Here is a 104674-nt window from a genome sequence, read left to right on the forward strand (position 1 = left end):
CTCAAACTTTGGATGTGTTTGTTTGGTCCTTTAATGGGTTGTTTTTATTGTCTATCTTAATTTAAATCTATACATGATCCAAGATATGTTCCAATAGACAGCAAAATATGCATTAACATGTTATGATAAAGAAAAATTCATGTAAAATTCCGTTTCAAGAATGAAAAGATAAAAGATGCATTAAATTCATACATGTTTGGACTTCAAATTATTATCCAAGGTTTAAAGTATGGATTTTCACAGAGTTTGGCGTTTTGGCCTCTTTTAAATGATAATAGTTGATGTGATATAACACCTGGAAGATTATTGTGCCAAATAAATAGAAAAAGTTAGAATTTCGGTAGAAAATTTTTTTAGAAGGCTCCTCCTCAGGCACGCTTGAGACCAAGTTTTAATTTTTGCATAACTAATAGCAAATTTAGCCAATTTATGAGCAGTTATGTTAGCTTTTCTAGGAATGTGATAAAATTGAATAATATGAGAAGCAACAAAACAGCTGTTTGCAGTCAACGAGCAAAACACTACTACGGTGGATCCGATGGGTCTACCAACAAACATCTGATTGAAGTGAGGGTGTCGCTCTCAACCAACATCGGAGAAATATCCACCTCTAAAGCCAGTTTCAGGCTCCATCGTTGCCAATGTTTCAATAATCAAAGGACTTTCTTCTATCTCTTTTTTTTTTTTTTTTTTGGATACAGAAAAGAGGGGCACTAATAGAGATGGGGGTAGTGCAACCCGAAAGATCTTTCCATCTAATTTTCTCAATTTCTCTTGTCTTGATTAGGAGTGGAATCTAGAAAGCAATTGTGACCTAAGTTTGTCAAAAAATTCACCATAAAGTTTGTCTCTCTATGGACATGAGTGAACCTGGACCTCTTTTGACTGCTTTTACATAACAATTGGATGTCTTTAGTGATGCTAGACGAGGACCATGGATGCTTGCACTTTGAATTGATGCACGCGATGGTGAGGGCAAGTCTCTTTCAACAGTGAAATCTTCAAATGGTAACTCCAGCACACCTTGAAGAGCCTCCCACACCACCCAAGCCTCCGCCACTGTAATGTTGTTGAAGCCTATGGAATGAAAGTTGAAGGAAAGAATAGCTTCAAAACAGTCTTTGGCTACCCAAGCTATACTAGCCAAACCGGTGGTGCTTCTAACAGAAGCATCAAAATTGATTTTAACATGATTCATCTTGGAAGATTTCCATCTTACATAAATAACATCTCTCCTATTCTCTCTTGAGATGGAGAGTAGATATGCATCCTTGAAGTCTCTAAGGTCACAAGTAGCGTTTTCTAATACATTTGCTGGGGAGGGGGTTTGAGAATTAAAGACCACATTATTTCTTTGCTTCCAAATGTTCCAAATAATATATGCCAATTTTCTCATGATTCTATTTCTCCCCGGTCTTTGGATATTGTTCCCCACCAATCTGTAAACCTTTCATTGGATTTAGGCCCCATTTGGAGGGGGAGGGGGGATTTAGAAGGGTCCAGATTTGATTTGAGAAAGTGTAATTCACAAATAAATGGTCAATCTATTCCAACTCTGAGTTGCAAAAAGGGCAATTGGGGTCTATGTTTATGCCTACACTCGTTAGTCTTGACCTTGTCGGTATTTTTCCCATACTTAAGAACCACAAGAATAAATTCACTCTTGGCTGAATTTTCAATTTTCTAATAAGAAACTTCACAATCAAAACTTGTTCATTATTGCTATCAATATCAACTTGAAGCTAGGTCGCCGAATTAATTGTAAATTCCCCATTGCAACTCCCACCCCAGCATATTTGGATTTTAGAATACTCCTAACTCAGCGTATTTGATAATGCTAAGGTCATCCAGGTCCAACAATTTAAATAAGGGACATGTTAAGTACATCTCATACCCTTGAGGATAAGATTCTGGGTGCTAAGTATTCCTTTTCAATTAAGGGACATGTTAGCTTTTGGGGTAGCTTCCCATAAATTTTGATTTTTGAGATATTTATTTCGGACTACTTTTACCCATAAACTATCATGATCGTTCAACACCCTCCATCCTAACTTAGCCATGCAAGCCATATTAATGTTTTTAGCCTCTCGAAAGCCAAACCCTCCAAGACTAGTTGGCTTGCATAAGTTTTTTCACTTTGTCCAAGCAAATTTTTTCCTGTTCGAGCTTTCACTCCAAAAAACAATCTCTTTGGGTTTTATCAATTTCCTTGAGTGTTTAAGCCGGAATGGGAAAGTAGGCCATTTGAAAGAAAGGGATGACACTAGTCACACACTTAATTAGAACCACTTTTCCCGCTCTAGAAAGAGTATTGGCCTTCCAATCACTTAATTTGTCTTTAAGCTTTTGGATAATTAAACCAAGACTACTCTTTTCGCAGCCTTAGGGATTCCAAGATTTCAGGCAACAAATTTTTGGAGTCTAGTGGGCAAATTTTTTGAGAAAAAAACTTTTGATAAGTTAACCTTCTGGCCTAATGCCATCTCATATTGATCAATGGTGATTTGATCTCAATGCATCCATTAATAGATGCCCTACCAAAGATCATGCAATCATCTACAAATTGTAGAATAAGAATCTTCAGGCATCTTGAGGTTAACTTAACCCCTAAATTCGATTTTGTACTTTCAGAAGCCTTTATGATTTTGCTTGTAAGGGATTCTGCTCAAATGATAAAGATGTATGGTAAGACGGGGTCACCTTGCCTTATTCCTCTATTTCCTTTCAATCTTGGGCCAAATAACCCACTAACAATTATTCTAAATGATGGGGCAATGATGCATTGCATAATCCAGTTAATCCACGTGTGACTAAATCCCAATTTCTTGTGGCAGTCTTCTATAAATTTCCACTTCAAACGGTTATACGCTTTTTCCATATCTAATTTGTAGCTTATCCAAGCTTTTGCTCCTTTTTTCCTTTTCATAGAATTGAAAACTTCATGTGCTATTAAAATATTATCTATTATTTGTCTTTTAGGGACAAATGCACTTTGAAAAGGCCAAATGATTTTTCTAATATGGGTCTGAGCCTATTAACTAGAATCCGAGCTATGGTTTTATATGCCACATTACAATAAACTAATTGATCGATAATGTTCAAGAGACTTAGGATTCACAATTTTTGGGATAAGGACCATGAGAGTTTTATTAAAAATTCTATTCAACTTCCCGTTATGAAAAATTGATTTAATCATTTTTATCACACTCACGCCCACAATAGACCAATTTTTTTTTTGAAAAAGAAAATGCTTAAAGGCCATTGGGCCCGGGGCCTTTAGGTTTGGAGTGTGATCCAAAGCTTCCCTGATCTCACAGTCAGAGACCGACTTACAAAGGTTCCTATTATCGTCATTTGTAATAATAGATTTTGTTGCCTCTAGGAAATTATTTATGTCCCTAGTCCCATTTGATGTCAACTTGTCCTTCAAACTAGTTGTTAAAATATGCTGAATGTTCTCATGTCTAGTGGTATAGGATCCATCTGCCATCTTAAGCTTGTTAATTCTATTTTCGTGCCATCTAATGATTGTAGCAGTGTGAAAAAATGTTATGTTCTGATTCCCTAATCTTAACCAATTAATTCTTGACTTTTTGAGCCCAGTTGTAAGATATTCATTCTATTAAGGAGACTTTTCTCCTTATTGACACATTATCTGTTATGTTATTGGGGTTGTGCTGAATAAAGTGTTGTGTCCTTTGCAACTTTATTATTATCTTTTTTAATTCTTCATAGATGTTTCTAAAATGACGCTTATTCTACACTTTTTCTAAGCCCTTAAATTTTTGACATCAATTGAAATCCCCTAAAACCTGAGTATTGGATGTTCCAAGCCTCTTTCTCATCACATTTTTCAGATTTGGATCGGTAAGCCACAGCTTCAAAGCGAAAAGGCCTTAAGCCTCTCAAGATCTCAGGATCAGTATTCGATATGATGGGGTGTGATCAAATTCAATAAAGGGCAGGGTTGTTAGTTCTGCATCGGGGAATTCCCGGCCTCCTCATTGCTAGTGCCCGGGTTGGAAATAAAAAGGTATCTCTTTGCATAATTCAACCTGTAATAATACTATTCTAGTGAAGTATTTATAAATATGTATAATTAATATGAATGATCTGTAGGAAAAATTTGACTAATTTTGCAAGAAAAAACATCCGATTAATCTAGCAACGTGTGTTCAGATTAGTACCCCATAGGTACCCCATAGCACATATGGCAGAAACGACAGCGCGGCAAAAGGGGTCAAGCCTAGGCGGCAAGAGTACACTCCGTCGAACTAACCCACCTTGTAACAGCTCGGGGTAGACTTCGCCCAACGCCTTGTAACAGCTCGGGATAGACTTCGCTGAACTACCATCTTGTAACTTCTCGGGGTAGACTTCGCCGAACTACCATCTTGTAACAGCTCGGGGTAGACTTCGCCGAACTGCCACCTTGTAACAGCTCGGGGTAGACTTCGCCGAACTGACCGCCTTGTAACAGCTCGGGGTAGACTTCGCCGAACTGCGCCTTGTAACAGCTCGGGGTAGACTTCGCCGAACTACCACCTTGTAACAGCTCGGGGTAGACTTCGCCGAACTGCCGCCTTGTAACAGCTCGGGACAGACTTCGCCGAACTGACCCACCTTGTTACAGTTCGGGATACCTCCGAGCTCAAGACCGCCTCGCTCAGCACTTCACATCATCTTCTAGGCACCAAAGCCAAACAAGTCGTAGCATGCCTGGCACCAGGGAATTCCGTGCCCGAGGGCGCCACGCCTGACTGACTTGGGATCTGACGTTTGGCAGCAGCACTCTAAACGGCCACCTGCCACCGCCACTGACGCCGCCATCTCCAGTTGGACGGTCAGGCAGTGACGGTTCTGTCTCAGCAGAAGGGACGACAGCCAAGTTGACAAACGCTAGAGTAATCATACCCGATCTGACAAGGGCCTCGGGGCGAGTACGCAAAGCGACTATAAGAGCCCCCTGCCCCCCGGTAAGAGAGGTATGCAAAAACTTTGCGCTATCTGGTATTACCTTGCTTTTGAAAGATTCTAACTTGAACTTCGGAGCCTCTACACCGGGTTCCCCCCTGAGCTTTCCCATCTCTCCCGTTTCAGGATCCCTGCTACCTCGTTCGAAAGCAAGGCAGCGGATAGCTAAGACTAGCCGGATCGCGCTCCATCAATTGGCGTCGTCTGTGGGAAATGCTTCAAAAAGCCTCCCTCCAAACTTCGATACCCCCTTTCTTCTTTAAAAAATCCCAATACTCATGGCCTCCTCCAACAACACCGGACGCGGCACGGAGACAAACGCCACCGGGGAGCAACTTCAGGTCCCCGTAGTGTGTGTTGGACAGTTCACCGTCCCCCTTTCGGCGGATGGGATCCCCATCCTGAACACGCCACAAGCAGTGGCACCTGTAAACCCTCCTACCAAAAACGTCCCTTTTCATCTCCCCATTGAGACAACTTTCACTGAACCAACTGCCGTCCCCCTGGCAGCTAGCCAAGACCGGTTGGAGGACCTGGTGCAGTGCATGCGGGCAATGCAAGCCCAAATGCAACAGTTCCAGCAACACCAGCTTCACCAGCACCAAGTGCTGCACAACATCTCCCAGTATCACTACCAACAGCAGTTCCCCCAACTTCCACCTCGCCACCCCGCTCCGAGGCCAGTCAAGGCCTCCCCGCAGGATGGGCGCCCCCGCCAGGCGAAGGCCTCCCGGCCCCAAAACCACCCCAACAGCCAGGCCTCGTCCCCAGGCCGAAGAGAGAGAAATGTCATCCCCGCCTCGCAACCCGCGGATGGGTCGGGAACCTCGCCCGCAAGGTCGGCACCCCGGCGCTCCAAGCCCGAGCTCCCGCTCACCGAAAATCGATTCAGCGCCCTGGCGGCGGACTACCAGCACTCCGGGCCCTTCGAGGTCGGTAACACGGAGGCCAGCAGCGCCAGCACAAGGCCCGCTCAACGGCGAAGGCGCCAACGAAGCCGCTAGACCGCTACTCGCGCCTTGTCGGAAGTCAGAGGCAAAGCCACGAGCTCGGACGAGGTAGGAGCTACCCCGGCCCTCTCCGTTCCTTCCCCCCTCGCATCAGAACTCCTGGCGGTCCCCTTACCCAGAGACTTCAAACTCCCACCTCTGGACAAGTACGATGGGTCCTTCGACCCCAACGACCACGTTGACGCCTTTCAGTCGCAAATGCACCTCGCCAGGGCTAGCGAATCGTGCATGTGCGTGGCCTTTACCACCACCCTCAGGGGGGTATCCCGCACTTGGTACAAGAACCTGGTCCCCGGGTCGATAAAGTGCTGGGCCCAATTCGTGCAAGTCTTCACCACGCACTTCGTCACCAGCCGACGGTGCCCCAAAACAGAGGAAAGCATCTTCGGAGTGGTCCAAAGAGAAGGAGAGTCTATTCGGGGCTACATCAAGCGGTTCAACGAGGCATGCTTGCAAATACCACGGTTGGACCCCGCAGTGCAGCTCGCGGCGGCCAAAAGAGGGGTGACGCACAAAGAGTTCAAATGGCACATGGTGGCCAACCAGCCTGCGACCGTGGCCGAATTCCTCAAACTCGCGGATAAGTTCATGAGGACGGAGGAAGAGATCAACCAACGAACCGAAGGCGGGAACGAGAAAAGAAAGAGAGAAGGCGAGCTCTCCAACCCGATGAGTAGAAAAACCCCGACCCGGGAGCCGAAGCCGAACCAGTCCTTCCGGGCCCCCTTAGCAGTTCGGACGGACTACACGCGGTTGAACACGAGGCAGACAGAGATCTTAATGACGATCAAAGACGCTCCATACGTTAAGTGGCCACCTCGCCTGAAGGGAAATCCGAACGATAGAAACAAGAATTTGTATTGTAGTTTCCATCGAGACCATGGTCATAGCACCGAGCAGTGTAATAACCTCCGCGACGAGATAGAGGGACTCATCCGTCGTGGATACTTGAGAAATTTCGTACAACACAATAACAATAAAGCAGGTCGGCAAGGGGAGCAAGAAAAGGATGCACCCGAGTCTAGCAACAGACCTGCCGAACCGTTGCAGAAGTAGCCTCCGGAAGATAGGCCAGTTCGGGGAACCATCCATGTAATAGTGGGAGGATCCGTAGTAGCGGGCTGTACCTCGGCAGCAGCCCGGACTTCAGTTCGCGAAGTGGCCCTCGAAGAAAGGAACCCCCCGAAGAGGCCAAAGACCGAAGAGCCAATCTTTTTCACAGAGGACGACGCGCGAGGAGTCCACTACCCCCATGATGATGCGCTTGTCATTAAGCTAAGGATTAGCGATTTCGAGGTCAGGCGCGTGCTCGTAGATTTGGGCAGCTCAGCGGACATCCTCTTCAAATCGGCATTTGACCAGCTGCAGTTAAAGAGGAGCGAGCTGAAGCCCGCGAACACTCCCCTGGTAGGTTTCAGCGGAGAGGAAGTTAGGCCCCTCGGGAAAATAACTGTCCCTGTGGAAGTCGGCACATGGCCTTGTGCGGTCAGACTCAACCATGATTTCCTGGTAGTCACGACCCCCTCCCCATACAATGCCATAATAGGGCGGCCGATCACGCATGTCCTACGGGCGGCGGTCTCCACCTACTATTTGGCCATGAAGTTCCCTACGGACTTCGGTATAGGGGTAGCGGGGGGCGACCAGCTCGAGTCCCGCAAGTGCTACGTTGCCGCCCTTAAGGGAAAAACCAAGACGGCCGACGACCTCGAGCTGGAGCGGCCGGTGGAGCAAGGTGAGGAGCGAGCTTCGCCCACGGAGGAAACAATCGCAATCCAGGCTTCAGCTACGGACCCAGCTCGCACACTAAGCATCGGAGCTTCCATCGAAGATCCCCTACGAGCCGAACTGGTAAGTTTTTTACTCCAAAATTTAGATATTTTTGCCTGGTCCGCGGCCGACATGCCCGGCATTAGCCCCGGACTGATAACTCACAAGCTTAATACTGACCCTGTAGTCAGACCCGTTAGATAGAAGAAACGCAACTTAGCCCTAGAACGCTGGAGAGCGGTCGACGAGGAGGTTGAGAAGCTCCTTGCACCAAACTTCATAAGGGAAGTCCACTACCCGAGCTGGGTGGCCAACCCAGTGTTGGTAAAAAAGGCAAATGGCAAGTGGCGCATGTGCGTCGACTATACCGACCTGAACCGAGCTTGCCCGAAAGACTGCTTCCCCCTCCCCAGAATTGACCGCCTAGTGGACGCGACCTCAGGAAACGAGTTGCTAAGCTTCCTGGATGCCTACTCGGGCTACAACCAAGTTAGGATGGACCCATCTGACGAGGAAAAAACCAGCTTCATTACCGAGTTCGGCCTGTATTGCTACAAAGTCATGCCCTTCGGACTAAAAAACGCCGGGGCGACTTTCCAAAGACCTGTAAATAAGCTGTTTCGGCCCCTGATTGGTACGAAGATAGAGTGCTATGTAGACGACATGGTCGTCAAAACTCAGTTTTCACAAGAGTTAATACAAGACTTAGATTCTGTTTTCCAAATCCTGCGACACTTTAGCATGAAGTTGAATCCCAACAAGTGTGTCTTCGGTGTCACCTCAGGCAAGTTCCTAGGCTACATTGTCAATCGGCGCGGTATTGAGGCCAACCCAGACAAAGTAAAAGCCGTTCTAGATATGAAACCACCTCGGAAAGTAAAAGAGGTCCAGAGGCTAAACGACCGCATAGCCGCTCTAAGCCGCTTCTTATCCAAGTCAGCAGACCGTTGCCTACCCTTCTTCAAGGCAGTCAAAGGCAAAGGGTTCGAATGGACCCAGGACTGCCAGTTCGCGTTCGATGAACTAAAAGGTTACCTCACTAGTATACCAACCTTAGCCCGGCCCGAGGTGGGCGAGGTCTTACAACTGTACCTCTCGGCGAGCGACGAGGCGGTCAGTTCGGTACTAATAAAGGAAACAGACCGGGTCCAACGACCCATATATTATGTTAGTAAGATTTTGCAGGGAGCAGAGGCAAGGTACCCGGAGATAGAAAAACTAGCATACGCCCTAGTAATAGCAGTTCGGAAACTCCGCCCGTACTTCCAGTCTTATACAATCATCGTCCTAACTGACAAGCCTCTCAGACAAGTTTTACTCAAACCCGAAGTCTCCGGTCGACTGACGAAATGGGCCATCGAACTCATCGAGTACGATCTCTAGTACAAACCGAGAACTGCTATCAAGGCCCAAGCTCTGGCAGATTTTATCGCCGAGTGCACTTTCAGCCACGAAGCCCTGCAGGTCGAGCCCGAGGTCCCCATTTGCGGTGAACCCGGAGCTCCTGAGCCCATAGAGTTCGAACCCCGTGAAGTAGCATCCAGTGTGGCATCTCTCCTGATCAGGCGAAGAGCGAATTGGGATGAGGAGCCCTGGATCCTTCACGTGGATGGTTCCTCGAACCGGTAGGGCAGCGGAGCTGGAATAGTCTTGTGCGGCCCGAGCGGCACAAAAGTAGAGTACGCGCTACGCTTTGAGTTCGCGGCATCCAACAACGAGGCAAAGTACGAAGCACTAATCGCCGGGCTGGACCTAGCGCGAAAGTTAAAGGCAAAACACTTGGTCATCTGCAGCGATTCTCAGCTCGTGGTAAACCAAGTTACCGGCGAGTACGAAGCACGCGATCTCTCCATGATCGCATATTTGGCCAAAGTAAAAGAAGCCCTGCTCAACTTCCGGTCACACATCATCAGGCAAATCCCGAGGTCCGAAAACACTGAGGCCGACGCCCTATCCCGGTTAGCCAGCACGAGTCACAACAATATGAGAACTGTGTACATAGAGGACTTACCTCGGCCTAGTATTCTCGGGGGGACAGAGGAGGTCGCTTCCATCTTAGAAGCAGAGCCGAGCTGGATCGATCCACTCGCGAGTTTCCTGATAGACGGAACCCTCCCTGTAGAACGCAATGCCGCCAAAAGGGTGCAGCGCCAGGCGGCCAAATATGTCATAATAGACGAACGGTTATACCGACGGTCATACACGCTCCCCTATTTGTGGTGCCTGCGACCTACCGAAGCCGAGTTTGTACTCCGCAACACTCATGAAGGCCTATGCGGCGGACACTTGGGGGGCAGAGCACTCGCCCAAAAGGCACTTCGACAAGGATACTATTGGCCAACGATGAAGGCAGAAGCTGTCGAGCTCGTCAGAAAATGCGACAAGTGTCAGAAGCACGCTAACATCCACCATCAACCTGCCTCCGACCTCAAATACCTCGCCAGCCCGTGGCCCTTTGCACAATGGGGCATCGACCTCCTCGGGCCATTCCCACCAGCAGCAGGCGGGCGAAAATTCTTAGTTGTTGCGGTAGATTATTTTACAAAGTGGATAGAAGCCGAACCTCTGGCAACTGTTTCGGCCCGAAACATACAGAACTTCTTTTGGAAGAACATAGTATGTCGTTTCGGATTACCTCGGGTTCTAATTTTCGACAACGGCAAACAGTTCGAGGATATCAAGTTCCAAGAGTGGTGCCAGGACATGGGGATTCGGCAAAATTTCACGTCAATCGCGCACCCACAGGCAAACGGTCAGACGAAAGTAATGAACAGAGCCATCCTACGTGGACTGAAAGCACGTCTGGATCGAGCTAAGGGATTGTGGGCCGAAGAGCTACCAAGTGTCTTATGGGCTCACCGAACGACCGAAAAAGTAGCCACGAGAGAAACCCCCTTCAACCTCACCTACGGCACTGAAGCGGTGATCCCAGCGGAAATCGAAATACCAACGTTGCGATTAGAAACATACGACGATCGGACGAACGGAGATGAGTTACGCACCAACCTCGACCTACTGGACGGGGTAAGGGACCTCGCGCACATCCGAACAATGGCATACCAGCAGCAGGTAGCCCGCTACTACAATAACAGAGTAAAGCTACGAAGCTTCCGAGTCGACGACATGGTCCTTCGGAAAATTATGGTGCCCAAACCCGGCGTCGGCAAGCTTGGACCTAATTGGGAAGGTCCCTATAAAGTAAAAACAGCGCTCGGGGGCGCATATGAACTCGAAACCTTGGAAGGCAAATGAGTACCCCGAACGTGGAACATCGTGAACTTGAGGCGATACTACCTATAAACCACCTAGTGAAGTGGACAAAGTCAGGCCGTGCCACAAGGCAAGTCGAGGAACTTCAACACATTATCAGCTCGACAAAAAATCAATTCGCGGCATAAAAGACCACAGAAATCTAAAAACCCGGCAAAGAAACAGATCGGGGAAGATGAGCAAGGGGAAAAAGACACTCCATTGCAAGAAACAGTACATTGGCAAAAAAAAAAAAAAAAACTACATGCCCGGAGCAACTTCTTCGCCATCGGAAGGCACTTCAACAACACCCGAAGGCCCTACCTCTCCTTCAGAGTCCGGCTCGCCATCGGCAGCATTGGCCATCTCCTGAGTTATGCGCGAAGTGGTTATGGCACTTACATCGAGGTTGGGGTATGTATTCCGGATCATCCACCGGCTCAACTTGAACCCCCTCCTGTAAGAGTCCACCATCAGATCGTCAAAACGCGGGGAGGCAATGTAGTCTTCAACTGCCTTCTTTTTGGCGTCTTCAATGCCTTGGGAGAAAATCTGTGTTCTCTCCCTAATGTCCTCCTGAAGATACTCGACTTGATGCTGCAAATCCAACTTTAAGTCCGCCATGTGCTTGACAACTACCCCCATGGCCTCGGCGTCACACTGAGACCTCGCCTGTCTGGCCATCGCGACGCGAGCAGCCTTTTCAGCAGCGTAAGCAGCCGCCTCAGCAGCCCGGGTATTTGCCTCTACAGCACGGAAGGCCTCTTCAGCCGCATGAGCAGCAGCCTCAGCAGCTCGCGCCTGTCGCGAGCTCCTCTCCACTTGGGCAGCCAAGGCATGAATTGAAGAATTCACCTACCAAAAGAAACAAGTGAGCAAATAACAGCAAAAGCAACAGAATAAAAAAGGAAGACGGCATCTCACTTACCACCATGGCATGTGTTACGGCGCGGCAAGCGACCTGATTCAAGGGAAGATCGGTCCACGCCGCGACCTCCTCGGGGAAAGTAGCATCCCTACTCTTTTGAAGAGCGTAGTTCGGCATCAACACGCTTCTAAACTCCCCTTGAGCTCCCGAGCTTGAGGGCCCAGCCCGCGTATGAGCAGTCCCGGAGTGAGGAGCACTTGAGTACGCAGGAGCGCCCGTATGAGTGGTTTCAGCGAAAGGCGCCCCGGCAGTCTCGTGCACCGGTGGAGTCACTTTGGGCTCCCTGAGCAGATCCTCTGTCGTATGGTCTGGGGCTTGGGGCTCCTCATCCAGGGGCAGCTCGGTACGAGTTCGCTTGGCGACCCGCTTCCTCCTCTTCATACCTTGGAACAAACGCCCGCCGCGAGTTCTCTTCGCATCCATCACACCTGCAGAACGAGTTCGACATCAGAAAAAACGAAGGAACAGAGCATGCAAGAAACCGCATAGCCAGAAACCTACCCGAACTCAGGCCGACTGCAAAAAGCTTAGCCTCCGTTAAGTAGTGGTGGCACTTTAAGCCTTGCCGTGCCCACTGCCGGAGACCCTTCACCGTCTCTTTATCAAGAGTTACGCCCGAGTCGGGAGCGGCCTCACCCCACCCGGTCTGAAAGGGCCATCCTTATGCACTTCGCACGCCGAAATAGTCCCGCTTCCACGCCGGGACCTTGTTAGGGAGATCGTGCAGAAGCTTAAAACTCTGGCGAGGAGTAAGGTAATACGCTCGTCTCCCCCCAGGAAGAGGACCCGCCTGTCTCTTGAGCATCAAGATAGAGGAGAATATCTCTAAGTCCAAGGGGAAATTCTGCTCGCAAAAAAGGGATATCGTCCCCACCAGGTTCCGAATAGAGTTCGGATGAAGCTGGCCAATGGTGACACCGAAGTGGTTTATGACTTCGACGAGGAGGGGATGGAAAGGAAGTCGCAACCCTGCGGCAAGCTACTCTCGAAAAATCACGATCTCGTCGGGACCGTGTTCCCAAGGAAAGCTACCCGAAGGAATGAAATAGGTGTACCCCCTAGGAAGATTGTAGGACAGAAGTATGGATTGAAGCCCCTCAGGCGTCATGGTCGAAGGACCAAACCTGTCTAGCATCCGACCTCGGCGAGAGGTAGACGCCAAACTGCCCGCAGCAACTCGGCCCGCTAGTTCATAGTCTTCAAGCTCCACCTCGGGGTCATTGAGGCAGTCTGGGGACACGACTCGGTTGGTGGAACCTACGTCGGCCCTACTCGAAGAATCGTCTGAGCTATCAAAGCTAGACATTGGGGAAAAGATAGATTCAAGAAAGTACTCACCGGAAAGTTTGAAGAACAAGCTAAAGAACCGTGAAGACTGTATAACCAGCCTCGACGCGAGCTGGAAGAAAGACGCGAGTTGGAAGGTTGGACGCGAACTCGATAGACAACCGCAGAAGTGACAAACCAACCGGGGTCCCCCACTATTTATAGCTACAGTAACCAAGAATCGATCGTGCAGACTGAAGACGATCCAACGGCCCACGTTCTTACCAACCTTGCAACCCTTAAAGTCGAGACGTGATTGGCGCACGTCTTTCCGAAAAAAGCGGAACGTCAGCATGTCTTTTTGAAACCGACGTCGCTTCGACACGCGTCTTTTCGAATCTGACGCGTCGCACGACGGCGTACGTACAACAGTGGCGTGCCTTTTTGAAATGACCCGCTGTCACGTCCCAGCGGCGCGAGTTGGTTTGAAATTTAAAACGCACGGTCACAACCACCAGCGTTTTTGAGTAAGGCACGTTTCCAGCCTTCTCGAAAACCGAAAAAACCCTAGCAAAAGCGTCTCGTACAGTGAAGGTTTGAAGGACGGGACAAATCTACAACCACCTCGTGAAAACTCCCCGCACCATGGCAAGGCCCTCGGCGCAAGGAGTGGGGGGCAATTGATGAAGGAAAATTTGGCCCGACCTCTTTATTATGAGACACATGGCAGAAACGACAGCTTGGCAAAAGGGGTCAAGCCTAGGCGGCAAGAGCACACTCCGCCGAACTAACCCACCTTGTAACAGCTCGGGGTAGACTTCGCCCAACGCCTTGTAACAGCTCGGGATAGACTTCGCCGAACTACCATCTTGTAACAGCTCGGGGTAGACTTCGCTGAACTACCATCTTGTAACAGCTCGGGAACTACCATCTTGTAATAGCTCGGGGTAGACTTTGCCGAACTGCCACCTTGTAACAGCTCGGGGTAGACTTCGCCGAACTGACCGCCTTGTAACAGCTCGGGGTAGACTTCGCCGAACTGCGCCTTGTAACAGCTCGGGGTAGACTTCACCGAACTGACCGCCTTGTAACAGCTCGGGATAGACTTCGCCGAACTACCACCTTGTAACAGCTTGGGGTAGACTTCGCCGAACTGCCACCTTGTAACAGCTCGGGACAGACTTCGCCGAACTGACCCACCTTGTTACAGTTCGGGATACCTCCGAGCTCAAGACCGCCTCGCTCAACACTTCACATCATCTTCTAGGCACCAAAGCCAAACAAGTCGTAGCATGCCTGGCACCAGGGAATTCCTTGCCCGAGGGCGCCACGCCTGACTGACTTGGGATCTGACGTTTGGCAGCAGCACTCTAAACGGCCACCTGCCACCGCCACTGACGCCGCCATCTCCAGTTGGATGGTCAGGCAGTGACGGTTAGGCAGTGACGGTTCTGTCTCAGCAGAAGAGACGACAGCCGAGTTGACAAACGCCAAAGTAATCATGCCCGATCTGACAAGGGCCTCGGGGCGAGTACGCGAAGCGACTATAAGAGCCCCTTGCCCCCCCGGTAAGAGAGGTATGCAAAAACTTTGCGCTATCTGGTATTACCTTGCTTTTGAAAGATTCTAACTTGAGCTTCGGAGCCTCTACACCGGGTTCCCCCCGGAGCTTTTCCATCTCTCCCGTTTCAGGATCCCTGCTATCTCGTTCGAAAGCAAGGCAGCGGACAGCTAAGACCAGTCGGATCGCGCTCCATCACATCCCAATACATCCCAACCATGTATTGGGAACATCTCTCATGACAATCACATAAAATATTTCTAATGCATGTTGAGATGCGCATGTAAGGTGCTGATGTAATCTCTATTAAAGTTACTCTTTTCCGTCAATCAGTTGGAATTGATCACATTTTTTATGAACTGAGTATATTATGGTGAAAATATAAAAAATAAATAAATGATGGCTGTATAGCTGGATATAGAACCAATGGTAACGCCTTACCCAGGCATATAATACATGATACCCATATTATTCAATCTCTCAATTGAAGTTATTATCGAAATTAGGATGTTTATTATACATATTGCAAATAAAACCTTGGCACACTTGTCCATTAGGCTCAGTTAGGAAAGAGTATAAATACAAATATATACAATATAAAACCATACAAATTAATACAAAATGCAATATTTTAGAGTTTATATATTTGCATTTGTACTACTTTATATATGTTTGCGCTAAATGGTGCGCGTAGATTAATAGTCTCACGTGTAAGCAGTTTGTGTGTGTAGATGGAAGCTAAACAGAGCAATCCAATCATCAGCTCGAATTGAGTGACAACTGACGCACGGACTGGCAACTGATGTTCCAACTGACAGCTGACTGACAACTGAAGAGAGAGGTGGCGGTGGAAGGGATATTATCGAGGGAGAGAGGAGTAGAGAGGGAAAGAGAGAGTGTGGGGGAGCAAGAGATACAGTGTGTGAGCGACAGGGATAGAGGGAGAGAGGGAGAAAGAATAGACAGTGTGGGAGCGAGAGGGGATAGAGTGGGAATTTGGAACCGAGTAAGAAGAAGAGGAATGAGAGAGAGAGAGAGAGAGAGAGAGAAGAGGGTGCCTGGAATTGCAGTGGCAATGTGTAATACTTGAAAGGCTTTCCTCCCATCAACTTTTAAGGGGTCCTTCTATTTCTTTTGTTCGGTTTGTCTTGTAGTTTTTTCCATTTCTTTCAAGGTGGGTTTCTGTTTCTCAACTTTCTTCAAGTTTTCTTTGACAATGGTCAAGCATTTTTGTTTTTCATGATAACGGTGGTGGTTTCCGACATCGGTGCACGTCTGGTTTTCCCCTTCTTTTTATGTCTAATGTTTTTTTTTTCTTGTGCTAATTTCTTTTTTTTTTTGGGCCATTTCCGTTTGTGTTGGAGGGTTTGATCATTGATGATGGTGGACAGTGGTGCCAGTGGTGGACTCGATTGCGCGAGTGGGACGAGATGTTTCTTCTTTACTGTTTTCTGTGCTTGATCAGTTGTAGTCCAACGGAGATTGTCGGAGGTGCGATGGTTTCTGGCATCGGCGATGACAATGTCGCATTGGTAAATGTTGCGGTTAATATATATATATATATTTAAAATTTATTATTAACTTCAATTTAATTAAAATCTCACAATGTCATAAATGTGAAAGTGGAGTATGTCTCTCTCATTGCTTTCTGTTCAATGAACCTTGAGACTAATGGTGCTTTGAATGACGAATTTTTAAGAAACCTCCGGTTATTCTATTTATTGTATGATTATATTTTTATTTTATAATTTTGCTTTTATTGGCAATTTATAAATTTAAAAGAAATAAATAAAATTTTCTATTTCTCTTTTTTTTATTTGATTATTGACCGAAAGACAAAAGACAAGGGAGATTAAATTGGACAAGGGATGGTTGGGTAGCTATTGTCTAAAATGTAAAAACTGGAAACCATATTATTTTTGTATAGTTTAATTTCATATTCCCTATCATTAGCCCCTGCAATGCAGAGCCCGCCCGCTAGTATATACAGTGCAAAATAAGATTTAAAAATACATATTTTTGTCCTGTATTTGCACTCTTTCCAAGCTGTGCCTAAGAAGATCATAGGTTTATTAACATATTGCCTAGAAAAAGAAACAAATCCATATAATGTCTCTTAAAACTTCATCTATAACATCCAATGAGTCAAACATGTACGTGGATATGAAAGAAAAAAAAAAAAGATTGATTTCATAAAAAATAAAAAAGAAAAGATATCCCTTTGAGATACATGCAAGACTATAAAAACGAAACGCAATCACCAGAGTGGGCCATCGCTTGCTGGTCCCATGCAAGAACCTCATTTTGATGTGGTATATCGTCTTCTTGTAGATCTCATTATTCCATGCGCCCATCCTGCGCTCTTAATTAATGAAGCTGCCTTGCTCTCTCCTGCGTTCAGGCTTCATCTCTCTTCGTTTGTGGTCGTGAATCGTGATCTGACGACGATAGCAGCACTCCCACCTTTAACATTGATTTTGGGCCAAACTAAATGCACTTAACTTAGCTCTATTAACTTATATTCTTCAACTGGATACATTTTTTTTCTTTTCTTTTTTTTTTTTTTTAAGTCCATGAACCATCCATGCTACGACAACCAAGACGGATAACCTACACGAGAAAACAAAGGAGGAAAATAATAATAATAATAATAATAATAAAGTCAAAACAAGAAATGGAGTATGTGTTTCATTAGCGCTGAAGTGAACTCCCCCCAGTGGGGTACGTGCCACTGAGAAGGGCTTTTTTTTTCCTTGAAAAATGAATTTTGGGATCTCACAACCTGTATAAGAATGGATAAGATATGGTGTTAGGTTAAATTCAACCCTCCCCAATTCATATATTATTAAAAGTATATAAATTAATGTACAAGATGTTGAATATAATAATGTTTTGAATTTTATATGAAAGATAATTGATAATTTATGTATATTGATCTATTTAATCAAATAATTAGATATTTTAATGTTTGTTCATACTATTTTATTTATTTAATATTTATATATAATAAAAAATAATAAAAAAATTAGATGTAGGATCTAAATCCAATCTACTATTCCGACACACACCACCATAAAAAATAGTGACAATTTTACCCACAAAATCAGGTCCCCGATTCAATCCGCCCCGAATGTACGGATTTTCCCCGGTCACAAATGCATACAGGTTGGGCTCGAGGAATTTTTTTTGCCCCGGACTGGGGATGGGGCGGGGATGGGTGCTATCTATAAATCCTCGAACCCGCCCCGACCCCAATTTTAATTTACAACTATACCTATTAGGGTAAGAGTAATTTGACTAAATTCGTGTTTTCTGAATTCCTGTTTCGTCTTCTTCTTCAGTTTCATTGTTCAACCTTCGCTGAGTGCAGAGACCTTCGACCTTCGCACAACCGCTGACCACCGGGCGTCGCCGCTGACCGCCATAGCACAGAGCTGCGGCTCAATCTACAACCATTTTCAATTCAGTCTTTGTCTTCGAGACTTCTCAATTTCTCAGGCTGCAATCTTCTTTCGTTCTTGCTCTCCGTTCGTCCACCAACCGCCAAGCGCTACCGCCATTGTAAAATCGCCGGCCTCCGGCTATCGACCGTCGTAGCACAGAGGTGCAGCTTAGTCTACAATCATCTTCAACCTTTCTCAGTCTACAATCGTCTATTCGTCTTCAACCTTTCTCGGTCTGCAATCTTCTTCGATCTTTCTTGCTCTCCGTTCGTCTGCCGACCGTCACATCAAGATCAGGTCCAAGCTCCTTATTGTCCAACAGTTGAGGGTTTTTGAAATATCGTCCTGCTAATTGAATCAAAACAGAACAAACAAATGGCATTTTAGGTTCTTGTAAACTGAAATGTTACGCAGCCTTTCGATGGAAACCTTTTCTCTCTCCCTGTTCATTATTTTCTTCATTTTCTATTTGTCGTGTACTCTTATTTACATCTCCGCTCCATTCCATTGGGTTTGGATTCTGAAAACTCAACCCATTATAGGTTTTGGGGAGCGTACATGTTGAGAGGTCTAGGTAGGTAGATAGGTAGGATTTAGAATTTACAAATCCTTCTCCGAACCCGGTTGCCATTCATATTCATTAGTCATTAATTCTAATAGAAAAGTTAAAATAAACAATTTTACCCTTAATTATTTTTTTAGACTATAGGTATAAAGCAGCAGCTAGAAACAAATATTTACAACAATCCTCTTAGAACCTAACAACGAACTCTTTGCTGCTTATGATTCGTTGTTGTCAAGGGAAATTACCCCTTCAATTTATTATAAACTTCCATGCTTTATTAATTACAAATATTTCATAAGTGATTAAAATACTGAAAGGTAAAAACCTGTGGCCAGTTGAAAACTTAACTCATTTGGCTGAGTTATACCCATTGTTTTCAATCCTCCGTTGACTCAATTGGTTGAACTGTTCGAATTGTCATCTGGTCAAGATTGCGGGTTCAGTTTGAGTAAAACCGGGAGAAAGGTCATGACCCATTGACTTGGTCAAAATTGTCTGTCCCAGATGGTTAGACCATTGACACTATGATCAGGTCACGAGATGCATACTAATTGTATATGCAAACTTTGGGAGGCCATAATTTTGCACTCCAATGTGATTGAGATGATTTTTTATTTTATTTTTGAGTAGTTTTTCGAGATCTATGCATCCTAAGGGCTATAGGTGCCTTGCCCTGATATTTTCATGAAAAAACCTCTTTTTGGCCTCAAATCATAATTTTCAATATTTTTATAAATAAATATTTAGAAAAACATAAATTAAATATAAAACTATATATATATATATATATATATATATATATATATATATATATATATAAACATAATTATACAATATTTATTGATGAAAATATACATACATACGCATACAACATACATACACATATATATACATGGTGTTTGGAAGCGTGGGCGCTTTTTGGGACCGATTTTCAAGAAAAAACGTCTATGCTTCTAAGACCCGTTTTTCACAAAAAAAAAAAAGCTTCTGCCACATAGGCAGTGAGCAACACTATGTTGTTTGTAAGGTGATTTTCATCACTGTTTTTCATGTATGTGCTGATAGGTAAGCACCACATGATACACATCAGTCAACCGTTGGGGGAAACGATAATTTAGCGTTTCATGCATTGGTGGGGTCCCAATTTTCAAGGCATGCCCGGTTTTTTAATAATCGGCTAAACCAAACAATGAGATACATGGGCGTTTGTTGAAACGCTTATGTGGATCCGACGTGGCACTTTTTTTTTAAAAAATGGCTACAGTTCCAAACCCCCATAGATAGATAGATAGATAGACTTGAAATATATAGTCACTAACTTGGCATGGTCGGATCCATTCAACCTGCATGGTCGAACCAGTGACCCACAACCCGGAGGCAAAAACGGTTTGGCCTCCAGGTCGGTTAAAACACTGGTTATGCCCAATAAGTTGTATCAATTCTGTTAGTTACAAAAAAAAAAAAAAGGCTCTACAACTTACACCTCTTAGGAGCTTCTGCTTCTTAGTCTAACCAGAGCTCTATTTCGAGGAACTCTTTCTCTTCACAGTTCTACTATTCACACTTTCAGCATCTGTTCGCTTTTCGGTAAGTTACTTACTTGGGTAAGTGCAACTACTTAGTTAAATTTTTCCTGGAAAACACTTACCCGAGTAAGTTCATTTACCCATGTTCTTTTATTAATCATGTAAATAAGGCAATGACCATTTTAGCCATAAAAATCTATTATTAAAAGAGACATTGTGGTCTCAATCAAGTGTTGGCAACTTTCCCCATAATTGGGAAAGTTATTTACCCACCTAATAGATGGGTATCACTTGCCTAGGTAAATGATACCCAGAAAAATAAATTTTCCTTGGTCCTCACGTAAATCTGAAAAAAAAAAAGAACATGAGATTCTTGATTAATGGGAATTAAAATCTCATTGACCAACTTTCCTCCTCAAAATCCAAAAAAAGAAGGCCCCCTCATTATTTAATGGCGAGGTGGTTTCAATGATCCAACATGGTTCCAGAAATCTTCAATTTCGTAATATGGGGAGTTTTCTTACGAATCGTGCTCACTCTGTGTCTTTGACGTCGTCGTCTTATTGCACTGAACTTCTGGGTCACAAATACCTCTCCCCTTCACTTCCTTATTATCCTAATTGCAAATTTAATTTCAAAGCTGATCTGAAAACTGAAGGTGAGATTATGAATAGGTTTTGATTTGATTTCCTTAATACATATATTTGTGGCTAGTTTTTTCCGGATTTTGTATTTGCGTTTGTTGAGTAAGACTAGAATTGATGATCTGAGTCCTTTTGAGAGTTGAGTTTATCGGTCTTGTTTTGAGAGATGAGTTATTTTCTTGAGATATTTTTACTGGATCCGTTTGTATTAGGCTGGAGGCAGATTCCTATATCGGATACTGTCTCGATTGATATGGACTATGGGATTTTACATGTGGCAAATCCAGCAGGAGATCTGATAGATTGTCTGGATCAGTCATAAAATCCCTTCAACGAGCAAAGTAGGTGGAGCCATGGAGAGGCTGTATTTGGTTGCAATGCAAATAAATTTGCACTGATACATAATCATGGCAGTGCAAATTATTTGAGTGTAAATTTTCATTTATTTTTGTTTTAATTTTGAGCTTATTTTATTTGATTACAGTATAAATGAAGTAAATTAAGACATAAAGTAAAATAAATTAAGATCTAAAATAAAATTAAACAAGAATTTATATTTTTTACATTTGCACTTCCATATATTTGTACTAGTGCAAATAAATTTACATACTACCATCAAACACAGCCAAAACTCCAAATTTGACCAAATTAGGGAACTTATATTTTTCTAACAATAATGAGAAGAGAGAAGAAATAAGGAAAATTCTCCTCCCAGCTTCTTTTTTCCATTTTCATACCTTCTCTCTTGGATAGCGATCAAGTAAAATAGAACTCGTGTCGATCCTTTATCTATTAGCAATAAATCACTAATAACTAGTAAGCGGTTCATTACAGTTACAAAAAGAAATGGTAAAATTACCAGAATTAATTGAAAAAAAAAAAAAGAAACAGAGAATAGTGATACATGGTGAAGCGAGAAAATGTGATATTGGCACGGCTCAATCAAATGAAATCACCTAATTGAGTTAGAAGCTTTGATTTGATTGAACCATTCCAACATCTCACTTTCACCCAGCATCACCCTGTCGAAAGAAATCAAAACAGAAACAATTTATTTACTTGCCTCCACGAAATTGCAGAGTTATGACCGGCGGCAACGCGTATGAATGTAAACTTAATTCATACCCGGCAGTGATGACGTTCGACGACGACAACGAAAGCAATGAAGAGGACGATTAAAAGAACAGTGACCGATGGTATAGCAATGCAGAATGTGGCAATGTGGTGGTGGGCATGGTGGCGGAGTTCCAGAAATGGAGGGCGAAGGCAATCGATTATAAGCAAGAAGAAACGAGGGATCGAATAGTTTTATTTTTCAAGGATCGATGGTTGAAACGTCCGCATCTCTGCTTCACGTAATAGAAATTCCTTGATATGTTTTTGCGCGTAGTTGTTGGTGAGGGCAGGCGAAGATTCCATTTTTCACATATATTTTATTTTCTTTTGGGTTTTTTTTTATTTGAATGAATCATCATCAATTTTTCACAATTGGTTCGGCGTCGTTATTCCAATTTCATCAAATCAAAATAATTAATACTTTCTAAATACATGCCAGATCCTAAATTAGTAATGTTTCACTAAACAAAATAATTAATCAATTATTATCATCGTCATTTCCGATCATCAGAATCGTCATCATCCATCATTGCTTGGTAGGGATGCAATTTGAGCGGGCCCAAACCCATCCAGTCCACAAACTTGAATTTCTTGTCCTTGGGCTGAGCTCAGGCTTAAAAGTTTGGGTTTTTTAATTTTCAGGCTGACTTGGAGCTTAATCCTTGGATAATTTGAATATAATCCAATTCAATTATATAAATGTATATATGCATTTATAAATAGATATTTATATGCATACCTCTATATACATATACATGTATATCAACTTTTAATAATGGCTAATTGATCAATCCGAGTTTGGCTTAAGCCTGAGCCCAATCTAAGTGTATCAATTTTTACTATGGGCTGGGTTTGAATTAAATAATTTGGACTTGATCTTGAAGTCAATTTTAGGATTGGGCCTGGGTTGAACTGAAGCCCGGCCCAGCCCTCCCAATTGCTTGGTACTTTGAAGAACTGGAAACGGGTCGATTCATTGCAGCCGCTTTATTCATTAATTCGAGAGAATGTGGGTGTGGAATGTGGCTCCCTACAATGACTATTGACTAGTTATAAAAATCATTTTAGTTAGTCCGGCAAACCCATCAATGGAAACAAGCAACGAATAAATCACACAGCGGCATTCGGCATCCAGCACCATGATGGTGATGATATAATAAGCATGGTGACAAAAATGGTCAATATAAAATAATCAATGAAAATCATGATATCATATATTCCCCTTGCATATTATTTATTTAAATTTTATTGTTTTTAAACCCTTCTTCCTCCACTAAAGACACAGAGAAGCGGTAGATTCGCCAACCCACTCGCTTAGTACATAATCGACCTAACTTTCTTTGTCATATTATCTCTACATATTTGGTGCAAGGTTTTCCATCATATATATATATATATATATATATATATATATATATATATATATATATATATATATATTTTTTTTTTTTTTCTTGTCACACGCTCAGAAGAATAAAAGAAAAAACAATAAAAAAGGAGAGAGAGTATGTGTATGTGTTCGCCCACTGAAATGGACAAGTGTACTGAATACTAGAGAAATTTCTCTTCTTTCCGTTCTCGATAAAAGTTGCTATTCAAGGGATGTACCGGCGAGGGACCCTTCTCTATCCAGTGTTTTACCTTCGTTGGTTTATTTACTTTTTGTTGCCAAGTTACATTACTTGAGTTTATTAATTTCCCCTTTCTTTTTGTTGTTGCTGCAGGATAGGCTGACGGCAACAAGGTAAATCTGTTCCTAGCCAAGAGCTGACTGATGAGTCCCAAGTTCGCTATAATTAAATTAAGGGCTGGTAGGTCATACATGTGGAGAGAGAGAGAGAGAATGAATGTTAGAGGCCCTGTATGCTAGTCCAAGGCAGATATTCTGACGTTCAAGTAGTACGAGTGTGATGGGAGGTGGACGAGGCCTGAGATTGGGATGCTTAGACAAAGCCACAAGTGAGACAAGAAAGTTATTAGCAGTAAAGAGTCTATGTGCTTATCTTGGGGGGTCACCCCCTATTTATACTTGAAGCCATCTAGAGGTAGGTGGATGTGGACGGCCGGGATGCGGTCGACCTTGAGGGCGTGGCCATCTTAGGCCGCCGCATGTGGCCGCTTTATTGGCCCCGTTCTGCGCACCGGCCTTTGCTCTGCACACACTCTCATTGGATCCGCTCTACGCGCATACATGCCATTGGCCCGAATTATAAGCACCTACATCAGTAATATTTTCTTTAAAGGCTGGCATGGGTTCAACAGATCTTCCTCTTCTTCCTAAGCATCATTGACGTCAGTATTATCATTTCTATTTTTTAACTCTTGGGACAAAAGGAAGGCAATAAAATAATATATAGGGGGCGTTCTTTTTTCAGATTTTGAGAGGAGGGAAAGTTGGTCAATGGGATTTTAGTTCCCACTGATTTGGCATTGACCAATAATCTCATATTCTTTTTTCAGATTTATGTGGGGACTAGGGAAAGTTTATTTTCCTATGTATCACTTATCTGGGTAAGTGATACCCATCTCCTAGGTGGATAAATAACTTTTCCACCTTGGGGGAAAGTTGCCAAGACTTAAACGGGACAAAAATACCCTTTTTAATAATGGATTTTTATGACTAAAATGGTCATTACCTTATTTACATGAGAAATAAAAGAATATGGGCATATGCAATTACCCGGGTAAAATACGTACATTCATGTGGTAGATTAGGAAAAATAACAGGAGGCCCACAAATGATGAATCTACCAAAGCAAGCTTTTTTCTTTTTCGTTTTTCTAATTTTTGCAAATGCACATTAGAATTCACATTTCGATTAGAGGAAGTACAGCACAAAACCTGGATTTCTATTCAAAGTTCAAATACGGTATTAGATCAATCACTTAATTACAATGCTCTACTCTATTGTGAATTGTGATCTTCGAATTTAATGCTAACCAATGAAAGACGACTGATTGTTGCTTCTTTCAGGCTTGAACTTGTATGAAATAGGTAGATAGGAAGTAACAACTAACTATCTATCTATTGTACCCATTCTTATTCCTAAATTTGCGTGAAGAGAACAAAACAAACAAGAACTCTGTAACTTTCCAAGCATGCCTCAGCTTAAACTCTTCCTTGATTGGAACGGCCAACAACCATTATTATATTCCACTTCCACCAACTGCATTTTGCATGAAGACCACCCAGATATATATAAACAGGAAACAGCATTCCGACCTTCATAGGCACAGACCCAGCCTTTTGCTCATCTCCATAGAAATTGATCGGGTTTGACAAAATATGAATAAATATACCACCAAGCACTACTAACCATGGTATTAGTGGTAATAGCTGAAGACGGGTGTTGTTCCCTGCTGGCCATATCAATATAGCCACACACATCAGGCTCAGTTTGGAAAGAGTGAAAATACAAATATGTACAGTACAAATACATACAAAATAATATAAAGTGCAAGGTTTTGCTCTACAAATTTGTATTTGTACTCCTTCCAAACTGAGCCTCGAGAACATCTCTTATATTTTACTGTCATTCATGAAAAATATTCTTAATGTGTAGCTGCATTCACGTGGTGAGCAATGTATTATGATCAGCAGATCGGGGTGACTTTGCTAGTTTGGTAAGAGTAGTTCCACGTTAATCATACGGTTACAAAGACATTTACCATTTCCATTCGATTTTGATTTATTTTAGGCCCATTATTTGTCATTGGTGGTTCGGGTTCGGTTGGTAGGTGTTCCTTATCCAACCAAGAAAGCAAAGCAGTATTTAGGGATTTATTTAGTTAATTACATTGCCGACATTCATTTTCCTTCCAGAGTCCTGCCCTCTCCTGTTACTGTTTAGGGACAGCTGGAATCAAACTTGTGGTGTGGCCAACCTTAGATTGTTCTTCTCTGTGGCCCATTCAATGAAATCACATTAGTTTGACCCATATTTGATTGTCACTTATCCCCCACATTATGATTGGGCTTCAGATCTGGTTCAATGTGATTGTAACAGCCTATCTCGCTCAACTGTCCAATGGGAACTGGGAAGCTTCAGACCGATCTGACCACACAGTAAGGCCTATGGCCCTATATGGTATATGCTAGGCTACCAATATGATGACATCCCACCTGTGGGCTGTGTAGCAATTGGTAGCCGAAACCAAGTTCGAATCTCCTGCCCAGTAAAGCTCTGTCCATGTTTATTGCAATCACACATGGAGAATATCTCATTCTGCATGATATTATGAAGGGGAGATGTTCTCAAATCCCGGAGTACCTACCTCAATTTTCACTTGTCGAATGAATAACAGTGCACAATTCAAACGAGGCCAGAATGACGTCACCCGGCATCCCCTTTACATCGCCAAATTGAATCTACAACCAATTCTTTCATCAATAATCCAACCCAAAAGACACGCATTCGGAATTCAAAAGCTTCCATAAAAGAGAGTACTCGAAGGTGCTTATTTTATCTGGGAGCTGCCGATTAATGTATTGGCAAAATGAAAACTTATTTCAAATGAGAACCCCAAAAGATTTCTTCAACTTTTCAACCTCCAAATAAACTGTGGAGTCAGGGAGGAACTCCGAGAAATGGCTCTTACTCAGATCATTGATTGCAACGGCAAGTTTGGGGATTTCCAAAATTTCCTCATGGGTCAGGCTCCTAACAAACCTTGCAGGATTTCCAGCCCAAAGTTCGCCAGTTGGAATCCTCCTGCCTGGTGCAACTACAGAACCAGCTTCAAGGATGGAGTGAGTTTCCACCAACGAGCCTTCCATAAGAATGGAATGTTGACCTATGATGCACTCGGGCTCAATTGTGCAGGACCGCAACAGACTATAAGCCCCAGTTGTGACAAACCTCTCGATCGATGTCTCTGCCGGCAGTCCTGATGAATGAATATAATAATACTCGTAAGATAAAAAAAAAAATGCAAAATTTTCACTCTGCCTGCCTTCTTACCCAAACCAATGGGTCCTCTAAAAGTACCAACACCATTTTGTGGTATGGCACCAAAAATTCACTGAATGACGAACATGAACAGCAGCTATCAATGTAGAATGTACTACATCCAAAATGCAAGACATGAGCAGCATCTCATGTTAGTTATCTGAACAGTAGTTACTGACGAATTAACCCCAAGTGAAGGGATGCCGTATCAGAACAGACAGCTCAATATTACACGTGGCAGCAGTTCAATGTTTAACATAGAGAAGCATAAGTGTCAAGTAAAAGCAACTTTTTAGATAGAGCCAAAAGTACAGGTGGTACCATAGAATTTTCCTAAATTAAATATTGAATGTGCACAGTTTGTTCAACCAATTTATCATTGAACCACGGTGTATGTGAAGAATCAGCAACACCAAAGTAAAACAATCACTTCACATGGTCATCTAAGCACTATTAAACAAGCCAAAACATCCCTTGGGAGATTTGGCTTCCCGTCCATAATACATGGATATGATGAGATCGGCTTCAGTCAGTGCAGGTCCATGTTCACACCGTTCGATCAGCCTCTTGCCAACTTTACGGTGGGAGTATCTCGCCATGAAATAAAATACATAAGTATGGAGATATTTCCAATGTAAGGCTGTAAAATCTGTTAGAACGGGCTTTGCACTGAAAATACTTATCATATACTCTGGTACAATATTGAACCTGACATACAAAGCAATCATGATCCAACAACTAAAAATCTTCAGTAATCCAAGGTATGCAATAAATTTGACCCCAAGGCCAAGGTTCAAAATATCAGTAGAGTATGCCCTGTATCGGGTGTATTGTATACTGTATCGGCAAGGTTTCAATACACCTATTTAAAGGTATTTTCAGGAACCTATTTATTTTATTTATTAAATAATATAAAAATATTTATAAAAATGAAAATTTGAAAAAGAAAACTAAAAAAGTAAAAAAATGCATCGTATATACACCTCTGCCAATAGAAGGAGGTGTACCAATAATTTGAACCATGCCCAAGGCTAAACCAAACCATCCCACTCTATTGACCTAAGTGACCACCTTTTTCAACCTCTCAGATTTCTTCAGACCTTTATCTGGATTTCCAACAATTCCACTCCTTTACAAGGAGGGCGAGGGGATTCTCAACCCTTTCTTTGATGGGTTTGGATTTTTGGTCCTTATTCACCACTTTTAAGTTACAACATATTAGGTCTATGCCAAATGTAAATGAATGACCACCAAGCCATGAATGGCAAAGCAAATAATTGCCTATGTCAAGAAAGATTAATGTTCTTATTAGATCTACAGATGTTTATGTATCCTCACGCCATAATATAATGATAACACTTTTGATAATAATCAGACATTATAACTATATATTAATCAAAGAAGAGATAAATACAACAATAGGTGACAAGGCATCAACTGTCCCCATCCAACATAAAATTCACTCCATTAACCAATTACTATGCCCACCTCCTATAGAAAATCATGCAGAAATGCCCTCCTGACCATAAGTACCTTAATTTCTCGTTCTCCTCGCAACTCCTGAACAACTAAATTTTGATTCTGCCTTAACCCTAGTTACATTACATCTAGTAGACTCAGCCAAGATTCAAAGTTTTTTTTGGATAAATTACAAAGACCACCCCGGTACTATGGTATGGGATCAGTGACAAGTACCCTCTCTACTTGCATTTGCAACAATAACTTCGAAAAAGATTCTCATCTGGCTGTTTAAAGTTTTTAAATGCCCAAACTACCCTTTTCTTATTTATTTGGACAGTTTTACCCTTTCACTTACAAATTTTCAAACAATTAAAAATACCAATTTAATTCTAAAAAGAGGCACTCTTCATTAACACTGGAACGCTGCAAAACAAGCCATCCAACCACTCAGGAGCACTAGCAATGCCAAACTCTTCAAACCACCCCCGCATGGATCGTTTAAGAATTTTGGTCATCATAGATGACAAACTTGTTCATAAGCTACGATCATAAAACAAAGGTTATTCAGAACTCTCTCTTGTCCCCTTCCCTCCTCTCTTCAACTCCATACACATACAGTTTTTCAAAACTCCGACCCTTTCACTAGCCCAAATGCAATTCTGCATAGTCATTGTCATCTTTGTGCAAGGCATTCAGAGACAGGTATGTTAAGCTTCTTTGGTTCTAATCTAGCATTTTGATTGTTATGATTGCTATATCACCAGCCTAGAATGTGTTCTTATCATCTAACCAACTAAAAGCAAATTAAGGCAAGGGTATTTCAACTGCCATACATTTGTAAAAATAAAATCATAAAAATAACATACATGTATATCATAGATACCCTGTTAATCTTAAACTCGCAGTGAATAGGAAAAACAGAAATAGTTTCTATATATTTAGTGTTTTTTCATCATTTGAGGTTTAAATTGGAGAGTGGAGACTGGTCTGGTGTATGGCAATGCCTCTTGCTGATGCTGGTAAGAACGTTGCCGCATTGGGCCATTCACCATTGGCAGTTTGGTTTAAAGTTTGAACCGAAGAGTGGTATGGTAACTCTAGCCCAGATAGAAAGAAACAAAACTGCAAGTGTGCAGCATTATGCCTTGCTTCCAACTTTCCAACTGTCAACAACCACTCAAAAATCAAACGACTATTTTTACAACTTTCAAGCCGGTAGCCTCTGTGAGAGAGAGAATGAGGAGGGAGTAGGCACAACTCTCTAGTTCTGGGTTCAAAAGTTTGAAGATAAATAGTGATAAACAAAAGTGGGAAACCAGAAAAGAATAAGAAAGGAGGACGTTGTTATTCCCTCTTTTTTTTATCAGTGAACATCTATTTTATTTAAATTTCAGATTGGAAACAGTGCAGCCCAAAATAATTTCTGTCTCATTGCCCCTTGTTTTGCTAGATAGTCAGCTAGCTGCTAGCCCATTTGCACTCCTTCAGACCCATTTGAATTCAGCCTCAACCTCCTTTGCCATCTTTTCCACTTCCCTAATCACATGTTCAAACATCCACGGGGTATGGCTGCTGTTTGTAGCCCAGGAAATGACCACTTTTGAGTCCCCTTCCACCTCAATATGCCTGAATCCTATCTATTTAGCTAGCTTCAAACCTTGTAGTATTGCCAAAAGTTCAGCCCTCAGTGAATTCCCCGTGTCAATCAGTCCTGAGGACACAGCCAATATCCTCCTTTCAGAATTTCTGATTACTCCTCCTATACCTGATAGTCAGGGTTTCGAAGGGAGCTCCCATCAAAATTCAGTTAAATCACTCTCCCAGTAGGCCAGATTTGTTTTTATTCTTATCTAGTTGTGTACAAAGATAACATTGCCCCTGATCAGTCGATACATTCTTAACACAGTCTTTCACCAATTCCAATTTTAGTTGAAATTCCCCTTTTTCTGATGGGTGGTTGAAAATCCCTGCTTCCCTTATCAGTTCTGCATCCTTTTACTTAGGCAATTGATAGAGAGGCTCCAACATGAGAAGAGACTGCCTAAAATACGCATCGACTTAGAGAAAACAAGAAAAAAGACTCTTCAAACTGTTAAACTATAAACTGTTCTTTTCTTATCAATCTCAATTTTCTCCAATTTTGTTCCAAAAGAAAGATATTCCACATCACACAAGTGAAGATCCAATTGGAAAAACCAATAACTGGATGGCTCATCCAACAACAGAGGTTTTAGGATATCTAACCGCACTTAGAAAGAGGCCACCTGAAGATTTTTTGCTTCTGAAAGGGGCACAAATAGAATAACAACACAAAACCCAGCTACTCTACTTGTAGGCTAATATGTTGCTTAGTTGAAAACTCCTCATAAACAACAAAACAGGCAAGCAACAAAATTAACTTATGATTAATTGGTGCATGCTGCAACACAATGAATCTCAAAGACATAAATTAAGAACATAAAACAGCTTATTGATAAAAAAAAAAAAAGAACATAAAACAGCTCAAGTAGCAGTTCGCTGGCGCATAAAAATACAACACAATCGTAACATCTTGAGCAATAATTCAATATTAGTATCATCTCATCTTTGCCACGTGCACATTAACATATGCCTCAAGAGAAGAACGATGGTGCTCACTCCATGGTTGCCTAAAAATTGTTAAAAAAGGCCCAACAACATCATATTTGGTGATATATTTCTTGGAAACCAATGAAGAATTAAGTGGCTCATAAGGCTCAGTTTGGAAGGACTAAAAATATAAATATGTAGAATGCAAAACCTTATATTTTGTATTATTTTGTATGCATTTGCACTGTACATATTTTTATTTGTACTCTTTCAAACTGAGCCTATCAGCCTAAGCAATTATAACTTGCGTTTAGTAACCATAATAGAATAAAATACATTTTCTTCAGAACCTCAGGACAAAGGGAAAAAAAGGTACAGTATCAAAGAAGGCTTAACCTCAGACCTTTCTCAATTCCAGCTGCATTTGACAACTAGAAGAACCTTCGAAATCACATAGGTGAGTCAATCCGACAATGCAGCTATTCCACACCATTAAAAGGGGTTGTTCAAGTCCTCAAGTTGATTTGTAGGTCTATTTGTTTTCAGAACGATTAAGCGGATTTTTTGGATTACACATATTAGACCTCGTCCAAAAATAATTTGAGCACGTAATATTTAATTTATTTTCCCAAAACGAAATAAAAATCACCGCAATCTCACTAAAAGAAACTAAGAATCAGAATCAACAGAAATGGATTGAGAACAACTATTCAAACCTGTTGGAGACGACCAAGCCGCATGGAGAACGCATCGCTCCTGCACGTTTGAGCAGAACCCGACGGTGATTTTGTTGAGATCGCCGCGAAGAACCGATCCATTCCAAATGGAAGATCCATCGTTAACCGTAACATGGCCGGATAGAACTACATTCGGAGCCACATAGGCGTCGACGGCGACCTTAGGAACCCATTGCCCTAAGGGGATTATTTTTCTCTGCCCTCTATAATCCCATTTCACTCGATCAGTTGCAGTTACTTTCGCTGCTTCGGTGGACAGACCACGGGGAAGAAGAGATGAAGGCGAGAGACTAGGTTTTAGGGCTCTTCTGGACAAACGAGCTAGAGTCGCCATTTTCCTTTCCCTCCTTTACGGTGGAGTCAGAGAATGAAGGATAGAGAAGTGAGTCCAGGTTAACGAGTTATGAGCGCTTCAAAGTTCAAACTCGGACAATCTCAGTCACAACTCACAACTCACAACTCACATATGGGACGGAGGAGGAAGCCGGCGAGAGTGTATCTCACCCAAGGATCATCTAACTGTCTACAACGAAAGGCTTAGGATTTCCTTCAGTCCATCGAAATCGGATTTGCTTATCACAGAGCGTGCCACACAGCTCATTGCAGCCGTGCATCGAAAACATCCTATAATTTGCCACTTGTACAATGCGTACTTCGGACCCAATATATATATATATTTTTTTATAAAACCATTTGACAATATCAAAAGATCTAGTATATGTCTGCGATATAAGCGCCCCATCACCAAATGCTTTCTCTCCTGTTTTAAGAAATTTCATTTTGGAGTTTCCTTTAAGGGATAGACATTTATTGATATTTTTTGATGCAATCTCTAATAGTGCATATGTGTCATGAATGCTTTCGATAATTGTTTTTTTGGGTTTTGTAACCACATTAACTACAAAATATTTATTCAATTGACGTCAATGAAACCAAACATATACTTAATTTATATTTGCCACGTAGATATTTTGAGGGAAGGGGTGGTTTTATCTGATAAATGCTACCATACATTTTCTATTATTGTCACGTTTCAAGAAACAGGCACTTTCCAACTTAGCAAAGATAAACGTTTTCTCATCTTTTGCTGTTTAGAAGGGCATTTAAAGAAATGGCCATATGGGTGATTCAGTGTGGCACCTTTCCTTGATATTTGGGTGTTAATGAACCGATCCAATGGTCCAAACTATCCTTGCTTGCATATTTTGAAATCCAATGATTGATTTTAGATGAAAATCACACCCAATAGTCATAATGACTGGTATAAAGGATGTATGTGTGGGTGGCCTTTAGTTGTTATATTCAAATAAAAATTGCCCTTCAAATTGGGTATGACAACAAATAAACATGTGTTTGGTTTCATGGACGTTTATGGATAGGCTGTTTATTTGTAATTTTTCACTTAAAACATTTTTTTTTTATTTTAAACGTTTATTGTTTTTGTTGTTTGGTTAGACTTCACTTTAAACGTTTTTATTCTCCACCTTAAATTAATACCCATTAAAGTGTGTCACATTAGCATTTGGTTTCAAGAAACACTGGGGCGTTAAGAGAAACAAGAATTTGATGTCTTTCATAAAAGCTTTATGCACAAAAATCAAAACGTTTTAGTTTTATATCATTTATTTGATAAATGGTAAAACCAAACAGTTGTTTCATTTTGCTTCGTCTACAATAAACATCAATGCTTATGTAGTGTTGATATGGTAGCGTCTTTTTAATAAACACCCACAGAACCAAATACAGCCTAGATCTCTAGGTCAAAGGCGGGAAGAAGAGTGCAAATGGTCTATGAACAGGGGAGACTTGCAGGAAGAATTAATAGATCTAAAATAAAAAATCAATATGAACTAACTTACTAGAAGAAAATGAAAAGAGCAGAGGTCTCTGGATTGATAACAATCTTATCGGTGCCAACAAACGGGAGAACATGTAGATCTCAAGGTCCACGACAGGAAGAAGACCATAGATGGTTTGTGAATAGGGGAGACTTGTGGGAAGAACTAATAGATCTGCAAATAAAATAAAATAAGATGTCAATATGAATTAGCTTACCAGAAGAAAATGGAAATAGTAAAGGGTCTCAAGGTCGATGACGTTCTTATCAGCATCAATGAACAGGAGAACAGTATACAGTGGCGGTAGTTTTCTCTTCAAACGAACGATGGTGCAGGATTCTCTTTAGATGCGTTAGAGTGTCCAGAAAAAAAGGTATAAGTATTCTACTGAGTTTGGTGGTCCGCAATGCATTTCGTCAACCACCTCGGGCCGCCACATCGGCATCCATGTCAGTGCCACGTTAGCCACGTGTTTCGAGAAACCCCTGGCCATTAAGGGAAATAGGGGTGAGCATTATTCGGTTAAAACCAAAATACTGAATTGAAAATTTTGGTTTTGATTTTTTCAATTTTTGGGTAATTTGATTAATCGAAAAAACTGAATTAATTAAAATTTATTATGTAATGTATAATATATAATATATAACATTTAATATATAATATGCTATATATTTATATATTAATATATTATATATAATATATTATAATGAAATTTAATTTCATAATATAATATATATATTATAGGTTATAATATAATATTATATATATTAATTAAATTCGGTTTTTAACCAAAATAACAAAAAATTGTATTATAATTCGGGTCTGGTTCTGTTTTCATTTTTTTTTTTTATTTTGGTTTGTTCAGTTTGGTTTTTAATTGAATAAACTGAATGCTCACCCTTAAAAGGAAGCAAGAATTTGTTGCTTAACCCAACGGCCCCAGGCACAAAAATCTAAGCATTTCCATTTTTACCGTTTTTTCAATAAACTAGTGAACCAAACATTGGTTCAAGGCTCAATAAACACCCACGCTTAAATGGCACAAACGTGGTAGCATTTTTTCAAGAAATACCCATGGAACCAAACATGTGCCTAGTTACCAGTTCATTTGGTTCAAAAATGAAAAATGCAACTAAGGGTTGGTTTGTTGATATGTCAACTGGTTCACGAGGGTTTTGAGCTATCTATCTATCTATATATAGATATAGATATGCTAAACTTTGGAAAAAATCAAATACCCATTCTACCCTCTTGTCGATCTCTTTCTCTTATAATCTCTCATTCTTGAATTCCATTAACGAGGAACCTTGTTTAAAACTCCATCGACTCAAGAGAAGGTAGCAACCACCGTTGACTCTTTCAGCCCTAAAACTTACTCCAGTCAAGAAGGGAAACACCATTTGACCACCGGAGATTGTCAAGTAGAGAAGTGAGGCAACGTTTCTGGTTTATGCACATGAAAACACAGATAAAATTTGAACTTTAGCTATAGATTAGAAGGTGAACTATTGCATGTGGTTGTTCTTCACCGGAAGGTTGGCTGAGAAGTGTGTTAATCAACTTAAAGGCCGCCTAATCTTTTAATCACATCTTGGATTTACGATACTAGTTTTCTAGCAGAAATGCCAAATGATGAATTCTTGGGTTTGATTGCATATCAGAAATAAAACTAGTTGTTACACTGTTAAACTTTTCCCCTTGTTTTTCTATTGGGTTTTATGTATTTATAGACACTTCTGAATGCATCTTTTTTTTTTCTTCTCGTTTTGGGTCATACGAAATGTCATTTATTGAATCTGTGATTTGGTTTTTGTGGGCTTCAATGAATTTGTGCCTTTATTATTTCTGTGTTTTTGGATTAGATGAAGCATAACTTTGTTTGGTTACCAATTTCTATCGGTTGGCTACTGGTTACTCAACTTACAAGCTACCAATGATGTTAGTAACACCTTCAAAGTAAAACATTAACAAGTTAGAACACAGAAGAGGAATTGATTTCCTGTCCTTGAGAGCCTTGGTTATTTTTCCATGCGGTATTGTTGAGAATACTCATATCTATTTGTGAAATGCAATCCTCATAGCAAGAGAAACGAGAAAAAAAAAAAAGCTCTGGTGAAAAATTGCTCGAGGGGGGAACTAGATATTGTAGACAATGAAGAATAGTTGCCGATAAAGAACAGTGACTGGTGAAAAATGGTTTCTAGAAAATGGGAAATATTCTTAGGTGAATGGAATGTTTTGAATGATGATGCCATGCAAGTGTTTAGTGGTGTTAGGGTTTTAACTCTATTCTTTTGCTCTGAAAAATGGCTCATAAAATCGCAAGTGTGATGTTAATCGAATAAGAGCATTTTTAGAATTTTAATATATTTTCAATGATGTCCTAACAATTAGTTAGGGATAATTTTGTAACTTTAATATATATATATATATATATATATATATTAAAGTAGACAATGTTAGATTGCCTCTCTTTGCACTATTACCCTAATCCAACAATTCTAAAGGGCATGCGAAATTCCCTTTCCAAGCTATTTATTTGCTAGCTTCTAACTACCTTTACTAAAAAACTTATTGGTTTATGTTTATATTCTAAAAAACTTGTTGTCAAGGAAATATCTTACGGTGGTTCTGAATCGTCTTATTTTCTCCCAAGTACATCTCCAAGTATGAGCCCTACAACTGTTGTAGTGTTTGAACAACGACAACCCTATTCAAATGTTGCTCTATGTTTGAACAGTAGCAACCTTATTTAATGTAATATTGTAACGTTCTGATTCTTTTTTAGTAAAATATATTGATTCACATGAGACAAATTCTCTCTCATTAAGTCTTATACTTAAGATATGAAATCTTATTTTCTCTCATTAAATTTTATATTTTAAGCTATTTTTTACTAATAAATGCTACTAATTAGATCATTGTCAATATTTTTAATAATATAAATCCATATATTTTAAAACTGACTCAAAAACAAAATTATTATTTTTTATCAAAGTGGTGGCTAAGCAATTCAACTATTTGAATCAAATTGATCAATCTACAAAGTTATGGTTAAGTAATAAAATTTTAAATATTGAAATAAATATAAAAAATTAAAAACAAAAATGTAGAAAAATTTAGATGCATTTCTGATATTTTTATTAAGTAAATTAAAAAAATAAGTGTAATAAAAGAATTATTTTTATTAATAATGAAAATGAAATGTATAATTTAAAATTAACCAAAAATGAAATATAAAAAGTAATAATAAATAGTTCAACTTTTTGGTTAAATGTGTTAACCTTTAATATCATAAATAATTAATAAAATATAAAAATGAAAAAATACATAAATTTTGCAAAAAAAATGGCAACGGGGTTGGTTCGGGGTAGGGATCATATTCCCCATCCCCGTCCTCAATCCCCGTTGGGGATAAATATAAATTTTAAAATATAAATAATGTTTTAAATATATTTTGATATATACAAATAATATCATATATTTAATATTAATAATATTTACTATATATAGATATAGATATATAGTAAATAAGTGTAAGTGTAATATATTGAAATTATTACATATATGATATCATATATTGCCATCCCTATTTAGGCACATGTATGATATTATAAATTTATCATATTAAATAAAAAGTAAGTGTAATATATTGGAATTATTTTTACACAAAAAATACAAAAAAAAATTGTAAAGAAAATTGAATACATCTATAATTTTATATTTACACTACTATTAAAAATATGGATAATATTGTGAAACTTTCTTTTAACTAAAACACTCATTGTTGAATTTAGTCCATATTTAATTGTAAGGTTTAAATTGTAATTTTTATACTTAACATAACACACGCTAACTTTTCAGCAGTGGTAACAACGAGATTTAAATCCACGTCTTTGTTGGGACTACCCAACTGACGTGTCAACCAAGCTACCACTTAGTTGTGGTAAATTTAACTACTACTTTTCACCTCATTCAATTCCCTCTATTTAGATCTTATGTTTTTTTTTTTTATATAAATGAACAAAAGAAAAAAAAAAAGATAGACCCAAAAGAGAAAACACTACAAAAAGGAGAGTTTAGTCAAGCATGCAAACCTTTTAATGAAACTTGAAACCAATGTTTTTGAACCATTATTGACCTGGACAATCAAATTGTTTGGCCCGAGAATCATCCAGGAAGCCAGATTCATTTTACGCCAAAACTACTCCCTGGCAAAAAACTGTTGAATTGGTAAATGACTTGTTGACCCGAGCAATTGAACCGTCAACCCATTCAATGTTTTTTGGCCATTTTTTATTTTACTTAGCTTTTAATTTTTTAATTCTGTTGTTAGAACGAACTGTCCGTTCAAACTGTATGGTCAAATTGTTGACTCGAAAACCAGTGATTGGAACGATTCTAATTCTAGGTCATTTTTTTTTTAAATATTGCTTGAAACTTCACGGTTTTATCCGGTTATCACATATTTGGATGAGGTGCTTATATATTCAGGTTTGGATTTTGCAATATACGTCTGATTAATAATAATAAAACAAAAAATATAAAGACGAGAAACAAAAGATACATAAAATTTATAAAAAAAAATTGATTATTATTATTATTATTAGTATTAGTATTATTATCATCATCATCATCATCATCTAGAATTACCATGTGCAAAACACATGCACACTTACTAATAATAAAAAATATTAGCTGCAACAGATGTGAATTGTGATAAGCCCAAAGGATAAACTTTGTTTGAATAATGAAAAAGAGAGGGTCCCAAAGCAGTACATATCAGGCGGGCACAACCTTGTAAACACAACACGTTCAATGAGTAATTATAAAGTTTTTTGACACTTATCCTTTAAAATACCCTTAACCTATTATTGAAAAAGATTAAAAATCATTTTTGACGATTCTCAGAATATTTATCAAATATTCATTGAACGTGCTAATTCATTCTCAAAGTGAGATTGGTTGGATCAAGCCACCTTCTTTTTTTCTGAAGTTGAATTTCGATGGAACTTTAAATTCCTCTACTGGTGGTGTTGGACTATTAATTCGTGACTCTAATGGTCATTTTAATTATTTGTTTAACACCAATTATTAATTTAATAATAACTACTAATTATTTTAAATTTGTAATAATAATAACAGTAATTGATTAATAGTTTATTAATTACAATTATTATAATAATTAATAATAGTTTAATAGTTATTGAAGTAAATTAAAAAATAAACCTACTTGGTCTAGCCACACTTGTCAATAATTATTTACTATTTATAATTAATTCAGCTAAATTAATTATAATAATTAGTGATCATTATTATTTATTAAAATAGCCATAACTAAAAATAATCAATCAGTAAATTGTATAATTAATCCGGCTGGACTGAACTGATTCATGTAACAATTGTGATTAGACCGAGCACGGACCAAAACTAAAATGGTTTGAGGGTCACACTCGGATAGGACTATCCATAATTCGGTCCATTAAACCCATCTTCTCAACCTCTGAGTCTCGCTACAGTATCATTCGATGGAACGACTAGTAGCGGGTCTGGGTGAAGGAACTGAGATTTGTTTCCGTCCCAATTCAGACTAACGAATTATTGGTGATTATAAATTATAATACCCTCCCCTCCCAACTCCCAAGTGCTACTGATAATTACGTTTTGATGGAATGTCTATGAAGCTTACGTTAAATGGCTAAAGTAACATAAATCCATAAAGCCCCCACCTGCCTATGGACAGTTACACTTTGATGGGATGTATACGGATGTGTTATACAACTCCCACCTATTTTCAGTAGTGTAATATGAAGAATGGGCTATGATGGAATGTCTAAATTTCATCAAGGACCTGGGTGTTTGTTCAGTTTTAGTGGAGGACGTCAAGACGATATTAAAGTGGTTATTCAATCTCGAAATCGACTGATTATTTGTGAAAACTGACCCATTCAGGTTGTATTGATTTAGATCAGTTTTTTGTTTAATCAATCAGTTCAAAAGGTTTAAACTTAAAAATTAAATTTACAAAATTGTAATGGTATTATTAAAAATAAATTTATGATATAAAATATTATAGACTAAGAAATATGAGGATTTTTCCAGTTTCTCATATTAAAAACTATATTTAAAATATAAAATACTAATATGTATCTATGGTCAAGTCGTTTGATTTTGACCTATTTACAAATGGCCAAAGAAAAATTGATCCAATTTAGTCAAGTTGAGAAATTATTGAACCAAAACCGACCGAAAATACTAAAAAACCAACCAACTTGGGTTGAATTGATCGTATTGATCTGTTTCATCAGTTTAATGAATAACCCTAATTGAAATTGATTATTTTTATTTTATTATAAAAAATATTAAAAAATATATAAAATATAAATAATCATTAATTATTTAATAATTTAAAATATAAAACAATTGTATACTCTTATATGATTCTATTATTCTCAGAAAGAATCACCGTTAGTAATTAAATAAATGAATCAAACATTTTGAGACAATCGTTAAATTACTAGCATGTGTGCAACACTGATAATATGTGATGTAATGTATCGTGGTATCTGCTTGGATGTGCAATAAGTTGTATAAAACGAACCGTGTAGGATATCCAAACTGCATGATTTGATTCACAAGGATTTGTGTCAATCACGTGTATATAAATATGTGTGTCGTGGATAGACCTGTTCATGGGCCGGGTCAGGCTCAGGCTGGGCTTTTGCTCTTAATTAACAAGATTTTTTCAGACCCGAGCCCAAGCCAGGCCTGACCAATGGGCCTACAACTCTGGCCTGAGCCTGGCTCTCATAAAAAGCCCGAAGCCCGACCTAACAGAGGCTGAAATGCAAGGTGATTGAGTTCACTGGTGGTGAGGCTGGCGCCGGTGCTTGAGTTCGCCATCGCCGATGCTTGAGTTCACTGGTTCCTGAGAATATGCAACAATGCATGAGAATGAGAACTGCGAGAGAGACAAGAGAGAGAGAGGAATGGTGGAGAGAGAGAGAAAGAGAGAGAGAGAGAGAGAGAGAGAGAGAGAGAGAGAAGATTCACCGCTGGAAAGAGGGGCGACTAAGTTCACTAGTGGCGTGGCTGGCGTCGGTGCTTGAGTTCACTGGTTCCTAAATCCTGAGAATATGCGAGTGCGTGCGAGTGAGAACTGTGAGAGAGAGAGAGAGAGAGAGAAAGAGAGAGAAAAACTCACCACTAGAGAGAGAGACGACCGATGCCTGAGCTTGCCTGTCACCTCTGAGACTGAGAACAGTGGTTGCTTGCTTGGATTCGCACCGGTTATTGATAATGAGAATGAGGAGAGAGATAAAAGATGAAAAGAGGGAATAGGAAAGGTTAATCGGCTAGGATTTACATTAAAATACAAAATGTCGGGTCGGACTGGGCTTTTGTGACATATCCCGAGGTTAAGCTCGTTTGGGGTCAGGCCGGGCCGGCCTATCGGGCTACCAGCCCATGAATAGGTCTAGTCGTAGACAGGGAAGGTGATGAAAAGGTGGAAAGAGAGAGAGACTAAAGCATAGAGCCCCATACATCTATCCATATATATAATAGATAATGTGTGGGGTTCATTGTCACGTTATTTTCTTTTTCTTTGGTTCGAAGAAAAGTCACGTTCATTGATCAACTTGCAATTCGCTAATAGGCTTCCGGTTTTGGTAAGATAAATGTAACTTTGAATCAGAATCATTGGAGGTGATTCCGACCTGTTTTTCCCTAATGGTTTTTGGGGGGAGGGGGGAGTTGACCATTGACCACCTATGTTCTTCTTTCAGATTTATATGGGATGAGAGAAGTCTATTTTTCTAGGTATCAGCTACTGGGATGGATAAATAATTTTTCTAAGAAAGTTGTCAATATTTAAGTGGGATAAAAATGACTTGTAATAATAAATTTTTATGAATAAAATAATCATTGCCTTATTTACATGAAAAATAAAAGAATATAGATAAATACACTTACCTCATAAAGTCTTTTCTAAAAAACATTTACCTGGATAAATGCATTTATTTGGATAAATAATTTATGGAAAAATGATTAAACGAAACGGGTCTAAATGTAATTTATTGGGAGAATATTAGAAGTCGTGTATTATCTCTGTTGGAGGGAGTTAGGCAGTGACTACTCTTCTCCTGTGTTCTCTTTTAATGGTGTTAATAGAAGGTTTATTTTTATCTAATCTAGTTAAAAAAGAAAAAGAAAGATGAGTCGTATAACTTTAGAAATTTAATTAGTTAAATATACAACTTTACATTCAATTAAAGGTTTCGCATTGGAATTAGATAGCACATCCAGAAGCAGACACCCACTGCCCATTACTATAAAAAGAGGCTTCCCCTAGCCTTGTGGCGAAATTATGGAGTCGAATGGTAAGCGCAAAGGATTTATGAACAAGGGTAAGCTGCTGATGCCTTTGTATCGAGCAGCAAAGCCCTCCTCCTCCTCCTCCTCCTCCTCTACCACGAATTCAGTAGCGATGCTAAACCAGCAGCTAGCGAACCCATCTCCTTCGACGATATTAGTTGTTGACAAGGAGGTTTCAACGCTTCCTCCGAAGCAGAATGTGTCGCCGTTGCTGAAACCGGATGCTGATGGTCTTCAATTATCCAGTGGCTATGTCGATGTCCCTACTGGAACTACTGGTGATGATGATGATCAAGATATCATCGATATCATGGCCGAAAGCTACATCTCTTATGTCCATGAGCGTTTCAGGCGCGAACAAGCTGATTTGGATGGCGAGACGGATAAACAGACGTACTAGGAGTGATCATCAGTTGATCAATTAGCCCTACTCTTTTCATTAAATAAAATTATATTACTCTTCCCAGTTCGTGGACTTGATGAATACGGACGGGTACTTCATTACTGTAGTGGGTATATATATGGTTGGCTGCGTTTGTTATCAAGTTTAGTGGCACATATATGCTTAAAGGTTATGAAGCTTGTATTAGTGTTTTTTATTCTGCACCGATCAAAATCTTCTTTAGTTACTTCTTGATTGTGATCAGTTCGTAAAGCTGTAGTTAGTAGTGCGTTTGTTATGTAATCTATTATCTTATCAGATGCTTAAGGTTATGAGAAGCTTGTATTAGTTTTAGTTATTGATTGTGATCAGTTCGTAAAGTTGGCGGTGGGTAGGAATACTTTGCTTAGGAGTTGTCACGACAGGAGATGTGGGTAGGAATATATTGCAGCCACATATATTTTAATTTATAATAGAGACGTGAAAAGTGAGTCAAAAGTCACTCTTTTCTCTTATTATTATAGTTATGGTCATCAATAAAATGCAGTTGAAGCTATGGTTAACCGTTAACATGAGTGAATATCCAAGAAATGGAACGTAATACCTTTCAAATTCCAGCTGCTGCGGCGGACTGGCAAACTGAAGAGATGGTCAATCCAGAGGACATATCTCCGATTTGATAATCAGAATTGGATTGGCCACATCATCTGTCCACGTGGCTGAGATAGTATAGATTTTCTTGAGGAATTCTGTACGTGGTCAATAATCCAGACCATTCATAAATCATCAGTAAGGTTCCCACCTTAATATAGGGTTTTGCCAAAGTAATAATACAGCTTTGGCTGGGAATTGAATTTGAAGGCCCAAAATTTTAGGCTGTGTTTGGTTAAAGTTCTACTCCAAAAAATCACTATTAGTAGAATGAGTTTAGAGCAAAAATGAATCTTTTTTTTTTTTCTTTTTCTTTTTTAAGCTTAATTTTCTTAGTTTCATAAATAAATTCTTAGAATGATTTTTGGTAATGACCCCAAAGGAATATTTGATGCAAAAGCACAGATGTCTTCTACTACTTTTTACTTAAAAAGTGATTCTTAGAATCACAAAAGTCAACAGAGCTATCGCAGAAAAAAAAAAAAAAAAGATTTTAACCATTCAGTCCACCCTTAGGGTGGAAATAAGATTTCTGGACTGAATCCTAAAATCCACGATCCAAAACAAAAAGTCAACAGAAGTAATTCTTTGAATCATCAGCATTCCCACAAGGTATGGACACTAAACGTGGAATCCACAAGTACGGAGATGACATGCATTATTGTGACAGGACCTACTCTATTTCTGCCGGTTGGAAGGATGATGTAGCCGATCTGATCTCTGAACCATCACTAAGGCATGAAACTACTAAAAGGTGTATACTAGCTAGTAGCACATCCATATTACTCAAGTATAAAAACATATCCATTCATACAAGGTAGAGAGATATATACTTATGTTAAAGTTTTCAAACATATAGAATTTACCCATGACTATAGAATTCCAAGATAGGTGAAAGCAACTCAGCAACATTGTATATTGCTTGTGCCTCTCTTATTAGTTATTACAATTAGGGATCGGCTTCATCCTGACCAGGCCTGCTGCTGCAATTCAACATTCAACAAGAGTGGAAATAATTCAATAAATGTGTGAATTTAAATTTGTTTATATATACCATAATCTTATACATTCATCATCTATTTATTTGGATAAAATGTGATTGTTAATATAATGATGAGTGATATGGACTATCATATGGCTATGATCATCCATCAAAAAGATTGATCAACAATCTTTGTTGAATTGGGATAATGCATTTTACAACGGTGTATGACAATAAATAGTCTTAGTTTTAAATTTGGAAGGAATACAAATACAAATATATAGAGTATAAAATTTTGTATATTATATTATTTATATATATATATTTATGTTTGTAATCTTTCCAAACTGATCCATACAATACAGTAGCCATGCATTCTTATTATATCATAATAATTAGTGCGTCTGGAAGCTGGTTTTACCTTTGAAATGTAAGGCATGCATTACTCCTTCCTTCCCAGAAGCTGGAAATTGAATTCTCGACATGCAACTTTACATCGAAATGCATGTCATCAACAAATTAAACCAAATACATTATTTTTATATTCTTCCCCTTTGATAAATGGACAAAACTACTTTCAATTCAAAATCAACATATATATATATATATATATATATATATATATATGCATAAGTAATGCTCAAAACTTTACCTGTCTTTGGAGACGAGCATTGTCATTTTGCAATGCTTTCTGCTGCATTTCAATGAATTTATTGCAAGTTAGTCGTAGTAATTAATATTGCTATATAAAGTAATTGTACTGTTCCTATTAGAAGATTTCAAATTGCCCAAAGAGAGTAGTTTTTTTTTTTTTTTTTGGCATGTATTTATATTTTATCCTTACCACCAATCAATATTTAATTATACAAATTAATAGAGTTAGTGTACAAATAGATAATGAATATCTTATCAAAGCGTGCATATCAGAACAGTAACGGTGGTGAGATGTAAACACGTATCCTTAATTAACATGGTAATCTCCAAATGGTTTCTTTCCATTAATTTTTTGCAATATAAAAAATTGATTTCTGTCTCATTTCATCAGTTTTTATCTAATGCATAATCGTCTTGATGAGAGAATCGATCAAAGATTCAAAGCAAAACTCTTGGAAAGAAAAAGAATGCATCGAATAGGATTGAATATAACGTGTAACCTATGTGAACAAGAAAACGAAAAGGAAAAACCGAATTTGCTGAGAGAATCAAAGAGTGGTGTAAAAGCGAAACCCAAACACTCCCTATACTACTACTTCTAGTTCTAGTGCGACAATTAATGCTGAAAAGAGAATCTTTGACAATACAACCCACCGAGGGAAATTACTAGGCAAGCAAATATGAATAACAGGTAAAGCTAGTTAAAATGGGCCTAGCTAGTCTCAAGAGTTGCATTTCTAATAATGCGAGCGAAAATAATGTTAAAATAAACATCAAAATGCCCAAATCATCTTAACTAGTTTTCTGGGGTACGGAATTAATAAAGATTTCCTCTCTAAATGTGTATGTGCATTGTTTCTATTGATTGACTATTGTGAGGCAATTTCACTAAGAAAAAGTCCTATTCCCCTATACATCGGAGTGTGGGCTCATCTCATGGGCCGGACAGCCAACGAAGGATTGAACAATCTGAAATATCCCTAGGTTAGGTTAGTAGGGTGATCCATGACCCAGGGCCCAGGCTTTAGGTATTCCTTAGGGAGTGACCCAGTATCGACACCCCCCACCTGTAACTAACACCCATACATCTTATGGCTGTAAGGTGTATATATACTTGTTGAATAATCCACCCCAACGTGAAGAAAATCAAAGAAAGAACAAGCCAAACAACAGGAAAAATTAAAGAAAAAAAAATCTCCACATGCTACGAGCACATGTTACTGTCAATAAATAAATAATTCATATATCACTGAAATAGGATGAGGTTATTTGAAAGAATTATTGCAATTGAGAAAGCTGTTAAGAGGTTTCATACAATACCTTGATTAGAAACCAATTTCTTTCTTTTGATTTTATGAACCACTACAAATCCTACGTGTACCATTCAAAAGGGTGCTACGTACTGAGTTTCTCTGAACTCTTTTGTGAATTAGAAACAAATGTATTTCCGTTTTGTGTTTCTTTTGGTTTGGTTGGATACTCACCCTTCTCTTCAATAAGTTGATGCTTTCCGAAATTGCACGTCTCTGTTTAAGAGGATAAGTAATTAGTCAGATAAACCAAGGGTGAAACATCTTCAACAGGACCAAGCAAAGGTTTATTTCTATTTTTGCACTGGTAAAAGTTGAAAACGTGAAATAGAATAAAAGGAGAGAACAAAAACAACTTTAAATGGCTTTGGCTTAGATAATGTTTCATATGTGTCTTATGTACAAATAGCTTTAAACCACTAATTAATAAAGGATAATCTTAGATTATGTACACAGAAATCCTAATATTAGGGTCTAAGAAATTCTTAGAATCGGCGCAGTTGGTAAGTTCTCTGAGTGATTATAGCGTTGAGTTGGAATGAAATCACATTGTGAGTTGTGACAGTATCAACAAGGTTAGGGGATTATTTGTACGTACGGGCGACGGGCTACCAAGGCCATAGCTGTGGTTTAACTCCATGAAAAATAAAAAGCAATTTGTCAAACTTGCATCGGAATCGGAAACTCCAAGAACCAAAAACTGATATATGTCTACAGCTAGACCTGAAAGGTTATTGGTCCAATCCAGCCTATCCATATCCAGGTCCATTAATACCATTTTGTGTGCCAACTCACAAGGGTGGGTACTTGGTCAGGGTTATTTTCTGCTTCGGTTCCACTAATTTTCAAATCATACATACCTGATCGATATTCATACATTACCTACACCAGTTTTCATATGTGTCTTTTGTGGAATAATAAATAAATAATTACCTTTCTGGAGCGGATGCGTTCAACCCCGATCTTCAACTGTCTCTCAAGTTCTTGTAACTCTTTTATGCCCAATAACGAGATATCTTCCCCAGCAAGGTGCCTGTAAGAAATGAAGATATTAATCACAACGAAGAATGCCAAATAGAAAACAAGTTTTTATGCCCTTTTTTTTTCTACTAGGCAGCAATGTTTACACTTCACAGACATGATATAGAAGTTATATGGTGCCTCACATGCCAATGTCTCCACTTATTAATAATTTGGAACCTCATACTTCTCTCAATATGTTTGATTGATGCAAGGTGCCAACCAGCTGATAGGCAAGGTCTCCAGATGATCATAGATCACAAACTCAATGCACACATGTCATCAACCATGAATAACACCACCTCTTTTGCATCTGGTTAAGAAAAGAAGGAAGAAGCAAATAAAAATGTTATTATTTCTAAACAAGAGTTGGTATAGTTTTGGAACCATAGCCTTCTCAGAATAACCACGAATTGCACACCCCACCTAAGAGTCTATTAGTTTGCATTGAACTCTGTCCTCCGAATGCCTTTGAAACAGACTCATAAGGGAACATATTCAGTGTCGGTATATTACGACGTTCCACATTTCCACTCATTTACAGCCCGCTGACATACTCACCAAGGCATTGGGTGTCAAAAAATTTCAACTGCTATGATCGAGGTCGGCTTCTATCAGGGCAAATTTGTGTCCACACCATTCTAACAACCTTTTGTAACCTTGCATTGAGAAAGCTACCCACACCAAGTATGGAGATATTCTCAATGCAAGGTAGTAAAAGCAACCCAAATGGGCTTTACCTTGACTGAAGCCGAACTCTCTACAATCCAAGTTGGGCATCGGCTCTACTACTCCAACTTGACGACGGAGGGGTGATACTCTAGAACATTCCATTCCAAACGGCTGTAACAAATTCAAGAAATGTAGAAGTCTTCTAACTGGCAACACATAGCCACATGCCTAATTTAGTTTCTCACTGTATCTATAAATATCGAACATTCCTAAATGAATACTTTTCTCTTCTGCCATTCAATTGTTCATTTTTTGTTTACATCGTCCAAAATCACCTAAAAATGGTGTGAAAGTATCATCGTCCAAAATCACCTAAAAACTGTGATAGTGGTGTTTTTTAATATACCTAGGAAAAAAAATTACTCTTTCTGGAGTATAGATTCTATGAGAAGCAAGTACATAACAAATATAAACAATTTTACAGAACAAACCTTTTACCACAACTAAATAGAGAACCAAAAATAACGTAGATGAGCCTCTCACAACAACTAAATAGAGAATGTAGATGAGCCTCTCACAACAACTAAATAGAGAACCAAAAATAATCCTTTTACCACAAATAATGAACAATACTTTTGATACTTCTTACCCCTTGAGAAGCATGATTGTATCACTAGGGGGCAAGATACATCTTCCCTATTTTGTCCTCACCAGCTTTTCAATTAGAGCTCCTTGTGTTTGGATTTCATGTCCAACATCACGGAGAGGGGTAAGGGATTTCCGGAGTGAATGTTGGGATTAGTTCTATATTTAATATTAGTGGGGCGGAAATCCCAATATCGAATATGATGACAAAGGGATTTAATGGAAAGATAAACCCTTGTATCATTTGTTGAAAGGTAAAATTGGAGCAATATTTATAATATTATAGACTTATTACTGAAAGTTCAAACTTATTTTGAGTACTGTTATTAAAAAGTAATAATATTTTCAGTTATTCAAAATTTCAAAAAATATTTATAATAAATATCTGGTAATTATTAGTTATTTTAAATTATAAAAAATATTCCAAAATCTACTTGAAATTGTAATAAATACTCAGTAATCATTTTGAATTTTTATATTTTGATATTATTATTTTTATTTCCAATAATTTCAGATTTCAAAACAATATTTAAAACCAATTATCATCAGAATTTTCAGAACTTAAAACTACTAAACTTTCTGGTAACAGTGATTACATTAATTTATAAAAAAAAATGTGAAAATTTGAAAACAATAATTAAAGTCTGTAAAAAATTCAGACTTATTGTAAATATTTTATTATTTCTGAAAGTAATAATATTTTATTACTGTAAATATTTTATTGCTGAAAATAATAATATTTCCGGTACTATTATAAATTCAGACTTATTGTAATAAATATTCAGTATTATAATGTTATAATATTTAATTACTCAGTGTAATAATTAATATATTATTACTAAAAACAAGTAAAAAAATAAATATTCAATCATCATTAATTATTTAAAATGTTTATAAATATTGATAATAATTAAAATAAGTAATTTCAATAGCCATTAACAAATTTCAGTTATTTTCAATAATTATTTTGAAATTTCAGATTTCAAAATAATTAGTTATCATTTTTCACTTTTTAACTTTTTTTTTCTTGAAAAATATACAATAATTACTAACATAATAATTACCTTTTATAGTAATTACATTAATTTATAGAAAATGTGAAAATTTTAAAAGTCAGACTTATTGTAGGTAATTATTTTTACTAAATACTGGAAATATTTACTGACATAATATTTTAAATTAAGTTATAATATGTTATTCAGTATAATAATTATAATTTCAGTATTATAGTAATTATAATATTATAGATTCGGACTTATTGTAATAAATATTTAGTATTATAATATTATAATATTTGATTATTCAGTATAATATTATAGATTCAATGATGATTACTTATTTTAAATGTTTATAAATATTGAAAATTTGGTTATTATTACTAATAAGTGATGATTATTTATTAACTTATGTAATTAATAGTTATTTAGTTATTAATTAATTATTAGTTAACTTAGTTAAATACATTAATTAATTGTTAATGTAATTAATAAATGCTAATTAACATAATTAATTAATTAATTAGCAATTAATAAAACCGGTGTAGGCAGTTTTAAATACCATTCATTAATAATTAATGATCAATTATTAATTAAAATAATTATTATTAAATTATTATTGATTAACATTTTATGTAGAGTCATCTACATCGGTTCAAGAAGTCTATATTGGGCTGGTTTAATATCGAAGTTGGCTTGAAGATGTGCCAATTTAATAATGGATCGGAACCGGTGTAGACCGGTTTTATTAATAATAATGGGTCGGATCTATGTCAGAATGCACAAAGCCAACCCGAATAGTTCATCTTCTTAACGACTTAACCCGGATAGATGAACAGTGCTATTCGATACAGTCGACGTTAACCGACCGTGAAGTGTTCTATGGCCAGTCTTTCTGTCGCATTCAGGTCAAAAACATGTCAGAAAAGTCTCCGGTGACTGTAGACAGTGAATGAGTGTAGAAGTTGTAAAAAAACGGTGAGAAAATGGAAAAAAAAAAAAACAAATCTACACCATAAGAACCTTAACACAGTGGCAGGAAAACCAAACTTGGGGTGAGTTTTTGTATCCATTTCACTCCCAAAATACGCAGGAGAACGTCTACGGTAGAACTGGGTGTTTGAGAACAAAAAAAAAAAAAAGTTTCAGAACACCTACCTATGTTTGAGTTTCAAATGGCGCCCAGTGAGTGAGATTTCAACTGACCAAAAATGGACGGAGATGATGATTAGTCCGAAAAACGACCGAGGCTACAGCTGGGCATTCCAACCAACCACTTCCCAGCTACCAAAAGAGATCGCAACATTAATCTCCCCTGTTTTGGCTTGTATAATTAAGTTTTAAAACACAGATTTAGAATATGAAATGGAATACCGCAACAAGTAGTGCAAAGAGAGCACTATACATACCTCTTGGAGTGAAAATAACACAGAGGAGCGGGTACAGGAAACAAAGCAGTTGGAGTGAAAATAACAAAGAGAAGCTGATCTGAAGAAAAAAAACAGAGGAGAGAAAAATTGTAAAGAATAGTGGAATGGAAAGAAGAGAAAGCTCCTGCCATCGTTGGAATGGAAAAAAGAAAGAAGAAAAATCCGGAGACCTCTTAGAATCCGAACTAGCCACGTTCTCCAAACCATTATTTCCATATAGGATGATTCAAAAAATCTAGTTCGATCAATTACGTGAAATCCGCTTCCCACTTCTATTCAATATCGAGTTTTCCTAACAAAACATGTTCCTTCTATCTTCATCAACAGTGTGATAGCAGTTTGAGATTGATGGGAAGGGGGAGAGAGAGAGAGAGAGAATTAAGGAGAGGTTAGTATAATGGGTTTGGAGCAAGGAGAAGCACGATGACAGGAGTGTTTGGTTATATATATATGGTTGAAAAATGGTTAAATTATTTGTTTTTTCTTTGTATAAACTCTTATTTTTTTGTCATGTTAATCATTTGATTACCTATGAATAAATAAATTAGATTAGATATTCGACATCCTTAACATAGACGAATTTAAATTGATCCTTGTGAGATCTATTGGATCTGATCAGATTGGACATAAGATTTACAATATGGGATCGGATTCAGATATACACCTATCCAAGGTTCAGTACTTTTTTTTTTTTAAGTTTTATTTATTTATTTATTTTTTTAAAACGGGTTCAGAGGGGTTGGTTTAGGCTCGGCTACCCTCTGAATCATGGTCTGGCCCGATACAATCCGAGAGAGGCATATCGGGAAGCCATCGGCACAATACTCATCGGCCATTCATATTGATACTTTGAAGTTTGAACCTTGCACCTTTATCCGAATTATATCTGATCCGTTTGCATCCTTATGAACAACCCATCAACCCAGAAAGGTGTCCAGGTGGCGGCTTGGCAGTTCAATTAGACTGTTAGTGCACAGATCCAATCGAAACCATAAAAAAGCCAGGCCCCAGTCAGCTGTCCAGGTCATGGGCTGATTGCTTCAACCGCCCGATAGAACGTCGTTGGTAGAAATTTGGGCTACGGATCTGCTACAATTAAACATGTTGCGTCTGTCTGTATATATGGTAGCTTGTTGAAAAACTATCTCCAACAAAATTCAAAGGATCGAATAAAAAAAAAACAGATGATCAGAGCCTTGGAGGTCATGTTATTAGGAAATTAACTTACGAATACTCATATACAAATAAACAAGTGTAAAGAAACTGATCGTTGTCCTCGTAATACACGTTTTCCATGTTATGCTTGTATATATATTGCTTACCTGTGCCTTGCCTCCAAGGTCTGTATCGATTTCCTCAAGTCCTCGATTTCTGCTCTCCAGAACTGTGATCATTAAGACAACAGAATCAGAATGTGAGTAGTAGCTGAATCTGACAAGAGAGAGAGAGAGAGAGAGAGAGAGAGAGAGAGAGAGAGAGAGACCTGTGCTGTTCTTGATGTCTGATTATTGGTCTCAGGCTGAGCCATTCTGACTTCATAGCGGTAGCGCGCGAGTATCCTGTCCATGCTATACCCGATAGCAAAAACAGAATATAAATGAGAAATTAAGGAAAAAGAAGAGATTAATGTGTTTATCGAATATAGAACAACAATTGAATGATGAAGGTAGCGAAGAAGAAGGTACTCGGGATTGGCAAACTGGTAAAGCTTGCCAGTAGGGGAGAAGATGATAAGGGCGACTTCGGCGTCACAAAGGATGGAGAGCTCGAAAGCTTTCTTCAGGAGCCCATTTCGTCGTTTAAAGAAGGTTACTTGCCTATTGGTTGTTTTCTCAATCCTCTTAAGCTCTACTCTTCCTCTTCCCATATCGAACTTCAGCTCGATCGTGCCTAGGATTGGGTTGAGAGTTGAGACTTTGAGACTTGAGGGAGACACTGAGTGGAAATTAAAGTTGAAAGTGAGCGAGAGAAGCCGGGTGATCAGGATAAATAATACTTGTTTCATTTGGTTTTGTATCCAATGAGGAGTGTACACGTCAGTAATCCGTTTATACGGTCAAATTCGTAGCTGCTACAGATGACCCATTCGATTTATATATATACTGATCCCTAAACAGTCATTGGGAATACCACTGCTATGCTATGCTGTGCATTGGGAATATCTTAGTTAGCTGATATGTCTACGGCTTCATCGCATTCAGATACACGCACTGTTATTACCAGAGTTAGACGATCCAATAAAATATCAACACGTACAAAAGTAGATAATCTGAAATTTTGAATTTTAAATAAACGGCACAACACGTAATCCAACTTAATGACGTCAATAACACTATCGCTGTCCCCTAGAGCCCTAGAGAGTGATGATTTGATTGATAGAAAACTAGAATAAACCTCTTATATCTTACCGTGTCTATCATTCATTGGCTCAAAATTCAAACCCTATAGCTGTTACTTGAGGTTGTGAATTGATATTAATATTCCAATCTTTATCACCACTATACATTTATTGATGATTTATTCAATCAAATTCAACCCTACTTTTCCCTACATGCACCTCATCTTTCCTTCAAACCAAAAACGGGACACAGTCTTCTTATTTTCATACCTTCAAATTGAAATACAAAAGTTAAAATGTATATTATCAAATGCATTAAATTAATTAAGTGGTAGTGGTGTATATGTACATCCATAATCACTCAATATTCGTAATCACAATTTAGTTTTGTTTGACTGAAAATTAATTAAGATATATCTACAAAGTCCAAATTGCCCTTTCCCTCTCTATAAATCACATTCTACCCATAAATTTAGTATTAGTGCATTCCCCTCTAATATGGGTTTATAAAATTCTGATCTAAGCTGATTGGTCATTCTCCCAAACATTTATATCCTGATCGATCCGATTATATAGTAGCAGTACAGGCTTACAGCTTGGGTCTGACAGGACGTTTGCAATCTGAATATACCGCAAATCAACAAAGCACATGACATCAAGTTTTCCGGTGAGCGCGCATTCATTGGAAGCGTCCTACGTAATATGTTTACATTACCTAGAACCAGAAAAAAAAAAAAAAAGTAGAAAATTATTGCTTCCAGCCAATGGGTGAGTGATACGTTGTGATACCCAACAGCTTACACAGCGAATGCGCTCTCCGGAATTGAATCATTGGCCTGTGACAAACTGACAAGACAATATTGGAAAGCCTGACAGACAGGCACATTCAATCGTGTATTGATTGAAAACATTTTTCATGAATAATAACATAAAAATACGGAAAATGTTTTCGATGATTGTTCCCGATAGATGGTCAGATGTTCCCGTGTGATTGGTGTGAGGTGCGCTTCGTGAGGAATTGATCCGGACTCCTTCGATGTAAAAGCCGTGGGATTGCCTGTTGCAGGAGGTACTGGAAAGACAGAGTGATAGACAGGATATTATTAATTTATGACCAAACTCCAATCCTTCAATGGCAAATAGACACGTTACTCATTCTCGAATTATTGACCTATTTTTCTTGATATGAAATGTTCTTTTGACATATCCTTTTAATGTAAAAAGAGGAATCTGAACTCATGATGCACCAATGTATTGTGCAACGTGTCGAGCTTAGCTTTTCAGTTTGATCAATTTTTTATACTTTTTTTTCTTTTACATTGGAGCCAGCAAGTCTAGGACCCATATTGACATTTTTCGTGTATATCAAGGCCCACCCAAACGTATAATGCAGCCTGTTTCCCAGGAGTCCTGATCTCTGTTCACACAAATTCTGTCTACATTTACCCACACATAACATTGCAGTCATATATGGAAAATATCTCATCCATTTACAAAATATTATACAGGGAGATCTTCTCAATTCACGGGGATGATGTGTTGTGGGATTTGGATAAACGTAGCCAGAATTCTCGAGGCCAAGAGATCCGGAGTCGCTCCCCATACCCTTTACCACCACCATCCCATCTTGGTTCTGGTTTTGTTTTATTTTCATCTGCGCGTCTGCAATGTATATAACAAAACAAAGTGAAACCTGAAACAAAAGGAATAATATAAATAATACTGCACCGTCTAAAAAAGGGAAAGTAGAATGTTGAGGATAATCAATAAATGCATATTAAGACTATTAATCTGGATGGAGAAAACTGTATTATATAAAGGTAATTGGATTTGTATTTACAATTTGCACAAGTATTTTATTGGATGCTTAGAAAAATGGGTTCGATTATGATATAAGATATGATATCTTAAAAAAATATTTTGACCAATCAACTGGTATCGTAGCCAATCAGGTGTTATTTATCAAAATTCATGGGTAAATTTTGATTGGTCAAAATTCTTACCATACCATATCTTTTCTGAATCATAGATTTTCTTTATAGGCAAATGAAATGATTGCATTCATCTCAACAAGCTATTTTGAGTGGATATTGGACTTCATGCAATCTGACCCATCTAAGCCCAACAAGGAATTGGTTCAATTTAAGTCCAATGACAGGTACCAAAGAAAATACACGGAGTATAAATCATAAAATTAATAGAAAGGAAACAAATAAGTCCACTTTACCAGAAACCCATGTCTAAAGTAAAGTTTGAAGTCTTATATATCTATACTACAGGGGACCCATGCGGTATACGGACTTCAGTTTGAGTGGGCCTAATCTAAGCCCGACCCAACTCAACCAAAGATTTTACATAGGTTGGGCTTCAGTTTTCAACTTCGAGCTGGGCTTAGGCCAAAAAACTAAAGCCTAACCTAAATTCAGGTTGGGCTTGAGTTGAGGCCTTGGGAAGCCTGAGCCCGATTTGACCAATTTGAATCTGCCCAACATTTTGTGGTATACATATCTACATATTATCAATATATTCTACATAGAAATTGGGCTACAAAGCTCAACACATCCAATCCCAAGCCCAATTTGAGATGTAGGGTTAAAGCTTGGGTTAGGCCTAGGTTGGTAAGAGAAAAATTAGTGGTAATTTTTAATAATTACTGATAATTTACTAACCTAGTCCTAAGTTACTAAACTTAGGCCTAATCCAAGCTTAACCTAACATTTTGGGTTGGATTTGGACTTAGGCTTATTGAGCTTTATAGCCCAACTTCCAGGTAGAACATATTGATAAAATTGGGTTGGGTTGAGTTTAAACTACCCGAGGCTCAACCCAACCCAACTTGAGTTTATGTTAGCCTTGAGTTTTTTGGCATAAACCCAGTTTGAAGTTCAAAAACTCAAGCCTAACTTGTGCAAAAGCTTGGGTTGAATTAGGTTTGGTTCGAGCTAGGCCCACCCAATCCAAAGAAGACCCCTAACTCCTTTTCCCTCAAATTCTTTTAACAAAACTCGTGCCTCCCTTGGTCCCCCCTAGTAATTAATTGAACTAATATTAAGCTATACTTATTATTAGTAATTAATAGCAGTCATTTTAACAAAACTATGAATTTATAAAACTATTTCTATATATAGATTGATTACTATTATCAACAGTAATAATAGTTAATTTGATAATAAATTCAATTATTCATGAAAAAATTATTAATTTTTAAATTTTGATATTAATAAAACAATTAATTATTATTGGTATTTAATTAATTTGTTGGTAATATATCACTAATTAACTAATCATGAATTATTAATATATCACTAATATTGATTACTAAAAATAGTAATATATTTTGGTATTAAATTTTGGAAATTTTTAATAAATCATGGATATAAATAATAAATTTTAAGTGAATTTTGGTTTTTTTTTTAATTAAAACTAAAAATAATTAATTAATTTTGGCAAACTATTAATAAATTTCCGATAATATTAGTAATTAATCCCAAAAATATTACTTTTTTTAGAATTTTTAATTAATCATGAAAATAATTAATTTATTTTGGTATGAGTTATTGTAAAATGAAATGAAAATTTTAGTTATAAACAATAGGTAATATACCAGTCAAAGTAAATGGGATGTAATTGGGTCAAATTAATGAAAACCAAACCATACCTAATCCAATATACCACATCACTTTAGTTAAATGGATCGGAGAGAGAGAGAGAGAGAGAGAGAGAGAGAGAGAGAGAGAGAGAGAGAGAGAGATGAGTTGAGGAAGCTAGATTCAGTCAGTTCAAAGCTCATTCGAACAATCATCATAGCCATGTAGTGGGAATATCTCCCCATGAAATAAAGCACTGGAGTACGGTGATATTCCCAATGCAAGGCAGTAAAGGTTGTTCGAACGGGCATTGCACTGACTGAAGCCGACCCCTGAGTTGAGCTAATTAAGGAGGTTGTTCGAACGGCCTGAAGGTCAGGCCGGGCTCGGGCCTGGGCTTTAAAAAAATCTGTTAATGCAAAATGAAAGTCCAGCCCGACTCATAAACAGGTCTACTGCCGTTATGGATGCAGCAATCTTGGAACCGAAGCACGTAAGAGGGCCCCACTATCACGCATGAAATGCAAACCTGCAGGGTAATTTATGAAGGCCCCAAGAACAGGACTATGGATCTGGACCTCATGGAGTCATGGTTAAATTCTCAAGTACTCGTTTCCAATATAGGGATTAAGGATGAATAGGATGAGCGTCTACATTTACCGACCAAATGAACAAATTTGATTAGATTCATTGTAACACTTCTTCCACGTCCAAAGTTGCAATTCATAGAATAAGCACCAGATCCCATGATCAAAAGTAACTCTCAATTTGGTCTTCACTTTGCTTTCACCCTTATTTAGAACAATTTTTTACTGATTTCTCCAACTAACCAAGGTATATAAACACAAAAATGAAAAAAAAAAAATTGTGGGACTAAATTATGGATTGATACCTTTCCTTTGCGGTAGTGACAGATAGGTATCATGAACTTTCAAATATGACACTTAGGCCGTGTTTGGTTATAATACAAATAAATTTGTATTGATGCAAAATTATGACAGTGCAAGCGATTTGAGTGTAAATTTTAACCTATTTTTGTTTCAAATTTTAACTTATCTTGTTTGAATGTAGTATATATGAAGTAAATTAAAACATGAAAGAGAATAAAGCAAAAAATTTAAATGAGAATTTGCATTTTTTTCATTTGCACTCCATTGCTTTTATACTAAAATAAATAAAATTGCACTGCAACCAAATATATACAGCCTTATGCTCAATTTAGGAATAGTGCAAATAAAAATATGTAATTACGTACATTGCAAATATAAAGTTTAGAAATATTATATTCAAGCTTTTGCACATTAAATAATATAACTATTTTGAAGTTTGATGACAAAGAAAAATGTTTTGCACTATACATATTTGTATTTACAATTTTCCCAAACAGAGCCTTAGTACCCTGAACTCCCAGAAATAAAACATTGGTTTATTTTGGAAACCGTATATTTTTTTTCTCAGGTTTCCTTCTTACTATAGCAAAGGTGGATTAATCAACGAAGAAGAAAAGGGAATCCATTCTCAATTTTGACTTTTCTTAAGGTAAATTACACAGGTGCCCTATATTTTCGGGGTAACGAGAGACCCTGAGCTTTCAAATGTGATACTTGAAAATCCTGAACTCTTAAAAGTAGACATCCTAATTTATTTTGAAATTCTTATTTTTCTTCTCAAATTTCATTTTCAAATCCTAAACTACTATAAATGTTGATCCATCAGCAAATAAGAGAAGGTAATTCATTCTCAAAGTAGCTGATTGTACGTGAAAGTGTCAATTAATCTGATGATATTAAGTTGAATGGGCCTACCCGGATTTGTGTAATTAGATGAGATTTGGTTGAATCTATTAGGTGAAAGTGACAAATTAAAGTATAGTCCCCACCCCCCCCCCCCCCCCCCAAAAAAAAAAAAAGAAAAGCTGGGCCTGCATGTATGTCATAATGAAGGACCATATCCATAATCACCTATGACGACATAATGAAAGACAATATCCATAATCCATAATCACCTATGACATAATGAAAGACAATATCCATAATCACGTATGACTAAGGGCTTTCATAAGACATAACTTGTCACGTATGACATAATGGACCATGTCCATAATCCATGGGTCTGCATGACTGCATCAATTTAGAGCTTTCCGGGAATCATTTCTTTGATTTCCTGTTCAAGGAGTTTTAATGCAACATGTATCCATCGTTGAAATGAAATGGATTGAAAAGCCTCCCAAACCATATTTATAGCTTAGTATTGGTCCGGTTGGTCTTCAAATACTTACTAAGCTCTTGAACGGTGGTGGATGAGGGTCAATCTTTTGAGCGTCAATACATGGAATGAATTATAAAATCGGGACCGATGGTCAGAGTCAAAATTATATACAGTGGGCTGGACAATCTTTTATGACCGAACACACCACTGTTTTGTATACATGATGCATACCGTTTTTGGATATAGAACACTTATGTAGGAATGGCAATTTTTGTCATTTTCCTAAATTCACCCGGAATGGGTGGGGATGGAGAAATTTTAATTTCATTGCCGAAAACGTCCGTGGTGATATAAGTATATATGTATATAAATATTTTTAAAAATATATGATTAAATATCTTTGAATAAATTTGAATTTTATTTAATAAGATTATAAATTTTAACTATATTTCATTTTTATTTTAAAATAAAAACAAAATGATTGATATCATAAAAAAATCATGAGAAATGAGAATCCCTGTGAAAACAAGAATAGGGATAACCTTGTACCCTCCAGCAAGGACAGGGATAGGCCGGGTTTTCATGGCGATGGGGATGAGGAGTATCTCCCGTCCCCACTCCGCCCCATTTCCATTCCTACACTTACATAGGTTACCATTATTTTGTATAACACTCATTCGGGACAGTCCGAATCAGGTAGGCACAATTTTATATTCACCTTGAATGAGCGCTTAGAAATTTTTTTGAGAACTATCCCTTAAAATACCTCCAGCCCACCGTTCAAAAAATAAAATTAAAAACCACCTTTTAACAACTCTTTCGGACCATTTTCTATGGTAGCTGAATCCCGAAGCCCAAGCTCTATGTTTTAAAACAACACTTATGATGGACAACTGAGCATAGGATACCATGGGATTTAAAAATATATACCGTAGAAATCACCACATCTGTTAGGAACATACTGTATTGAGAAAATAAAAAAAAAAGCAGTAATTGGTGGGTAGACGTCCAAATCTTTGACATAAGTTGAAAGAAAAAATAAATGAGAGAAAGGTGTTTTGTTTACATTCCGTGACGTGAGAATAATATGAGATGCATGCATGGCTCTGGGAATACCAATGTGGCAATGCCCAGTCCAATGAGGGGTTAAATCACCTACATTCAGCCAAGGTCGATCTTCTTGTCAACTAACTGATTCTTACACCGAAAAGTGTAATTACATCCTTCTGCTCTTCCCGTGGAGGAGGTGGTGGCAGTTCTGGTGATTCCAAAATCGTGGGTGTCTTGTTATCCTCCGGCAAATTGCTGCAATATTCCCTGTCTGACGACCCAAACTCGTAATTCGGTGGCAGAGACAAACCAAGTTGAAGTTGAAGGCCTACATGCATCCCCATCAAACCTGCAGAGTCGACGCCTTGGCTTTCATTGTACTCTACATCAATCATGCAGAACGTAGGCTCCTCTCCGAAACAACCTTCCCTCCTCTCGCACCTGTAGAATGTAATAATGTCCTTTGCCTTGAGTTTCTTTTCCTTAACGAATCGGTTCCAACCCCTGGTAAATACGAAGCTCTGGCTACTTTTCCAATAGCAGTATCGAAACTTCCACGACTTCATCCACTTGTCGTAGAAAACCAACTGAACATCATCCACCCCATTGCCACCCTGATCATGATCATCCTCTTCCTCTGAGCTATGTTCAGGAACCGGAGGAAAGTATTTGACGGCATATTTCTTTGGAATAACAAGCCTGTTCAGCTTCCCCACATCGCTTGGTGTCAACTCCTTTTGGAAGAGTTGTTGACGCAAGAAACCCCTTTCATTGTTGACACGACCCCTCACCAGGTTTAATCCGATTTCGTTGTCCATCCCTAATGACCGAGTCCTCACATATTCCGCGAACTTAGACTGGTAGGTACCTTCTTTAATCATATTCAACACCGATTCCGTGGTATGGAGTTCCTGAAAGGTTGGTTCTAGTAGACTGAGGTTCGTCCATGGGAAGTTCCTGTGGGAGTCTCCGCCTCGTAACTTGATGGCTGCACTGTCGTAAGCCATTGCTGCTTCCTTCTCTGACTTGAATGTCCCAAGCCAGATCCGTTGGTGGTTGGTATATATTTGGGCTCCCCAATGCCCGTTTTGCTGTAAGACGACTCCTTTGAATCTCACGGAAGAGGTTGGATTATTATCTTCGTCATGTCTTCGACGCTTGGATGGGCGGAATGGGTTATTGCTGCTGTTTGAATCCGAACCTTCGGCAAGTGCACTGATTCCAGTGTCTGGAATCATGCTTACGATTTGTTCTTCCACACAGATCCTGGATGAAAAGTAAAGGTGATGATCAGATGGGAATAAATATTGAGCATTAATAATATCTATCTATCAATAAAATATTACGGAGAAGTACGGATACACCCGATGCTATATATAGGAAACTGCAGAAAGAAGAAATTAACCCTCGAAATGCTCATTTCAATAATTCTATATTGAAAATGGCCAAATGGGAAAGCAAGCCAATGATAAAAAGTATAAAACAGTGTTGAGATGGAAGTGAAGAAGGATGTAATATGCAAAGGATGATAATCTGATTACATTGAATGAATAGAGAAGAAGTGAACTTTAGGGTTTAAAACCTCACATGAAACGGAAGCTTAGCTTGGAGAGAAGCAATATGGCGCTATAAAGGAGAAACAACCAAAGGACGACTTAAGACGAGAGCAAATTGATGGAAAGATTACGATATTCTGGCTGCAAATTAGCGAGAGAATGTGGCAATCATCATAAATAGCAGAGATCTTGTATTGAATGAAAAAGGAAGTTCTGTATTCGAATTAAGCTAGTTTTGGAAACTAGGCCAAATTAGGTCGAAGTTGACACCTCCCTTCTTACACAAACCGAGTGGCGGTGTCTGAAGGTAGGCAAAATAGTTAATTAATTGTGCTAGAAAAAAACAAAACACCTAAACTAATTTACAAAAAAAAAAGGTTCAGTATAATTGAGTGCCTTTAAAACCGTCCAGATCGAATCAACGTAACGGTAGTATTCAATCTGACGGTTTTAAAGCCCAGCCTCATATGCGGAACCTCCTACGATCGAAATCACACAAGTCTTCGCTGGTTCTGTTTTCCTATTTGACCTCGCTGTTCCGTGTTCCGCCTGCTGCTTATTTTGGTGATCAGATAACTAAACAATGTAATATTTCTTGTTTTTTCTTATTCTTTGGTTTTCTATATATGCTGTTATTTAGATGCAGGTTAATTATTGTACTTCTCAATTTTAGGTAGAATGGAAGAGGCGCGCCATTTAATTAAGCACGTATGATTGGAATAAATTTAAAATTCTTGGAATATAATGGATATCCGAATCTGCAGGTAACAAACAGTAAGGGACACATTACAGTTTTTGTGGATTATGCCATCAAAGATCAAACCTCAACACAACTTGAGTTCTGAAGAGGCACAAAATGAAGATGTGCCTAGCGTTGTCTGTCACGAGAAGAACGAGCGGGTCTGCTTATTTATTTATTTATTTTCTTCACACTAGAGACACGGTGGTAAGTAAAGAAAAGACATGTTGAAGCAGATTGATGTAGGTTATAATTCATGAGAAGAAAATGCGCTAGCTCCTTCAATCGTTTACTCGATACATAATTAATATACTTAGATTACGTAACCTGAAGTGAAGTGGGCAAGGTTTGATTTTTTTTTTTTTTTAAATGGCCAAGGTTATATTGTTACATGCATACAGAATCTCCTCCATTGGTCTACGGAGTTGGATATTTTAAGAGTCTCTCAACAAATTTCTGAATTGGATGTTTAGAATGTAAGAGTGATGATTTTAGGACCCATAACAACTTCATCAGAAGACACAAACCTTAAACTTAAAAAGTATTGTAATATTACATAAATTGTATAAATTCTATTATTTCATTTAAGTCCTCCAACGCACGTGCAATTTGGACTAAAAAAGTGTGGTATTATATATTTTGATTTTTGATTGCACAATCGTGAAACAAATTCCTGAGAAAAATAAACTAACCTATATAGTAATAAATATGGTGATATTGATTTTTTTTTATGCCATGCACCAATAATAACCCCCCCCCCCCTCTTTCTGCAAATCGGCGGTAATGGTGGAGAAAACCAGAAAACCAGCTAACATACCAATAAACCACTCCTCGGATGCATGGTAATGCATTACTACTTTCTTGAACACCAACAAAATTCGACCAAAGGTCAAATATATTACAAATTTTAATGGCAAATACATATTTTTTTTATAACTGTTGTCCTTAAAATTTAGAGATAAGTGTTTCTTTCTACTATACTTTTGTAGTGTAATTAGATTAGATGTGTGAAAGGTATATAATGTAAAAATATAAAAGAAATAAATAAAGGGTAAAGAGTAGATTAATTAGTACCCCAGTACGTACTTTGATATGGTGTAGTCATTGTATATCAAATTGTCCAAGAAGGAAAGGTGATCAGATACTGCTTTCATTGTATATATTCAACTTTGATATGGTGGAAATATTAGCTGGGGATTTTTCCCCTGCTTCTTCTGTTGTAGATATGCGGTGCCATTTCAGTAGACTAGATGGGGATCATTAGGTTAAGACCATAGATTATCTGTTACGTAGATGGTAGGGTTAAAGGGGGTAGTGCGCATATCATTAGAAAATTTGGAATTAGGAGCTAGATGGATTGATTGGTAGAATTAAATGAGGTATTGCAAGGTTGGAAATAGTTGCATTATAACATAGCTGCATTCTGCAGGGGTCTAGCCTCCTAGACATTTTCATGTACAGCCATTAGTTGGACCTCTCCAAATGTAACTACGTACAAGCTCGTAGTAATGGAAAATTAAGGTTTCCCCTAATGGAATCGAACAAGGCTAAACATGACTACCACACCTCCATCAGATCGATCTATGCCAAAGTTCAAGAATCTTGAAATATCTTCATCGGCTCCTTGATTGCAGGGAGTGGAGCAGTGGTTCTAGTTATGTCAATAATCTAATGTACGTAACTCAAGCGGATCATTTTGACATGAGCCAACTTATTGCTCTAGTGAACGAGGACTCCTTGCAACTGGGTGCACGCCAAGTGCCAACAGAGAAGAAGGAACTATGTCCAATGGTTGTTGTAGCTCACAGGAAGGAAAGCCAACACCAGACATTCAAAGGACAACCATACAATGAGGCTGCTTCTGGGGATTGTAGGTCACAAAAAACGAATTGTTTAAATCGAAAAATTTGTGCATACATAGACATGCAAAGCTTAATTATTGTCAAGTTACAGCTTACGGGCCACTCCTTGTGTATATATATGTATAGGAAAAACCGAGAACCGGTCAAGTGATGGGATCCATTTTTCCCCAAAACACGATTTCTACCAAAGAAAAAACCCGTTGATTTAATCAGTAAATCGTTGATTCAGGCAGTTGAACTGTTTAATGGTTTTAACTGTTTTTTTATTTTTTATTTTTTGTCAGAATGGGCCGATTACTCAGTTGAACCGTCAGATCGTTCGACCTGAAAATCGGACCCCTGACCGGTTCGTTGTCCGGATCGGTTTTAAAAACTCTGTATAAATATAAAAGCCACTTTCATCCTTTCTTGTTTTTTTTTTTCAACATAAGACTCTATACTCTGTATAATATACACCGATCGAACTCACACGTGCATCTGCATCCCAATACATGAAAAAAGCTACAATATTAATGCAATCTAGAATTAATGAAGTTGAAGCGTCGACAATTAATGAGCACCTATCTATTGTATTGATAGATATCATATGCATGGCTGGAAGGGGAACTCTAGCTAAAAATAGTGCGCGGTTGAGTTGAGACTTGAGACCCACGTCCACGTGAAGCGAAAGAACACTATTCTATATTTTGGTGCAACGTGTAAATGCATGCATGGGAAATCTGTATTGTTAGCTCCAAGTGGAAGAGGGCTTGTAATTATAAGATGTGGATTTCAACTGCATGTGTTGGTTAATTTTCATTTGTTCATTTCCTTTGTTGGCCTCTGCTGGTTTAATTAATTTTCGTTAAGCTTGGGGTTCCATGGTTTCAATATCTTCTTGATCATTAATTTAACATCATATCGTTCCATTCTTCGAATCGTTTTCATATTTCATAATATAGGAAGATGAGAGATCAAGATCAGCAGTCTAGGGATTTTTACGATCTTTGTGCTCAGATCCACAACGTCCTTCGATCTCCTCCACTTCCGATCCCATATTCTTCACTTTCTGCGGTAATGGCACCGTGGGCTTGGCCATCGTTTTCATGGACACCAATGACAACGACGACGACGACGACACAGGTCTCACCAGCTGGTTTTGCTTCGCTGTTTCTTGGGATTTCTATTGCTTTGATGCTTTGCGGTTCGGTGACTTTCTTAATCGGATTTATGTTAATGCCTTGGGTTCTCGGTTTTGTCATGGTTTTTAATGTTATTGGGTTATTCTCCAATCTATCTGGAATTGGTCGAGCAATTCTCTGCCCTACTACTCCCACCTCATCCCCTTCGAGGAAAGACTTGTCTGGTAACACATATCCTTCTCTCTCTCTCTCTCTTGCTAATTAATTATATATCCAAAAATAAAAAACAACAAAACAAAGCCTTTGATTTATTGATATGTAACTCCACCTTGAATTAGATGAAATGACCCATCAATATATCAAAGGCCTTGATTTTCCATGACTTTCATGGGAAATGCATGGTTTCTTTATTTCTTATTGTTGTCTTTCCACGAACATGCATGTTTTAATCTGATTTTTTTTTTTTTTGTTGGTGATTAATTACATTTCCTTTCTTTGATATCGATAATGGAATTATCTAAATTGAACACACGATTTTACGTGCTTGCTTGGTTGGAAATTAATATTTATTGTTCCATACAATGTACAATGGCCTTTACAATATGATAATTGCAGGAAACACAAAACAAATATTAAAACAGAGATTTGTGTTCAAATAAGTATGACTGTCAAACAGAAGTAGCTTTAATTTTATGCTTTATGACTTATTGTTTAGTTTGTAGGAATAAAATATGATCATATATACATCTCAATCTTGATCAAAGAGGCCATTAATATTGTCTCTGCATTCTACTTTGGTGAATTACGAATAAACAAAAAACGGGTAGTTTTATTTCCTTTGTCACCAATTAACCATATGTATACACAGGCAGAGGCAAACATCGATCGATCAAACTAATTAAGATGAAGCATTGTTAATCTATACCAGGCATGCATGATTGCTTATATTTGATGCGTCCATGCATGCATGTGCTTGTGACTGATCATTCCCCAACTTAAGGAGCAGAACTAATCCATAAAAGTACTTAATTTTCGTATCTTTTTTCAGGTCAACGTAGCCCTTGCCGAAGTTGCCAGTTCAGTAGATGAAGGGTGAAGATTTGAAGTAGGTTTCGGTGGACATGTTGCATTTGAGCAAATGCATGCAATAACGTAACTTATTATTTGATGATATTGCCCAATTAGTCACAGATTTTGAATCGCAAAAGCAAGGCCCAGAGAGTATACTACTATATCATATGTAACAATCTCATGGTCATGCATGCGCTGTGGTAAAAATAAAATAATGCTGGGTTCGACTCGACGGTGTTGGTGAATGGTGATGGGGTGGTCATGGTGATTATAATTTTTTTTTTTTTTTTCAAATCAAACCCTGGAAATGTTTTCAGTTGAATGGATGAATGGAGGAAGGTTAGCTTTTTGAGAAATGTTTCGTCTGTTTTGTCTTTGTGTCCTAGAATCCCCTCGTCTGCTAATATTCTGATCTCAAGATTTGTCATCTGTGTTCTTTAATGCTTAATTTGCCACCTCATCATATTCTAAATTCTAGCAAGAATATAGTGGATTATTATTTACATTTAAATTAACATCCTTGGCTGGGTCCGGGTGCCTGCACGATCTGCTTTCATTTAAAATTTAAAAGAAAATCTTAAAGGGACGACTGTTTACAAATTTCACTGAGTTAACACATTTCGTCGTCTGACTTAACATTTAGGGGGTATGTGTTACAAAGTGAAAGTGAAAGATCAAAGGGTCTTTGATGCAAATGAAAATTCAGATGAGTATTTTTTCGCTGACCCCATAATACAAGGGGTTATTTGTAATTTACCCAATAAACACGAGGATAACTAACAAAGGTTTGTTTATGAATTTTAGAAAACGTGTGCACGATTTTAATTAGTATTTCTGAGGAACTTCAAGAGAAGCTTAAATATCTATCCCTTTCTCTAGTGGTTGTTACACTTCACCCCCTTGCAGAACCTTTTGGCAAATACAATGTACGCCTCCAAAATTGGGATAACTTTAGCTATTTGGGTCCAACAGCGTATGCTGTTGATAGCTTTTATGTACGTTCACCCATTCATGCCCATGTCTATACTTTTGGTGAAAAATGTATTGAGGCAATTATTATTTTACCCTTCTCATGGCAATATGACATTCCCGATAATGTTCTTTGCAAAAATCTGAAATAAGAGTCCCCCATAGTCTATTAGTAACTTCCCCCTTATAAATCAATCGCATTTTCCTTGTGGATTTGGCATCGATTCAGGGTTGAGATTCATCCCATCTGTACAGTGGAATTAAGAATTCTATCAATTCAGTCCATCCCAGAAATCTTAACCCCCACCAGTATAAGTGGAATGAATCTAACCGTGGATCCATGCCAAATTTACGTACAAGATTTATAGGGAGCTACATAGACTATGGAGAACTGTAATTTTAAATTTATGCGGTGGAGTGCAGTATACTTCACCGAAAGTTTTTTGCCCAAATTGTGCATGGAACTCTGCACCAATAATTTGGAAATTTATTATATTGCTGACTGTCTGAGGTGGGCCCTACGTTAACAGCCTAATCCAAAGCTTAGCCCTTCCATGTTTTATACACTATTTTAATCACATCTATGTGGTTAATTGCATATACCTATAAATGTGCATATGGCAAAAGAACATGTCCTACATATATATCCACGTCATGCCCACAGTTATCACATGCACTTAGGAAGGATAAAGTGCAGCAAACCCAACTCAAAACAAAGTATACAAAATTACCCTCCAGAAGAATCATGCTTCCAAAGATTGTATAATTGTCGAATAACATGCCCGCATAATGAGGATGAAACACTGTTTACTTGCTGAAAAGACCACATTCTCACAATATATATGTGGGGGGTTATTTTTTTGAATTTTGAGAGAGTGGAAAGTTGGTTAATGGGATTTTAGTTTCATTGACTAAGAATATCATATTCTCTTTTCAGATTAATGTGGGGACTAGGGAAGATTTATTTTTCTGGGTATCACTTACCCGGGTAAGTGACACCCATCTCCTACTTAGGTAAATAACTTTTCCACTTCGGGGGAAAGATTTCAACACTTGAATGGGACAAAAATGCCCCATTTAATAATGGATTTTTATGGCTAAAATGGTTTTTTTTTTTTACTTAGGAAATAAAAGAACATGGATAAATACACTTATCTGGATAAGTGTTTATCAAGAAAAACTTACTAGGTAAACTGCATTTACCCAAATAAGTAACTTAGCTGGTTTTGAGAAAATATAACTTTTAGTGCTATGGCAAATATGGGAAATAAAATAATAAAATATTCGAATAAATCACCTTCCCTCACCCGTAAAATATCAGGAGGTTCCTAACTCCATAAACATGACAAAAATGGGCTTGGATCAAGTGGAAACCTCCTAAGGAAAATGGTATTAAGATCCACATTGATACTTTCAAAAAATTGGATAACAATCGCCGATCGCGCAATAGGATGCATAGCCAAACAAAATGATGAAAAAGTCTTATAGGGTCTATTCATTTTTTGTTGAACTAATGAAAATTTTATTTTTGGTAGTGATGGAGCACGATCAAAATGCTCTTAGTTGGAGGATGATCTGGAACTTGGCTGCATGGTGAGCTAGTTCGGTCTGCAAAACAGTGAAGCTCAAAGAACCCGAGGTGGCTAACCCAGCGAGATCACTCTGATGCTTAAGTTAGTATTGTGAGTTGAAAGTTGAATGATAAGTGTACTAGTGAGCAAATAATCGCACGTACCTTGATCTTGGGGTTTGAAGTCCTTACATAGCTGAGCTGCTGTGGAACTTACGAAACAACTCTGGGATCCTCGGCCCGCGTGGTTAGGATCTGTCCACCCCGGAAGGGAGGTAATGTACTAGTTAATGAAGTCTATCACTACCTTCTGATCCGGGCGGGATGAGGATAAGGTCTTCAATTTCGCGGCACGATCCCAGGGGATTTGGAGTCCATTGGGAAGCGTCTAGAATCAAACACGTGTCACCTCGGTACATGGGCGATGAAGTGGCTCTCGGTTCCAAGCTGAATGATCACCCGAGCTCCCAATCTGCTAATGAGGCTCTCCTTGTTGCATTGTCATCCTATTGGCAGGTTGCATCCATGAGTCCCTTCCTTACTAGGTCGGGCCAAATCACCCTTCAACAATTGCCCCCCACTCCTCGTGCCAGGGGTCTCAACCCGGTGTGGGGAGTTCACGACAAGCCCAGGTGGATTTTGCACGATGACAAGATGGTACGGAGGGCGGTTCTTCGATTGGTTCTACAGGATCACTCGGCTTGCCCAAGAAATGACCCAGATCGCGTATCGGTTACGTGCGAACGTCACACTGTTTATAAACTCCGCGGACGTCAAGAAACGTGCTCAATCGATTTTGTCATTGGGTAGCGTGCAGCCAATTTCCATGGAAGTCGTTAGATTGCGTGGATCACAACCGTTGATCGTAGAATGTAGTAGCTTATAAATAGGTGCCAAAGGACCCATTTTCCTTGCCATAAACCACGTGATTGAGCCCTTTGAGATCACGTTGAAGTCTTTCAGCTCGGTGTCTTCTTCCTTTGTGTGCAAGGTCATCCTGATTTCTTCAGTGAGTTTGTCTTCCCCTGCTTAGTTGTCCTTTTTTCTTTTCCCAGCATGTCTAGCCTTAATTTAGATGGGCTCCTTAGTGAGTCTAGCGAGTCTGTGGGTGTCGAGGTACAGAACTCAGAAACCGCCGGCGAGGCCAACTCCTTGTTGAAAAGTTCTTCTGTAAACCTTTCTGAGGGAGTGCCCTTACCCAAAGAAGTGCCATCTCGGTTCAAGGAGATCAAACCTCAGAAGGAGCAGCAAACCTCCGGGGAGGGGGTCTCTACCTCTTGTCGAGGTTGGGACCCGGACAACTTCGGTCCTTCCACGATGACTTTGGATAGACTTCTTTCTTTAATAGCTCGCTACCGACTTCTCGATGACCTTGTCTTTAGTATTCCCCTAGACCGGTATCCTTAGGATCACAATCATCATGAGGTCACGATTTTCGAGGAGCAGCTCATGGTCAGGCTGCACTTCTTACTCCACCCTTTTACCGTAGAAATCATTAAGTTCATCACCATCGATCAGCTTCACCCGAACTCTATATGTACCATTGTTAGTACCATCTTGCTCTTCCACGCGTACAACCGACCTCTTTTTCTCAATGTCTTTAGTTCTATCTTCTCTATTAAGAAAATTTCTTCATGCCTCCTCGGTGACACCCGGCATAGTTACTGCATCTCACCTCGCCTAGGGCACAAGGTTCTATTCGGTCGCCTAAACAAGGTGTCGGCTTGGAAGAGGTGATACTTTGTTGATCGGAATCCTAAGGGGTGGTCGTTCCCAACTCACTAGTGGGTGGCCAATCAAGACCCCATGGTTAAATTGGATGTAAAGACTAGAGTGGTCATTTAGTCCTAGAGGGACCTCAGTCTAAAGATGGAAGATTTCCTGGCAGAGGAAAAACTTGTGTGAGTGGGGCTGAGCCCTCCTGGTAGGCCTCTACCTCGGCACAAACACTTACGTTCTTTTCTTTCATTTTGGCTTCAATTCGCAAATGACTGGTCTTGCTTTCTTTGTAGGAGCCATGCCAGGTGTTGATGCTGCTAACCTCCTCAAAAGCGTGTAGAAGGTGAAGAAGAGAAAGGCCTCGAAGAGGCCCCGTTGCAAGGAGGCCACCCCTTCAATGCCCGCCAAGCCAGTAGCTATTGTGCCGGTGTCTGTGCCCACCACTACCGAGCTTCCTAAGGAGGCCGTATGTCCCCAACCTCTAGTTGTCGACTTGGTGGAGGAGGACGAAGGCTAGGGTACTCCACCTCGCCAGCCAGAAGGTGCCTCAGTGTCCGAGCCCCAACTCGCCTTGACAAAGGAAGATTTCGTTAGGAAGGAGAGCATAATGAGCACGAGACTCAGGCTCCTCAAAAGTAAGGATGTGGTATACCCTATGTAGGTTGTGGAGTGGACCGAGATGCCGACAAGTCAGCTCAGGGGGAGGGTAGCCAGCTACTGCATGGTGTTAAGTGGCCAGCCCCTTAACCTGTTCTCTTAGTTTCTCTTCGGTAGTACTCATACTTCTTTCATTTTATTTTTCTAGTGAATTCTGCCATTCATTCACTCGTTTATAAATCCGAGGTGCACCTAAAGTGAGCTCGAGAAGATGAAGAGAACTCTCGGAAGCTTCATCGCGAACTAGACCTAACCCAGGGCAAGATGCTTAGGGCGAAGAAAGGTGCCCAGAGCAAGGAAGAGCTGATTCTAATGCTGACAGAGGAAAAGAAGAATCTCAAATGGGAGAAGGAAGTCCTCCTAAGGGAGAAGGAAACCCTCCTGAGAAAGAAGGTAGCCCTCCAAAGGGAGAACGAGAACCTCGTGGCAATGATCAAGGAGTGCATTGAGATCTTCGAGATTGCGATCCAGGAGGCAAGGACTCAGGAGCGAGATCGGGCCATCAAGGATTTTAAGAGTCCATAGAGTTCCACGATCTCTAGGTCGAGTATGGCTCTGGTTCGTCTTGTTCGGGCTTTAAACTATGCAGGTGGCTGGCGTGGCAAAAGTTTCCCGAGCTCAATCTCGACGTCATCTCTATGTCTTCTGTTACCCCCGAAATGGTGAAGGAGGCTGATGAGGAACCAGATTCCGGAGAGAGGGAGAGTGATAACAACCTCCTCGAAGTAGGATCGACGGAGGAGGGGGGCTAAGGTGATGCTAAGGACCAAATGGAGACCAATCTGCCTGAGAGAGGAGATTCTGAAGGCGAGAAGCCCGACGTTTGACTTCACTTGCCTCTTTTCTTGGACCCCCTGTACATATATGTATGCCCTGAGCATGCGAGCTCGGTTGGAATAGCAATTACTTTCCCCACTCTCCTCTCTTTCTCTTTTTTTTTTTTTTTGCCATGTACTCCAAACTTTCATTATCCTGAAGTGTCAAGCTAACGAGCATATCTCCAAGTAGAAATAACCCAGTATTGTTGTACGTCGAAGCGGACAGACACTATAGGGTATATACCCGACTTATCTGTGCACAGGCTACTTACTTACCCATAACAAAGCAGTTGGGTTTTTTGCTTTTTGACTGCCTATGCCAAAGCGACAAAGTCTTATTGGGCCTATACCGAAGAGGCAAATAGGACTTAGTGCGCCTATACCGAAGAGGCAATTAGGACTTGTTGTGCCTATGCCAAAGAGGCGATTAAGACTTATTGTGCCTATGCCGAAGAGGTGACTAGGACTTAGTGCACCTATGCCGAAGAGGCGAATAGGACTTATTGTGCCTAAGCCGAAAAGGCGACTAGGACTTATTGTGCCTATGCTGAAGAGGCGACTAGGACTTAGTGCGCCTATGCTGAAGAGGCAACTATGACTTATTGTGCCTAGGTCTTTTATCAGCTCGGCCTTGTACCATACGTGAGGTTGAAGGGTGTTTCACCTATTGCGGTCTTGATGGTAGTTCAGTAGGCCCAAAGGACACTAGGCAGTTCATCTACCCACAATCCCTTAACTCAGGCCAGGTGAGCTTTCAGTCCACGAAGAATCGCCCTGTTTGTTACTTTACTTATCTGTTCAATTGCAAGTGCGCCACCGAGGTGAAATTTTGCTAGACTCCCATCTCGGCACACCAGTTCTAGAACTCGATGTCTTCAACCATCTTCCCATTATCGAATATCAACACCCGAGATAGTCAGAAGCGGCACACTATGTTTTTCTAGAAGAAGTTTTGTATGTTGTGAGCTATAATGGTTACCAAGGGCTCGGCCTTCACCCACTTCGTGAAGTAATCTACTGCCACAACCAGGAACCTTCTCTGCCTGGTTGCTGAGGGGAAAGGTCCCAGGATGTCTATCCCCCATTGAGCAAAAGGCAACGGGCTGGTGAGGTATTTCAGATAGGCAGAATGTAGTCGGGGGATGTTGGCGTGCCTTTCGCAATTGTCACACTTTTTGACGAGCTCGAGGGTGTTTGCCTTCATGTTAGGCCAGAAATATCCTTGCCTCAACGCCTTCTCGACAAGTGCCCTGCCCCCTAGGTGTCCTTCGTAGAGTCCCTCATGGATGACGCACAATTCTTGATCCACTTCTGAAGGTCGCGAGCAGCGTAGGTAGGGGAGCGTAAAGGATCTCCTATACAGCCGCCCATCGGTGAGAACATATTGGGTTGAGTATCGCTCTACACTCTGAGCTGCATTGCATTCTGCTGACAGGGTCCCATAAAGAAGATAATCGACGAGCAGGTCTATCCAACTCAGTTTCTTTACTGACATGGGAGCGACCTCTTCTGCCCCCTGAGAATGCTAGGGCAAGGCAAGTTTTCGATATATATTGTCCGCTTCGTGATCTCGTTGGTACAGGCCAATTGAGACAATGCATTAGCCTCAGCATTCTCGGACCTCGGTATCTTCCTAAGGAAGCAAGAGTGGAAGTTCAGCAAAATCTCTCTGACCTTGACTAGGTATGCTACCATGGTTTGGTCACAAGCCTCTTAATCATCGTTAACCTGGTTGACCACCAACTATGAATCACTACATACGATGAGGTGTTTGGCTCCCATCTCCTTTGCTTGGTTAAGCCCGATGATTAGTGTCTCATACTCCGCCAAGACTTGGGCTTTGACCGCTAGGTGGGGTTCAAACCGGATGCCGTATTCGTTCAGTTCAATGGACCACTTTGTTAATCTTCCAAACACCTCGAGCTTCAGCAAAATCTGTCTTAGGGGTTTGTTGGTGAGGATGACAATAGTGTGGGCTTGGACTGCTATGATCAGCGCGGATGTTAACTTCTTGATCTCGGGATACCTGGTTTCGGCACCCTGCAAAACTTTACTAACATAGTGGACGGGTTGTTGGACCCAGTCTACTTCTCTGATCAGTACTGAGCTGACTATCTCATCACCCACAGAGAGGTACAGCTTTAACTCATCTCCTTCTTCAGGTCGGGTTAGAACCAGTGCAGTATTTAGGTACCTTTTCAACTCGTCAAACGCGACTTGGTACTCCTCGGTTCATTACAAGTACTCGTTCTTTTTTATTGCCTTGAAAAAAGGCAAGCATCAACCCGTCGACTTAGACATGAACCGACCTAAGGTGGATACCTGGCCAGTCAGCCTTTGGACTTCCTTTATTTTCTGTTTTAGACTCATATCTAAAATAGCTTTAATTTTTTCTGGGTTGGCTTCGATGCCTCGTTGGTTCACTATGTAACTTAGGAATTTACCCGACGTGACCCCGAAAACACTTGTTCGGATTTAACTTCATATTATACTTTGTTAAAATTTAAAAACATCGTTTAAATCATTTAATAAAGAGTTCAAAATATGGGTCTTCACGACCATGTCATCAACATAACATTCCAGTTTATTGTTGATCAATAGCTCAAAAATTTTATTTACAAGTCGTTGAAACACTGCCTTGGCATTTTTCAAACCAAAGGGTGTAACTTTATAACAGTACAGTCCGAGTTCAATTATAAATGCGGTCTTGTCCTGGTCATCAGGGTCCATCTTAATCTGTTTGTAGTCGGAGTAGGCGTTCAGAAAACTTAGCAACTTGTGCCTCGAGCTTGCGTCTACTAGGCGATCGATTTTGGGCAGTGGGAAGCAATCTTTCGGGAAGGCTCTATTTAGGTCGGTGTAATTGATGCACATTCGCCACTTGTCGTTGGCCTTCTTCACTGGCATCGGGTTAGCGACCCAGCTCAAGTAATAGACTTCCGTGATGAAGTCTGCGGGGATGAGCTTCCCGACCTCCTCATCGACTACCCTCCACCGCTCTGGGGCGAGGTTGCGTTTTCTTTGTCTTACTGGCATGACTAGATGGTCCACATTAAGTTTGTGAGTTATTATTTTATGGTCGATTCCGAGCATCTCCACCCTGCACCAACGAAGCTGTCCTTGCTGAATTGTCGTCCTGTTGGCAATAGACCTGTTCATGGGTCGGGTCAGCTCGATCTCGGTCCGGGCTTTTACTCTTCATGAAACAAAATTTGTTAGGCCCGAGCCCGAGCCCGACCAACGGGCCTACAACTTGAGCTCGTGCCCGACACTAATAAAAAACCCAAAGCCTGAGCCCGAAGCCTGACGGTGACTGTTTTTGTCGGAGCTGAGTTCGCGATGACTATGAGCTGCGATTTTAATAGTGAAAAGTGTGTCAATTCGCATCTGAGAAAGAAAGAGAGAGAGAACTCACCGCCGCCTCGCCGGTGTCAAAGATTTGAAAGAGAAATGAGAAGAAAAATGAGAGAGGGAAAGAGAGAGAGAGGGAGAGAGAGAGAGAGAAGGAGAGGACTCACCGTTGGAGTTGTTGCGTCGGTGAATGTTTGTCGCCTCGCCGATTGTGTGATTGTATAAGAGTGTGAGGACTGAGGAGGATGTAAAGATTAAAGAGAAGAGAAGTTCAACTATAGGGAAAGAGATGAAAGAGGTGAAAGGGAATAGAGGTTCAGCTTAGAGAGTTGGGGTTTTTTAAGTTTAGTCTATAAGTCGGGCCGGACTATTTTGATAAATCCCGAACCCAACTCGAATTTATTGTAGATTGGTCTTTTTGGCGGACTCATTTGTGTGTTCAAACCCGTCTAGGGGCCGGGCCAGGCTGGGCCACCCAACCCATTTATCCCTTCCTTACTAGTTGGGGCCAAATCATCCTTCATAGGTAGGTATCGCTTACCCTTCCCCACATAAATTATTAAGGAACAGTACGTGTGGTTTTCTTAATCATACCCTCATACGCGGAGCTGTAGGCTATGAAATTTCCCCTCCCTAGATAGGGTTTTGGTAGGACGAGGAAACAAAACCAATTTTTTTCGTAATCAGTTGAATTGTTCTTTTGTTTTCGCTCAGCATTCTCTTCTCTCCCTGTTTGGTTCAGACTTCAGACGACAGGAATTAGAATCACGTGAAAGAGGACTCTGATTCTCAAGGGAGGGAGGAGAGGGAAGGGAAGGGAAATAGGGGGGAATGGTCATTCCCTAAGATGGAAAATTTGCCATGCCATTCCACAGTTCTGATTCCATACCCCCTGTTCCTTCCTGAGAACCAAGCGCTCTTAGCCAGCGACGTACATTTGATGTTGTCTGGAATGTGGATATATAGATAAGACGCAGTGTACTAGAATAGGCTATATCAATATTAATTTATGCAGCCCTCAGTATTAGTATAATGTGGTGTTTGGTTGCACAGAGAAATAATTAATAAGAGAGAAACAGAAAGTCGAGGAAGTTAATTTCTGTTTCTCTCTCATTTTCCATCAAACCAAAAAACAGCCCAAGGAAATTATAACCGGGGGAAATACAAGAAATCCGATACAGAAATTGACTGAAAGATGTGCAGCAGGAAGATGGCACGTATATATATAATCAATAATTTAGCGGATAAAAAAGATTGGAGATTTGAGAATGCCTTTAGCACTTGAAATTTGAAGAAAACAGGGCAAATAAAATATAGATGTTATAGCGAGGTTGCAATCCCACTATCAAACAAAATCACACAACACCCACAAAGCTACCATTTTGTATCACAAATCGAGTATGATTTGCGAGATGAAAATTCAAAAAGAAAGCAAAAGCAATTCCATTAACAAAGGAAAAAGGAAACACGTACTGATGTAAGTAGTGGAGTTGTAGCAGTGATCAAATAACAAGTCAAAAGTTGATAAACAACAGGGGTCCCCTCAAAATCAAGAACGACAGGAAGACAGCAGAGCACATACCGAGAGAAAAAGGGGGGAAAACGGAACGAAGCTAAAAAGAATAACAAGAAAAGAAAAGCGAGGGTTAATAATTAGCCAGTATAGATATGAACACCGATGGCAATGAGGAAGATGGTGATGAGAGCGAAATAGATGACGGCGTGGACCAATATGGACACCCCACTCGTCTGCATGTTGCCGAACTCCACTATTCTGTTCCTCCCAGGCAGCTGGAACACCAGCCCCGGCGTTAACAGCACGAACAACACCACTGCTATCACCACTGGACCCCAATCTGCCATTCTCTCTCTCTCTCAAAGCGAACGAACCAGCTACTGCGCACACAGAGTTACGAAGACAAGAATAACAGTCCACAAAACGGAGAATAATCCCAATCGACGATTGTCGAAGACAAGAATAACAGTCCACAAATCAAGAGGAACTGTGTTCGCTCTTTCTTTTTCTTTTTCTAATTTTTTTATTCGTTTTTGAGCAAAAAAGGACAAAAGCATTGGAATCGACACCTCTCGACGGAGATTGGAGCAAGGGGAAGAAGCTACCGACACATCTGGGCTCTGGGGCCTGGACACAAGGCGAAGCCACCGAAAGGACGGCACCGCCTTGTCTCGAGATTTGGACAGGTGGTGCCTGTGATTGTGAATGTGATGTTTCAGTTCCGACTTCATTATCACGCTTCAAATTGTCTGCTTTTCTTTACCTGCTCACTAGTTTTATATCCAACCTCCCTCACGCCTCAACGCATTATCACGTCAATTCGAGTTCGTGGAGACAATCCTAACCGTTGATATGGATCATAAGATTTTAACGGCCACCAGAAATAGGGAATATTCCACGTGTCAATATGACGTGATGTATTATGATCTACCGCCTCGCTCCGATCCTCTCTATTTGGGAATTGGGAATTGGGGATGGAAGTGGGGCCCAGCCCAGCCCAGCCCAGATGGCCGGGATTTGTTGTGTATTGCAACGAGTTACGGAACCAATTACACAAAGAAATCGGCTTCCGTCAGGGCACGCTCGTGCTCATTTTGCAATCAATCTTACATTTACATTGGGAATACCTTCCAGAAAATAAAGAATAAGTAAGGAGATATTCTTAATTCAAGGCTGGTAACTGTAAAGGCTTCTCGAACGGATCGTCAATTGATTGCTAAAGTGACCGGTAAGTGTTACTAAAATCCGATTTGAAAGTGAACGAGTTCTCCTAGATCTCAGCCTTCAATTTTGTGCTTTGTGGGATTTCCTGTCATACGAGAACGCAAGCCAACAAAGGGCGTGTGGTAAGGATTAGTAACCCATATCATATGATTTTTACCCAATTTTTTGAGAATGGAATGATTCTTGATCGTCCATTGATGTCAAAATCATGGGATGAGATTTATAGAGGGTTACTGGTAGAATATGGGGTTCAGAATTTTGCATTGGGTTGCCCTATACTTAACCCGTGATTTTTTCTCATATTAACATTTCTAAAATACATTCTACCAAAGAGTTTTTTTTGGTGAAATACACTTTTACTCCACGGCAGAAATCTGAAATTACAAGCCCTCATACTCTATTAGTAGCTTCTTATATATCGCATCTTGTCTGTAGATTTGACATCAATCTTCAGTTGAGATTCATCCCATTTATATGTGGGGCTTAGAATTCTGAACAATCATTCTCCCTTTTCATTTTATAGAAACATGGATGTCTTAGTGCTACACAAGCCAAAAGTCTCCCTTACAAATAGCTATTAAACCACTCGAAGAACTAAATGCAAACAACTTAATCTAGAATGAGTTTCATTAGCAATCCAATTTGTCTCTCTGAACACGTGTCTGTAGCTTACTCGCCCTTCCAGCTAATCCTTCAACTTTAGGCAATCTTTGATAACATTCTTTAGGTTTCAAGGAGGATGGGTCCGGTTCCTAATACAAGAGATTACCAGCTTTGAGTCCCCTTCAATAACCACCACCTGTGAACCTCCCACGCAGTTCAAGCCTAATCAAAGCATCCTATAACCACTTGATTTGTCACCCTATTTTAAGATACCAAGTTTTCCAATATCATTTATTTTTTTTGTATCACAGTTAGAATCTATGGGTTCACATATGATGCCGAAAACACATGATACTTGAAGAACTTACAACCAATCAATTAACATCATAAAAGTCGTAATCAATTGGATGGATTTTTGTCAAAATTCATGGAGGGCTGTGATTGGTTAAAGCTTTTTCCCTATTACTACAAAAGTGGTAATCAATCAAGTGGTTTTTTTTTATCAAATTCACAAGGGCTTTGATTAGTCAAAACCTTTCGGATATCATGCCTTCTTCGCATCATAGATTTTCTCCCTTACTTATATCTCTTGAAACGACAACCTAGGGCTATTTTGGATAGGAATTGGGATTGAAAAAGAAACAAACAATCATCTTCTTTTGTTCCTCTCTTGAAACCTTGATCCCCGGTGGTTATTATTAAGAATAATCACAATATTGGGTTTATAATTCTGATGATTACTAATTTGGAACCCACTTGGGTCATGATGAACCATCACCATCGAATAAATCAAGGAATGACCTAGAACCAATGTTTTAAAAATTAACCCAAAAAGAAACTACTTCTTTTGCCTTTGCTTAATTAATCAGCAATTCAACCATTTAGGTCAAGTCATGATGTCATAAATAAAAATATAAAATAGTTTGGAGGTTGGACTTTACAGCTTGAATTCTTCAGTTTGAGTGTTCCAAGCAAATTTGCTAGAGGAGGACCTTGGTGGAGGGAAAATGAAGAAAGTGAGCATCATCCAATTTGAGTATTCTCCGTTCTCCCTCATCCTTAAGATGACAATAGAGTCCCTTCACCCAAGGAATGGAAAAAAGAACAATATGTTAGCAATACGAAAAGTAGCAACTCATAGTCGTTACAGCCTTACAAGTATTACCAAACGCTTGACAAAATAGTAATGTCTTGTCTACCGTATTTCTCTTCCTCTTAGCGAGAAGTAGTAAATTGATCATGTGGATGTTAGACAGTGTATGCCCTAAGTTCCAGCCATATTTATGTATAGATACATTTATTGTAAATGGATAAAAGTACATTATTGTTTCATATTGACATTGATATGTTTCTATGAAATTACCCCTTAAACTGAACACTTATGAGAATCATGTTAGTTTACAATGTTTTCAGCCGTTGGATAGACTTTGAGAGTTTATCCTATCAATACTGACACTGGTGTGCTGCCAAAGAAGTTGGGACAACTTGTCTCAACTACTAGGATTAAACCTAAAGCACATGTAGTGTGTGTTTGGATGAAACACTAAACCCGGATCATTTTCCAGTTATGCCCTAGATCTTGGAGATTGATGAACAAAGCTAGAAAATTACACATAACCCCTAAATTTGATTATGGTACTACAATAAGTGTTGGATTGGACTGTTGTTTATATGCCAATCAATGAGATCCATCAAGGATCAAAACCAGGGTATGTTGGGAAAGTTTGAAAATTCATCTAAGTGGATGATCATAGTGATAAGATTGTGCCTTTTGTCGGACAAAGTGAACGATAGGGCTTACACTCTCACTGATGGAGACATAATAAACTGTCGACAATAGATTTCAACTGTGTTTGAGATTTGGTTTTGCAATATATATATATATTATAATGTTTTATGAAAAATATTTGTAAAATGTTGTAATTCTTGTGATCCATCCGAGCAAAGAATGTGACACTACACCTTGCAATCAGGGGAGAAGTTCTTTCCTATCGGACAGTATTTGATCATTATGGGCCGCAAAGTCCTTCCCTCTCAACAAATCACCACACCCATGCATCGACACACATTTGCTAGAAATATAGTAAAACAAACATTGAATAGAGATTTGTTAGGGCTTTCAAGATGTGAGAGAGAGAGAGAGAGAGAGAGAGAAACATTCGATCAATACGAGAAAGACATAGGGAGAGAACATCAAACAAAACTTTACTGTATGGTGAAGGATTTTTATATAGTAGGGGAGAGGAAGAGAGGGAGAGCAGGAGGAGAGAGATTGATTTGAGAGAAAGGAGATTGGGCAATAGCCAATCTTTCATCTTAGTAAAGGAGAAGAAGAATATGGGTAAAGTTCCTGTTTTTTCCATAAGGAAGAGGAAGAAGATGAAGAATAGATAGAGAGAGAGAGAGAGATGTATGTAGAAATGTTAGGGTTATGATTAGGGCTTGTGGAAACTTATCTCATCAAAGTTGAAGAAAGCTTTGTCTTGACGGAGAGAGACAGAGGGAACAAAGACAAAGACAAACAAGAAAGCTCTCAGTGATGTTGTCTTGATGATGTTGCCTATAAAGGAGGAGAAGGCTCTCGAACACCTGTCAGAATTAGCACACTCTGATTGTAATCACATGAGACTGTAGATCTACTCGCACAAGTAGATTTCATTTACAGCACGGAGAGAGCACCCATTTCGTATTTGTGTGTGTGTATAAGATGCTCTAGTTCTAAGACATGGAGATGGTTTTAGTGGTAAAAGGGAGCATAGGTGTAGAATTGGAACCCATATCTGAATTGAAGTAATATCCAATCTATTTAAAGCTCCAATTGACTAACCACTTGACCTGTTATCACTATTATGCTACCGATTGATTGATTATAAGTTTTTCCGGTATCATAGTCAAATTAAAAAAATTATAATTTTTTGTTAACTTTTTTACTGTATCTAATGTAATTATTTATTTTTAGAATGTGTTTTCTTCATTATTTTCTTCATCCAAACACAGCCAAGGGCATTATTAGCCAGTGATCAATTATATCTTTTTTGTTGGTAAGTGGGTACTGATGTTGTGTGATCTGGTGCTCCTTGCTAATAGACATATCGGACGTCAAACCGTATGGGTCTCCTAGTTGAGCTGCAAAAGAACAGTATCAAAATGTCCAGGTTACTTTATTCGGGGTGTGCAATCTGTTGCTTAAGTTAGCAATGAGTTATGAGAATTGGAAAGCTTGAAACCAAGAGAGCTATTAGTGTTTAATCATGTGTACCTTCTTTGAAAAAGGGGATGCCTTTATATAGGCTAACAGCCGTGAGTTTCACAAAGTGTGTCCGGGTTCTCTTGCCCGTTTGGTTTGGAGGTGGTTTCATGCCTAGAGATAGGCTTCACGTAAGCGGGTAGTGCTTACTCGGTTGCACCCGAAATGGGCGGGGCATTAGTTAGCTTCATCAACATGGTGTCGTGATCGCAGGGAAGTCAGAGCCGACAACTCGCTTGAAGAAGAAGTCGCCCATCGTGTCACGCATGCCACTAGCTAAGTCTCTACTAGGTCGGCGGCGGTAGGTCACCTCTTACGCCAACCTGACATCGGCCGATTTATCTATAGTCCAACCTATCGAGGTAGGGCTGAGGATCTACTAGGTCGGTGGAGACAGGTTATCTCTTACACCGACCTGACGTCGATCGCCTATCTGCAGTCTGACCTACCGAGGTGGGACCGAGGAGTCTACGACGGATGCGAAGTATCTGTCATGCTCTTGAAATCTGCTTATATGGAGTTGAATTATCATCTAACAGTTTGTGAAGCCACGTCATTACATCACTAGAGTGCCAAATCATCTCTCATCAATTACATAATTAAAGAACTATTATTGGGACTAAAAAAAAGACTATGGGTATTATTTTCTCAAATAGATATTTCAAGAAATAATGGAATTAATTTCTCAAAAAATTAAAAAAAAAGACTAGGTATCTTTAAACTGAAAAAGAAACCCCTTTCCCTTAACGCCTCACCCCCTTGTGGCAGCGGGATTTGATCCCAGAGCTCTACTCCGAGAGAGTTAGAAAACCTACCAACTGAGCCACCATCATTTGGCGGCATCACATGGATTTGCTTATGTTCAAAATCACTTAAAGTTTAAGAACTACACCATCCCATTTACAGTACACTTACACATCAATCCCACTACACCATCTTTGGAATAAAGCATGAAAGATATAATATTTATTTACTTTATTGAAATGAAAATCCAACAATCAGTGTGCTTCATATATATATATATATATATATATATAGTAAGCATACGTTCATTTGGCATGTAAGAAGATAATGATTTGATGATCCTCCCCTTTTCTTCTGTTTAGTCAATTCATTCATCCCCACCTCACAAGCAGATGAGCACAATCATATATTACTCGATCGGGATTCGGGATAAAGCCACCCTTGCAATGCAATGCAGGAAACCCACGTTCCACCTTTTTTAATGTCATCTCTGCTTTAATTGCTAGCTTTTTGCAAGAGCACTTCCAGTGCCAGTGAGTAGCACCTTTATTAATGGCTATGAAAATGCAAGGAAGCGGTAATTAATTAGGACTGAAAAGAAAAGAAAAATTGACCCTTGTTTAATTTAGCATCCTCCTATCCTTCTCCGTTAAGGAAAATGCTCTCACTCTTTATTCACTACAAACCCTCATAAAAAACCGTGTTATGTTTAAGTTATTAGCACTCAAACTTTTGGAACTAAACTGTGGTATGCTTGATTCCATCGGGAGACAGAGATGGCCGCCGCAGATTGGGGACCGGTTGTTGTTTCATTGGTCATGTTCATACTTTTATCACCGGGGCTCCTGTTTCAACTACCGGCAAGGGCAAGGGTGGTGGAGTTCGGGAACATGTGCACAAGCGGAATCTCCATCTTGGTACACGCCATTATTTACTTTTGTGTACTTACTATCTTGATCGTTGCCATTGGCGTGCACATAAACGCCCATCGATGAGATTTAGATGATCTTTATTATCGCACACACTTTTTTGCCCTTTTGTTTCACAAAGCAAGCAAAGTTCACTTGGAATAGCTTGTGTTTCGTAGAATTTCAGGTGTAGTACGTCTTGTTTACGTCTTTCCTTTTGGTTTTCTCCCACGCACCCTTCTTTATCTTCAATGTTTTTTTTTTTTTCTTTTTTTGTTATTTTGACTTTTAATTAGTGCTTAATGGCATATGATATTTCACTCTCATTGCAAATTTACGAACAATAGATGTAACCTTTATTCTTGAGAATCACGATGATAGCGCTTGGATTCAGATTCATATACCAAGGATCTGGATCTCAAAATGCGAATCTGTTTTCCAAAACCGCTTCAAGAAATAAATTAGCATTTCTTTGTCTAATGCACCACTTAAATTGGGGGTCAAAAATAAACTCTTAGGCGCGCGCGCATGGGACCCATTATGGCAGGCCTTGATCTTGAAGCCTTACAGTTGCAGGTACCAATTTTTGGTTTAGACTTCAAAGCTCAAAGCTTGAGCTAAAACTATTCCCAATTCCACCGGCACTTTTCAAAATTACACTAGGGTTCTAACTTTATCAAACCACAATCCTAATCTTAATCCTAACCTAGCGTCATCCTGATTATTGAATTCACTTGTTACCACACTCGTGCATATGATAGACATTACTTTGATTATTATTACCTTGATATCATCTTATGGGCTGGATCAGCTTGCCCTATGCCTCAATTTATTATAAATTGTGTTAGATTTTGCAAACCCAACATCAAGTTAATTTCTTAACCTAACTGTACCCTATTTTTTTGTGGTGGGTTTTTTTAAGAAATTAATTTACAATTGATATATCTTATAACTAATTACATGAAGCAAGAAATCGACCTCATCAGTTAGTGCTCTCTCTCTCTCTCTCTCTCTCTCTCTCTCCTGATTGTATTTGCCTTCTTGGTTCGTTTCGCCCGCATTGCACTTGAGGTTGTAAAAAAATTATAACTGCTCTCTTTGTTTACAGTGCAAATTTGAACCACGTGCAAATTTTGCACTCCAAAACTGATGCAAAATTTTCACAACATACCTCCCCGGTCCAAACCAGAATTTTCACTCACTCATTTGCATTCTCATGCACACACTTGCACTGCAGACAAATGGAACCTAAGTAGCTGGGTGGCCCGTATTCATGTTCACCTGTGTGCGCGCGCTTGAGAGAGAACAATATACTAATATATGGTCAATCAGCCAGAGACTTCACCAAAAGGCTAGCTGGTACCTTACAACAGCGGTGATTCATGGTATCAAATAGATGGTTCAATCAAGACCATCCCACCATCACCCGGAGTCCTGAGAGCATCGTTAAAACTTGAAAGTATAAACTTTAACTGCAAGTGAGGGGAGAAAAGACCCACTATGTGCCACATAGGCGCCCTATCAGCAAATGTCTCATTAATTACATTTGTGTATTAAAATTTGTAAAAGCAAACTTCGGTTTTTATACACCTCTCCCGTTTCAGAATCTTCAAAATGAAAATTCCTTAAATGAATAGACATTTATTGATATTTTGCTAATGTGGTGCTTAATGACGCCTATGTATCATAAATGCCCTCATTAAATGTATTTCTTAGTTTTGAAGTCACACAAGTACAAAATGTTTTACGGGGCCAAACACCCTCTATATGTAATAGATAGGAGATAAGGTGATCATTAAAACGTGGCTTTTGTCATAATTCTCAGTTGGGTCACAGCGTTGATAGACTGTTCTAAGTTCTTTATAGGATTCCAGCCTCTTAAAAAAAATACGAGCACAAGCAGAATTTGGCATCCAAAGCCCCCTTTAATTGGGATAAGCATGGCATGAAGCATCTTTACCTTTCCCTCTTTTTTTTTTTTGCCTTCATCATTAATATGTTATATTATTATTTTTGGCGCCTTTGCCACATAGAAGGCTTCCATTCAGAATCCCACTAGTGATGCTCGTTGATCGAAACCTTATTCCTCCCCTTTATTAAATTTAACAGAAGCAAAAGCTGGTTCCCTGGCGTATACGAGACTACAATGAAAGATTGGGCTGCTCCAATTATAGCCATGGCTCTATTTGCATTTCTCACGCCAGGAGTAATCTTTCAGATGCCAGGAAAGCAACGACCCATTGATTTCATGAACATGAAGACGAGCCTGGTCTCCATCTTGGTTCATGCCACGCTCTATGGCCTGCTTCTCATGTTGTTCCTTGTTATTCTACATGCCCACCTCTATGTTTAGCTAAGTCTCAAGTGTTTTATTTATAATCAGACCATGAGAGAGTTTCCAGACTGTATTCTTCTTCCTCCTCTATTAACAGCCTCAAGCAAAGTCTTGGGCTTTCTCCCCCGTAATTGGTACTTCTCTGTCCTCTTACTTTTCACATATTTTGTTACAATCAGTCACTATTACACGTTTCTACAATAAATAGAAATATGGTAATGTGTTTTCGACTGTTATATTATCATTTGAAGCTTGAGTTTGAGTCTGTTCTTGTTAGGCCTCACAGTTTATGCAGATTCCTTTATTATTATTCAGCAGGATAATCTCAGGGAGACGCTCATAGTTTGAGTTTAATGGACAATATTCCAGTAAACCTAGCTAAACGCTGATGGTATTCATTCTCCATTGTTTGTCAAGTGAAGCTTTCATTAATTTGATAATTTAGTAAAAAAAAAAAAAACTATTTTCTTGGCAAACAGGAAAAGTTAAAATACAATACCATGAGTATGAAGCTGGCTAGGGAAGTGACCAAAACTTCAGAACCAAGATTCCTGCTCTTCCATGTAAAAGAAATTTTTGGTAGATTGATCAGCCACTCCCCAGCTTGATCCTAACCAAAAAAGTTAAAAACATAAAATAAAATTGCACCATACAGGATTATTGCAAGCCTTGGTTCATGCAACACATCTCTGTAGAGTCTAAATTTCTGAACTTTACTCTTAAAGCATCTTACAAGCTGATGCTTGTTCTAAATATAAAACCAAAAGCATGGATAATGAATCCGTTACAGATAGGTAGGTACACATAAATAAGAATATAAATTGAATTGAGGAAATTACATAAAAGTAACTTTGCATCTCAATATATATAAAGTTTGGTAGCTCCCTAAATTGTATAAAGAAATCACCATCTAGAAAACAAAACAGAAGAACTTCTCCAAAATTAAAATATTATCACTACAGAAAGATGGACTGTAGAAGTGCAACAAGTAAAACCTAGTAGCAGAACTTCTCTAAAAGTCAATAAACTACTACTTTTATGCTGGCGAGGAATTTATGCATCAAGCCATCAATAACACACCAAGTGCATTTGGTTGAATGAATATGCTCACTAATAGGATTTTCAATGATTATGAAACCACAAATAAGTTCTACATATTCTGCTTTATCATGGAACTAGGTTCAAAGTACTATTGTGGAATTCTTTCCATAACAATAAGCGGAGGATGAAAAATTAAATGCATTGGAGCCATTACCGTTGTATGCAGTGGCCTTCAACCAAGCAAATTTGGGTTAATAATGGTTCTGAGTTTTATATGCTTCTATGCAGTGCACTCAGGTCAAGTCTAGATTGACAAACAGTATAGTAAAGCTTCTCATACCTTAAATGTCATCCTTGTTTCTTGATAGACAAGCAGTAAGCACTTTGATCTAGTGTAAACAAGACCATAAAAAATAAGACATCTGACAAAAGTAATATTTAGAGACAAGGAGAAGAGAAGTATCAATGAAAACCAGAAGCCAAGTTTTTACCAGTTTTCCATCAGGTTCAGTCCACTAGATCCATGAATTGTTTCTGACTTGTTGATGGTTATCCAGTTCAATCATTGGAAAGAAGAAACAGCAGAGAGCTGCAATCCTGAGAACTTCATGGCATATCAATTTATCAATTTTTTTGCAATAGTAACAAGAAAAAAATATATGGGGATAGAAACATTGTCTCCATAACAGCATGTAGGTGATCTGTAACTGCTTGAGAATGAGCAGCATATCGTCCCCAAACTCACCCAACATTATGAACATGAATATCTTTAAGGAAAGAGAAAACCAAGTACCAAACTACAGAAACCACAAAGTCAAGAGCTACAATCTCTTACCTAGTGTGATTGGTGTATTCTACAAAAGTCAGCCTAATCTGTTGTTCTACAAAAGATTAACCAAACCAAAGATTGATCAGCATCTGATAAAACATTTTAAATCTAACTTGGACAAGGAACTTGAAAACCAAAAGATAAACTCCAAGATAGAAGCATTCTCCAGGCTATGCTTGAGTCTGAACCCCAATCCATATAAGAGATATGAAGACCCAATATCTTTGCATTAGAAACTAAACGAATAAAGCACAGAAAACAGAGTAGTTGAAGAACAGAACTAAACGAAGTTCGGGACTTCGTGGACAATGAATATGATTAAAGCATGTAAAAATTATCAAACAGTATACAAATTCAAAAATACACTGCTATAAAATCACTGCCAACAGTTGTACCATGATCCATTTATTGCATTCATGTGGTGTCAAAGCCCATGGATCCTCATTCCTTAACATGAACCGGTCATTACAAGCCTTTAAGACAACAACACCACACCTCCTATTGCCTCTATTTCAAACAAATAACCCCCACAAGCATAAACCAAAAGATCTCCTAACACACACACACACACACACACACACACACACACACACACACACACAAACCCAGCTTCGTAGCACCAATATGCTACTAGTAAGTAAAATACCGATACTGTGATTTTTGTCAATATCACCAACCACACAAGTACATTTTGGTTAATCTTGACATTCTAAATTTACTACAAAAGACAATAAACTCAGAACTCAGTTTATGCAAATTCTTTAGACCTCTTAGTTGAGTGCTTTCTTACCCTATCAATCCTGCTCCCGAATTCCTTTTTACCTTGGAGGACTAAAATCAAAAGACATAACGGAAAACATAATAACCACACAAGTACATTTTGGTTAATCTTGACATTCTAAATTTACTACAAAAGACAATAAACTCATAACTCAGTTTATGCAAATTCTTTAGACCTCTTAGTTGAGTGCTTTCTTACCCTATCAATCCTGCTCCCGAATTCCTTTTTACCTTGGAGGACTAAAATCAAAAGACATAACGGAAAACATAATAAGAAAAGCCCCATTAAAATTACAGTTTACAGAGAAGCATTACTTAACTTGAAAATAGTAAGTTAGATGTAATGCAAATGCGTAGATTTTCATCTTCTCACCTAGCTATTCTAGCATAGCATCAGAAATACAACAACCGAACAGGAATATAATTCAATTCAAACTTCCCTTTCAGCAGTCAAGGTCAAAGAGCTTCCCGCCACGATCGATCCTGCCTTCTTAATAGTGGGCTAATAGATTGTCTAAATCAGAAACGAAATCGTAGTGAACATACTCAATAAAAAGAAGCTAACAAGTCTGCTAGCACCTTCCGTCAAACAACAACAATAAGGATAAGGATATTAGCCCTTTATATAATAGAATGGTGGAGCAGAACTGGTGAAGACGACCCCAAATTATTAGTATGTATACGCACTCAATTGAGGATAACCGCAGGGTTATTTGATACAAAACCTTAAACTAGAGGCAGGTGGAAGCAAAATTGAGGCACATCCATGAGTGAATTGAGTCCATCCAAATAGTAGATTTGTTCCCATTCGGAACTTGTAGAATGGTAAACCCTATAATTAAAATTGAAGCAATATAAACCCCATTTTGAGAGAAAGTTTCCAAGGAAAAGCAGCCACAAAGGATAGAAGAAAAGGAGATCACAAACTCCACAAAATGTTTCGTATGCTAAGCTTAGGAAAAAAGCACATAGACACAGAGATACTCTCCGCCAAATCAATTAAATCGTTTGTAGCTTACAACATTATATCAGTCCTCATTAGGGCTCAGATGTATTACAATGAACAGAGAAATGAAACAACAACAATACAAAGCAAATTCGGAAACCCTAGATCCGAAAGGGTCGAATACGGAATACCACCGTGTGGTGGGTGGTGTGCCGACTGTCGGAATGTTTAAGAACCAAGGTAGACGTGGATTCCAATAGCTAACAAGAAGATGGCGACAAGAGCCAAGTAGAGAATGGAGTGAACGAATATGGATACACCACTGGTTTGTAAGTTTCCGAATTCAATGAATCGGTTCCGACCGGGTACCTGAATCAGCAACCCCGGCGATAACAATACGAACAGCACCACCGCCACGAAAACTGGGCCCCAGTCCGACATCTCCTTCAGTATTCTGTAGTTACACCTTCTCCGACAAAGAGAAATGGTAATAGAAGAGAAGACCCAAAGAAGTCAACCACGGAACCAGGAAGCAGACACACTCTTAAAGATGAGTTTGATACCTTCATTTCATCCATTAGCTTGAATACGAAGGAGAGTAGGAGACACATACGTGAGTAGGGAGTAGGGACCATCTGTAAAGTAAACAAGGTTAGGGAATCAAGTCATCCAGATTCAATTCCCGCCGTCCCATTTCTATCGTTCTTTGGCCACGTGACTGAGACAGTGAATTTGCTTCAACATTTCTACCGAAAAAAAAATAAAAAGAATTTTGCTTCAACATGAGAAATCATGAATATACACTTATAAGAGTGAGAGATAAAAACAAAAAGACTCAAAAGGGCCTTTTGAACATTTAGCTAAATTAAATGGTTCAGCTGCTTTGAATAATTTGAAGTTTGAACCATATTGTTTGGTTCAGTTTATGTTTATTGAATAAATGCTTTTGTTTTATTTACTGGTAAAATTGAAAAATGTAATAATTGCAACTGTTTATGACAATTAGGTGCCGCATCAGTATAAAAGTGAATAATCACCTGGCCGTTTGTGGAAGCTTCAAAAAATAACTTCTACAAATGGTTGGCATGCACATAAACCAAAGTTCATTTTTTACATTTTTTATGTATGCAGAAGAGCAAGAGAGAGAAAATGTTGAGATGGTGCCTATGTGGCACCGTCAATAAACGTAAACGGAACCAAATACCCCGTATATCATCGTGCCATCAAGTGTCATCATCATGTTTGCAGCATATCATCCAAGCATCTAAGTGTATCTTAGGTGGGGTAATAAATGAATTTTGTTTTGGGGAATGTCAATGCCATTATTGTAATTATGTAGTATGATTTTCACCATCTTGATGTTTTCTTTTGTCACTCCCCCAAAAACTTTACTTACTCTTTAAAGGGAGGTAAGTAGTCAAATGTGCTAAGAACGTGTAAAAGTTAAGCACAAAATCCCCTCGATGCTAAATTGTGTGCTTGTGCTTGCCACCATTTTAGGCAATACAAAAGAGCCTTTTGACTAATTTGTGTGCATTTTTTGTTGTTTTTGCATGTTATTGTTGCTTTCGTAGGTTTATTTGACCAAATTGAGCTCTGCGGGCCTCATCGACTACCTCCGTAATAGTTGGTATTAGAGCAGGAGCTCATTGCTAGCATTCGACCCATGTCGCAAATTACGCCATGAAGCACAATAGGGGCATCATAGATGAGATCAAGCATGGACTCTCCCTAGTCGACGATGCACCCGCAAATGACACCACCAAAGACAAAGCATCGAAGACCCGAGAACCTAAACCTAGCAAGCGCAAAAAATCTACTAACAAGCATGCAACCATTGACTTGTGCGTGCTACGCTACGAAGCCACCGTAGGCGAAATGCGAGATTGGGTAGACAAGTTCCATCAAAACATGGAAGCCATGGAGAGTGTGTTGGTGGAAGTGGAAGGCCGCCTAAGTGGGGTCGTGGACAAGGTCCACGACATACTCAATGGCGCGCTTAAAGAAGTTGCAGCATTGCACGCCAACAAGAGGGAAGCTCATCCAACTCGCATGCCCAAAACAAACTTGATAACCTTCAAGCCCAACTTGACGAAATGAGAAGTGAGTGGGCAACACATGGAGGAGTGCCATGTCCTCCCCAACGGCCATCCAGAACCAACTAAATGAAATCAGAGAATAATGGGCTCCATGAAGTTAGCCCTGTGTACTTCCGCCGACATCCAAGCTCAAGTAGATGAAATCAAGGCGGAGTGTGCTATACTAAAGAGAGCCATTGCTAATCCAGTCAGTACCTCCACCATGCATGTGCCCTCCCACATCAAAGTTAGGGAGCCAACTCCCTATTTAGGAACATGTGATGCTCGAGAGCTTGAAAATTTCCTTTGGCAAATGGAACAGTATATTGCGGCAGCTAATATCAATGATGAAATGACCTAAGTACTCACAGCTACAATGCATTTGATTGATATTGCCATGTTGTGGTGGCGTAGAAGGTGTGTTGACATTGAACGGGGTATGTGCACCATCAACATGTGAAAGAATTCTCAACTCTCACACTAGAAGTCACCGATATGTCAAACAAAGACCTACTATTCAACTTCATGGACGATCTAAAGACTTAGGTTGAGTTAGAGCTCCAGCAAAGGAATGTGCAGGACCTTGCCACAACCATGGCTGTGGTCGAACAACTTGGGGAGATGAGACTATCGGATGACAAAAGAAGCTAGCCATTTAGCTCACATGAATCAAATTTGAGTGGGGGAGATAGATCACCAAGTCCCCCAAAAGAGAAGCAGCCCTACCACAACCGACCATCAGAGTACTAGAAAGAGAAATAACCATAGGGAAGTCAAGGCTTCTACAACAATAGATACCAAGGGAGACCGGCATGTCTTCCCACTTGCTACATTTGTGGGGAGGAGCACTTGACAAAGCACTGCCCAAAGCAGAAGAAGCTCAATGCCCTCATTGCCAAGTTCAGTGATGACAAGTAAAGCGATGGGGAGCGGAGTACACAGGCTGTGGTTAAACAACTTGGGGAGATGAGACTATCGGATGACAAAAGAAGCCAGCCATTTAGCTCACATGAATCAAATTTGAGTGAGGGAGATAGACCACCAAGTCCCCCAAAAGAGAAGCAGCCCTACCACAACCGACCATTAGAGTACTAGAAAGAGAAATAACCATAGGGAAGTCAAGGCTTCTACAACAATAGATACCAGGGGATACCAGCCCGTCCTCCCACTTGCTACATTTGTGGGGGGGGAGCACTTGACAAAGCACTGCCCAAAGCAGAAGAAGCTCAATGCCCTCATTGCCAAGTTCAGTGATGACAAGTAAAGCGATGGGGACGGAGTACACAGGCATCGAGAGTGGGTGCCCTCCAACTTTTTAATGCCATGTTGAAGAAAGGGGCTACATTTAAACAGCCCACCTCAATCAAGAGAGGACTAATGTACTTTGACATAAATCTTGGCAGGAGGCCAACTAAGGCCCTAGTTGATACAGGGGTCACTCATAACTTCATATCCATTTCAGAAGCCAATAGACTTAACTTGGCCATTTCAAAGGAGCTAAACTGGCTCAAAAATGTCAATGCAAGTGCCAAACCCGTTGAAGGCATGGCTCATCGAGTAAGACTCCAAGTCGACACCTGGGATGAGGAGATTGACCTCTTCGTCATTGGCATGGATGATTTCAATGTTGTCTTAGGCATGGACTTCTTGACACAAGAAAAAGCGGCACCGATGCCTCAACTTGACATTTTATTGATCCTGGATGAGCGATCACCTTGCATGGTCAACATGATTGCCACAACTGACAAAAAAGAATAAGCAAGTCTCAACCCTACAACTCCAACATCCACCACGTCACCAAAGGACGTCATAGAGCTCTGCAACAATGGCCATAGTTAATTCAACTAGAAGTGATCATAGCACCTCTAGGAAGAAGACAACACCAACACCGCCACAACCGCAGTAGAAGCAGCAATAGCCGCTATGACAACAACATAAGCCATATGTGCCCACTTTTCCTAGGCCTAAGAGAAGACCCAAGGCCTACTCCAATACCATCCTCACATACCACTATGGGAAGAGAGTGCCACCCATAGCCAATAGGATTCAATCCAACCCTCGACCTTCATCCAACTCATATAGTAGTCATGTGAGGAGAGAACCTTGGCGAAAGCCCTCCATGTCCAACACCCTTTTAATCCAATTTCAAATTTTGTACCAACTTTTACCTTAGCTTGTAGCACAACCCAACCTAGGCCACGCCTGACTTACCTACAAGCCGCTAGCTAAGGACTTGCTATAGAACCTAGCCATGAGCCTTCCCAACATAACCAACACCTACAAGCCTATCACCATGTGCCCGAGCCTTAGAAGATGCAAAGCTAATGGAGCACCTGAAGAATCCTCTTTCACCAACAAGTCCAAGCAACAAGTTGAAGTTGGTCTTCAAGGATGAAGACCAAATTGAGTGGGGGAGACTGTCATAAGTGACCATTTTGCTGTGCTATCAAGTGTCATCATCATGCCCACAGCATGCCAATGGAATCTCAATGCATGTCTTGGGTGGGGCAATGCATGTATTTTGTGATGAGGGCGGATTTGGCCCTCCAATGACATCATAACACATGGCATCTTGGAACAACTGGATGACACCTAGACTCCATCTAAGTGATGATTTGGAGTCCCATATCGCAGTTCGTCTTCACCTCGACATGGCGACCTACCTCTACCACCGACCTGGCGACCTCGATCATAACTTAGGTCGGATTGCAGCACCTCATCCAGGGCCGACCTGTAGCACCTTGTCACTGGTCGAGTGACCTCGACGTGAGAAGCGACCTCCCTCGAGAGCTTTCCGACTTGATTGAAGACCAGGCAGTGACCTACGAGGTGTGCTCGCCAACAAATTCGACATGCATATCCCGACACTCCCAAGTTTCTCAGAAGTTGGCCCACGTACCGGATATTCCAGAGGATGGTCAAGATGCATGGTGATTACCTCCGAGGATCTCAAACCGGTTAGGCATGAACTCCAGGAAATCTTGGGTGCGGTGTGTAAGGCTTACACCAAACAATGCCTATATAAAGGCACCAACCACAATGACACAGAGGAGGTACGCGCGATTACTTGCTCACTAGCTTATTTGCATTCAAGCTTTCAGCTCACAACCAAAGTACAATACTAACTTAAGCATCAGAGCCACCTCACCGGGTCAGCCACCCCAGGTTCTTTGATCTTTTGTCTTGCAGCTTGGTCCAACTCGCTACGCGACTAGTGTCTAGGTAGTCTTCCAGCTAGGAGCTTCTAGATTGCACACCATCAATTGGCACCATCTATGGGAATATGCTACAAGAAGCTAAGTTCTCACCTTCTAAAATGCTAAGTCCTCATCTTCCAGAAAGCTAAAGATCTCACCTGTTAAAAATTTAAATTCTCACTCTCTAATTTCCATTTTTATGAACTCAAAGGCATTTTTGAGCAGCACCAACATCTAGAACGAATATTAATTATTGGAGGGCAAAGACATCCGTGATGAACCTTGAGAACTCCCTTTTGACAATCAAACAAGTGCAGGCCAAATTCAACATTCCTAGTGCCTCAAATAAATACCCCGCTACCGCATGTGAACGCCCCTCTCCCCACGGTAGAGACATCAGCGGTTCCTGCCGAGATTGAAGCGCGACGATTCTATAAGATGAAACATGAATTTCCAGATTTGAGAATGGGAGAAGCTCGATGTAGATAGCAGCAGAACAACCTCAACTCATCCTCAACAACAGTCAGCTAAGGCGAGGCCTCACAAGCCCCATGTCGGGAGGTCGCCCTTGCAAGTCGAGCCCTTTGTAGTTGCCGACCTCAACAGCAATCAACCTCAACTCATTCTCCCGTGCAAGCTGACGACCTAGAGTCAGTAGTGCTGCCCCCGCAGGTCGAGCTACCAGTGGCTTCTTGTAGGAATGGATGACCTTCATCCAACTCATATAGTAGCCATGTGAGGAGAGAACCTTGGCGAAAGCCCTCCATGTCCAACACCCTTTTAATCCAAATTCAAATTTTGTACCAACTTTTACCTTAGCTTGTAGCACAACCCAACCTAGGCCACGCCTAACTTACCTACAAGCCGTTAGCTAAGGACTTGCTATAGAACCTAGCCATGAGCCTTCCCAACATAACCAACACCTACAAGCCTATCACCATGTGCCCGAGCCTTAGAAGATGCAAAGCTAATGGAGCACCTGAAGAATCCTCTTTCACCAACAAGTCCAAGCAACACGTTGAAGTTGGTCTTCGATGACGAAGACCGAATTGAGTGGGGGAGACTGTCACAAGTGACCATTTTGTTGCGCTATTAAGTGTCATCATCATGCCTGCAACATGCCAATGGAATCCCAATGCATGTCTTGGGTGGGGCAATGCATGTATTTTGTGATGAGCGCAGATTTGGCCCTCCAATGACATCATAACACATGGCATCTTGGAACAACTGGGTGACACCTAGACTCCATCTAAGTGATGATTTGGAGTCCCAGATCGCAGTTCTTCTTCACCTCGACCTGGTGACCTACCTCTACCACCAACCTGGCGACCTCGATCACAACTTAGGTCGGATTGCAGCACCTCACCCAAGGCCGATCTATAGTACCTCGTCACTGGCCGAAGTGACCTTGGCATGAGGAGTGACCTCCCTCGAGGGCTTGCTGACCTGATTGAAGACCAGGCGGTGACCTGCGAGATGTGCTCGCTGACAAATTCGGCATGCATATCCAACACTCCTAGGTTTCTCAGAAGTTGGCCCACGTACCGGATATTCTGGAGGATGGTCAACATGCATGGCGGTTACCTCCGAGGATCTTAGACCGGTTAGGCACGACCTCCCAGAAATCTCGGGTGCGGTGCGTGAGACCCACACTAAACAATGTCTATATAAAGGCACCAACCCCAATGACACAGAGGAGGTACACGCAATTACTTGCTCACTAGCTTATTTGCATTCAAGCTTTCAGCTTGCAACCAAAGTACAATACTAACATAAGCATCGGAGTGACCTCGTCGGGTCAGCCACCCCGGGTTCTCTGATCCTTCGTCTTGTAGCTTGGTCCAGCTCGCCACGCGACTAGTGTCCAGGTAGTTTTCCAGCTAGGAGCTTCCAGACTGCGCACCATCAATTTGCATGGGGGGATTCCAATGGAATTATTGTAATTATGTAGTATGGTTTTTTCACCATCTTGATTTTTTTTTGTCATTATCCAAAAGCTTAACTTACTCTTTGAGGGGAGCAAGGTTCTAAATACGACCTATGTCTGTGCTTTTTTTTTATGTTTCACTTATTCTTTTTCCAAATTGGTTTAGAGGGGCCAGTTTAAGGCTTGGCTACCCTCTGAACCAGTGATTGACATGATACAACCCCTGTAGGGGCGTATCAGGAACCATTGACACGATACATATCAGTCGATACGGGCCAAAATGTGTTAATACTTTGAACCTTGGAGGGGAGGTAGGCAGTCGAGTGTGCTATCAGGTTAAGCATGAGGTCCCCCTTGACACTAAATTGTGTGCTTGTGCTTACCACCATTTGATGCAATACAAAAGAGATTTTTGACTAATTTGTGTGCCTTCTTTGTTGCTTTTGTGTGTTATTGCTTGCATTCATGGGATTGCTTGATCCAATCGAGTGTCGCATGGGGCCTTGTCGACTAGCGCCATGACAATATGGCGATGCTTTTTTAAAGGGTAAATTGTTGAAAGCCTAAAACCTCCCCTCAAGTGTTTTAATCTTTACTGAAACTTTCCTTGAAGTTTGGTAGTTGCAATCATCTCCCTTTAGTCTCAATTTGGAAGGAGTACAAATACAAATATGTACAATATAAATACATATAAAATACAAGGTTTTAGGTTTGTCACTCTACATATTTGTATTTGTACTAGAAACCTTCCAAATTAAGCCTTAACTTTTTTACCAAAATATTTGTTTTCCAAATTTGCCCTTCATATCAATCACTCAAAGGTAAACTTACCACTTTAAACTCTTTGTTTTCTGTTATTCATAAAGTTTGTATTGTTTTGTCAGTAGAAATCAGCCTCAATAGCAACTGTATGGGTATTTTGGACATTTTCATGCCTTTTATTAGAGGATTTTAATAGAATGGTTCTACTTGCAACTATGTTAGAAAGTTTGGAAAAGTTGCAACAATGCTTAGAAACTTTCAAGGAAGGCTTCAACAATTTACCCTTGTTAAATATTAAATAGTTCACCAAATATAATTTAGAGGGATCGGATTTGCTACCCACAATTCATCCCACATCTCTACCCACAAAACATTACAGTCGGAAACATCTCCCTTGTCATTCATGGGAAGATATTCCCAATAAACAGTTGTCATGTTCTATGAGTGGGGATGTGGGTAGCATATCCAAAGTGTAATTTAGTCTGAATTTGTTTTTGGTGTAAATATTTATCAATGTAAAAGTATATCAATAGAGTTCAAAACAGATCAGTTTAAATGAATGAATTGTTGTAACTTTGATAAGTGTGATTAGCCATATAAATATTTACATCAATTTTATTGGTGTTGTATTTACGTGTAAAACTCTACCATGGGTGGAATTCACATCGATTTTCGATGTAAATTGTACTCCATCCAAACACTAATAAATACGAATCGGGAAAAGAGTTTTAACCGATCCATATTTACATTGAAAACAAACACAACCTTATATACTGACTATTTATATGGAGCTCGGATCTCCTACCCACAAGACACTAAACTTATATATCTGAAACATTTTCCCATGAATAATAACATGAAGGGGTGAGCAAAAAAACCGAAAAACCAAATTGACTGAAACCAAACCAAAAAATTGATTAATCAAATTGATCAGTTTGGTGTTTTTAAAAAAAAACTGAAGGTACTGGTTTGGTTTTGGTTAACCAATATAGAAAATCAGCGGTTAACTGAACTAACCGGTATACATATATTTATGTATATTATATATTATAAATTAATAAATATACATTATATATAAATATATATTTATAATATAAGATATATTATTTATTAATTAAAATATAATATTATATATATTCATAATTTTTTATTATATATTTATATAATATATATTATAAAAATTAAAAAAAAAAACAAAAAACCAACAAACTGAACCGATGATTAATCAAACCGGTCAACCGATTAACCGACTGATTTCGATTTGATTTTAGTTACCGATTTTCCAAAAATTAATAGTATCAGTTCGGTCCAATAAAAAGCCCCACAGTTCGATTAACCCGCAGCAAATACTTGACATATTCTCAATGTGTCACTATAGTACAGTGTGGGTGATAGGGTTCTTGTGGGTAGGGAATCCAAACACCACAAAGGGCCGTAAAATTCTGTGGTGGTTAAAAGTGCCAGCTGGTATGGTGAGGTCTTTGACTGGTTGAACCTTGTGGTAGAAACTTGGGATTAAATTCCGAATCCATTGTGGGATTAGGTGGGGTTTTGGAGGATGACAAATACTCGTTGAGTCATTACTCAGTCATTTGTCTTTTGTCAAAAATTACATTTTTAATCGTACGTTTTAATTAACACCAACAAACCAATGCAAATATATATTAGCAATTTAGCATGAGCATGGTATGATAAAATTGTAAAAAAGAAAAAAAAAAAACAATTATATTCTAAGGAGTACAGCCTCCACTCCCCACGAAAGTTCGGCTGTTGGGGGCCCATTGTTCTTGGCATAAGGCTCAATTCATCCAGTTCATGCCAAAGCCTAAGTTTTTTTCTCCCCACTATCCACTTAACGATAATAAAGCCACTGAAATCTAAAGCGGCCGAGATGAGAAAAGCACATCCACCAAAAACTGTCCATACATCACAATTTTGGCATTCGTCATCAGGCAACTAACTTTGTATTCATGTAACCCACGAGACGTAGTTTGTGATCGTAATATCAAAGGCATAACAGCAAATCATGGGTGATCTAATGTATCTCAAACACCAGATCTTGTTTTATGGTATACCAAAGTGCTTTTGATGTACTGTATAATTAATGATCACGCCGCAAGTTATTTGACCCAAAGCCCACATAAGCAATATCACATGACGACCTTACAATTAAACGCCTATTTGGCGCTGAACTGGCATCATTGTTCCAAAAAATGCTATCATACCAAACACCATCCTAATTAGTGAGTTGTAGGATAAATGACAGAGAACACAGCCCACTATCACATCCTCAGCACTGATCATTTTCTACACCAGACCAATAGCAATCTACTAGATCAGCCTGTCCTTCCTCATTGCGAACTTAAATTCAACTTTTCTAGATGGTGTGGCAGATTGTTATTGGTTGTTACAGAATTTTTTCTGCACCAGCGGTGAACATGATTTGACTTCCAACATCCTTGCAACCAATTCAACAATAAGTGGATTAGAGAAACATTGTTTTTTTGTATATATTCAAAAATAAAACCTCCTATGGAACAACCAATCTTATGGACTGTATGGTTGAAAAAAATTAAAAGCAAGTGAACTGTAGAGTACCAGCTACCGGCTTGCACAGGTTCCACTTTGACAAAATGGGGCCTAGCATTTTTGGCCCTACCAGAATTTTCTTTTTTTTTTCTATTTACATTAATAATCAAATATTATCACCTTAGTGGGTATTCAATATGAATTTCTTAAAAAATGTTTTTGTTTTGAAAAGGAAAAAACAAGTTGGTTATGTTTAAAAAACAACCAACATGTTTAAGTCCAAGCCAAGGTCCATGTTTAGGGTTGATTTTGGTTGGAATTTAAGAATTTAACTTGATCCAGCCCATCTAATTGATACACTGTTTTATTAGAGAGGGTCAAAAGAGTTCAAAGATATTTTAGAGAGGAAATGATTTAATGTGTGTGTATGAGGAGGGGGGGGGGGAGTGGTCAGGACCATTCATGGGATTTGGTCCTGTTCGGCTGGGTGTGGACGGGATCAATCCATGCCACACCCCAATATAGCATGGACAGGTCTCATCCACACTCCAATATATCGTCAACGGAAAAAACTTGTGAATATGTCCTGATGTAGCGCGATCTGACTATTCCCTACTGGAGGATGATCTAGCTTCCAGTCGAGCAGCGAGATAGGTGAATCTGCAAGACAACGGATCAGAGAACAAAGAGTGGCTAACCTTACGAGTTTGATCTGATACTTAAGTTAGTAAATTGTGGTGCGAGCTGAAAGCTTTGAGAGCTAAAGAGCTAGAGAGTAGAAAAATCACGCATACCTTGTGTCATTTGGGTTGGTGCCTTTATATAGTTGAGCTCTAGTGGGTTTTGCAGATCGATTTCGGGATCTTCATCCTGAGGGGATCCGTTTCCGCTTTAATTGGGGAGAATGTATCAATTAATAAAGATTACCAATGCCGCTCAATTTGGGCAGGGAGAAGATTAGGCCTGCCGTTACGCGGCATGATCCTGTGAGGTTTGGGATCTACTAGAGAAACTTCCAGAGTTGGTATGTGGCAGTTTGGGTCGGTAGCCTCGAGCTGATACTTTGGTTCTTTTAGTTCCGAGCTGGATTGAATGCCAAGGTGCCCCGATTTCGAGGTGACTGAACACCCAAGCTCAAACATTGCGAACTAGTCTTGCTAGGTTGAGCTGTCATCCCTTGGTCAAGTCGTGTCCACGTGTCCCCTTCTCACTAGGTCACGCCAAATCACCCTTCATCAATTGCCCCCAACTCTTCGTGTCAGGGGTCCCAACCCAGTGCGAGGAGTCCATGGACGCTCTACCTGACAATCTGAAGAGCGAACCACTAGTCGGGCCTATTCAATCATTTGGCTCAACCACGAGATGACCCAGATCGCATCCCGAGTCGCACGGACATCGCACTGTTTATAGACTCCACGGACATCAAAAAGCGCACTCAACCGATTTCGTCCTCAGGTGTCATGCAACCGGTTTTCATGAGAGTCATTGGATCGAGTAGATCCCAGCCGTTGATCGCTATGCGGTGAGCTATAAATAGGGGGCCGAGGGGTCCCTTTTCTTCGCCAAAAATCTCGTGATTGAGCTCTCCCGAGGTCGTGTCAGAGTCCTTCAACTCGCCACTTCTTCCCCTATGTTCCGAGGTCGCTTTCATCTTTTTTTGATGAGTTCATCTAGTTTGTTCTTCTTTCCTGCTCTTGTTTCAATATGTCTAGTGCTAGCATAGATAGGCTTCTTAGTGACTCTAGTGGGCTTGAGGGTGCCGAGGTGCAGCCCTCGACTCTTGCTAGCAAAGTCAGCTCCTCGCTAGGTGATTCTCCCCTTCGCCTCTTAGGAGAAACCTCCTTGCCCAAAGTCGGGCCATCTCAGCCTGAGGAACCTGTAGCTCGGGAGGAAGGACCGACTTCCAAAGAAGGGGTCCCATCTTCTTCTCGGGGTCGGGATCCAGATGACTTCGAGCCTTCCACTATGACCTCGGACAGGATACTGTCCTTGGTAGCTCGTTATCATTTTCCCGATAACCTACTTTTCAGTATTCCTCAAGGTTGGTACCCTTGGGTTCATGGTCAACATGAGCTCGTGGTTTTCAAAGAGCAGCTCGTAGTTGGGTTGTGCTTCCCGCTCCACCCATTTATTATAGAAATAATTAAGTTCTTTGACATAACCATCGACCAATTACACCCGAACTCCATCCAAACTATAGTAGTTACAATCTCCCTATTCCATGAGTATAACCGACATTTGTCCTTAGACGTTTTTAGCTCGATCTACTCAATCAAAAAGAACTCCGCTTGCCTACGCGGGGACATCCGACAGAGTTATTATATCTCTCCTCGCCCCGGGTTCAAATTCCTATTCGGCAACCCGAACAAAATACCAGCCTAGAAGAGGAGATACTTTTTTGTCCGGAACCTTGAGGGGTGGCCCTACTCGACTCACTGGTGGGTGGCTATTAAAGACCTTGAGGTGAGGCAAGATGCAGAGACTAGAGCGGTAGTTAACTCCTGGAGGGACCTCGGCCTGGAGATGAGAGATTTCTTGGCCGAGGAAAAGCTTGTGTGAGTTGGACTGAGCCCTCCTGGTAGACCTCTACCTCGGTGCTCATATTCTTTTTTTATTATTATTTTGAATTTTCTTTAGTTCGCGACTAACCTTTTCTTTTTCTCTTGTAGTAGTCATGCTGGAGGTCGATGTAGAGAACCTTCTGAGGAGCTTCCAGAGGGGGAAAAAGAGGAAGGCTTCGAAGAAGTCTCGCCAGGAGGCCGGTCCTTCTGCCCCCATCCCACCCGAGGTCGTTGCGTCGGAGCCGATCTCAACCGAGCTTCCGGAGGAGGAGGTCCGTCCCCATCCCGCTATCGTGGACCTGGATGAGGACCAAGACGAAGGAGCTCTGCCTCATGAACCGGAGAGCGCTTCTGTGCCTGAGCCTCAACTCTTGAAGAAGAGCATAATGACCCCTCGGCTCGGGCTCCTCAATAGTAAGGATGTCGTATTTCCCGCCGAAGTTGCGGAATGGGCTGATATGCCCACAAGCCAGCTCGGAGGCCGAGCTACCAGGTAGTGTATGGTGGTGAGTACTTTACCTTTATACTTCATTTCCTTGTTCATTTTTTTAAGGGTACTTACCTCTGCTTTCTTTTTGCCAGGTGGACTCCACCACTACCTGTGTCGTCACTGTCTCTTTTTCTTTTTTCTGTCGGGTTGTCAATCTTCTGGTTTATTTCCTCTTTGGTTCCGATGAACTGGTTGGCTAGTTTGAGGAATTCAGTGATGTCTTTTGATTTATTGGCCACCACATGCCATTTAAACTCCCTGTGAGTTATTCCTTTCTTAGTTGTCGTGAGTCTTACCGCTGGGTCTAAGTTGGGGATCTGTAGGCAGGTGTCGTTGAAGTGCTTGATGTAGCTTATAATCAACTCTTCTTCTCTCTGAACCACGTTGAGGAGGCTTTCCTACGACCTCGGGCACTTCTTGCTGGTGATGAAGTGCGAGGTAAACAAATCTGTGAACTGCTCCCAACTCTTGATCGATCCCGACGCGAGGTTCCGGTACCAGGTCCGAACTACCCCTTAAAAGTGGTGGAGAAGGCCACACACATACAACACTTGTCAGCCCCAGCTAGGTGCATCTGTGACTGTAAGGAGTCCACATGATCATTAGGATCAAAAGACCCATTATACTTGTCCAAGGAAGGCATCTTGAAATCTTTGGGCATCGAGGTCACCAAGAACTTAGGAGATAGGAGAGACGACCTGGAAAGTAGGGGAGGTGCGGCCTTTGTAGATATCGAGCTCGCCTCCTCCTTACCTTTAGCCTGTCCTTCTTGTTGGTTCAGTCTTGTTGGATGGCTGTTCTGAGCTGAAGTACAGCGTGCCTTGCGACGCCTTTGTTGTTGCCTCTTTACCGGCTCGGCATTGGTGCTGCTGATTTTAGTATGCTCCGTACCGTTCTATCGTGAGGTAGCTCCTGGTTCCTCATGGGATTCTGGAGCTAGCTATCATGGACGGAGAGGCCTTGCCTTGAGTTCGCACCCCGAACTGGTTACCTACAATGACCCATCATTTTCTTGCTACGAACGCCGAGGAAGATTGCCCATGTTAGGCTGAGTATCCCCGGACTTGTTTCCGAGGTTCCCTTGTGAAGCAGGTGGAGTAATCTAACCGTCTCTCTTCCCGCGAGGTGAGACCTGACTCCTGGAAGGAACTGGGACTTGGGAAGTCTCTTCGCCTCGGTGGGGAGATCGGATGATGTCCTAGTTCACGCGAGGTCGGTTCTGATTCTACTGGGCCTCTAGGTGCTGAGGTGGAACCGATTGTTGGCTCTGCGGCAGTGGAGGTAACTACTGTTAGTATTGCTGGTAGAAGAGGTACTGCTGGAATTGCTGAACCTACTGCATTTGGACTTGGATGGCCCAAACACATTGCACTAGGTCGTTAAACTGGGACTGTCCAACTCCAGGGGGAGCCGTAGAAGGCTTAGAATGGTTGCGCCTACCACTAGGGGAAGTGGGGCGTTCACTTGTGTGGTGCTCGGTGGCACAGTCAACGTTGGAACCCCAGCCGCTGTAAGCAGGATGGCGAACTGGCCGATGCACACTGAAGGGAGTTGGGGTTGTCCCCTAGAGACGTTCATCTTGCTGCTTTGTCCGATGTGACTAGAAGATGCCATTGATGT

General features: G+C 39.8%; 7 protein-coding genes and 2 long non-coding RNA genes across 16 annotated transcripts; 3 read left to right on the forward strand and 6 right to left on the reverse strand.

Moving 5' to 3' along the window:
* Positions 1-26301: 26301 nt before the first annotated feature.
* LOC148853481 (gamma carbonic anhydrase-like 2, mitochondrial) lies at positions 26302-32466 on the reverse strand. Its single transcript, XM_088984416.1, has 2 exons — positions 31746-32466; positions 26302-26938 (listed from the first exon to the last, which is right to left on the reverse strand). The coding sequence occupies exons 1-2, from the start codon at positions 32098-32100 to the stop codon at positions 26562-26564; spliced, it is 732 nt and encodes a 243-aa protein (XP_088840542.1). The 5' UTR covers positions 32101-32466; the 3' UTR covers positions 26302-26561.
* An 11288-nt stretch (positions 32467-43754) lies between these two features.
* LOC148853482 (MADS-box transcription factor 6-like) lies at positions 43755-52688 on the reverse strand. 8 transcript variants are annotated; one of them, XM_088982268.1, is made up of 8 exons: positions 52407-52688; positions 52205-52289; positions 52044-52105; positions 46893-46992; positions 46134-46175; positions 44648-44689; positions 44417-44484; positions 43755-43996 (listed from the first exon to the last, which is right to left on the reverse strand). In XM_088982268.1, the coding sequence occupies exons 1-8, from the start codon at positions 52586-52588 to the stop codon at positions 43963-43965; spliced, it is 615 nt and encodes a 204-aa protein (XP_088838394.1). In that variant the 5' UTR covers positions 52589-52688; the 3' UTR covers positions 43755-43962. The 8 variants fall into 8 exon arrangements, with proteins under 8 accessions (XP_088838394.1, XP_088838397.1, XP_088838396.1 ...); XM_088982271.1 differs by having other exon boundaries at positions 43755-43993; positions 44648-44686; positions 52407-52679; XM_088982270.1 differs by having other exon boundaries at positions 44648-44686; positions 52407-52679.
* On the reverse strand, positions 50450-51141 carry LOC148853483 (uncharacterized). Its single transcript, XR_016112276.1, has 3 exons — positions 50892-51141; positions 50701-50779; positions 50450-50606 (listed from the first exon to the last, which is right to left on the reverse strand). It is a non-coding gene; the product is annotated as an uncharacterized LOC148853483 (long non-coding RNA).
* A 7353-nt stretch (positions 52689-60041) lies between the features above and the next one.
* On the reverse strand, positions 60042-62612 carry LOC148853484 (AP2/ERF and B3 domain-containing transcription factor At1g50680-like). The gene is made up of 2 exons (XM_088983358.1): positions 62599-62612; positions 60042-61170 (listed from the first exon to the last, which is right to left on the reverse strand). The coding sequence occupies exons 1-2, from the start codon at positions 62610-62612 to the stop codon at positions 60042-60044; spliced, it is 1143 nt and encodes a 380-aa protein (XP_088839484.1).
* Positions 62613-64771: 2159 nt separating this feature from the next.
* LOC148853485 (uncharacterized) lies at positions 64772-66609 on the forward strand. Its single transcript, XR_016112419.1, has 2 exons — positions 64772-65406; positions 66231-66609. It is a non-coding gene; the product is annotated as an uncharacterized LOC148853485 (long non-coding RNA).
* A 10147-nt stretch (positions 66610-76756) lies between these two features.
* On the reverse strand, positions 76757-77584 carry LOC148853486 (uncharacterized). Its single transcript, XM_088982581.1, has one exon. The coding sequence runs from the start codon at positions 77198-77200 to the stop codon at positions 76991-76993; it is 210 nt and encodes a 69-aa protein (XP_088838707.1). The 5' UTR covers positions 77201-77584; the 3' UTR covers positions 76757-76990.
* A 5651-nt stretch (positions 77585-83235) lies between these two features.
* LOC148853487 (uncharacterized) lies at positions 83236-86150 on the forward strand. The gene has a single exon (XM_088982578.1). It carries the CDS (start codon positions 83448-83450, stop codon positions 83664-83666), a length of 219 nt encoding a protein of 72 aa, XP_088838704.1. The 5' UTR covers positions 83236-83447; the 3' UTR covers positions 83667-86150.
* Positions 85726-86150, forward strand: LOC148853488 (DUF3339-domain containing protein). Its single transcript, XM_088982582.1, has one exon. The coding sequence runs from the start codon at positions 85726-85728 to the stop codon at positions 85930-85932; it is 207 nt and encodes a 68-aa protein (XP_088838708.1). The 3' UTR covers positions 85933-86150.
* Positions 86151-89517: 3367 nt separating this feature from the next.
* LOC148853489 (uncharacterized) lies at positions 89518-90123 on the reverse strand. The gene has a single exon (XM_088982579.1). The coding sequence runs from the start codon at positions 89949-89951 to the stop codon at positions 89739-89741; it is 213 nt and encodes a 70-aa protein (XP_088838705.1). The 5' UTR covers positions 89952-90123; the 3' UTR covers positions 89518-89738.
* Between the last annotated feature and the right edge of the window lie 14551 nt (positions 90124-104674).

The sequence above is a fragment of the Nelumbo lutea genome, chromosome 4 (genome assembly GCF_056320005.1).
Source record: "Nelumbo lutea isolate HS-2025 chromosome 4, American lotus-T2T, whole genome shotgun sequence".
Lineage (NCBI taxonomy): Eukaryota > Viridiplantae > Streptophyta > Magnoliopsida > Proteales > Nelumbonaceae > Nelumbo > Nelumbo lutea.

Coding starts and splice junctions, on each gene's coding strand:
- LOC148853481 (XM_088984416.1), bottom strand. CDS start 32,100: ATGGCGACTCTAGCTCGTTTGTCCAGAAGAGCCCTAAAACCTAGTCTC. Junction 26,939..31,745: donor GGCTTGGTCGTCTCCAACAG/GTTTGAATAGTT, acceptor TTCATTCATCAG/GACTGCCGGCAGAGACATCG.
- LOC148853489 (XM_088982579.1), bottom strand. CDS start 89,951: ATGTCGGACTGGGGCCCAGTTTTCGTGGCGGTGGTGCTGTTCGTATTG.
- LOC148853486 (XM_088982581.1), bottom strand. CDS start 77,200: ATGGCAGATTGGGGTCCAGTGGTGATAGCAGTGGTGTTGTTCGTGCTG.
- LOC148853488 (XM_088982582.1), top strand. CDS start 85,726: ATGAAAGATTGGGCTGCTCCAATTATAGCCATGGCTCTATTTGCATTT.
- LOC148853482 (XM_088982268.1), bottom strand. CDS start 52,588: ATGGGAAGAGGAAGAGTAGAGCTTAAGAGGATTGAGAAAACAACCAAT. Junction 46,993..52,043: donor ACCTTGGAGGCAAGGCACAG/GTAAGCAATATA, acceptor CATTTCTTACAG/GCACCTTGCTGGGGAAGATA. Junction 44,485..44,647: donor ATGCTCGTCTCCAAAGACAG/GTAAAGTTTTGA, acceptor TTCGATGTAAAG/TTGCATGTCGAGAATTCAAT.
- LOC148853487 (XM_088982578.1), top strand. CDS start 83,448: ATGGCCGCCGCAGATTGGGGACCGGTTGTTGTTTCATTGGTCATGTTC.